At 35.8% G+C, this 104221-nt stretch overlaps 1 protein-coding gene, 1 non-coding gene and 1 pseudogene across 2 annotated transcripts; 1 reads left to right on the top strand and 2 right to left on the bottom strand.

Moving 5' to 3' along the window:
* Positions 1-28006: 28006 nt before the first annotated feature.
* Positions 28007-28955, bottom strand: LOC133682914 (glucan endo-1,3-beta-glucosidase 7-like). Its single transcript, XM_062106453.1, has 2 exons — positions 28889-28955; positions 28007-28716 (listed from the first exon to the last, which is right to left on the bottom strand). Exons 1-2 carry the CDS (start codon positions 28953-28955, stop codon positions 28007-28009), a joined length of 777 nt encoding a protein of 258 aa, XP_061962437.1.
* A 707-nt stretch (positions 28956-29662) lies between these two features.
* LOC133682913 (glucan endo-1,3-beta-D-glucosidase-like) lies at positions 29663-91301 on the bottom strand (annotated as a pseudogene).
* On the top strand, positions 70446-70552 carry LOC133684364 (small nucleolar RNA R71). Its single transcript, XR_009837873.1, has one exon. It is a non-coding gene; the product is annotated as a small nucleolar RNA R71 (small nucleolar RNA).
* Positions 91302-104221: the final 12920 nt, after the last annotated feature.

Here is a 104221-nt window from a genome sequence, read left to right as displayed (position 1 = left end):
GCCCTATCATCGATCCTAGTACTCTAGCTAAGCAATTTCAAAGTTTCTCTCCATATATCCATAAACGATGTCTGTTTCTTATTCCGTAGGTTAATTGCCTCATAATTCTTTAGGTATGTCACATTTTGAATAGGTCTTGGATTCCGGTGCTTCACATCATATGTCTCTAGATTCTTCATCTTTTACCTTTCTGTCCCCTTCACCTTCCATTCCTGTTATGATTGCTGATGACACTTCAATGCCCTTAGAAGGTATTGGTTTTATTGTCACACCTCACTTGTCTCTCTTTAATGTTTATCTTATTCTGAAACTCAGATTGAATCTTGCTTCTGTTGGACAATTATATGATTCTAGTGATTATTTAGTCATTTTTTCCTCTTTCTTTTGTTGTGTACAGGATCTGCAGTCTCAAAAGTTGATTAGGATAGGTCATAGGGAGAATGGACTAAATATTTTGGATGAGTTAAAAATGTCAGTTATTGCTGCTAATACTGTTGATTTGTCTTCTTTCATTTAAGTAATTCATCTTCTAGTTTCTATTTATGGCATTCTCGTCTAAGTCATGTTTCATCTTCTTATTTGAGATTTTTGGCATCCATAGGAGCTTTAAGAAATTTGCAACCTTGTGATATTTTTTATTGTAATGGATGTAAACTGGTGAAATTTTTCGCTTTACCTTTTGATTGAAGTATTTATGTTTCCTCTTTCCTATTTGACTTGATTCATTCTGATGTATGGAAACCTTCTCTTGTTGCCATAAAAGGAGGGTCTTGATACTATGTTTCTTTTATTGATGATCATACTCATTATTGTTGTGTTTATTTATTGAAATATCATTCTGAATTCTTTGAGATATATACAGCTTTTCGAGCTCTTATCAAAACTCAACATTCTACTGTTATCAAATGTTTTAGGTGTGATTTGGGTGGGGAATACACCTTTAATAAATTTTGTGCGTTGCTTGCCTTAGATGGAACCAATCACCAAACTTCATGTACATACACTTCTAAATAAAATGGTGTTGCTAAAAGAAAACATAGGCACATTGTCGAAACTGCTCATTCTCTCTTTTTGTTTGCTTCTGTTTCTAGTGAGTTTTGGGGAGAAGTTGTCCTTACTGCTATAAGTTTGATTAATACAATCTCATCTTCTTATAGTTTAGGTTTTTCTCCTTTTGAAAAGTTATATGAGTATGTCCCTGATTATTCCTCCTTTAGAGTTTTTGGTTGTACTTGTTTTGTTCTTCATCCTCATGTTGAACGCAATAAGTTGTCTTCTCAATTTCCTATTTGTGTTTTTCCGGGTTATGGTGAAGGTAAAAAAGGGTATTGTTTTTTTGATCGAATAACATAGAAACTTTATATATCTCATCATGTTGTCTTTCTCAAGCATGTACCTTTCTTTTTTATCTACTTATAGCTTGACTAGACCTACTAGACCTGATATTATTCGTATAGATCTCTTTTTCTAAGGATTCTGATAGTTTATCATCTCATGTTCCTAGTACCTTAGATACCCCTTCCCATGTTCGACCAATATGTACTAATCATTCTGCAGGTACTGATACTTTACTCTCCAACACACCTGAAGCTTCATTCTCATCTACAACCCCCCAAGCTTCGTCTAAGATTGTGGATCCACCTTTATGTGAATCCATATGTATTTGTAAGTCCATAAAACATCCAGAATTTGCTTATTCTTGTTATTTTTCATCCTTTACTTCTTTCTAGCTTCTGTTTATTATCTCTCTAAGCCCTCTTCCTATAAGAAGGCAATTCTTGATCCTTTTTTACAGCAGGCTATGAATGAGAAACTTTCTACTTTGCATAAGACAAATACTTAGGATTTGGTTCCACTACCTCCTAGTATGAGTGTTATTGGTTATCGTTGGGTGTATAAGATCAAGACTAATTCTGATGGGTCTATTGAGCGATACAAAGCTAGGTTATTTGCAAAAGGATACTCCCAATAATATGGTATGGATTATGAGGAGACATTTGCTCTAGTTGCAAAAATAACTACTATTCGTACTCTTATTATTGTAGCTTTGGTATGTCAGTAACATATCTCTCAACTTGATGTTAAAAGTGCCTTCTTGAATGGAGATCTTCAAAAACAAGTTTTTATGGCACCCCTCCTGGTGTTTCACATGACTTTGGGTATGTTTCTAAGTTCAAAAAAGCGTTATATGGTCTCAAACAAGCACCTAGTGCTTTGTTTGAGAAATTTTCTATTGTGATCTCGTCTCTTGGATTTGTTTCTAATAGTCATGATTCTGCCCTTTTTATTAAGTGCATTGATGCAGGTCGTATTATTCTATCTTTATATGTTGATGATATGATTATTATTGGTGATGACATTCATGGTATTTTAATTTTGAAGTCAGATTTGGCTAGACAGTTTGAAATAAAGGATTTGGGTTATCTTTGATATTTTCTAGGTATTGAGGTAGCTTACTTACCTTGAGGTTACCTTCTTTCTCAATCGAAATATGTTGCAGATATTCTTAAGCGGGCTAGACTTACTGATAAAAAGATTGTAGATACTCTCATTAAGGTTAACATAAGGTATTTTTCTTCTGTTGGTCTACCTTTGACAAATCCTACATTATACTATACTATTGATGGGAGCTTTGTATATCTCACTATTACTCATCCATTTATTGCATATGTTGTTAGTCAGTTTATTGTTTCTCCTACTACGGTTCACTGGGCAACTATTCTTCATATTTTGCGACATCTTCGTGGTATAATCTTTCAAAGTCTTTTACTCTCACCATCCTCTTCCTTACAGCTGCATGCATACTCTGATGCTAATCATGACAGTGATCCCACAGATCGTAAGAAATAAGAGAATCACCTAGAAAGATACAAAAACCGGTAACAGACTTACGATATTGTTTCTCAATCTTCAACCAAAGCAGAATATCGTGTTATAACATCTACTATAACGACCCGACTTTTTCAGAGCCAAAATCGGTGAAATTTTTTTTTCATTAAGTTATCGATACTTCTCACAATGACATTCCATAAAATAGTAATTAGGTTCCCTTCCTTATCATGACATCATATGGATATAGTTTTTGTAAATCCAGATTCTCATAAAACGGTTACTTAATATACATGCCTATAATATCAAATTCTCATATTCATACATTTACATTACATCATATTGAAATACTCATACGTTTGCATTCATGTTTTAGCCTCATTATCAACACGAGTTTACACACGAGTGGCGAACGACAATTTTACACATCTAGTACATTCTTTACAATCGTCATGTGATTTCACAACACAACATCCTCATAAAAGAGAATATCACATAAATATATTCATAACATCATATTTACATGTTCGCACATCCACATCCGTGTTTCATTATAGTTTTCATTACAAGTCCTTACAAAAGTGCCGGATGGCAAATATACAACATAACACTTAAGACCTAATCACAAAATCTAACCCGTCATCTCCTTCAGATACCATTAGCTGATGCCAATCATTATAATTAACTCGGTCATCCAACTAGGATGCCATCTATCGCACGTCACCTGCACGACATCGTTGGTGATTTTTCGTTATGTTGCTTGATTTATTCTTGGGAGTCGCCACCTAGTATTTAATTGAGGTTACTAGGAAACCCGAATATACTGGTTTTGTCAGAGATTCACGGGTAAGGGACTGGTTGTAGTTAGGGAAGGTATTAGCACCCCTAACGCACCCTACCTGAGGTAAGCTGCTTCATGGCTTTGATATGTTAAAGAAGTTTTAAAATTTTTATCTTTTCATTGGATATTAGAAATATGACTTACATGTAAGTTCATAATTCTTGACTGTGAGAAAATCAAAATATTAAATTCTTCTTTATTCTTTACAATTTTATCATAAAAAAATCCATAAAAAAAAACAAACAACACATTCAAAAAAAAAACAAACAACACATTCACTTTCACTATATTTTTTCTTTTTTCCTTTTTTCTTGTTTTCTTTTTTACATCCACACTACAAATTATAAAAATTCAAAACTAAACAAAAATTACATTAAACCATTTAAAATTTACAAAATAAACCCCCCTAAATTCAAAGTAGTGCTGGGAAGACTTCTGGCACTTTAGGAACAGTGGCGGCACGTCCTCTCCACACGCCACCGCAAAAGCAACCGGGGAACAGGGTAGTCGAGATTGGCTTCTTCTCCTCTTCCTTTCTACATTGGTGGCAACGCCGTGACCTGCAAAACAACAAAAACACAACAACACAACAACACAGTCGATTCTATCCTTCTTAGATCTATTTCTTCCTCTTTTGGATCTGCTTCTCTCTCCTTTTTCAGATGGCAAATCCGTTGTGAGGGGGAGGCCGCTGTGTTAGGCCGAGGTGGTGTGTCGCTGCTATTAGAGGGTCCAGCTCGGTCGGGCAAACTGGCTGATGATGGTATAGAAGGATGAGCGGCGGACAGATCTGGGGTCTTGGGCGCCGCTGTGCTTGAGCTACTACTGGAGGAAGAAGGCAAACCGATTTGGGATCTGTGGGCGCCGCTGTGCCGAGCTGCTATCGGTCGGTTATGGTGGAGGCCAGTGGAGGTGCTGAGGTAGAGATATCACCGGGGAAGGCCGGTCTGTGGTTCTGGTGTTGCTTCTCTGTCACCGGTGGTGGAAGGGTTGAGGGAAAACTAAGAGAGAAGATGGACGATGGAGAGGGGAAAGGGAGGCTGGTGCATCTAGTTTAGGAGGCAGCATGCAGTTCTCTATAGGGGGAGGTTGAGAGAGGAGAGGGATGATGGAGAGGAGAGTGGTCGGGGCTGAAGGTTTAGCTCCCGGGTTCTATCAAAAGGAAAACGAAATGTGGGGGCTGTCGGGCTGAAGGTTGAAGATGAGAAGAAAAATGGGGGAACAGTGATGGCTACCTTGGCAAAAGGAGAGGGTCAAATGAGGGGTAAGGCTGGCTGTGGTTGGCTGAGGGAGAAGAAGAAAAGGTGACTAGTTTGGTCTGGTTGGTTGAGGGAGAAGAAGAAAAGATGACTAGTTTGGTTTGTTTGGCTGGTGAGTAGGGAAGGAGAGCAAGTTGGTGGCGACTGGAAGAGTGGGGCTGAGAGTGAGATGGTTGAAGGGGGATAAGGGAGGACCTGAATTGGTAGGGGTCCTTGGCTCTCTGGTTCTGGGAGAGCAAAAAACCAAGGACCCCGGGGGGGACGGTGGTTTCGTTTCCAAACAAAATGAGAGCCCGGGGGGGACTGCGTCTCCTTTTGCTTCAAGAGGGTGAGCAGCGGCGGCTGCCTTAGAGTGGGAGCTCGAAAGGGTGAGGTTGTTTAGGGCATTTTATGGTTTAGGGTTTCTTTGTGATTCTTCTTAATTGTGCAAAATTGCTCCCCTCTTTTGTATGTGTTGGAAACTCCTATTTATAGGCAAAAATGTTGTTAGGTCCCCAAACTTGGTCCCTTAACTTCTTCTTTTTTGTAAATTTGATTTTTCTTATTTTTTTGTTTTTTCTTATCAACATCGACTCGAATGAAGAAAATTATTGATTTTTAAAAATAACACGTTAAAAGTCGAATGCGTTCTAAAGACCTTTGAAAATTTAAATTCTTTTGAGACGATGCTGAAAATGATAAAAATGATGCAAATATATTAAAAAACATATTTTTTGGATTTTCGTTGTTTTTCACTTTTATTGGATTTTTCAAAATTTTTATTAAAAAGGTGGGTCAAAAATTGGGTAACAACAGATGCCCCCTCTTTACAATGTTTACGAAGCAAAACTCCTTAATGTTTTGCATAGTAAGCTTTGTAAAGAAAACTTGTCTTCTTAACTTGTTGAATGATCCACTCATCTAAAGACCTTACTTTTTTCTTTTTCTGATTCTTTTTCTTCTTTCTTTCTTTCTCTGTCTTTTTTTTTCTTCTTTTTCTTTTCCGTTAACCTGAGGTCCCATCTAGCAACCTCCTGTAACCAAAACCAAAGAACGTGTGCAGCTCAATCAACCTGAAATCCCACCTGGCGATTCCCTTTAACCAAAGCCACCTGAGATTCCATCATGCGACCTTTTTTAACCAAAACCAAAGAGTGTGTGTAGCTTGGTCAACATAAAATCACATCTGGCGATTCCCTTTAACCAAAGCAACTTGAGATCCCTTCTAGCGACCTCCTTTAACCAAAACCAAAGAGAATGTGTAGCTCGGTCAACCTAAAATCCCATCTAGCGATTCCTTTTAACCAAAGCTACTTGAGATCACTTCTGGTGACCTCCTTTAATGAAAACCAAAGAGAATGTGTAGCTCAGTCAACCTGAAATCCCATCTGACGATTCTCTTTAACCAAAGCCACCTGGGATCCCATCTGGCGACCTCTTTTAACCAAAACCAAAGAATGTGTGTAGCTCGGTCAACCTGAAATCCCATCTGGCGATTCCCTTTAACCAAAGCTACCTGAGATCCCTTCTGGCGACCTCCTTTAACCAAAACCAAAGAATGTGTGTAGCTCGATCAACCTGAAATCCCATCTGGTGATTCCCTTTAACCAAAGCTACTTGAGATCCCTTCGCTATTTTTGAATTTTTTAAAATTTTTATTAAAAAGGTGGGTCAAAAATTGGGTAACAACACCATTATCCGAAGCTAATCATTAACGCAACTCGACCATCCATCTAGGATGCCATTAGCCGAAGCTAATCATGAACGCAACCCGGTCATCCATCTAGGATGCCATTAGCCGAAGCTAATCATCGTTATAGCCCGACCATCCATCTCGGATGCCGTTAGGTGAAGCTAATCACCAGCTCAAGCAACATTTCATAGTCGTTTCAACATTCATCAAGAATTCATTCAAACATTTCATCGTTGTTTCATCATTCATCAAGAATTCAATCAACATTTCATCATCGTTTCAAAATTCATCAAGAACTTGATCAACATTTCATAGTCGGTTTAACATTCACCACAATACAATAATATATCATCCACAAGTAAATCATTTCAGAACATTAACATTATACAAGAAAAAGGTGGAAACCACCTACCTGTTCCTCCTGTAGGGTGTCCCTGCCCAGTCGCACCACCTAATACATCAATGGTCACAGATAAGCTCATCTGCATTTTGAAATCACATGACTCATCACCATACATATTTCAAGAATCCACATGTTCAAATTCAAGTGTTCCATATATTACACAATCACACAATGCAAACATTTTAGTCACTAGACCAATTCAGATACATAAATCTGCTGCAGAAATTAGTTAGTGAAAACTGGTTCGCTAGTGACACAGATTTGCCAGTGAACTAATTCGCTGGAACACGAAATCATCAACGAAACTGGTTTGCTGGTGACACAGATTGTCAGCAAAACTGGTTCGCTGGAACACAGAATCGTAAGTGAAACTAGTTCGCTTGTGACACAACAATTCGACAGTTAAAACTATTTCGCTGATAACACCATAATTCAGCAGCGGAACCAATCATTGTTGGCACCACAATTCGGCAGCGAAAAGTGATTCGCTATCGGCACCACAATTCAGCATAAAAAACCGATTCACTACTAACAACACAATTTAGTAGCAGAATCTGGTTTGCTGCTGACACAGAAATCATCAACGCACACGTCCCACTATTGATATAGAAATCGTTGATGAAAACCGAGTCGCTGCCGACCCAGAAATCATCACCGCAATCCATGTTGCTGCTGATTTAGTAATCGTTAGCGACTTTTGAGTCATTTCTGGTTTTACTCTTAACATAGTTGCCCCATTTTATTCAATCTTTCTCATGCATTTTATCAACTCTAACACAAACATATTCCTAACAACATGACATGATCATATATTTAAACATTTGATTTCAAATTAAATAAGTTCATCCATTACATACGCAAAAATCAAGGCATTAACATGGTGTGGTTTCCACTTCAGTTTCAACATGCCTCTAAGGCTTAACAACAACAGAATTCTGCACATTTACTATCATTTCAACACATTTTTGCGTAACTTCATCCACCACATATGCATAATTTATGTCATTAACACAAGTATAATCACAACAATCATGTTGCAACCATATTCTCATTCACTTAAACCATATTCATGCAAGCTTATTAACCTCATAATAAAATCAAAACATTAACATTAACAGAGATTCTATTTCAGCTCAGTTATCATCCTAAGGGTTCAACAAGATCATAACTGTAACAACCCGGCTTTTTCAAGGCCAAAATCGCTAGAATTTTTTTTTTTAATCATCCGGTTTCTGGATTTTTTCACCATATCATTCTTCAAGTTTATCATTGCATTTTGTTCATTAACAAGGTAGGATAACGTAACTCAACATTCCCATATAACAGATTCTCAATACACGTGCCCATTATATTATATTTTCGTACTCATAGGTTTAGATTACATCATATCGACATACCTATAAATTCACATTCTTGTTCTAATCTCATTATCCTCACGAGTTCATACAAAAGTATCAAACAACAAGTTACACATCTAGTACTTTTGTTATCCTGACCTTATGTAATTTCACAACACAACATTCTCATTAGATGAATGCCTTATATGTATGTTCATACACATCATATCAACTTATTCGTACATTTATATCCGTGTTCCATTTCAATTTTTCATTACTAGTCTTTATAAAAGGGGTTAGACGACTAACTGAGTGATCAACACATCCGTTCATGCAAAACTCATATCACCCATATCATGCAAATATATAGTTCTTTTCAAAACGTGTGAGCCGCAAAATGAATTTCCTTACGCACCATATTGGTATGATGTCCCTGTTACAACACAAGGTAATTTCAAGCACTATAGGCAACTTAAGAAAACATAAAAAAGCAATATTATCATTACATTTCATTCATGTACCAAAAGAACATAATTATTTCATTTCTCCTTACTTATGTAAATACCACCATTAATAATTCATCAATTACCGAGGCTAATTACAATACTCAAACCCGATCATTCATCTCGAATACCTTTAGCTGAACTAATGTTATTCCCAGTTTAGAGCATAATAATCGTAGTTCTTTCATATACTTAGTATATAAAAAATGTAGTATACATGAACGCATCAGTTCTTAAAACTATCTCATAACACTCAAATCCAACTATTCTCTTAGGATGCCATTAGCCGAAGCCAATCGTTTATCCATCCTGGTCATCCACTTAGGATGTTATTGGCCCAAGCTAGTCATTTACTCATCTTGCTCATCCACTTAAGGTACCGTTAGCCATAGCTAATCATTTGTTCATCCCGGTCATCCACTTAGGATGCTATTTGTTGAAGGTCGTCATTTATTCATCCTAGTTATCCATTTAGGATGCCATTACTGAAGCTAATCATTTATTCATCCTGGTCATCCATTTAGGATGCCATTAGCTAAAGCTACTCATTTGTTTCATCCCACCCATCCACTTTGGATGCCATTAGTCGAAGCTAATCATTTGTTCATCCTGGCCATACACTTAGGATGCCATTAGACGAAACTAATCAATCACTTGTCCCGGTCATCCATTCGGATGCCATTAGCCGAAGCTAATCATTTGTTCATCCCGGTCATCCGCTTTGGATGCCATTAGTCGAAGCTAATCAATTATTTATCTCGGTCATCCATTCGGATACCATTAGCCAAAGCTAATCATTTGTTCTTCTCGATCATCTGCTTTGGATGCCATTAGCCGGAGCTAATCAATCATTTATCCCGGTCATTGATTTGGATGTTGTTAGCCAAAGCTAATCATTTGTTCATCTTGGTCATTTGCTTTGGATGTCATTAGTCATCGCTAATCATTTGCTCATCTCGGTCATCCATTTAGGATACCATTAGCCGAAGCTAATCATTTATTCATCCTGGTCATCCACTTATGATGCCATTAGTCGAAGCTAATCATTTATTAATCCTAGTTACCCCCTTAGGATGCCAATAGCCGAAGCTAATCAATCATTTGTCCCTGTCATCCATTCAGATGCCATTAGCTAGAGCTAATAAATCATTTGTGTGATGTAACCATATTATTCGATAGTTTCACCCACATTTACCTAATGTTTTGTCCATGTTTTATATATAAAATGCCTTGATATTCTTTGTTTTATGTTTTGAAGGCATTTTTGGATGAAAGATGCAAAAAGGAGTAAATTGGAGGTAATTGGCAGATTTGACATTCAGTCGATGTTTTGTGCAGAGCGTGAGTTCTAGAGATCGAAATGAAGTGATTCAGTGGCACTAAAAAGCTAACATCCATACCTTTCTGGAAATTTAATGCAAGAAAAATAAAAGGAGAAAGATCATGGAAATCACATCCTGCAAAGTCAAATCTCGCATTCTGCCAGTATTGACCTTTGGCCATTCAAAATTTAATATCTGGAGCTACAGAAGTCCAATTGATGCAAACTCAATTTGCTGGGATTCCTAATTCAATGACCTATCCACGCTCCAAATGTCAGCCAAAAATGATGTCATATGAGGGAGATATGATTTTCCAAAGATGACAACTGAATTCTGCCAGCAAACAGGTTTCGTGAAGAAACGAGTCCAAATTACATTCCGAAGCATCTAAACCGACATCCAAGTTTTTATATCAGCAATTTAGCTCCTCTAAGTCAGAGTTTGAAGATTTCATGCAAGGCTATTTCTCCTTTTTAGGAAAAATAGTTATTGAAGTACTTAAATGTAAACTGTCAACTTAAGGAAGGACTATTTTGTAAAATAGAGACTAGGGTTTCTTAGCATATAAAAAGAAAGAGAGAAGGAGGCAGCAGCCAGCAGAAAAGAGGGAGAGCAGAAGGAGGCAGCAGCCAGCAGAGAATAAACACAAATTCTCTCCTCTACAAACCCAAAAATCATGCTCTTTTCATTCTTTAGAAGTAGTTGTTCAATAGTTATGCAAGGCTAAGCTTTTTTCTTGGTTGCAAGGACACAACAAACCTTCGGATTTCAAGAACCGTGAGATTTATTCTTCCTTCTATTTTCAGTTTATGTTATGAATGAGTATGATTGTTTTCCTATGCATATTTTCTATGATTGTTGTTGATGATTGCTAGAGCGGACTCTAAGTTATTGTTGTGAACAATCTATTGCTAAGTTTAATATCAAAACCGGAGTTGTAATATATGAACTTGTGAAGCAACTAAGCTTGATAATTGTGGTGGAACTACGTTATTGAACTTAGGGAGAACATTAGAACAAAGTGACACAAGCTGTGGACAGCTTGTATGTTAATCTTGATAAAATTATCTAGTTCTTAAAGCTACCATTAAATTGAATCATTAGTGCGGACACTTTGATTGTTTGTTGGTTAGGATTAGTTATACGGCGGATCCGTTAATTAATCAACGTTAAGAAAAGATAAAATTTCAGAACATAAACTGCAATTTTTGTTTCAAGGATCGGTTCTAATTTCCGTTGGTGGATGTGTGCTTGCGACCAAGGTTTGTTTTCTTGATAAGTTTTGGTTTTAATTGATTTTGTTTGCTAGTTTAATTGCTGTCATAGTTTAGATAATCACAAACCAAATCCCCCCAATTACATAACGTACAACATAAAAATTTGACTTGAAACTTCCTCGTGGGATCGACCCCTTGCTTGCTCTATACTATCTTGTGTATTTTAAGCTAGGGTAATTAATTTTTGCGACCGCGACATCGCAACATTGTGCTAGTCATCTATTCAAATGTCATTAGCCGAAGCTAATCATTAACCAATCAAATGTTCCAGAGGTGGTTTATCAACTCACCACAACATGGTGATATCATTTGAATTGCTCATTCAAATGATTCATAACAACTTGACATTCCCTGCAACATAATAGCAAACCCTTCGTGATACTCATATAGGCGATCCGTAATAGTGTAATGTTTAGTAAACACGATAATAGATCATTTGTAATACACAAACAAAACATTCCATAACAGTTTAGCATTGAGTAACACAACAGTACACACTTCGTATTACTCATCCAACTATCTATGACAATTAATGTTCAATACAATACAACAACAGATCCCTCGTAATACTCATATAACCATCTGTGATAATTAATATTCAGTATAATACAACGGTAGATCTTTCGTAATACTCATACAACCATGCATGATAATTTCATTTAATATAATACAACGGTAGATCCTTCATAATACTCATACAATCATTCATCATAATTACATTCAATAAAATACAATAGTAGATCCTTCGTAATATTCATACAATCATTCGTCACAATTACATTCAATAAAATACAACAGTAGATCCTCTGTAATACCTATACTACCATTCATCAGCAACCCAAATTCATAATAGCCCAATCAACATCTCATAGTCAGTTTAATATTCATCGCAACACAATAATATATCCACTTCTAACATTAACATTTTCATCATTGTTTCAACATTCAACAAGAACCCGATTGGCAGTTCATGGTTGTTTCAACAATCATCAAGACTTCATCATCATTTTACAATTCCACAAGGATTTAATAAAATATCATCATAAGTAAATTATTTCAAAACATAAACATCATACGAGAAAAAGGTGGAAACCACCTACCCGCTCCACTTGCGAGTTGTCTTTGTCCTAACGATGGTCCAATCCCGCCCACACCACCTAAGACATCGATGGCCACAAATCAGTACATTTGCATCCTTAAATCACATCCATCACCATACTTATTTCAAGAGTTCATATGTTCACCTTTAAGTGTTCCACATTTTACACCATCATACAATGAAATTGTTACAAGCATTTAAGTCATTTTTGCTCAGAGGTCTATTGTAGAGAATCGACAGCGAAACTGATTCACTATTGGCCACATAATTCTGTAACGAAAACTAGTTCGCTACAGGCCACACACTATAGCAGCGAAAACTGGTTTATTGCTAGATGCACAATTCAGCAGCAAAAACTAGTTCGCTACAAGCACCCCAATTTCGGCAGCAATAGCTACTTCATTGCAGCCAACACACTTTTAGCAGCGAATGCTAATTTTGTTTCAAGCAACTCGATTTCGAAAGCGACTCACACTTCCACTGTAGACAACACAACTTCAGCAGCGAACACTAATTCGCTGTAGACAACATAACTTCGGCTGCCAATGCTAATTCGCTATAGCCAACACACTTTCGGCAGCGAATGCTAATTCGCTGTGGACAACACAATTCGATAGTGAACACCTGATTCATTACGGACAACACAAATTTGGTAGCGAAAACCTGATTCGCTGCGGACAACACAATTTGGTAGAGAACACTTGATTCACTATGCAATACACAATTCGGTAGCAAACACCTGATTCGCTACGGACAACACAAATCGGCAGTGAACACCTGATTCATTGCAAAATACACAACTCGACAGCAAACACCTGATTCGATGCGGACAACACAAATTTGGCAGTGAACAATTGATTCAATGCGGACAACATAAATTCAATAGCGAAAACTTGATTTGCTGAGAACACAATTCGACGGAGAACACTTGATTCCCTACACAATACACAATTCAACAGCGAACAACTGATTCACTACAGACAACACAAATTTGGCAGCGAACACTTGATTCGCTGCGGACAACACAATTCGACAGCGAAAACTGGTTCGCTATAGGCCACACAATTCAGCAGCGGAAATTGATTCACCGCAGCCACCAGAATTCGGCAGTGAAAACTGATTCGCTTTAGATAATACAATTCTGCAGCAAGGCTAATTCACTACTAACATAGAAATTATTGACGAGAGTTGATTTGTTGCTGACTCAGAAATCATCAACGTAACCCCTATCGCTGCCGATTCACAAATTGGCAGCAGCGACATAATCGTTTCTGATGTGAACTTTCATGAAGACTATCTGTTCAAATTATGATGTTAGCAATGACATTTTCTGCAGACAAGAAGATAAAGATTGTTGCCAAGTCAAGAGGTGGCCACTCACTCAACAATTAGTCATCAAATTAATAGTTCTAAATTTTGACCTATAAAAGGAGGCATTTTCCATGCATTTAGGCATCTTGGTTTTCAGATTAAGATCATTTCCTTACTTGTTTTCTTTCTTTGTAGTTTTTATGTTCTAGTTTTATTTTATGTTATTGTTTCATTAATATCTTGTTTGTGCCTTTCATTTCCTTTACTATACTTATATAATTATATTCTCATCTTATTTTTTTTATGTTTCTCTTCTTCATAATGTTTAGCTAAGTTTAATATGTCAAGGTGAAATGGTTTCACTAATGGTATTAGAAAAGGAATAATATAAACTCAACATGGACTTCAATGTTTATATGCAAGAAAGTTTGTTATTAACATGTCTTATCTTTTTATCTTACTAATTCTTAATACCTTGCTTGTTAAATGATTAATCTAGATTTGTGTTGTACAACCCTTGGTACAACAAATACTTGGCACTTTCATAGCCTACTGTATGGTATAACCCACACCTGTGCTATGAAAGGAACTTGATTTGTTTAACATAACTTAACATCATGAATTCCTGACAATATTTAAAAGTATGGTGCTACTAAAATAAAATAATTAATATGATCATGTTAAAGATTTATAATTAACTATTAAGGATAAATCATCCGATTGGAACCTTCTTTGAGTGTGGTTTCCAGTTGATTAATAAAAAGAGTTTATACTATACTTATTTCTAATACTATTAGTGGATCTAACTTTTACATTCGTTTTTATCATTCTTTAATCCTCACATTAATCTCATATCTAAAAATTCTCTATAAGTCATTATTATTATTATTATTATTATAGTTCACCTCCCTATGGTTCGACCTCGATCTTGCCAGATTTTTTATTACTTTGACATTCCTACACTTGGGATAAGACATCAATCTTTTGATTGTGTCATGTTTTTGGCGTTGTTGCCGGGGAGGTAAATTCATGTATAAATTATAATATTTATTTTATTTTATTTTTTCACTTTTCTTGTATCTTACTTTTGTTTCTTTTGTTTTGTTTCCTTTTGTTTTGTTTTCTTCAACCTTTTATTCTCTTCCTACACGTGTATGAGAGTTTGGTCATGTACATTAAGTGCTAGACTTTCTAGGAAATCCTCATAATTTTCAGAAAACATGGCCGAAGAGGATAATCAATCGCTTCATAATGAGAATAATGAGAATAATCGAGTTAAAACACTAAGAGACCACATGAATCCAACAAGAACAAGTGCACCATCATGTATAGTTTTCCCTCATGATGCATCTCATTTCAATTTTAAGCCAGGCGTTATTCAACTTTTACCTATTTTTCATGGCTTAGAACTAGAAAATCCATACTTGCATTTGAGAGAATTTGAAGAAGTTTGTAACACTTATATTGACTTAAATTGTAGCATGAACACCATCAGATTAAAGCCTTTTCTTTTATCTTTAAAAGATAAAACTAAAACATGGCTACAAAATCTTAGGTTAGGATCCATTCGTGCTTGGGATGAAATGCAACAACAGTTTTTAAAGAAGCTTTTCCCTTCTCATAAAACAAACTCTTTCAAAAGACAAATCATCACATTTACTCAAAAGCCAGGAGAAACATTTTACCAGTGTTGGGATAGGTATAGAGACTTGCTTAATACCTGTCCTCATTATGGATTTGAAACATGGAGATTGGTCTCATATTTTTATGAAGGATTAACACCTAAAGATAGGCAAATGATGGAATTGATATGCAATGAAACTTTTGAAGATAAAGACCTTGATGAAGCAATGGAGTACCTAGACTTGTTAGCTGAAAATGCTCAAAATTGGGACACTACAGGTACTTGTGAGGCACCAGGTAAAACTCAAATCTCATACATCTAGTGGAGGTATGTACAACCTTAGGGAAGATCATGGCCTCCTAGCCAAATTTGATGTTTAGCTAGAAAAGTCGAGGCACTAGAATTGAAAAGGAGTGATCAATTGAAATCTGTTCAAGAAATTATATGTCAAATCTGTGAAACTAATGAACACTCAACCAATGATTGTCCAACTTTGCCTTCTTTCAAGGAATGTATCTATGAGCAAGCCAATGCTTTAAACAATTTCCAAAGGCCAAATTAGAATCCATACTCACAAACATATAACTTTGGTTGGAGAAATCATCCAAATTATAGTTGGAAGAGTGGTAACAATAATGCACAAACTTCACAGCCGCCATTTCAAGCACACCATAATTTTCAAAATTCTCAGGGATATGCACCTCCTTATGTTCCCCCTCTTATAAGAAATCTTGAGGAAACATTGCATGCATTCATTGGAAAGCAAGAGACAATCAACACTCAACTTGCTCAAACCATGATAGATTTTAAAGATACTGTTGCAAAATTCACATCAACTCTCAACCCTCCTTAAGTTCTCATCTCAACCACAGCAAAATCTCAAAGGGTAATACAATTCAAGTGCAAGTAGCTTCGAAAGCCAATACATGGATCAAGTCCAATCAATCATTACTCTCCACGGTGGTAAGGTTATTGAAAAACCCATTCTTGAACCTTGTGAGAAAGATAATGAGTCAATCTCTGAGGGTAACGAAGGGGTTAAACCTGAACATTGCAAAGAAAAGATTGATTCCCCACCAATACTTCCATTTCCTCATGCCATGACCAAACAAAGGAAAGTCAATCACAATTTTGAAATCTTTGAAACTTTCAAATAGGAAAAAATCGAGGAAGAAAAAGGCACCGAAAATGTTGTCGCGAATCATTTGTCAAAATTGACATTAGATTCGACATTTGACATCACACCAATTGATGATTACTTTCTTGACGAATCTCCACTTTCTATTGCTTCAATACCTTGGTTTGCTAATATTGACAATTTTCTTTCTTCAGGATTTTTGACAGCTCATTTATATACCCAAGACAAAAGAAAGTTTTTGAGCGACGTGCAGAACTTTTATTGGGATGACCCTTATTGAAATATTGTCTTGATCAAATATTTCAAAAATGTATTCCTGACAATGAGGTAAGTAGTGTCATTAAACATTATCATTATGAGGCATATGGGGATCATTTCTCACAAAAAAAGACAGCTGCAAAAATCTTACAAAGTGGATTCTATTGGCGCACCTTGTTCAAGGAAATACATGCATTCTACAAAACCTGTGAAAATTGTCAAAAGTTAGGACTTATTTCAAAACATAAAGAGTCCTTAGATAATCTTCTATTGACTCTTGAGACGTACCTTAATGGAGATGTGTATCGTGCAATTCATGATTTATGGCCTCTTTTCCATAAAGAACATGCTCGATATAGTCTTAGGAATCTGACTAAAAATTGAATCTATTTGCTGAACAATTTCTAACATCTTCGGCACGACAAATCATAATCTCTGCTGCTACTGCTGAATAATTGATTGACCAACTACAATCTTTCATCCCTGTAATTAATCCCTCCATGAGTCGCATAAATTGGTCAACCATGGACAGCCGTAAAAAGCTTAGGTTGGATTTGAGCCTTAGTTTGTAAAAACTTGTGTCTTTTGGTTTTATTAATAACATATCGTTTTTGTTTTGTTATTTCTTATATTTGTTTAAGTGTGTTTTAGGTTTATTAGTGTTTACTGTTTCAAGTGATGTCTTCTATACTCTATCTTTCTACCTTAGGACATTGAGGACAATGTCTCGTTTTGGTTGGGGGAAGAGGGTAGTAGTTGATATTAAAAAAAAATTAACTAACTATGTTTTCTATTACTAAAACCATTTGAAAAACTGTTGTTATTAGGATGACAAAGTAAAGGAGGAATTTTAGTGACTCTTGAGACGCATCTTAGTAAACATTCTTAACAAGGTCTATTAGAATACTTCTTGAAATATTCAGGTTTATAAACTCTCACATTATTATTAATTGATTCTGCTCATATACCTAGCTAACAAGTATTCATAAACCTTCATTTTCACACACACACTTTAACATATGATCGTGGATTGCACATTGGATTATTACCTTATTTATGTTCTTTTGTTAAAGGTAACAACTAAGGGAAAGGGATAATATATAATTTGCAAAATAATAATAATAAAAAATAATAATAAAAACAAATTGAATAAATAAAAAAATAGATAAGTTTGGTTTCGTAGCCTCCTTGACTTAAGCAATTAAGCTCGAAGGGGTGCTTTAACACCTAGTACCCTAAAGTCAACTAACTTGGGAGCTATTGGCCCAAAGCTTGTTACATAGGTTGGGGAGAAAAGCTTAAGGAAATCAAACATTGCACTATTTACATATTAGTATCTGCAACTCGAGTTACTAAGCTTAAAGGGATGTCTCAACACCTAATGACCTAAGACCAACTGGTCTGGGAGTCATTAGCTTAAAGCTTGTTATATGGGTTAAGGATGCATTGTGTTTTATTTAAAATAATAATAATAATAATCTCAACCCAAAGGAGTTAACCTTAGAAAAACATTAAGAACATAATATTGTTTTCTTCCAATAAAAGCCCCATCATCTATGTTTTCATACATTGAGCACATAAAAAGAAGGTTTATTAATATTTTGGTTTAATAGTATGAAGCAGATATATAAATTTAATGAGAGTTTGTTTATTTGGATAAATTAATGGAAGTTGAATGATGAATGCCTTGCTTTGTGGAACTTGCACATTGTTTTTCTATTCTAACATTTTGATTACTAGGGACTAGTAATAAGCTGGTTGGGGGGGGTGATTAATACTTAAAAATGCATTTTTATCAAGGTTTTATATCATCATTTTGCACTTGAAGGATCAATAACTCCTTAACTAAAGCATGTTTTATAATAACAAGTCTGATAATATAAGATACCTTTAATTTATGGTAAATGTTCATTTTAAATGTTGGCCTATCACATAAATCAAAGGATTGATTGATAAGTTTAACTACTGAAATTGAGAAGACAAAGAGAGTGTTAAGCTTAGAAAAGAGGTGGTGGTTGAATTCAAATTGGAATACCATTAAGTTATTGAATCATAACTGGAGCTGTAGAACTTGGATTTAAGTCTGGTTTATATGGATAGAAAGTTAAGACATAGGCCTAAAACTTTCATGAGAGTCCAAGATTCAAAAGGACCGTTTTCAAGTTCAAATTATAGCAACAACAGAGAAGTCGGAATCTGTCCTGCAGCCCAAACACTGTTCAGTGTTTAGCCCATATCTCGAGTTCTAGAAGTCCAAATGACCTCATTCTTATTTTGTCGGAAAGCTCAGATAATTTCCCAGAACTTTCATGAAGACTATTTGTTCAAATTATGATGTTAGAAATGATGTTTTTTGCAGACAAGAAGATAAGGATTGTTACCAAGTCAAGAGATGGCCACTCACTCAATAATTAGTCATCAAATCAATAGTTCCAAATTTTAGCCTATAAAACGAGGCATTTGCCATGCATTTAGGCATCTTGATTTTCATATCAAGATCATGTTCTTGCTCTCTTGCTTTATATTTTTGTAATGCTTAAGTTTTGCTTTCATTAATATCTTGTTTATGCCTTTCATTTCCTTTCCTTTACTTAGTTAACTTATATCTTATTTATGTTCTTATCTTGTTTATTTATGTTTCTCTCTTTCATTATGTTTAGTTAAGTTTATTATATCAAGGTGAAAAGGTTACACTAATGGTGTAAGAATAAGTATAGTATAAACTCAACATGGACCTTAATGTTTGATACTAACATATTTTGTATTTGTTATCTTATTCACTCTTAATACGTTGCTTGTTAAATGGTTAATCTAGATTTATATTGTATAACCCTTGGTACAACAAATACTTGGCACTTTCATAACCCAACCGTATGGTATAACCTACACATGTGCTATGAAAGGAACTTGATTTGTTGTCAACATAAGTTATAATCATGAATACCTGACAACATTTACAAGTATTAGCATTATTCAAATAAGATAACTAATGTAATCATGTTAACAATTTATAATCCGATTGGAACCTCCTTTGTGCGTGGTTTCCAATTGAGTAATAAAAAGAGTTTATATTATGCTTGTTTGAAATACCATTAGTGAATCCTCAAAACCTTGACATTTGTCTTTATCATTGTTTAATCCTCACATTAATCTTACATCTCAAAGTCCTATTTAACTTCTTCTTCTTATTGTTGTTGTTGTTGTTGTTATTTATAATATATATAGTTAACCTCCTGGTGGTTCGATCCCGGTCTTGTCGGGTTATTTATTACTTCGACACCTGCACTTGGGAGAAGATATCAAGTTTTTGTTCGTGTCACTGGGCAGCCAGACCCAGCCTCTTTTTGTAGCGTTTTGAGCCAGACCCAAAACTATTGGGTCCTGTTAGATAGCAGAACCCAATGCTATTATCACTTTTTGAAAATGTTGTGGGTGTGGCTTAGAAGCCAAACCCAACATCCAGCTGCCATGCCAGACCGAACAGTTTTTGGCAGAGAAAGCAACACCCCCAGCTGTAATTTTTGACCAAAAACACAGTAGAGGAACACCCCCAGGGTGCTATAGTGCTGTCCACAATGAAAATAGTCTATGCCTACAGTGTTGTCCTTAGTGCAATGTGCATGTGTTCACTCCCACACGTTTAAAAAGAGCCTACAGTAAACCCAAATAGTGCAATCCACAGTGAAATCAGTCACAATCCATAAGATTCAAAATAGTGCAATCCATAGTGAAATCACTTACAGTCCACAGTAAAACACGTCCACGGTAAAACCTTTGTACAACACTTCTCCTAGATGCATTTTCTACTCCCTAAAACCTTCATCATATTTTCTTGGTCTCTTTCCACTCCTCTGTTTTTCAAACCAAGTCTGGCTCTTCAACCTACCACAGTGTCTTTGTGCTGAAACTGATGAGAGATTTTTATAGCATATGCAACTTATAAATCTCCTCTTGCATTCCTAACTTGCAGAGCCATAAACGGATTTTTGTAGAGAGAGCTCTGCCACATTGAAGTTCAGCGTCTAATCATGGTTTTTTTTTTTTGCTGCTGAACTGGAATTAAGCTCACAGTGGGGGTAACTTCAAAGAAGGCTAATGCACCATGCACAGAAGGCTAGCAATTATTTGGTGCCATTGGAAAATGTGGAGGCGATGAATAATTATCAGTGCAACTGAACAAGAACAAAGGTTGTCATTAGCTGATGACTGAAGGCATTGCTACAGTTATTCATGACTGAAAAGGATAGGTGCAGCTTCAATTGGACGTGGAAAAGCAGTGTTTATACAGAAGACTGTGCAGACATTCCCTTTACATTTGAAGCTCAACACTTGTTCAAGCAGATCTGAGTCTAGCTACTTCACCTTTAATGCTCTCAACCTTCTTTTGACAATGAGCCTCTCTCTAACCCCTTTCTTCATTTCCCATCATCTTTGTTCAATTAGGTGTAGCAAAGCTCGGATGGGGATCCTATTTTCAACTTGGTGCATGCATGACAAATGTATGACATGTAATCTATATGATGAACTCGCCCTTCGAGGGGTGACATATGGTTGTAACTCTTGTATGATGAAACAAGAATCTTGATTCTTGCCCAAACCCACAAGTCTTGAGTTCAAGATGCTTCAAGAAGGGTTTGCCCTGATGCAAAACAATGTATACGGAGCATGCATCCTAAAGGCAGGTTCTAATCTTTTTACGTGAGACAAAGGGTAGGTTTACTACTTGGTCTCTAAAAAGGGTCTCTCGATGTCCCAGTGATCGCCCTTGTAAAGACAATATGAGGGTTCAGCAGATAGTGGGATGGCACATGTACCAATCACTATCAGTCTAAACACTCAGCAAAGAGTTGGGGTTTACACAAACTTAAACCTTGACTCAAGTCATAAGGCAAGCTGCTAGTCCCCCACCTAACCTGAAGCTTGTGTGTGCTTTCAAAAATAAAAACGTGTGATGCATGAGAGAATTCTATACAATGCACGAATAAAACAAAAATAAAACAAAACAAAACACAAAAAACTTTAACACATCAAAACACAAAGCTTAGTCCGATAATGTTGAAAACAATACCTGTCCCCAGTAGAGTCGCCATTCTGTCGCACGTCAAAAAAAATCCGCGCGGCGTTGGCTGGCGATTTTATCTTTATGCGTTTTGCTTTGATTACATCGTTGGGAGTCGCCACCTAGTAATTTATTGAAGGCTACTAGGAAACCCGGGTACTGGTCTTATCAGAGATTCACGGGTAAGGGACTGGTTGTGGTTAGGGAAGGTATTAGCACCCCTAACGCACCCTACCTGAGGTAAGCTGCTTCGTGAACTTGATGTGTTAAAGAAGTTTTAAAAATTCTGTTCTTTCATCGAATTTTAGAAATACGACTTGTAAGTTCATAATTCTTTATCCGTGAGCAAATCAAAATCTTAAATTCTTCTTTATTCTTGGAATTTTATCATACAAAAAAACATTCATAAACAAAATACAAACAAACACATACACTTTCACTGTATTTTTTCTTTTCTTTTTCTTTACTGTATCTTTTCTTTTCTTTTTTGCTTCCATGTTTACAAAATACAAATTTCAAAAACTTAAAAAACATTAAACAATTCTAAAATTACCAAACAGCCCCTAAAACATCCAAAGGCTTCTGGAATATGCAGGAACAGTGCACGGGAATAGTGGCAGCGCGTCTTCTCCACACGCCCCCGTCACTAGCGGCGCGTGGGTTCACGCGCCGTCACAAGAAAAACCCAGCAACAAGGGGGGTCTGGATCGACTTCTTCCCCTCTTCTTTTCCTCGCCGGCGGTGAAGATCACCGTCACCTGCAACCAAAAGAAAACGCACAAGCAGTCTGTTTTAGTTATTTTTTTAGATCTATTTTCCCCTGCTTTCCATCCTTGTCTGCTTCACTTTCTTCTTTCTCAGGTCTGTTCTTGGGGCTTCGTCGTCTTCTCCTCTGCTTCAGGTACTTGGGCGGCGGCTGGTGGAGATCTGGATCGGTCTGTGATGGCTGCGGGTCGTCGCTGCTGGTTGAAGAAGACGGGCAGCTCTGGCAGATGAGGAAGGGACGGCACTTGTGGGCGTGCCGCTGGAGAAGGGCTACTGCTGATCGGTTGAAGGAGATGATGAAAGTGTTGCCCCGGCGCTGTCGTGTGTGGGTTGCTGGCTCACTGGTGAGAACGGGGCTGCTGCTGCTGGCGGTGAAAACTGGCTGAGATAAATGTAGTGGTCGGCTACTGTGGGGAGGTGCAGAAGCCGGTCTCTACCTGTGTTGCCAAAGAGGGAACGTCTGGTGCTGAAAGGGAACGGCTAGGATGGAGATGAGGGGCTGTCTTATGGTTGAAAGGGAGGCTTGCGGCTGAGAGAGGAGGGCTTGTCTCGCTGTTTGGTTTGTTTTTGGCCGAGAGGAGGACCAATGAACGGAGGGGAGGGGTTGCCTTGGCTTCTCTTGTTTTGGCTGGAGAAGGAATCGGATGCTTGGGTGAGAGTTTTTTTCAATGGGGAGGGGGAGATCGGCTATCCTCCCCAAAAGGAGAAGAAAGGAAAGGTGCTCCTCCAGGGAGGCCTCTCTGCAGTCTGCTGTGGGAAGGAGCAAGAAGAGAATCAGGCCCTCCTTCCTTCTGCGCGTGAGGTCTGGTCCTAATGAAGGAAAAGGGGGGCAGCGGGGAAGGAAGAGGGACCGTGGACCATCAGTCCTGTTGCCAGCTGCTGTGGGGAAGAAGAAAAGCCAAAGGGAGGGGCCTCCTGTCGGCTGGAAAATGGAAAAGAAGGTGGGGCTGCTGTCTAGGCTCCTCCCCTAATTTTCAGCCGAAAGAGAGGGATGAAAAATGGTGTTGGATCCGGGGGGAGCGGCTGTGAGAGGGGAAGAAAATTCTCCACCGGGGGGCGGCGGCTCTAGAGAAAAAGATGGGTTTAGGGTTAGGTATTTTTTGTATTTTTTTCTAATGTTGTCAAAATTGTCTCCGCTTTGTTTGAGTTGTGGACCAATATTTATAGGTAAAATGTTGCATGGATCTCAAAATTGGTCCCTTAACTTTCTTTCTTTTTTTTGTAAATTTGATTTTTCTTAATTTTTTTGTATTTTTTGAAAACGAGCAATATCAACGTCGACTCAATGAAGAAAATCAATGATTTTAAAAATAACGCGTTAAAAGTTGAACGTGTTCCAAATGTCTTTGAAAATTTAAATTCTTTTGAGACGATGCTAAATATGCTAAAAACGATGCAAATGTATTAAAAATGTATTTTTTTGGATTTTCAATGTTTTTCGCTATTTTTGGATTTTTTCTGAAAATTTATCAAAACATGGGTCAAAAATTGGGTAGCAACAGTATTAACACCCCAAATACACCCTACCAAGGGTAAGCTACATTATTTAATTGTCTAATAAAAAACTAAGGTCTTGTCGTGTTTTCTAATTGTTGGTCTGTCTAAGGTTTAAGAAAAGTCCTCCTTAGTAAAGAAATCCTTATCTTATCAAGTAAAACCGAACCGTTCTAACATCAATAAAAAAAAACTATCTTTTTAATGTCAGGAATATGTTTTACGTATAAATTTGTAATTACAGATACTAAAACAAAACAAAATATTTTTGGGATATTTTTAAAATATTGGTCTAGTTCTCATAACTTTAATAAACTGGTTATTAAAGCCAAAATGCATGCTAAAACATATATTTTTTGAAGTTTTGTTATATGAAAATACGATATGATTTTTTTTTATCTTTGAGAGACTTGGTCGTATGCATTAAAACAAAATGTTTTTTTTTGTTTTATAATTTTTTGTAATGTTTCGATGAAAACCGGGTTTTTTAATACCAAATTTATATCTTTACAGTTTAAATATACAAACCAATATTAAACAAAGTTCATAAAAAAAATAAGTGGGCAAAATCACACATTTTGTTTTGATTTTTTTTGGACTAGGTCGTACCTAGCCTAACCATTTTGGTCTAGGTCGGCGCTATCCGGGCCAATAAACAGTGGAGGATCTCTCTACTGTTCACTTGCAAAACAGTGGAGGCGATGAAGAAGACGAAGAAGAACGGGAAGCTGACCTGAGGTGGCTCATGGTGGTGCTTGTTGGTGGTGGCGGCGTTACGGTTGCGAACTGGGGAGCTGAGGGTGGTCGGTCAACAGTTCTTCTTCTTCTTCTCTGCTTCTCTATGTTATTCCTGTTTTTCTTCGTTCCCTCCTCTTCTCTCATTCTTCTTCTGTTTTTTACGATGTTCTTCCCTCTTACGGTAGTGTTGTTGTTGTTGGCGGTGCTGGTGGTGGCGATCGGGCGTTGGTTCCAAGCGGCGGTGAAAAAAACCAATCATTGCTATTGTTTTTCCCTTTTATGCAGAGGCACCGTTTTCTTCTTTTTCTTCACAATTGTTGTAGCGCAACCCGTAAGGGGGAAAAGATGGTGAGAGGCTGACAGTGACACTGTTTCAAACGACGGAGAGAGAGACCAAAAGGAGAGTGAGGTTACTGTTCTTCTTTGTTATCTCTTCTACTTTCCCCTGTCTTCTTTTCGTCCCTTGTTTTTTCTCTCTTGTTTCAAAAACAGTCTCCTCATCCTCTTTTTTTCCTATTCTTCCTCCCCTCTATTCCTTTTCTATATTTTGTCTCTCTCTCAAAACTTTTGTACACCTCCCTAAAATCTCCTCTTTTCCACTTCTGTTTCACCCTTTTCTCTCTGTCTTTCTTCAAAATCTTGCCCCCCCTCTATTTCTAGTTCCCCCCTGTATTTATAGGAAGCAGGGGGGAGGGCTACCCTACCCTGTCCAAGCGTAAGTTAAGGTTTCCCTCTCTTTTCTTTATCATGTTGGTCGGGTATGGTGGGTATGGATGGTGTCAAGTCTGGGGAGAGAGTGAGCAGGGAAAGAAGATTTTAAAAATCTCCTTCTTCCATGCCTCTACGCACGCAGGGGAAGAAGGAGAACAGTGTGGTTTAAAACAACACTATTTCGGATTATTTTTTTATTGAAAAAAAACAAAATAAATTTGAGAATAATCCAATAATAAGTTATGAAAATAACAATAAACTTACTCAAGAGCTTTGGGCCCCTCTTAAATGGATTCAAAAGCCTTGAGTCTGGCTGCATTCTGAACCCATTAGAGTTGGGTGAAGACATAAGACCCAAGAGCATTGGATCCTGACGCGAACCTATTAGCCTAGGGTTTGACTCTTGACCCAATTGTCTTGGGCCAGGTACGACTGCAAGACTCGGGCACTTGGGTCTGCCCCTAGCCACTCCCAAGCAACTTGGGTATGGCATGCCCTTCTAGACCCAAGTTAATAATAATAATAATAATTGATTTTACCCTTCAAATCACATATATGTTTTTTTATAGTACTAAAATTTATTTCAAATTTAATAATATGAATGAATTTAATAATATTTATGGTATTAATAATAATATTAAACTTATATGATGTAAGTTTTCATAGTTTTCAATCCGCTCAAATAATAATAATAATAATAACAATAGTAATAATAATAATTTTACCCTTGAAATCAATTCTATGTTTGTTTTTCAAAATTAATGATATATTTTTAAAATTTCTTAATTATGATATTAATAATATTAATTATAATAAAAACAATAAAATTTATAACACATAATAATATTTTTAATATTAACAATATTAATTATAATAAAAATAATAACATTAAAATTAAAAATATTTATAATACAAATAATTATATTTTTAATATTAATAATAACAATAAACTTACCCAAGTTTAAGTGGGTCTGCCTACAACACCAGGCCTAAGAGCTTTGAACCCCTCTTATATGAGAGACTAAAAAACCTTGGGTTTGGCTGCAATATGAAACCATTACATTTAGGTGAGGACGCAAGACCCAAAAACATTGAATCCTGAGGCGGACCCATTGGCCTATAGTCTGACTCTTGACCCAATTGTCTTAGGCTAGGAAAGGCTGCAATACCCAAGGGACTTGAGTCTTCCCCCTGCCACTCCCAAACAACTTGGGTCTAACATGTCCTTCCAGACTCAAGTTAAAAATAATTAAAAAAATTGATTTTACCATTCAAATCACATCTATGTTTTTTTCCATAATAATAAAATTTATTTCAAATTTAATAATATTTATGATATTAATAATAATATTAAATTTATCTAACTTAAGTTTTTGTAGTTCCTAATCCTCTCAAATAAAACTTATTGTTTTTTTTCGATAATAATAATATTTTTCTTCAAATTTATTAATTTAATAATAATAATGCTAATAATAATAAAAATAATAATAATCTTACATTTGAAATCAAATCTATTCTGTTTTTCAAAGTTAATGATATATTTTTAAAATTTTTAATTATGATATTAATAATATTAATTATAATAAAAAAATAAAATTTATAATAGAAATAATAATATTTTTAATATTAGCAATATTAATTATAATACAAATAATAATATTTTTAATAATAATAATAATAATAAACTTAAAAATATTTATAATACAAATAATAATATTTTTAATATTAATAATAACAATAAATTTACTCATGTTTAAGCGGATCTGTTTGTAACACCAGATCCAAGAGCTTTTAGCCCCTTCTTAAATGGCAAATCCAAAAACGTTGTGTACCGTAAAAGTGTAAATAGAGCTAGCTCATAAACTTAACTTTTCTTTTCTTTTTTTCTCTTTAGCTGAATTGTTTTTTTAAAAAAAAACATTAATAATAATACTCAACCAGCAAATATACCCTGAACTTAGTTTCCAATTATTTGCTCAATTTACTCCTAAACAATAGAATCGACAAAGAAACTTATAAAATAAAAGGAAAAACTAGCACATCTTCATCATCTCTGTACAACTTCTTATTCTAAGTATGCTAGTCATAAAAGAAAAGGAAAATCAAAGAAAGTCTCAAATACCCATACAACAAACCTAAATTGAAAATCCTAATTAAATGCTGATGGTGTTTGTGCTCGAGCTTGTGCCTGTGCTCGTGCCCGTGCCCGTGCTCGTGCCCGTGCTCGTGCTGCTGTCATTGTTGTTAGTGCCGGTGCTGGTGGTGGTGGCTGCGGTTGCTGGTGGCGGTTGTGGTGTTGCTTTTAGTGACAGGGTCTGTTTCAATAAATTAAATAGGTTATTGGAGGTGCATTTTTATTAGATCATCTATTGATAAAAAATTTTCGCACTTGCAATTTGATTTACTCTCACCTGGGCATCGAACATGTTCATGTACTTGATCTTAGTGTTTCCATCCATTCGTCCTGCATTCGGCTGGAAAAGGCAAAAAGCAAGAGTCTCAGGCCTTGTATCGCTTCTGTAGGCAAAGTAAGGGTAGGGATTGATTGCGAAAGGCGAACCATTCGCACTATTAAACTCCAACAAGCCCTTCATCAGATCCCCATAACTTGGATCAAAGCTTCCAGAAGAAGGTGGCTCAGACTGCTTAAGCACTCCCATCGGATGAACTGTGCAGACCTTAATTTTACCCCCGAGCGATGCATCATTTAGAGCATTCTGTACATTTTGCATTGCTGGTAAGAGCTTGTTCACGAGATTCTGGTCATTGGAAGTCATGACCTCGTTGCCGACAGTGATGAGGATGATATTGCTATCTGGATAGAAGGGAAGCACGTTTGTGTTGATCCAGCTCTTGGCAAAATTGGGATCAGAGGCTAGTCCTGGAATGTCACCATTTGCAGTGCCGATAACAATTCCAATTCCGGGGTTGGCTAAGGCTTTGATTATGGCGGGGTCCGATCCATATAATCGGACCTTTGGGATTGAAGTGGATTGAAGAAGCTTTGCGGTGGATGGTGGTGGTGGAAGGTTGTCCGCAACTTGGCCATAGTTTATACCGATGAATGATTGCGAGCCTGCACAAAAAGCAGCAAAATTTAAAGCAGATGATCAAACATCAATTTTTAAACGAGAAAACAGAACACCAACATTTTTAGTTTTCATAGACTGAAATGAAGACAGCTTAGTTAAGGTAAATTCTTTAGAAATGGAAGGAGGAAATTAAAATAGAAAGAGACGCAAACTTACTTGCGATTTTTTCAGTCTGTAAGCAGGAAAGGAGTAGGAAAGCAACAGTATAAGGAAGCACCACCATGGCTCAGGAGGAGCGGTTTCTATTCTGCATTTTTTGAAACTGGAGTGGGCATTAAATATAGAATATGCTAAAAGTCAAGGGCAGAAGCGTAAAGATGACTTCGGATATATTCTTATTATAGAATATCATATGAATGGTGAAACTTCAAATAGAAACCAGTTACCATATACTAGTTTGGTGGCTTCCGCCGCCCCGTGGTTCTTCTTTTAAAATATCATAAAAATATAAGATATAAAAACATTATAAAATTATTGGGTCTGGTTATAATGTTGGATTCAAAAGTATTGAATCTGACTGCAACACCAAATCCAACAATAATATTTATAATATTAATAATAATATTTCACTTATCTGTCAAAATTTTTATTTTTTTTAATCTCTCAAAAAAAATTATAGTTTTTCTTCAATAATAATAATAGTTTTTTTTAAATTTATTATTAATAATAATAATCATTATTTTTACACTTCAAATCAAATTGATGGTTGTTTTTCAATATTGATAATATTGTTTTTCAAATTTATTTATTATTTTATTAATAATATTAATTATAATAAAAATAATTATATTTATAACACAAATAATACTATTTTTAATATTAATACTTTTAATTATAATAAAAAAATAATATTTATAACAAAAATAATAATAATTTTTATATTAATACTTTTAATTATAATAAAAATAATTATATTTAGAAACCTAAGACCTAAGAACCATGGGTCCTGATGCAGGACCCATTAGCCTTCGGTCCTGACCTAGCCCAAGGAAACTGGGTCCGGACGTAGGACCCATTAGCTTTGGGTCCTGATGCAGCCCAAGGAAACTGCGTCCTAACACAGGACCCAATAGCTTGGGTCCTAACGCCGAACTCAAGTGCTTTTGGTCCTGACACAGCTCAAGCAAAGTGGGTCCTGACGCAGGACCCAAGAGATTGAGTCCTTGCACTGGATCAATAATGTTGGGTTAGGCAGGTCCTGGTGGGGCAGGACCCAACTTGATAGATCCAGTGACAATTGGACCAAAAGCTATTTTGACTTGGTTCAGTTTAGTTATTTTAAAACAAAAACCGATTCAAACTGATTAGTTTGGCTCGGTTTTTTCTGATTTGAGTTTAATTTGGTTCGGTTTTTTCCAATTATTTTGATGACTAAAAAGGAACTGAGTTGATGATCTCTTATATTTATATATTCTTGGCAATTAATTGTCCCAACTTTTCTAAAAAAATAGCATGGCTTTTCTAGAATTCATGTGAAAATATATTTTTGTATATTAATTTAGTCTAACCAAACTGATTAATTTTTTTGTTGCCTTGGTTAATCCTATATATTCGAATCTAATAGATAACTATTTTTCCTTCTTGGGGTTATGTGGATAAAATGAACTGATCAAATCGATTGGAAAGTTATGGTACGATGACAAACACTTCAAAGCTAGTGTTTTATGGTTCGTGTTTTACGGTTTCATTTCCTTTTTTATCTTTTTATTAACCACCTGCAACAAGGCTATATATATATTATTGCTGTTTGTATTGATTAAATCACACCATCTTGCTGCTTAACCTCAAGCATTACTCAGTTGTAAGAAACTTGACCGACTAATTTCACAAATACATGGAGGATAGGTCATTCTAGAAAAAAAATACTGTATGAACATTTCTTTGCAAGCCTACACACACACTCACTCTGAATCTCCCTAATTTAATAGTAAAAAGATGATGGCTTCAACATTTTAAGTGAGAAAGAGAATGGTATAAAGCACCCATCACCTCCAAAAGGCTCTGTACATGGGTCCTCTTCAGGTGCACTCACTAGGGTAAGTGTGCAAGCATTATAGCCTGTAGTTTATGCGCAAAACATGAAGAGGGATTAGTAAAACCAAAAAGGAAGTGTTATGAGAAAACTCAGTGGGTTGTTGGAAGAGAAAATGGCTGATTGTGAGAAATCACAGTTCCAAGGATTTTTATCAGAAGTTTGATAGAAGAGATTCATGGCATAAGCAGCATGAGATGCTATTGTGTTCGGTTCAAAGCAAGCCCCACCTGGTTGGATCGGACCACGGTCAATCCCTCATCCACAAACAAAATCCAGATTAGCCTGCAATTGTGCATCTGATACATCTGATTAAAATTTTGGGTCTGAGGACAGTTTCTGAAGCATTTTGTTTCTTTATGCTCACATTCAGTACTAAGAGAGCAAGATGGAAATTATTTGTGACTAGACAGAAGCAAAGAATGAGTAAATAAAATACCTAAGAGCAAAACTTTTAATCAGCATGCCTGTCATTGTACGAAATTCTCATCATTGACCGTCTTTGGTACCAAAAGCTATGAAGTTCACAGAAATATCGTCAGATAGAGACCATCGCCCAGTCAAGGGGCTGTGAACAAATCCAGCCATTTCTTTAACCTGGGGAGCACCAAACCCAAAGCAATAAGTTTTTGCTAAGAAGTAACAGGAGTAGTGTTGCAATGTTGCGGTCGTACAAATTAATTACCCTAACTTAAAACACAACACACAAGATAGTATAGAGCAAGCAAGGAGTTGATCCCACGAGGAAGGTTGAAGTCAGATTTTTATGATAGATGATATGCAATTTGGGATGGGGTTTTGGATGTTATCTAGGCTAAAGTAAAAGAAAATAGAAAACTATCAAGCGAAATTAAATAAAATCAGAAAATTATCAAGAGAACAAACCTTGGTCGCAAGCACACATCCACCTACAGAAATCAGAACTAATCATGGAAACGAAACATCAATTTATATTTTGAATATTTAACTATTGGTGGTTAGTTAACGGATCCGCCATATAACTAACCCTAACCAACAAACAACCATAGTGTCCGCACTAGTAATTTAATTCAATGACAGCCTTAAAAACTAGATAAGTTGATTAATCAAGAAAACATAACTGTCCGTAGTCTATGTTTGATTTGATGGAATGTTCTCCCTAAGATTAATAACGTAGATCCGCCATAATTGTTAAACTCAGTTGCTTCACAAGTTCATATACCACAACTCTGGTTTTGATATCAAACTTAGCAATAGATTGTCTACAATAATAACTTAGAATCTGCTCTAGCAATTAAAATAAACAATCATAGGAAAAATAAGCATAGAAGAACAAATATATTCATCATATAAACTGAAAAGAAAAGGTAAAATAAATCTCATAGTTCTTGAAATCCGAAAGTTTCTGTGTCCTTGCAACCAAGCAAACGAGTTTAGCCTTGCATGTTTGTTGAAAAACTAATTAAAAAGGAGGAGGAATGCATGATTTCAGGTTTATTAGAGGAGCTAAATTGCTGAAATAAAAACTTGGATATCTGTTTAGATGCTTCGGAACGTAATTTGGACTTGTTTCTTCATGAAACCGGTTTGTTGGCAGAATTCAGTTGTCATCTTTGAAAAATCATATCTTCCTCATATGACATTATTTTTTGCTAAAATTTGGATCGTTGATAGGCCATTGAGTCAGGAATCCAAAACAATTGAGTTTACATCAATTGGACTTCTGTAGATCCAGATATTCAAGTCAGAATGACCAAATGTCAATATTGACAGATTGCGAGATTTGACTTTGAAGGTTGCGATTTCCATGCTCTTCCTTATTTTATTTTCTTACCTTAGATTTCAAGAAAGACATAGATGTTAGCTTTTTAATACCACTAGAATCACTTCATTTCGACTTCTAAAGCTTACGCTCTGCACAAAACATCGACTGAAAGTTAAATCTGTCAATTACCTCCAATTTACTTCTTTTTGCATCTTTCATCCAAAAGTGCCTTCAAAACATAAAATAAAGAATATCAAGAATTTTTATATATAAAATATAGGCAAAACACTAGTTAAATGTGGGTGAAACTATCGAATAATATGGTTGCATCAAATACCCCCACACTTAGCTCTTGCTCGTCCTCGAGAAAGGATAGGTAAAATCAAATTGAAGTTAAATTAAATCAAATCACTATGACTAATCTCCTAATCTCCCATCAATATCCAAGAATATATGCATTATAAACAAGAACACAATCAAGAAGGATAAAGAGTATAAATTTTCATGAATTTATTTACATACAAACTTCAAAACTCAATTAATTATCGGGATTTAAATGAAATCTATGCCATGCCAAAGTGATAGGTCCTCTCATTGATATACACTCCAACACTCATGTGTTTAGGGCTTATGTGTTTGATATACACTCCAACACTCATGTGTTTAGGGCTTATGTGTTTAAATCTCTCAAATTCAATCAATGAATATATTCTACCATAAGCTTGCTCTTTAATCTCATCTCCATTACTAACATATTACAAGTAATGCATGAATCAAAAGGTCTTATTTTCCGGTTGTAATGGGGCTAAGGTTAAGATGAGGTAACATAGAGTAAAAAAATAGGTTCAAACCAAAGAAAGTAGAGCATTTTGAAAAATGATATTTCAAACAAGATATTCCATCAAAGCACATAATTTTTCCATCTCTAATCACCAATGCTTAACTTCTTTAGATTTCAAGCTCTTTCAACATAAAATCTTAAGAACATAAAGGAACACTTTTTTCTTTTTTTCTTTGTTTTTTTTTACCTTTGGCAATTTTGCCTATCTTTTCATCAAGCATTACTTCTTCTTTCTTTTCACATAATTTCCAACTATAATTCCATGAGATATCACAAGTATATGCTCTACTAATCCTTGGCCAGGGGAAAAGAAAAACATATATAAAGTTAAGGCTTATACATGGATAAAGCAAAGAAAAGATAAAGAAGCTCAAAAGGGGCTCACTAAGGATAATATGCTTTAGGTTGGCTTTTTGGCTCAAGTGGTTAAAATTTCTAATGCCTTTATCATGTTCATGTATATATGTAATGTGAATGTAATCTCAACAAGATATGAAGCAAGTTCTAGAGAAACATATCATTGAAAGAAGGCACAATCAAATAATATAATGTTGAAGGCTCAAAAGCTTGCATTGGTATAACACTATAAAGTCAACATGACATATTCTCAAAGTCAATCCATAAACCAATTAAACCTTAAAACTTGCATGCACACTCCTTCATTCGATTTATATCTTCATCTATCTCAATTAATTCTCATATATAATACTCACATTCTCATAAACCAATAGGAGTTCAAAAGATCAAACACAAAAATTTGTTTTTTTTAGAACAACAAAGAAAATCTAAATAAGAAAACCAACATTCTCCCAATACCCCCACACTTAAAAGGCAACATTATCCTCAATGTTGAAATAAAAGAAAAGGAATATAGGAGAATGACAAAAATAAAGTAAAATGTGAAAAATAAAAGATAAGGGAAAAAGAAAGCAAATCTGTTTTTTTTTTGTGCTGGGTTGCCTCCCAGTAAGCGCTTTTGTTTTATGTCATTGGCCCGACATGTTGCATGCTCATTCTTCATAGATTGGTTCAGCTAACTCCACAGAAGCGGTGAGTTCTGTTGTCCAACCTTCATAGAAAAGTTTCAAGCGATGCCCATTGACCTTGAGTACTTTGTTGGTTTCTAAACTTGTAATTTCAACTGCACCATAAAGAAAAACATTAGAAACAACAAAGGGTCCAATCCAACGAGAGTGCAACTTTCCAAGAAAAAGTTTCAAACGCGAATGATAAAGAAGGACTTTGTCTCCAACATTAAACTCTTTTCTTGTAATCATTCGATCATAGAGACTCTTAGTCTTTTCTTTGTAAATCCTTGCATTCTCATAAGCATCATTTTATATTTCTTCCATTGTAATTCCAATCTTTTTGGGCACCACAAGGATAGGCGCCACCCATTCACTGTCCATGATGGGGTGAATGACTCCTGCATCATGGGGAACAGTTTGCAAAGCTTGCAAAGCCAATGCTGATTTATGCACGTTTTGGGGAACACATATATGCCTCTCTATCTCTTCTATCTTAGTAAAATCATAGCCACAGCTCAAAGCTACGCTTCATCCATCCTCGCTATCAAAATCGCAAACTTGTTGCACACACTTATTAACTTGGTCATAACATGTGATAGAATAAACATTGCTATAAGGATATGTCATTGCATCATGAAAATTAAATTCAATTTTTTCATCTCTTACCTCCATAGACAAAGTATCCTTACCACAATCAATTTTTGTATTGGTAGTTTTGAATAATGGTCTCCCAAACAATATAAGAGTGTTGTTTGATGAATCACAAGAATCATGTTTCATATCAAGAATATAAAAGTCGCATGGAATGACCAAACTATCAATCTTGACTAGGACATCTTCTATCACACCAAGTGGGTAAACAAAACTACGATCCGCAAGTTGTATTACAATGCTAGTTTTATTCAAAGTTGGCATAACACTAATGGATGCACCTAAATCGCATAAGGCCCTTTTGAAACTAGCATTACCAATAACACATGGGATAGTAAACACACCTGGCTCTTTTTGCTTCAAAGGCATATTCTTTTGAACAATAGCATATACAACTTCACCCATACTTACCATTTCATGACCGTTTAGTTTGAAAGCTCTCTTGGTAGTACACAACTCCTTCAAGAATTTGGCATACTTGGGAATTTGCTTGATAGCATCAAGCAAAGGAATGTTGAGTTCTACTTTCTTGAAAACCTCTAAAATCTTTTTTTCTTTGTCCTCTTTCTTTGACTTAGAAGAACTCACAGGAAAGGGTGGAATTATTTTAAAACTGGAATTCATTGAGTGAGGAGTTACCTTTGGAGTGTTGATCGATGTTTCAATTTGTAGAGGAGGAGGATGTTCCTTCTTTGTACTCAATTCGGTTTCTATCTCTTCTTCTTCTTCCATCTCAATTTGTTTCGACCTTTTCTCTTCAAGTTCTTTCCCACTTCGCAGCATGATCACACTAACATTCTCTATTGGATTCAATGCTTGGGAGGGCAATTTTCCATTCATTTGTGTTTCCAATTTCCCCACACTTAAAGCTACTTGCCCCATTTGCTTCTCCAAGTTGTGAATACTTGACCTTGTTTCTTATTGAAAAGACATGACATTTTGTTGCAAGGTCACAGTGTTAGAAGCCAAAGTTTTCATCATCTCACGAAGATCATCACTAGATGATGACCCCATAACATTAGAGTTTGTGAATGGAGGGGGTTGTCTTGCTTGATAATTCTATTGGGGTTAAAATCCATGGGGATGGAACTGTCAGCCTTGACTGCCTTGTTGAGGTGGGTTCCCATAGCATACATTTGGATAATCTCTTCATCCAGGATTGTACGTGTTGGAAAAGAGATAATATTTACGCTGGGGCTGTCCGTTGAATCCTCCATCAATTGTATGAACTTGTTCAATGTAATCTTCTTACATTGTTGGGCACATATCTAAGGTATGTCCTTGTAAGTAACATATGCTATAAACTTTCACCTGTTGTACATTTCCACAAGCCAAAGAACGCACAAGAGAAGTAAGATCAATAACTTTATTTTCAAGGTTAGAAATACTTACCTCATTTACTTGTTTGTTTGCGAAGTCTCCACGCGAGCCAAATTGTTTCAAGTTGGTTGCCATATTTGAGAATAATTGGCGTGCAGCCTCGAGTGTCTTATCTACCAATGCCCCTCCACTTGCCACATTAATGATACTATGGTCAGTAGGCATCAATCCTTCATAGAAATATTAAGTGAGTAGTTGATCGAGAAAGGGCATTGAATGCACAGTTGCTCAAATCTTTCCCAATACTCGGAAAGTGTCTCTCCATGAGATTGTCAAATCCCACATATTTCTTTCCTTATGTTGGCAACTCGAGATGCTGGGAAATACTTTTCAAAGAAAATCTTCTTCATGGCATTCCAAGTTCCAATGGAACCTGGGAGAATAGAGAAAAACCATGCCTTTGCTGCCCCTTTTAAAGAGAAAGGGAAAGCTTTCAACTTAACTTGTTCTTCATCAACTCCATTCGGTTTCATGCCAATGCAAACCATATAGAACTCCTTGAGATGAGTATGAGGATCTTCTCCTACAAGACCATTGAATGTTGGTAGCAAATGTATAAAACCAGATTTGAGCTCAAAGTTTACATTATTGTTGATGTTTATGCACAATGGTTGATTTTCCACGTTAGGAGCAGCAAGCTCCTTGAGTGTTTGTTGTCGTACAACAGCCATGGTGTTGACGCGAGCTTCCTTTCGTAACCTGCGTAAAGTGTTTTCTATTTCGAGATCCACCTGCACTTGACTCTGGTTAGTAGAACGGGTTATAGGCATAAATCATCAAGAAAATTCAAAAGAAACCAACCTCACAAGAGATAAAAAAAACAATGCAAATTGTACGAAAATCCTACACTAGAAAACTAAAACTGCCTAAAAACCCTAGAAAACAGCGGAATTTCGCCTTGATAGGGTGGGGCTAATGGTTCTACCATAGTTCTGTTTAGAATGTTGTTTCCCTTCAGGAAACAAAAGGCTGATACCTAATTCCATAAAAAAATATGTTTTGAACAGTACCGCTACCGTAATGAATAGTATTGCAGCAAGCAAAAATTATGTTTCTTTTTTTTCTAGAAAAAGAAATAACAACACAAAAAATAAAAGTAATAGCACAAGAATCAATTAAAATTACTTCCCCGGCAATGGCACCAAAATTTGTTGCGATGTCGCGGTCGCACAAATTAATTACCCAAGCTTAAAACACAACACACAAGATAGTATTGAGCAAGTAAAGGGTCGATCCCACGAGGATGGTTCAAGTCAGATTTTTATGCTAGACGATATGCAATTTGGGGGGGGGGTTTGGATGTTATCTAGGCTAAAGCAAAAGAATATAGAAAACTATCAAGCAAAATTAAATAAAATCAGAAAATTATCAAGAGAACAAACCTTGGTTGCAAGCACACATCCACCTACAGAAATCAGAAAATCTCCCTCATATGACATCATTTTTGGTTAAAATTAGCGTTGATAGGCCTTTGAGTTAGGAATCCAACAAAATTAAGTTTGCATCAATTGCACTTCTGTAGCTCCAGATATTCAAGTCGGAATGACCAAAGGTCAACATTGGCAGATTGCGAGATTTGACTTTGAAGGCTGTGATTTCCATGCTCTTTCTTATTTTATTTTCTTACCTTAGATTTCCAGAAAGGTATAGATGTTAGCTTTTTAATTCCATTGGAATCACTTCATTTTGACCTCTAGAGCTCACGCTCTGCACAAAACATCGACTGAAGGTCAAATCTGTCAAATACCTCAAATTTACTCTTTTTTGCATCTTTATATATAAAATATAGGCAAAACACTAGTTAAATGTGAGTGAAACTATCGAATAATATGATTGCATCAAGTAGACATGTCAAAATGTCAAAAGGGAAAGCATCCATCTTATATTGATGGAAGCACAATGTAGGATAAGCACCAGTTCCTCAGGAGTAAGAAAGCTTGACCCTTGATGCGTGCCTTTAGGAAGCTGTACAGCATTGGTTATTAATAACAACACAAAACAAACAAAAGGATAGAATCAAACTATAATACATCTACAGATTACTTCCAGAAATTTTGGGAAGACTAAAACCTACACACCACCTCCACCACCAACTACAGTGATAAGAAGATTGCATGCACTGGATATTCCTAGACACAAAGTCCATTGCTATAGGAAAAATAAAATGCTAGAATAGTTCCACTACCAGTGAAAACAGTGGGATTTTGGATTTGGTTTCTCATCTGTTTATATCACACCCACTATCCGAAATTCTCCTAAAACAAATAGAATTACTGAGAAAATAATTATGTTGGTAAATTACAGTGATAATTACTGATGGATACTATTCCATCAATAATTCAGTCGGTATATACCGACGGACTAATGTTAGCGGTATGTACCGACTGAATTAAAGATGAAATATATAGAATTAAAAAAAAATAGTTTGATGACATGGCAGTTTTTGGAGGTGATTTTACTGACAAAATGACCGAGGAATTTAGACTGGAATCTTCGTACAGTGACGTGACTAATTCACTGTCAAAATTACCGAGGGATCGTTGACGAAAGAGGAAATCACCGATAGAAGTATTCCATTAGCGATTCCCCCGGTAAGAGTTAATATATCACCACTTTGCCGACCCTCTTCTCTCCTATTTCTCCTTCTTCCTCCCCATCCCAACTATCCCCCCTCCCAAACTGCAAACAACCACCCCCTAAAAATACCCCCCTCTTCTCAACAAAAGTCATGTTTCTATAACTTTTGTGGTCACAACATCTATGTTCTGATTTATTGTGGATTTTATCATTTTTTGTAAGTAAATCTATTTTTTTTAATGTTAACATTTAAATGTCAATTTTATTATTTTTTGTTGTTTTTTTTAGTATAGGTATTTTCTTAGTGTATGTACATGTTTTATTGTTATTTCTCAAACAAACTTGTAGTATGAATGTATAATTTTGTATTTGTTATGGTTTGTTTTAGATTTTGTGAAATTGTATTTTGTGAAATTTGCTTGAATCAGACTTCTATAACTCCATATATAGTTAAAAATCTGAGGAGAGGTCAGACAGTAACAGTTCAAAAATGGACAGTAACAGTTGGACAGTAACAGTCCAAGTGTTTGTTAATGAGTGATTTTGACTACCTTAGAGGCAGAACTGGGTTCTTCTCAAAACATAGAACTTGTAGCCTCATGTCTTACCTTTCCAACGCCATAAATTTTGCTTGAATCGGAGTTCTATAACTCTAGATATAGTTAAAAATATGAGGAGAGGTCAGACAGTAACAGTTCAAAAATGAGGCAGTAACAGTTGGACAGTGATGGTCCAAATATAAAAAAAGGAATGATAACTAGGATTGGACAAAGAACGACAGTAATAATGAGTGAAATGAGAAAAGCATAAAGTACTAAGAAATGACTGAAAGAAAGACTTATTGGTTGTTGATATGGTTATTATAAAACATATCCTTGAGTGAGGAAAATTTATGAGATAAACCTGTGATTTGCAGGAGGGACCACAGACATGGTGCAACAGCAGCAGCAGGGGAGCACGAGTAGAGCTTCTATTGCAGGTAGGTGATTCACACCTATGCTTTCTAGTTAAATTCCATGATTTAATATATTTTTGACTTGAAATGTGATTTACTGAATGTATGTGTATTCAAGGTGAAAAGTTGTTATGTGAATTGCCAAGTGATGAAATTATCATTGACAAAGGAAATATGAGAAGTGTGATTTGAGGCATAAACTAGCATACATTGAGTGTATGTTAGGATCCCGGGTAAGGGGATCATCATGTATTGTCTAGCATACATTGAGTGTATGATAGGATCCTGGCTAAGGGAATCACCCTGTATTGGCTAGCATACATTTAGTGTATGTTAGGATCCCGGGTAAGGGGATCGTCACGAATGGACTAGCATACATTTAGTGTATGTTAGGATCCCGGGTAAGGGGATCTCCACATATTGGCTAACATACATTCAGTTTATGGTAGGATCCCGGGTAAGGGGATCACCATGTATTGGCCAGCATACATTTAGTGTATGTTAGGATTTCGAGTAAAGGGATTGCCTTAGATCGACTCCTATGGGGTGGTGATGACGATACCAGTGAAATTGGTATCGGTAATGTGATAAGCAAAAGTAATCATGTTGATCTTATAAGGTCTGGAATGAAGGTTGATAGTGGCAGAGGGAACGATTATTAATAGTTTGAATAAGGAAGAGATTTTAATTAAAAAAAAACTAGAAGGGAGAAGTAAATGAAATATGAATGCATCTTACCTTGCTGAAATTATTAGATATTCATATTGTTATATTTATTGTGATATTCACCTTGCAATAATATGTATTTTGTTTCAGGATCATCGTATGCACGACAGGAGTAGATCCTAGCTTATGTTCCCTTTCTGAAATCTAGGTTCTCGGGAGCATACCCTTGTATTTTGTAAACATGAAAATGTTTGAATAACTTAATTTGTATAATAAATGTTTAAACTTGATTGGATGAATTTAACGATGTAGTTTATATAACCATATTTCATGTCTATGTATTTATATTTATTTAAATTATCCATCCATAATGATATTTTTGTTATATAATGTATATCATAAATATTATGGTTCATAGGTGTGAGTATAATTGTGGAATTGAAACCCAGGATGATTGGGTCGGGAATTAAGTTATAAGATACGAACTGTTAAAAATGTAAACAGGTTACATGTCGGTAACTTGGGACCTTCCGGGATAGGGGGGACTCCATCGAATTTCCAGTAGATGTTAATACGAAGACCATGAATATGTATATATATATATATATATATATATATAATTTAACTACTCTGTTTTTCTATTGACATGAGATTGTGGTTTTATCCCAGAAATGAGGGATGAGGGATGTTACAATTATCAATAAGTTTATTACACATACACCCCTTCCTTTAGAAAGGACCAATCAAGAGTTGATTGGTTATCTATTTTAAAAATGAAACCCAAGGGTCATGTTAAGGTTGTTCAGGATGAGAACGAAGACACAAGTGTGCAAGATGAAATCTTTCAAGTTAGTGAGTTCGTTGAACCATATTGAGTTGCTCCTTCGATTGACTTAGAAGAAAATTCAATTTTTTGTGTTTTTTTATGATAGTCTTGTTGATGTTGAGGCAGAGGAGTTGAATGTTGTTCTGAGCACTAGCGGACAAGCAAATGTTGATGAAGATGATAAGGATATCCACATTGAAGATTGCGATGGAGATGATGACGATTCAATTGACAACGAAGAAGAAAATTCTGACTAACTATCATTACACAAAAGTGTAAAGCATTTTTTTATTTTGTAACACGAAATATTTATTTTATAATTGTTAATTGTTGTTATTGTTATGTGTGGTCAGTTTGTAATTTAAGTGTTTATAGGAGGATAAATAGGCAATACAAACACAATCTGTCATGAACAGTATACCATCACCGACAGATTTCCAGATGGACATCATCCGTCGGTATTTTATAGAGAGTTGAAAAATATTTACTGCATATGCCACTATCACGACGTTGATACCGACAGACATATTTCATCGGTATTTTACAGAGAATTGCAAAATATTTACTGCATATGCCATAATCACCGATGTCTCTACAGACAAATACAATCCATCAGTATTTATCAGTGTAGTTCACAATTACTGATGGACTGTGCAAATTCCAAAGGGCGGGTATTAATGCACCTCTGACCGCGTGAATATGCCGACGAACTACAAAAATTCTAGAGGGTCATTTAAAAATTTTAGTGCGAAATTCAAAATTTATTAATGGATGTTTGAAAATTCACTGATGAAATAATTAAAAATAATATTATTTAAATAGGTCATCGATGAGTCCATTGGAAAAAATGCACTATAAATCTCAGCGACCACCCCTTCAGTTCATTTCTCTCCTTTTTCGTTTCATCTCATATTTTTTCTCTCTTTTATTGCAAAAATTTTCATTTTTTTCTTGTAATCTTTAACAAATTAAAACGTATGTATTTTCATTTAATATGCATAATGCTTAATGGAGTGAATTGGTTTGCGGATGTTGTCAATATTTGTAGGTTTGAAAACTTTGGGTAGTCTCCAGTATAGGGGAGGTGCTGCCGAATTTTGATTTTAATAATCGATTTAAATTATGTAATTATTCGTATAAATTTATGTTGATGCGTATATTGAAATCAACAGCACGTCATGAGCATATGGTTGCAGCTAGTTCTTCCAGCAGCGAGGATGACTTGTCCTTAGGTGCCGATCAAGAAGAGGCACCTACGCCGACTCACGATGTTGCCTCTTTGAGCGCGGTTTCATAACGCAGAGGCGATGTGCCTTCACAGTGGAATCAATTCACTCATAAATACCAGGCACATTGGAAGGATGACCTTTCAATGTAATTTTGTTTTGATTTTAGTTTTTTAAAATTATAACATAATTTATGAATAGTAATATTTCATTAATTTTTTTCCAGGTTCACAAACATTGAGGCCGCTCGAGTAATAACATCAATGTTTAAATCATCGATGGAGATTCTATTATTTCAATGGAGTCAAGTTTCCAGATATCCTCCTCACAACCTTATATCCTGAATGGAAAACTTATTTTTAATATATTATTATTATTATTATAAATAAATTATTATTATTATTTTAAATAAATTATTTATACACATCACAAATTCAAGTGGGACGGCGTGCATGACAATGTTGTGAGGAGGGTGTGGAAAAATCACGCGGCAACTAGGTAACATATTCTGTTGCAATACGATATTTTTTTTAAAAAAATTATGTTTTAAAATCTAATTTGTCACTACGAAAGTAGGTTGCGTGATTTTTTGTATGAATCACAAAAAAAAGCCAAAAAATGCGCTAGAGATAACGGTCTCTAAGGCTAGAATGACGTGGCGGTTTGGAGGGATTGCAAACCGCCATACATCTTAGGGGATATATGGCCGTAATATATTCAGCACGTGATATCTAAACGGTTCACACGACACTCATAGTTCGGTGCCGACAACCAGAACCGGCAAATTCATGGTTTGATGACCACGCATACCGGTGGCTCTGTTCTGTTTGTTGCACATGCTAAACGGATGGTAATATTAGTTTAAATGAAATATATCATTAATTAATTTGTTGTTATCTATAAATACATTTAGCTTGCAACATTTTTTTTCTTATAGGCTACATCTTTTAGACGTGAGTCGAGCCCAATGAAGCTATTTGTTGAGACGCACGTGCGGAGTGAAGAGTGCCAAAAGGGGGTGTAACAGTTCGTGGACAACTGCGCTCAACACTTTATGATATGTTCGTTATTTCATTTTATTTTGTAAGTTATTATTTTTTTGAATTGAATATGATGATTTTTTTTTTAATTTTTAGGAGACCTATAATAGTCAGTTGAGGGAGAGATATGGGGATGATCCTTCGACCCATTCGGATTTCAATCTGGATTTGTGGATGGAGGTAGGATCATCTGGTGGACCCAATAAAAATCAGGTGTACAGGCTCTCTAACACTACGGCCGAGAACTTGCAGGCAACCTATAGTGTCTCAACCGTTGGGAGCTTCCAATCATTATCGAGCACCCAGTTTGAGGAGTTCATGGCCTTGAAACAACAATATGAGCGACTCTTAGCGGATTATGAACAACTCCGCCAAATGATCATGGACATTAGATTACAGATTGGTGATACATGTGCACCCTCTTTTTGACCGTTTAGTCCTATAAACAACCAAACTCCTCCTCCTCCTCTAGCTTTGTGATTAGTACTTAAAAGTGCATTTTTATCAAGGTTTTATATCATCATTTTGCACTTGAAGTATCAATAACTCCTTAACTAAAGCATGTTTTATAATAACATATCTAATTACATAAGATACCTTTAATTTATGGTAAATGTTCATCTTAAATGCAGGCCTATCATATAAATGAAAGAATTGATTGATGAGTTGAAGTGCTGAAATTGAAAGGACAAAAAGATGGCCAAACTTAGAAAAGAGATGCTGGTGCAGTCCAAACTGGAACACTGTTCGGTAATTGGGTCATATCTGGAGCTGTAGATCTTGGATTTAGGTCCATTTTATATGGATGGAAAGATAAGACATAGGCCTACAACTTTCATGGGAGCCCAAGATTTAACAAGGCTGTTTGCAAGTCCAAATTGTAGCAACAAAGAAGAAGTCCGAATCTGTCCTGCAGCCCAGACACTGTTCAGTGTTCAGCCCATATCTCGAGTTCTAGAAGTTCAAATGATCTCAAATTTTTACCCTGGAAAGATGAGACAATTGCCTAGAACTTTCATGATTCAAGTTTGTTCAAATTATGACGTCATCAATGACGTTATTGGAAGACAAGAAGATAAGAATTGTCACCAAGTCAAGATGTGGCCACCCACTCATCAATTAGTCAACAAATCAATAGTTCCGAATTTTGGCCTATAAAAGGAGGCATTTGCCATGTATTTAGGCATCTTGGTTTCCAGATCAAGATCATGCTCTTGCTCTCTCTTTATATTTTGTAATGCTTAAGTTTTGCTTATAATTAATCTCTTGCTTATGCTTTTCATTTCCTTTCCTTGTTTATTTATGTTTCTTTCTTTCATTATGTTTAGTTAAGTTAATTGTGTCAAGGTGAAAAGGGTACACTAATGGTGTAAGAATAAGTATAATATAAACTTAACATGGACCTTAACGTTGGATACTAACATGCTTTATATTTGTTATCTTGTTCACTTTTAATACTTTGCTTGTTAAATGGTTAATCTAGATTTATGTTGTATAACACTTGGTACAACAAATACTTGGCACTTTCATAGCCCATACTGTATGGTATAACCGACACCTGAGCTATGAAAGGAACTTGATTTGTTGTTAACATAAGTTATAATCATGAATGCCTGACAACATTTACAAGTATTAGCATTATTCGAATAAGATAGCTAATGTAATCATGTTAACAATTTATAATGTGATTGGAACCTCCTTTGTGTGTGGTTTCCAATTGAATAATAAGAGTTTATATTATACTTGTTTGAAATACCATTAGTGGATCCTCTAACCTTGACATTTCTTGTTATCATTGTTTAATCCTTACATTAATCTTTCATCTCAAAGTTCTCATCAACTTCTTCCTCTTCTTCTTCACTATTATTATTATCACTATCACTATTATTATTGTTGTTGTTGTTACTATTGTTGTTGTATTATTGTTGCTTATAATTTATACAAGTAATCTCCCTGTGGTTCGACCCCGGTCTTGCCGGGTTATTTATTACTTCGACACTCCTGCACTTGGGAGAAGACATCAATCTTTTGGTCGTGTCACTTTGCCATTGCTCTAGTTTAATTTTTTTTTTCAAAACACATTAAATTTTTAATGAATATTTGGATGAATATTATTTAACTTTTTTTTATATTTTAAATGTTTCATATAATTTTATTTGCATAATTGGTTTTTTTTACTATTAATTAATATAATTGTATATTATTTATTCTAAATAATTTTTAAATAACAACCACCAGATTTTCAGATGGAAGTAGTCTGTTGGTATTTTATAGAGAGTTAAAAATATTTACTGTATATGCCACTTTCACCGACAAATTTCCAGACGGACGTAGTCCGTCAATATTTTACTGAGAGTTGCAAAATATTTATTGCATATGCCACTTTCACCAACAGATTTCCAAACAAACATAGTCCATCGATATTTTACCGAGAGTTGCAAAATATTTACTGCATATGCCACAAACACCGATGGAATAATTCCATCGGTATATTTCCAGCGGGAATTTTTTATTTGCTCGCATTTTATGTATGTAAATCCATTGGTTTTTGAATTTTTTTTTACCAACAGAATTAGCGACAAAATGTTGAATTACCGATGAATGCTATGCCGACAGACAGTTTTCATCGGGGAATTAGTGTAAAACTTTTACCGACGAAGTGGTAATCTTACACCGACAAAATATTTCCGTCAGTAAAATTGTTAAATGTTGTAATGACCTCTTATTCTGAAACAAATTTTTATGGCATGATGAACCGGAGGAAACAGTGGCAACAGGGAAGGCATGCATAGGAACTATAAATGTAAAACTATTCACAGTTCAACCAACAAAATCTACCAAAATTGAGGTTTTTGATACTCATAAGAATCAAATTTGTACCAAAAGAGCCAGTTGTTCTAGATATAAAATATATAAAGATGTCATAATGCTGAATACAACAACACCTTTCCTCGTCTCATTAAATTAGGAACTGAGCGCACCATGTAAAAGTGTAAATGGAGCTAGCTCATAAACTTAACTTTTCCTTTCTTTTCTCTTTGGCTAAATTGTTTTTTTTTTAATTATAATAATACTCAAGCACCAAATATTCATTGAACTGATTTTTCAATCTATTTCTAAACAATAGAATCCCATAGAGAGACTTATAAAATAGAGAGAAAAACCCTAACCTATCTTCATCATCTCTTTACAACTTCTGATTCTAGGTTTGCAAGTCATAAAAGAAAAGGAAAATCAAATAAAGTCCCATAAACCGAAAAAACAAACCTAAATTGAAAATCCTAATTAAATATACCTCTGAAAACTCCAATCTAAAAATTTCCAATTTTAAAAAAGCCCGCCAAAAAACACTCCACCTTTTGTTGCTACTACCACTAGTGCTCGTGCATCAAAACTTAAACTACATTTGATAATGAAAAGATTACGAGGTATATTTGTGTAATTTTTAGACAAAATGATAAAATAAAAATAAAGTATTGTTAAATTTTGAGATGTAATTTATAATAAAGTAATACAATTGGAGTTAAATTTAAGGTATTGTTAAAACGCATCAAGTCTTAAATTGACTATCAAACTTTAAAAAAAAAGAAAAAAAAAAGAATGGTATTCTAATATGTTTAAATTTGTTTGTAAATGAGAGAGTAATATTATTTATCTAATCATTTATTAAAATGAATTCTTTAAAATTTTAACCGTGCCTTTTTAAATTTCAATCTTTACTGGTTGTATATATAAAAACTAATTCTTTAAAGGTGTTTTACTAGGGTGCTTGACACTATGCTTCTCCTCACAAAGCACATAAATTTCAATAGTGCTTTTTTAGTTATCAAACTTTTTAATTATTTCATGTGATTTTTTTTGAGTTGATGATCTCTTATACTTATATATTTTTGGCAATTAAAGGTCCGAACTTGATCCAAGGCCGAGTTGATGAGATAAGTTTAAATTTATAGCATAAAGACACAATTAAAAGAAAAAAAACCAAATATAAAAAAATAGCATGGCTTTTTCTAGAATTCATGCGAAAATGTACTTTTGTCGACATATCCTCCATATGGACTTATCTTTTGGTCCTTTTAATTTTAGCATTTTATAATCTGGTTCAAAAATTCATTTTATTTATGCTAGGTTTATCTTGTTTAACCACTCTAGTGTTGATTTCAAGGTAAAGTTGGCAATAGAATTGCACAGTTAATTCTTGAGAAAATTGTAACTCCTAATGTCATGGAAGTTGAGGATTTGGATGCAACTGTGAGAGGTGTTGGAGGGTTTTGATCTACTATTTTTTGAGCTTCTTGTGATTTGTAATGTTTTTTTTAGTATACTAGTATGCAAACCCGATAAGACAAAAGACAAGGAACATGATAAAATGAGAAATGAGTCACACGAGATTTACATGGTTGACCCAAATTTGGCTACGTCCACAGGCAAATATAAAAAGATTTTACTAAGTAATGTGTGAATTACAACCTCTATTTACTAATAGGAGAACAATTGAGAATCTCTCTATTAATATGAGAAAACACCTCTTTTACTCTCTCACAAATACCTCACAACTTTGTGGGATCACTTTCCTTCCTTTCTCTCTTTTTTCTCTCTTATGTGTACATCTTCAGGCTTGGATGCACTGCCTATTTATAGGCAAGCATCCATGCCTTTGTCTTGCAAAAGACATGAGGCATTAATTGGTTCCTAACATTGTTGACTTAGGCAGCACTTATTAATGTTCAGCTGGCTTTACATTCTCCCACTTGAAAACTTTGATGATTTAATCAAGTCTTCACACTTGATCATCTATGATTGTTATATCCTTTGTATACTTTTCATCTTTATGTACTTACGTTTCTGCTAGGTCATAAGAGGATCTGCACCATATGTACTTATCAGTGTTGATTGGTTTGGTCAAAACATCTGCTAGGTTTTTTATAGTGTGAATCTTCATAAAATCCACACTTTCATCTTTCATCACTTTGCAAACAAAGTGATACTGAACATCTATGTGTTTTGTTCTTGAATGAAACACTGAATTCCTTGCAATATGCAAGATACACTGACTATCACAATACAAATGAATCTTCTCTTGTTTATGTTCGAGCTCCTCCATAAGTTTCCTCATCCATATTGCTTCTTTACAAGCTTGTGTAGCTACCATGTACTCAGTTGTTGTTGTGGATAACTTTGCAATAGTCTGAAGTTTAGAGACCTAGCTCACACCTCCTCCTGCAATTGTGAACATATAGCTTGTAGTGAATTTTCTTTTCTCAAGGTCACCAGCAAAATTTGAATAAACATAACCTTTGGCAGTAGATTCTGATCCTCCATAACATAATGCGGTATCTAAGTTACCCTTGATGTATCTCAAGATCCTCTTAATAGTATTCCAATGCTTTTTACCAAGATTTGCCATGTATCAACTAACTGCTCCTGCTGCTTGTGCAATGTCTAGTCTTGTACCTATCATGGCAAACATTAAACTTCCCACTATTGATGCATACGATACTTTAGACATCTCCATCCTCTCTACTTCATTACTAGGAGATATACTTGAGGATAATTTGAAGTTAATAGGAAGTGGGGTGGAAATTGACTTACAATCTTGCATGTTGAAGTGTCATAACACTTTCCTCAAATAATTCTTCTGAGAAAGCCAAATCTTCCTCTTACTTCTGTCTCGATCAATTTGCATCCCTAGAATCTTATTTGTTGGTCTCAAGTCCTTCATATCAAACTCGCTAGCCAACTATGCCTTCAATTCTTGGACTCGATCTTTGTTGGGGCCTATTACCAACATGTCATCCACGTACAACAACAGAATGATTATATCATCATCGTTTTCAAACTTCTTGTAATACATACAATGGTTTGAACTGATTCTATTGTACCCAAGACTAATTATGAGGGAATCATGTAATAGCCCGACCCAATTTGCCATATATTGTCCGCTTTGGGCCTTACCTCCCTCACGATTTTGTTTCTAGTGACGCGAGCTCACTTCTGAGCCTGATGCCCTAAAACACGTATGACAAGTTGGCAACCAGCACTCTTAGTAAGACCATCTACCACCCCCTCACCCGCTGATATGGGATATTACAATCTACCCCCTTTAAGGAGCCTGACGACCCCGTCGGCACAACCAGACAACCAGTGAGGTCGGCTCTGATATCAAATGTAATAGCCCGGCCCAGCCTGCCATATATTGTCTGTTTTGGGCCTTACTGCCCTCACAGTTTTGTTCCTAGTGACGCGAACTCACTTCTGAGCCTGGCGCCCCAAAATGCATATGACAAGTTGGTAACCAACACTCTTAATAAGGTCAGCTACCACTCCCTCACCGGTCGATGTGGGATATTACAAATCAAATCTCTTGTACTAACACCTCGATGCCTGTTTGAGACTATATAGAGATTTGTTCAACCTGCAAACCAAGTTCTCCTTACCATTTTCAGCAAAACCTTTTGGTTGGAGCATATAAATTTCTTCTTCAAGTTCTCCATGAAGAAATGAAATTTTCACATCTAACTGCTCTAAGTGAAGATCAAATATAGCACATATCGCCAAGGCTACTCTAATTGTAGTAAGTCGTACAATGGAAGAAAATATTTCATTGAAGTCTATTCCTTCTGTTTAAGCATATTCTTTCACCACTTATCTTGCCCGATACCACTCCATCATTACCATCATGCTTTATCTTGTAAACCCATTTGCTGCCAATGGCCTCCCTTCTTTGTGGTAGCGGAACAAGATCCCAAGTGTTATTCTTGTGTAGAGTTTCAATCTCCTCTTGGATTGCTGTCATCCACATAGACACATCTATGCTTTTATAGCCTCATGGAAAGTTGATGGCTCTCCATCCTCTATTAGAAGACAATATGCAATGTTGCTCCTAGTAACATATTCTGAGTGTCAAGCCGATGGTTTTCTTTCACGAACTGACCATCGAACTTTAGGAGTTGCAGACTCTATTTGTTCTTGTTCTCTATGCTCTAGTGTAGTTTCAGAAGAAGTATGATTCTGAGTGTTTACCATCTGGACTACTGTAGTCTCCTTTAAAATGCTATTATTTTCTTCCATTTGCATTTTATCTTCTATAAATATGACATCTCTACTGATGACTAACTTAAGGGCAGTGGGATCCCACAAGCGATACCCTTTCACTCCATCAACATATCCCAAGAATACACATTTTCTGGATTTTGAATCCATCTTGCTAACTTATTGAGTATTGTACATCATGTATATAGGACTTCCAAATATATGCAACTGAGAATAATCAGCTACCTTCCTAGTCCACATCTCCATCAGTGTCTTCAGCTCAATTGCAATTGATGAAGATTGATTTATCACATAATAGGTGGTTTTGACTGCTTCTGCCCAGAATGGCTTTTCTAAAACTATAGCCTTCAACATTGCTCTTGTTCTTTCTAATAGATTTATGTTTGTTCGCTTTGCCACTCTATTTTGTTATGGAGTGTATGTTATTGTGAACTGCTTTTTGATACCTTCATGTTGATAGAAGTTATCAAATTCATCATAAGTATATTCTTTTCCATTATCAATCCTTAAACACATGATCTTCTTTATAGATTCAAGTTCTACCCACGCTTTGAAGGTTTTGAAGACTATGAGCACATCTGCCTTCCTTCTAATTGGATACACCCAACATCTCTTGAAGAAGTTATCTATAAATGATACAAAGTATCTTGCTCCTTCCAAGGATACAATCGGTGCTTGCCAAACATAGAATGAATCAGTTCTAAGATGCATTTGCTTTTAGATGTTGATGTGCCAAATTTCAACCTGTGTTGTTTACTTATAACACAATGGTCACAAAAGGGTACAGTAACCTTCGTAAGCCCATGGAGTAACTTCTTATTAGAGAGAATTTTCAAACCTTTCTTTAACATGTGGCCTAGTTTTTTATGCCACATCATCGTATTCTCTTCTAAAGGACTGAATGATGCGATTGACACCTCTACCTCATGATGTGTTTCTTTTATTAACATAAAAAAGCTTGCAACTATCTTTCTTACCTTTAAAACTACCAGTGCTCTTTTGATGATTTTCATGATTCCATTGTCTATTCAGATCTTAAAGCAAAGAATATCAAATTGTCCCACAGATAAATTTTTTTGTTATAAGCCTTTCACATGTCGCACTTCTAAAATAGTATGAATTAAGCCAGCATACATCTTCAATTTGATGGTGTGAATGCCAACAATCTCTAAAGCATGATCATTACCCTTAAACATTGAGCCTTTAGAGATGGGTTCATATGTATGAAACCAATCTCGATTGGAAGTCATATGCCATGTTGCTCTTGAATCCATTAACCAAACCTCAGTAAGACTTTTCTATCTATAGAGACTGTCGCTACTTCACAATATAAAACCTCCCCATCATTTGAGGTGTTTGTAACACATCGTTGAGGTTTTGATAACTCTACAGTGTTCTCTATACCCTTTTTAAACCAACAATCCCTTTTGAAGTGCCCTTTTCTACCATAGTTATAGCATTTTAAGCTCTTGTCAAAACTCAACATTCTACTGTTATCAAATGTTTAGGTGTGATTTGGGTAGGGAATACACCTCTAATAAATTCTGTGAGTTGTTTTCCTTAGATGGAACCATTCACCAAACTTTGTGTACAGATACTCCTAAGCAAAATGGTGTTACTAAAAGAAAACATAGGCACATTGTTGAAATCACTCATTCTCTCTTGTTGTTTACTTTTGTTCCTAGTGAGTTTTGGGGAGAAGTTGTCCTTACTGCTATAAGTTTATTTAATACAATCTCATCTTCTCATAGTTCAGGTTTTTCTCCTTTTGAAAAGTTATATAGGTATATCCCTAATTATTCCTCCTTTAGAGTTTTTGATTGTACTTGTTTTGTTCTATCCTCATGTTGAGCGCAGTAAGTTGTTCTCTCGATTTACTATTTGTGTCTTTCTGATTTATGGTGAAGGTAAAAAAGGATATCGTTGTTTTGATTCAATAACTCATAAAATTTATGTATCTTATTATGTTGTCTTTCTCGAGCATATACCTTTGTTTTCTATTCCATCCACTACTCATAGCTTGACTAGACTTGGTATTATTCATATAGATCCCTTTTCTAAGGATTCTGATCATCTCATGTTCCTAGTACCTTAGATACCCCTTCCTATGTTCTACCAATTTATACTAATCATTATGTAGGTACTGACACTTTATTCTCTAGCACACCTGAAGCTTCATTCTCATCTACAACCCCCAAAGCTTCGTCTAAGATTGTGGATCCACCTTTACATCAATCCATATACATTTGTACATTCATAAAACTACTAGAATTTGCTTATTCTTATTATCCTTCATCCTTTACTTCTTTTTTAGCTTATGTTCATTGTCTCTCTGAGCCCTCTTCCTATAAGAAGGCAATTCTTGATCCTTTTTTATAGCAAGCTATAGATAAGGAAATTTCTACTTTGTATAAGACAGATACTTGAGATTTGGTTCCTCTATCTCCTGGTAAGAGTGTTGTTTCGGTGTCGTTGGGTGTCTAAGATCAAGACTAATTCTGATGGGTCTATTGAGTGATACAAAGCTAGGTTAGTTGCAAAATGATATTCTCAACAATATGGTATGGATTATGAGAAGACATTTTCCCCATTTGCAAAAATATCTACTATTCATAATCTTATTATTATAGCTTCAGTTTGTCAATGACATATCTCTCAACTTGATGTTAAAAGGGCCTTCTTGAATGGAGATCTTCAAGAAAATGTTTATATGGCACCCCTCCTAGTGTTTCACATGACTTTGGGTATGTTTCTATGCTCAAGAAAGCGTTATATGGTCTCAAATAAGCACCTCATGCTTGGTTTGAGAAATTTTCTGTTGTGATCTTGTCTCTTGGATTTATTTCCAGTAGTTATGATTCTGTCCTTTTTATTAAGTGCATTAATGCAAGTCATAGATATGATTATTACTGGTGATGACATTGATGGTATTTCAATTTTAAAGACAAAATTGGCTAAACTTTGAAATGAAGGATTTAGGTTATCTTCGATATTTCCTGGGTATTGAAGTAGCTTACTCACCTAGAGGTTACCTTCTTTCTCAGTCGAAATATGTTGCAGATATTCTTAAGCGGACTAGACTTACTGATAAAAAGACTATAGATACTCTCATTGAGATTAACGTAAGGTATTCTTCTTTTGTTGGTCTACCTTTGACAAATCCTACTTTATATTGTACTATTGTTGTGAGCTTGTTATATCTCACTATTACTTGTCCATATATTGCATATGTTGTTCATGTTGTTAGTCAGTTTATTGCTTCTCCTACTACAGTTCACTGGGCAACTATTCTTCGTATTTTGCGACATCTTCGTGGTACGGTCTTTCAAAGTCTTTTACTCTCATCCACCTCTTCCTTGCAGCTGCTTGCATACTTTGATGCTGATCATGACAGTGATCCCCCAGAACATAAGTCTGTTACCGATTTTTGTATCTTTCTAGGTGATTCTTTTATTTCTTGGAAGAGCAAGAAACAATCTATTGTTTCTCAATCTTCAACCGCAGCAGAATATTATGCTATGGCATCTGTTGTAATGACTCGACTTTTTCAAAGCTAAAATCGGTGGAATTTTTTTTTTCATTAAGTTATCGATTCTTCTTATAATGGCATTCCATAAAATAGTTAGGTTCCCTTCCTTATCATGACATCATACAGATATAGTTTTTGTAAATCAACATTCCTATAAAATGGTTACTCAATATACATGCCTATAATATTATATTCTCATATTCATACATTTACATTACATCGTATTGAAATACTCATACAATTTCATTTATGTTCTAGTCTCGTTATCAACACGAGTTTACACACAAGTGCCGAACAACAATTTTACAAATCTAGTACATTCTTTAATTCAATCCTCATATGATTTCACAACACAACATCCTCATAAAAGAGAATATCACATAAATATATTCATAGCATCGTATTTACATGTTCGCACATCCACATCCGTGTTCCATTATAATTTTCATTACATGTCCTTATAAAAGTGTCGAATGGAAAATATTCAACATAACACTTAAGACCTAATGTAACACCCTGTAATTTAGTACATTCATAAAAGAACTTTGAGACTTAACTTTAAAAAAATGGGTATTTTTTTTTCATCCACCGAACTTATCTGAGACTTGCCGAAATTTCCACTGAAACTTTGGTAGAGTTTCCTTTATACCTGGAGGTCCCAAGTTATCGACAATCATCCTGTACAGTTATACTCATTTCTCAATCATATCATAATCATGTAGAACCTCAACAACACATCATTCATGGTACATGCCTCACATTTCGCATGCTCATTTCTTTCCCATTAACACACATAATTCATAATAATTGCAAGTAAACAAACTAAGATTACAAATACAGAATAATACATTTTTATGTCCCGACACATAATGTAAAAGGAGTACTATTACATATTAAGTCATTTAGTTCCTTAAAGACAAAATACATTAATGTTCATTTTCTTATTCAATCATGCAAAAGGAGACTAGAGGACCTAAAACGCTACTCCTGGCGTGAATCTGAATGACCTGCAATTTCATAATGTATATAATAAATATAGCATAAAAGGAAAATCACACAATACATGCACATGTAATTAAACATATATTTAACGATATGCAATCATAGTTCCTTGAAATTCTCATTTATCCTTCCATTATTACGTCTCTATTCATCCTTCATAGAATCATTCAACATTTTCATTTTCTATCTTGTTTCACCTCACGAGCACATTTAATTCATTATAATATCTATCATGTGATTTCTCTCCCTCTTACTCTATCTCTTTATATCAATTTCAATCCTAACATCTATTATACCCATTATGGCTTTTCCATATAAATTGTCAAACTCGTCATGATTTCGGTCCAATTTTAGCTTATAAATATATTTCACTTACATATTTCTTGTGCCCATTTCGACACATTCCAATGTTTCTTTATATTTTCAGTAAAATCTCTCATTATCATGGAACCTGCCATCATTTTCATAATATTCTATCCGATCCATCTTCAAATAATGTGAATACCATACATACATCATTCTATTTAATTCATCAACCTAATCTCATTTGACCACTATAATTAAGGCTAAATTTCATTATCTATCACTATTATTGGCATTTTATTACACAATTATAATTATCACAAAATTCTTATCATGCCAGCAACAGCACGAAACCTTAATACAACATATTTACATTATTAGTCATAATTTCTTTGACATCCTCCATGTGCGCAGGACATGATTCTCAATTTATATCAATTACAATTCATTAATTAATTCACAATACATCATATATATATATATATATATAATATTGCATTCCTTAAGTGTATAACACCTACCATGGTTAATGAACTTCTATTCTCATGTCCTAAGCGATTTTCAGTACCCTTATTAATGCCCTTATTAATGCCCCTTGTGTCATCTTCTTCAATTTACCCGATTTTCAGTACTCTCGTAAATCCTTTTCAAACTCCAATTGACACGAAATTTGAACCTAATATAAAACAATATGTCTGGAGATTCCTTATAAAATTTCAGCCCGATCCAACAGTCGGATTAAGATGTATCATCGATACTGTAAAACTAGACAATCAGTGTCTTTTATGCTAAAATCTGAATTTCATGCATTAATTTATTTACTTAGATCCTCATGACATTTCCCCTTAATTTATACTCAATAAATTCAATATTACCACATTTATCATTAATTTGTCAAAATATGTGTTTTGACCGGGGTTTACATATCTTCTAGTTTTTTTTTGTTCTTATTATTATTATTTTTATTTACGGGGGTTTACACCTGATCATAAAATCTAACCCATCATCTCCTTTGGATACCATTAACCGAAGCCAGTCGTCATAATTAACTCGGTCATCCAACTAGAATGCCATTAGCCAAAGCTAATCATCAACGTAATTCGGTCATCCATCTAGGATGCCGTTAGCCAAAGCTAATCATGAACACAACCCAGTCATCCATCTAGGATGCCATTAGCCAAAGCTAATCATGTACATGACCCGGGCATCCGTCTAGGATGTCATTAGCCGAAGCTAATCATTAACGTGATCCGGCCATCCATCTAGGATGCCATTAGCTGAAGCTAATCATCATCACAACCCGACCATCCATCTTGGATGTTGTTAGGTGAAGCTAATCACCAGCTCAAGCAACATTTTATAATTGTTTCAACATTCATTAAGAATTCAATCAAACATTTCATCGTCGTTTCAACATTCATCAATAATTCAATCAACATTTCATCATCGTTTCAAAATTCATCAAGAACTAGATCAACATTTCATAGCCAGTTTAACATTCACCACAATGCAATAATATATCATCCACAAGTAAATCATTTCAGAACAATAACATTATACAAGAAAAAGGTGGAAACCACCTACCTGTTCCTCAAGTGGGGTGTCCCCACCCGATCGCACCATCTAACACATCAATGGTCACAAATCAGCTCATCTGCATTTTGAAATCACGTGACTCATCACCATACATATTTCAAGAATCCACATGTTCACATTCTAGTGTTCCACATATTACACAATCACACAATGCAATCATTTTAGTCACCAGACCAATTCAAATACGTAAATCTACTGCATAAATTAGTTAGCGGAAACTGGTTCGCTAGTGACATAGATTCGCCAGTGAATTGATTCGTTGGAACCCAGAATTGTCAGCGAAACTGGCTAGCTAATGACGCCACCATTCGGTAATGAAAAAGGTTTCATTGCTGGCACCACAATTTGGCAACAAAAATTGATTCGCTGTTGGCACCATAATCGGCATTGAAAACTGATTCAGTAATCGTCAGCGACTTTTGAGTCAATTATGCTTTTACTCTTCATGGCCGAAATATAGTTGTCCCATTTTATTCAATCTTTCTTATTCATTTTATCAAGTCTAACACAAACATTTTCCCAACAACATGACATGATGATACATTTAACCATTTGATTTCAAATTAAACAAATTCATCCATTACCTACGCAAAAAATCAAGGCATTAACATTCTTCCTTTTTATTTTCACAGAACTCTTCACTCATGCATGCTAAATCCATTCATTATCATGAACATGAATTTTTACCTTAGCTCATGCATGTTTCCATGAGTTAAACAAGGTCATAAATTTTAGTTTTTATCATTTCATTTCATCCTTGTCCATTTTTTTCCCTTGGTTGACCCTTAGTCTAAGTTTTGTTCATCATGTTCATCCATTTCTTTTTTGTCAATGTTTCTGGAATAGGTCCCTTCATCCAGCCCCCATTCTCCTTAATCTTTCTATCTAGTCCTCTCAAGTAATAAGTGTAAGAACCCTAGCCAAACCTTTGTGGTTTCCTTCTCTTTTCTATCCCGAAATTCCAAGAGGTAAGTAATGAGGTGATGTTCTTTCCTTACCTCATGATTTTGGGTTGTCCTAGGCAGGTTTCTTATATAGTTCTTCTTCTTCTTCTTCCTCTCTACTTTTGGTTTTTCTTCTCTTCCCTCTCTGTTGCAGCAGTTGCCCTTCTAGCTCACTTGCCTTTCATGGTTTCCTCTCCTTTCTTCTAACTCTCTCCTCACACAACAATCAAGGATTTGTTTTGGGGAAGAGAAAGGGTTACCTTCTCTTCCCTCATGTATTTATATCCCTCTTAAATGAGAGGGGATGTTTGGATGCCGGTTATCCTTGGTCTGTATCCCCTTATTGACTTATCATAAGGATGGTTATATCCTCCATAATCCCCTCCTAGGATAGGCCGATTGCTCCCTCACCAATTTTCCTTAAAATAGGCCGGTCTAACATATAAATTTTTTTGTTAGGTTTTACAAAACACATGGCTTTGTCAATGCACACAACCACTGTTGACTCAGAAACCGTTAAAGAAGTTAAGTCGTTGCCAATTCAAAAATCAGCAACAAAAACTGTCGTTGCCGATTCAGAAATCGACAACGAAAACTGTGTTGTTGCCTATTTGAAAATTAACCCACTTGATCAGGTTTAATAATACTATTAAAAAAAATTTCATTCTTTAATAATTTTTTTATATTTTAAAAAAATTGATCAAACCTGTTGTGAAGCACGGGGAATATTCTAGTGAACTTGAAAGTGTGGATCATGATGCTTCGAACATTTACACATGGTGACATGAACTAAAAATCGCTTCAATGCAGGGGAAATGATATGAATGCCTCCCTCGAGTGACCCTAATATGACACCCATTTTGGATTTTATTATTCTACCATGGGAATAATCTAAGGAATAGTAAGATTTTAAATGTTTGAACTTATTGATTTTTAAAATTGGGTATTTGAACTTTATTTTTATTCAAATAAGTATATTCTTTTATTTTACACAATAAAGTGTCTAAGTGGATGTATATTAGTTAAATGTTTAGTGTCAACAGAGAGTGGAAATAAAAAATTTATATAAATGAACTAATATGTTTGTTAAAAAATTTTTGGTCACAAGTTAGCTAACAACATTGTCCAGAATTCCGGTTTGCATGTCTAACATATAAACAATTATTTTCATGCATTTCCGTGTCCTACAACCAAGAAAAAGAGTGTAACCTTGGATGCTTGTTGAATACCTAATAAAAAAAAGGAGGAATGCATGATTTCAATTTTTTTAGAGGAAGGGGGCATTTTTCTCTTTTTGACTGGCTGCCTCCCTTCTCTTCTCTCATTCTTTTTATATCCTAGGAAACCCTAGTCTCTATTTTACAAAATAATCCTCTTTTAAGTAGACAATTTACATTTAAGTACTTCAATAACTATTTTTCTAAAAAAAAGAAATAGCCTTCCATGAAATCTTCAAGCTTTGTGATTAGTACTTAAAAGTGCATTTTTATCAAGGTTTTATATCATCATTTTGCACTTGAAGTATCAATAACTCCTTAACTAAAGCATGTTTTATAATAACAAGTCTAATACTATAAGATACCTTTAATTTATAGTAAATGTTCATCTTAAATGCAGGCCTATCACATAAATCAAAGGATTGATTGATGAGTTCACTACTGAAATTGAGAAGACAAAGAGAGGGTGAAGCTTAGAAAAGAGATGTTGGTTTAGTCCAAACTGAAACACTGTTCAGTCATTGGGTCATATCTAGAGCTGTAGATCTTGGATTTTAATTTAGTTTATATGGCTAGAAAGCTAAGACATCGGCCTAAAACATTCATAGGGAGTGCAAGACTCAATTCTGTTGTTTCGAAGTCCAAATCTTAGCAACAACGGAGAAGTTAGAATCTATCCTACAACTCACACACTATTCAGTGTTCAACCTATATCTCGAGTTCTAGAAGTCCAAATGCACCAAAATTGTTTTTTGTTGGAAAGCTGAGACAATTTCCTAGAACTTGCATGAGGAAAGTCTGTTCAAATTTTGACATTAGCAATGATGTTTTGTTCAGACAAGAAGATAAAGATTGTCACCAAGTCAAGATATGACCACCCACTCGACAATTAGTCATGAAATCAATAGTTTCAATTTTTGGCCTATAAAAGGAGGCATTTGCCATGCAGTTAGGCATCTTGGTTTTCAGATCAAGATCATACATTTTCTTTCTCTCTTTATATTTTTGTAATGCTTAAGTTTTATTTATATTAATATCTTGTTTATGCTTTTCATTTCCTTTCGTTTAGTTCACTTATATCTTATTTATGTTCTTATCTTGTTTATTTATGTTTCTCTTCTTCATTATGTTTAGCTAAGTTTATTATGTCAAGGTGAAAAGGTTACACTAATGGTGTAAGAATAAGTATAGTGTAAACTCAACATGGACTTTAATGTTTGATACTAACATGTTTTGTATTTTTTATCTTATTCACTCTTAATACTTTGCTTGTTAAATTGTTAATCTAGATTTATGTTGTATAACCCTTGGTACAACAAATACTTGACACTTTAATAGTTGAGTAATAAGAGTTTATACTATACTTGTTTGAAATACCATTAGTGGATCCTCTAACCTTGACAATTATTTTTATCATTGTTTAATCCTTATATCGATATCACATCTCAAAGCTCTCTTCAACTTATTATTATTATTATTTATAATTTATATAGTTAACCTTCCTGTGGTTCGACCCCGGTCTTGCCAGGTTATTTATTACTTCGACACGCCTGCACTTGGGAGAAGATATCAATCTTTTGGTTGTGTCACTTTAACTTAGAGGAGCTAAATTGTTGAAATAAAAACTTGGATGTCGGTTTAGATGTCTCTGAATGTAATTTGAACTCGTTTCTTCTCGAAACCTGTTTGCTGGCAGAATTTAGTTATCATTTTTGAAAAATTATATCTCCTTCGTATGACATTGTGTTTTGTTGAAATTTGGAGCGTTAATATGTCTTTGAGTCTGAGATCCAAAAAAATTGAGTTTGCATCAATTGGACTTCTATAGCTCAAGATATTCATGTTGGAATGATCAAAGGTCAATAATAGCAGATTGCGAGATTTTACTTTGAAGGCTGCGATTTCCATGCTCTTTCTTATTTTATTTTCTTTCCTTAGATTTACAGAAAAGTATAGATGTTAGTTTTTTAATGCCAGTGGAATCACTTCATTTCAACCTCTAGAACTCACGCTCTAAAGGTCCTCTCATTGATATACAAGAATACAATCAAGAAGGATAAAGAGTATAAATTTTCATGAATTTATTTACATGCAAACTTCAAAACTCAATTAATCTTCTGGATTTAAATGAAATCTATGTCATGCCAAAGTGATAGGTCCTATCATTGATATACACTCCAACACTCACATGTTTAGGGCTTATGTGTTTAAATCTCTCAAATTCAATCAATGAATATGTTCTACCATAAGTTTGCTCTTCAATCTCATCTCCATTACTAACATATTACAAGCAATGCATGAATTAAAAGGTCTTACTTTCTGGTTGTAATGGGGCTAAGGTTAAGATGAGGTAAAAGAGAGTAAAAGAAAAGGTTCAAACCAAAGAAAGTAAAGCATTCTGAAAAATAATATTTCAAATAAGATATTCCATCAAAGCACATAAATTTTCCATCTTTAATCACCAATGTTTAACTTCTTTCGATTTCAAGCTCTTTCAACATAAAATCTTAAGAACATAAAGGAACACTTTTTTCTTTTATTTTCTTTTTCTTTTGTTTTTTTTCTTGTTTTTACCTTTTGCAACTTTGCCCATGTTTTCATTAAGCATCACTTCTTCTTTCTTTTCACATAATTTCCAACCATAATTCTATAAGATATCACAAGTATATGCTCTAGTAATCCTTAGCCAGGGGAAAAGAGGAAAACATATAAAAAGTTAAAGCTTATACATGGATAAAGCAAAGAATAGATAAACAAACTCAAAGGGGCTCACTAAGGATAATATGCTTTAAGTTGACTTTTTGGCTAAAGTGATTAAAATTCCTAATGCCTTTATCATCTTGATGTATATATGTAATGCGAATGTAATCTCAACAAAATATGAAGCAAGTTCTAGAGATACATATCATTGAAAGAATGCACAATCAAAGAATATAATGTTGAAGGCTCAAAAGCTTGCATTGGTATAACACTATAAAGTCAACATGACATATTTTCAAAGTCAATCCCTAAACCAATTAAACATTAAAACTTGCATGCACAGTCATTCATTCGATTTATATCTTCATCTATCTCAATTAATTCTCATAAATAATACTCTAATTCTCATAAACCAATAGGAGTTCAAAAAGATCAAACATAAATGTTTCTTTTTTACGCAACAAAAAAAATCAAAATTCTCTCAATACCCCCACACTTTAAACACAATATTGTCCTTAGTGTTGAAATAAAAGAAAAGGAATATAAGAGAATGATAAAAATAAAGTAAAATGAAAAAAAAATAAAAGATAAAGGAAAAAGAAAGCAAATCTAATTTTTTTTTTGTGTTGGGTTGCCTCCTAGTAAGTGCTTTTGTTCTATGTCATTGGCTCGACACATCGCATGCTCATGCTTCATAGATAGGTTCACCTAACTCCATAGAAGCAGTGATTTTTGTTGTCCAACCTTTATAGAAAGGTTTCAAGCGATGCCTATTGACCTTGAGTACTTTGTTTGTTTCTAAACTTGTAATTTCAGGTGCACCATAAGAAAAAACATTAGAAACAACAAAGGGTCCAATCCAACGAGAGCGCAACTTTCTAGGAAAAAGTTTCAAACATGAATGATAAAGGAAGACTTTGTCTCCAATATGAAATCCTTGCATTCTCATAAGCATCATTTTGAATCTCTTCCAACTCTTGCAATTGCAACTTTCTTGCAATTTCAGCAGCATCATAATCCATGTTACATTTTTTAATGGCCTAAAAAGCTTTGTGTTCAATCTTCATCGGTAGATGACATGTTTTCCCGTAAATCATCTATAAGGTGACATCCCTATAGGTGATTTGTAAGCAGTCCGATAAGCCCAAAATACATCACCAAGTCGTAGACTCCAATCTCGTAGGTTAGGTTGCACTATCTTCTCCAAAATGGATTTGATTTCTCAATTTGAAATTTCAACTTGGCCACTCGTTTGAGGATGGTATGCTGTGGAAGTCCGATGAGTCACATGATATTTGCGTAACAATGCTTCTATTGAACGATTACAAAAATGAGTGCCACGATCACTAATGATAGATTTAGGGATTCCAAACCTGTCAAATATGTGAGTCCTGATAAAATTTAAAACAACCTTAGCATCATTAGTTCGTGTGGCTTTCGCCTCAATCCAGTTGGAAACATAATCAACAACAAGAAGGATATAAAGATTGCTAAAAGAAGAAGGAAATGGACCCATAAAATTAATACCCCAAACATAAAAAATTTCACTTACAAGAATATTTGTTAAAGGCATTTGATTCTTATGATTGATATTACCTGTTCTTTGACATTTTTCACATGATTTGCAAAAATAATATGCATCCTTAAAAATAGAAGGCCAATAAAAACCACTTTCAAGTACCTTATAGGCCATTCTTTTTGCTCCAAAATGCCCACCACAAGAATGAGAATGACAAAAAGTGAGAATGGAATGAAATTCATCTTGTGGTGCACATCTTCTAACTACTTGATCCACATAAAATTTCCATAGATAGGAGGTATCCCAAAAATAATATTTAGCATCAGCTTATAAGTTGTTTTTTTAAGATGTAGACAAACCTGAAGGGAATTCTTTGGTGACTAAATAGTTCACCAAATCAGCATCCCATGGTCTTGTAGAGGAATGTAATACATACAACTGCTCATTGGGGAATGTCTCTCTTATTGTTTTGATTTGTATATCATTGGTCCTTAGTTGGCTCAAGTGATCAGCCACTTGGTTTTCGACACCTTTTTTGTCTTTGATCTCAAGATCAAATTCTTGTAAAAGCAAGATACACCTAATCAATCTTGGTTTTTTCTTCAAAAGATACCTCAAAGCTGCATAGTTAGTAAAAACAATGACTTTTGTACCAAGTAAATATGACCTTAATTTTTCTAGAGCAAACACCAGTACAAACAGTTCATCTTCGGTTGTATGGTAATTGCATTGTGCTCCATCCAACATGCGGGAAACATAGGCTATAACAAGCAAATTCTTATCAATTCTTTACCCAAGTATAGTCCCAACTGCATAGTCACTCGCATCACACATTATCTCGAAAGGCTCATCCCAGTTTGGTGGTTGGATGATAGGGGCAGATGTGACACGCCTCTTAAGTTCATCATGGGCATCCTTACATGCTTAATCAAATACAAAATCCACTTCTTTGGCTAATAGTGTGCACAAGGGTGCTGTAATCTTCGAGAAATCTTTGATAAAGCGTCAATAAAAATCTACATGGCCCAGAAAAGAATGAACTTCCCTCACGCATGAGGGGTAAGACAATGATGAAATAACATCTATTTTAGCTTTATCAACCTCTAATCCACGTGAAGATACATTATGCCCAAGAACTATTCCTTGTTTTACCATAAAATAACATTTTTCATAGTTCAAGACAAGGCTAGTTTCAATGCATCTTTTCAAGACCAAAGATAAATTTTCTAAACACTTATCAAAAGAATCACCATACACCATGAAATCATCTATGAAAACCTTAATTATTCTTTCAATATAGTCAGAAAAATACTCATCATGCATCTTTAAAAAGTTGCAGGTGCATTAGAGAGACCAAATGGCATTCTCCTACATTCATATGTACCAAATGGACATGTAAATGTAGTCTTTTCTTGATCTTCAAGATTAATAACAATCTGATTATATCCACTATATCCATCAAGAAAGCAATAAAAAGACTTACCTACCAGACGTTCAAGCATTTGTCCATAAATGGTATTGGGAAATGATCTTTGCGTGTAGAGAGATTAAGCTTTCTATAATCAACACACATTCTCCATCCACTCGAGATGCAAGTAGGAATGAGTTAATCATTTTTGTTCTTTACCAACGTGATCCCGGTTTTTTTGGGCACCACATGGATAAGCGCCACCCATTTACTATTCGTGATGGGGTAAATGACTCCTGCATCGAATAGTTTCAAAATCTCAACTTTCACTGCCTCTATCATAGGCGGATTCAACCTCCTTTACATTTCCCTTGTTGATTTCACATTGTCCTCCAATAATATGTGATGCATACGCATGGAGGGACTAATGCCCTTGATGTCGGCTAAAGTCCATCTAATGGTCATCTTATGATTACAACAACTTAACAAGTTTTTCCTCTTGCGCACTTGTCAAATCTTTTGCTATGATAAAGGGAAGTGTATTGTTGTCGCCAATGAATACATACTTCAAATTATTGGGCAAAGGTTTCAATTCTAACTCAAGAGCCTGTAAAATAGATGGCAGAAGCTTGTTATGTAAAAGTACTAAATGAACAAAGACATTACCATAGGGAACGGTTTGCAAAGCTTACAAAGCCAATACTGATTTGTGCATGTTTTGGGGAAAACATATATGCCTCTCCATCTCTTCTATCTTGGTAAAATCATAGCCATAGTTCAAAGCTATGCTTAATCCATCCTTACAATCAAAATCACAAACTTGTTGCGCACACTTATCAACTTGATCATAACATATGATTTAGTAAACATTGCTATAAGGATATCTCATTGCATCATAAAAATTAAATTCAATTTTTTCATCTCCTACCTCCATAGACAAAGTATCCTTACCACAATCAATCTTTGTATTGGAAGTTTTCAAGAATGGTCTCCCAAACAATATAGGAGTGTTGTTTAATGAATCGTAAGAATCATGTTCCATATCAAGAATATAAAAGTTGCATGGAATGACTAAACTATCAATCTTGACTAGGACATCCATTATCACACCAAGTGGGTAAACAAAACTACGATCTGTAAGTTGTATTACAATACTAGTTTTATTCAAAGGCTCTAGACTAAGAGAATCATAAACATGTTTAGGCATAACGCTAATGGATGCACCTAAATCAGATAAAGCCCTTTTAAAACTAGCATTACCAATAACACATGGGATAGTAAACGCACCGGGGTATTTTTGCTTCAAAGGCATATTCTTTTGAACAATAGCAGATACAACTTCATCCATACCTACCATTTCATGACCTTTTAGTTTGAAAGCACTCTTGGTAGTACACAACTCCTTTAAGAATTTGGCATACTTGGAAATTTGCTTGATAACATCAAGCAAAGGAATGTTGAGTTCTAATTTCTTGAAAACCTCTAAAATCTCTTTTTCTTTGTCCTCTTTCTTTGACCTAGAAGAACTCACAGGAACGGGTGGAATTCATTGAGTGAGGAGTTACCTTTAGAGTGTTGGTCGTTGTTTCAGTTTGTGGAGGAGGAGGGTGTTTTTTTTTTTACTCAATTCGGTTTCTATCTCTTCTTCTTCCTTTATCTCAATTTGTTTCGACCTTTGCCTTTTAATTTCTTTCCCACTTTGCGGCATGATCGCACTAACATTCTCTTTTGGATTCAGTGCTTGGAGGGCAATTTTCCATTCATTTGTGCTTCCAATTTCCCTACACTTGAAGCTATTTGCTCCATTTGCTTCTCTAAGTTGTGAATACTTGACCTTGTTTCCTGTTGAAAAGATATGACATTTTCTTGCAAGGTCACATTGTTAGAAGCCAAAGTTTTTGTTGCTACTCATTTTTAGGCCCCACATGCTGGAGATGGCGTGTACCTCTTTTGAATCGAATGCAGGAGTTTAGCTTATGGTTGCTTGAAGATTGACAAAAGCAGAGAAGAAAGAAATGTTTTTACGAACCCTATTTCAGCTGTTTTCTGCTCTCTTTATCCTTCCCCTTCATCGCCGAAATCGTCAGGGTTCTTAGATTAATTAGGAGTCTTCGTGATGCTTAACTTGTTGCTTCTTTATTTGGTCTTTAAGTTTGGATAAATCCTTCAAAATTTCTACTAAAAAAGCTGATTATGCTGCAGTCACAATTCTGTTTGTAATACAAACTTTGTTCCAACTTAGACTTTGATTCTGACTTGGTTTTGTGCAATATTTGACCATCTCAGCTATATTCTGTCATTCATGACATGTTAAAGAATTGAACTACACCTTTATTGGGTCTTAGGGCTCACTGTTCTTATGTCAGACTCTCATTTAGATTGGGATGCTCGACATTGTTAGTTTCCGAATTAGATCAGGAGATCCTTTTGACCAAGTAGATTGCAGCTAGATTATGGTCTTCAAAACAAATTTATCTCACTTTGAATCCTTCATGAAAGTTATAGAATCGTACGTGTAAATGAATTTGGTTTTTTGAATCGCTTGATTTTGATATCAGAAGTCCAAGATATCCCCGTTTGAATATCTAGTGTGAAAACAAGGAATCCTGTCGCGAGAAGGATTCTAGCCCGCAAGTCTGATTCGAGGGATTACGAGTTGATTTGGAGGATTTTTTTTGGATCAAGGATTGAATTGAAAAGTGTTAAAATTAGAGATTTAATTGAAAATTGAAATTAGAAGGAACCTAAAATTGATTACATTGCATGCAGAACAAACCAAGGTTTTGCACGCAATAAACCCTACAAGCCTTGCCAGCTTGTTTCATATTTGGTCCAAAGGCAACGGTTTTGAACACCTATGCCAGTTGTGGAAGAATACAGAGGAGAGCCACACCATCATTTAATGGATGGGATTCTACACGTGGAGAATAATTATCGAGATCACATAATCAATCAGAATATTTTGCTTCCTAAATTGCTTTATTCGATTGCAAGCCACCCGCGATTGTGTCCCCAGATTGTTTTTTCTAAATAGAGCTGCATTTTAGGCTATATAAACCTCCTCTACTGACCTAGAAGGAGAGAAGAGAAAAGCGAAAAAAAAAGAGGAGAGGAGGAGAAGAAACGTTGGAGATCTACAACACATAGAGAGGAAGCTCTGCTGCTAAACATTGACATAAACTTTCGTCTGTCAAAACTAGTGAGACCTGCAGGAGATGAAGGAAGAGATGGAAAAAAGTAGAGAAACAAAAGAAAGAAGAGAAAGGGAAAGGAGAGGAAAAAAACGCAGAGAACAAAAGGAGTTTTTTTCCTTCATCCTTGCATTATTGTGAGACGGGGAAAGCAGAACAGAGGAGAGGGAGAGAAGATAAAACCGGTAGAGAGAGTGGGATGTAGACGCAGAGCTAAACACAACAGACAGACGCAAACAGAGAACAGAGGGAAAAAGGCTGAAAAAGACGAACACGGATAGATCAACCATCACGCCTTCAACATCGCTGCAGCTCCTTTGTTTTTGCCTATAGGTCTGTTATTCCCAACTTTGGCATGTATTCTTAGTTGCATTGTTACTGTTCAAGTGAATTATAATTCACTTTAACAATAACCAGCCAAGGCACGTGTGAGGAAACTCACGCATGCCTTTGTGCCTAACTAGGTCACTAGTTTGGGCTAGTGACCCGGCTAGGCTTGCTGGGTTCAGCCCAGCCATATGGGATGAGCTGGACCCAGCCCCCCTAAAAAAATACAAGTAATATCGTTCGTTTTCTCCTGTATTTATTTTGTGGTTTTTGATTTTTATATTGTGAAAAAAAAAACAAATCTCGTATTTAGAATACCCGATTTTTGATGCAATGTGGCAAATATACATATATATAAAAAAATGTTTTCATTCATACGGCCAATGCCTTGACATATTTTGAATTTCCTCTTTAAAAAAAAAAACAAATATTCAAAGTTTAAAAGAAAATGTGTTTTAGCATGGATTTCTTAAACAAAAAAAATTATTTTCTTACATTCTGGATTTTACAACATGTTTGTAAAACTTTAAAGGGTGTTGACCAATATTTCAAAAAATATAAAATCTTAATTTTGGAGAATGCTACTTTATTCACCATTTATATTTGGATAAAGAAATCCCAAAGGGATTCATATCCAAAATATTATTGGGAATAACCTGTTATTATTCACTTTTAATGTTTGGATAAAAAAACCCAATTGCTTAATATCCAAAATATTTTTCGAGAAATAATAAGTCATCACACATCCTTGAAAGAAGCCTTGATTATAATTGAGGACATTTCAATTTTTGACTCCACGGTTTACGAACCATAAAAGTATGAAATACTAATGCAAAAAAGGGCTTTTAAAACACCTTGAATTTCCTTAGATTTCTAACTTAGTTATTTTGTTTCTCTTCCTTGCGATTTACGAGTTGCGAACACTTGAAATACTAAGGGAAAAATGACCTTTTAAGCACATTGAATCTCCTTAGATTTCTATCTTAGGTGTTTCTTAATTCATAGGTTGTAAATTTGGTTCAAATCAAACACAGATTTCAAGAGATCTGCATTGATTCTCCTTGGCACTCTATAGACATATCTAAATGTATGATTCATATTGGCTAAGGGTTCTTTCTTTTAGACTTTGAACCCAAGTTTGTTCATCATAGCAAACTTATCTTAGGAAAACTGATGGGATTAGAAAAATTAATACCATAGCAATTATAAACCAAACACCAAGCAGCTTACCTTAGGTAAGACATATTAGGGGTGCTAAAACCTTCCCTTTATGCAACCATTCCCTTGCCTTAGAGCTTTGAAGACCAATTAGGGTTCCTAGTGACCATAATACTAGGTGACGACTCTCTTTTTTCACAAAAACAAAGACCCCAAAATCAATTCCCCGCCACGGGAAAGGTCATCGCGACGTCAAGCTCTTGCGAGGGTGCGACAGTTTTCATCATCTCACGAAGATCATCACTAGATGACGACCCTATAACATTGGAATTGGAGTTTTGGAATGAGGGTGTTGTCTCATTTGATAATTCTGTTGGGGATGGAACTGTCGACCTTGATTACCTTATTGAGGCAGGTTCCCATATCGTAAGTTTGGATGATCTCTCCATCTGGGGTTGTATGTATTGGAAAAGGGATCATATTTATGTTGAGGTTGTCCGTTGAATCCTCTAGCAACTACATGAACCTATTCAATGTAATCTTCTTGCATTGTTGGGCACATATAAGAGCTATGTCCTTGTAAGGAACATATGCTACAAACTTTCATCTCATTTACTCGTTTGTTTGAGAAGTCTTCACGGGTGCCGAATTATTTCGAGTTGGTTGCCATGTTTGAGATCAATTAGCATGCAGCCTCGGTTGTCTAATCTACTAATGCCCCTCCACTTACAGCATCAATGATACTACGGTCAGTAGGCATCAATCCTTCATAGAAATATTGAACGAGCAGCTGATCGGGTATTTGATGATGAGGGCATTGAAAGCACAATTGCTCAAATCTTTCCCAATACTCGGAGAGTGTCTCACCATGATATTGCCAAATCCCACATATTTCTTTCCTTATGTTGGCAACTCAAGATGCTGGGAAATACTTCTCAAGGAAGATCTTCTTCATGGCATTCCAAGTTCCAATGGAACCTAGGAGAATAGAGAAAAGACATGTCTTTGCTGCCTCTTTTAAAGAGAAAGGGAAAGATTTCAACTTAACCAGTTCTTTGTCAACTCCATTTGGTTTCATGCCAATGAAAACCATATGAAACTCCTTGAGATGAGTATGAGGATTGATTAGTACTTAAAAGTGCATTTTTATCAAGATTTTATATCATCATTTTGCACTTGAAGTATCAATAACTCCTTAACTAGAGCATGTTTTATAATAACATGTCTAATAATATAAGATACCTTTAATTTATGGTAAATGTTCATCTTAAATGTAGGCCTATCACATAAATCAAATGATTGATTGATGAGTTTAACTACTGAAATTGAGAAGACAAAGAGAGGGCTAAACTTAGGAAAGAGATGTTAGTTCAGTCTAAACTGGAACACCATTCGGTTATTGGATCATAACTGGAGCTGTAGAACTTGGATTTAGGTATGGTTTATATGGATGGAAATAAGACATAGGCCTAAAACTTTCATGAGGAGTGCAAGATTCAAAACGACTGTTTTCAAGTTCAAATTATAGCAACAAAAGAGAAGTCGGAATATGTTCTGCAGCCCACACACTATTTAGTATTCAGCCCATATCTCGAGTTCTAGAAGTCCAAATGCACCGATTCTTTTTTAGTTGGAAAGCCGAGACAATTTCCCAGAACTTTCTTGAAGTCTATCTATTCAAATTCTAATGTTAGCAATGATGTTTTCTACAGACAAGAAGATAAGGATTGTTACCAAGTCAAGAGGTGGCCACCCACTCAACAATTAGTCATCAAATCAATAGTTTCAAATTTTGGCCTATAAAAGGAGGCATTTGCCATGCATTTAGGCATCTTGATTTTAAGATCAAGTTTATGTTCTTGCTCTCTCGTTTTATATTTTTGTAATGCTTAAGTTTTGCTTTCATTAATCTCTTGTTTATGCCTTTCATTTCCTTTACTATACTTATATAATCATGTTCTCCTCTTATTTATTTATGTTTCCCTTATTCATAATGTTCAGCTAAGTTTATTATGTCAAGGTGAAAAGGTTACATTAATGGTGTAAGAATAAGTATAATATAAACTTAGAAAATGTTGTAGACTTTTTAGGAAATCCTTATCATTTTAAGAAAATATGGCCGAAGAAGATAATCAGTCGCTTCATAATGAGAATAATCGTGTTAGAACACTTAGAAACCACATGAATCCCACAAGAACAAGTGCACCCTCATGTATAGTTTTCCCTCCTGATGCATCTCACTTCAATTTTAAGCCAGACATTATTCAACTTTTACCTTCTTTTCATGGCTTAGATCTAGAAAATCCATACTTGCATTTAAGGGAATTTGAGGAGGTTTGTAACACCTATAATGACTTAAATTGTAGCATGAACACCTTCAGATTAAAGCTTTTTCCTTTTTCATTAAAAGATAAAGCTAAAATGTAACATCCCCATATCCAGGATAAAGCAATGATCTCATGTTAATTGATAAACAAAGTGACTAATTTTATATATATGTCTATTCATGGTATTTGTATTAAGGTCTACTGAAATTTCGACAGAGTCTCCCCTATACCGGGAGGTCCCAAGTTCTCGACATACGACCTATTTACACTTTTAATATACCACATCTCCTAACTCAATTTAACTCAATCATCCTGCGTCTCAATCCCACAAACATCATCATTCATATCAACCACAATGTTTATGATATACATTATACAACAATTATCATTATGGATGGATAAAGATATAAACAAGCATACATGGAATATAGTTATACAAACTACAAAATTAAATTCATCTATTCAAGTTTAAACATCAATTATACAAATTGAGTTAAATAAAAGTTGTAATATTACCAAATATAAGGGTACACTCCCTAGAATCTAAATTACAAAAAGTGAACCTAAGCTAGAATCTACTCCTGTCATGCATGCGATGATCCTAAAAACAAAATACATATTATTGAAATATGAATATCACAATAATATAGCAATACAAATATCCAACAATTTAAAAAGGCAAACATGCATTCATATTTTATTCACTTCTCCCTTTTGGTTTTCGTTGGGGACCTTTTCTCCTTCAACTACTAAAAACCACTTCCTCTTCCATTATCAACCTCCATTCAAGATCTCATAAAACCACCCATGATTATTTTCGCTTAACACATTACCGATACCAATTTCACTGTTATCATCATCACCCCGTAGGAGTCGATGCAAGGTGATCCCCTTACCCGGGATCCTAACATACTCTAAATGTATGCTAGTCAATACATGGTGATCCCCTTACCCGAGATCTTAACATGCACTATATGCATGCTAGTCAATACATCTTGATCCCCTTACTCGAGATCCTAACATACACTAAATGTATGCTAGCCAATACATGATTGATCCCCTTATTTGGGATCCTAACATACACTAAATGTATACTAGTCAATATATCTTGATCCCCTTACCCGAGATCTTAACATACACTAAATGTATGTTAGTCCAAACATGGCGATCCCTTTACCCGGGGTCCCAACATATACTAAATGTATGCTAGTTCACGCCCCAAATCACACTTCTCATATTTCCTTATCAATGATAATTTTATCACTTGGCAATTCACATAACTCACCTTGAATACACATACATTCAGAATACTATCTAAAATATCGGCATCATTACGCAAACTCTTCCTCCTTTCTTCTAATATCCATCGTTCGGTAATTCACATCTCACATCAATAACATATTAAGTTATAGAATTTAACTAGAAAGTATAGGTGCGGATCACCTACCTGCAATAGAATCTCTACTCGTGCCCTCCTGCTGCTGCTGTTGCACCACGCCTTTGGTCCCTCTTGCAAATCACAGGTTTATCTCATAAATTTTCCTCACTTAAGGAAATGTTTTATAATAACCATATCAACAACCAATAAGTCTTTCTTTCAGTTATTTCTTAATATTTTATGTTTTTCTCATTTCACCCATTAATATTGTTAATCTTTGTTCAATCCCAGTTATCATTCCTTTCTTTATATTTGGATTGTTATTGTCCAATTGTTACTGTCTTGTTTTTGAACTATTATTGTCTGTCCTCTCCTCAGATTTTTTTACTATATCTGGAGTTATATGAATTAAGAAGAACCTAGTTCTGCCTCTAAGATAGTCAAAATTGCTCATCAACAAACACTTGGACTGTTACTGTCCAACTGTTACTGTCTCATTTTTTAATTGTTACTGTATGTCCTCTCCTCAGATTTTTTTACTATATCTAGAGTTATAGAACTCCGATTCAAGCGAGATTAGTCTCGTTGGAAAGCTAAGACATGAGGCTACAAATTAAATGATTAAGAAGAACCTAGTTCTGCCTCTAAGATAGTCAAAATTGCTCATCAATAAATACTTGGACTGTTACTGTCCAACTATTATTGTCTTGTTTTTGAACTGTTACTATCTGACCTCTCCTTAGATTTTTAATTATATCTAGAGTTATAGAACTCCAATTCAAGCGAGATTAGTCTCGTTGGAAAGCTAAGACATGAGGCTACAAGTTCTATGGATTAAAAAGAACACAGTTCTGCCTCTAAGATAGTCAAAAATTGCTCATCAACAAACACTTGGACTGTTACTGTCTTGTTTTTGAACTGTTACTGTCTGACATCTCCTCAAATTTTTAACTATATCTGGAGTTATAGAACTCTGATTCAAGCAAGATTAGTCTCGTTGAAAAGCTAAGACATGAAGCTACAAGTTATATGAATTAAGAAGAACCTAGTTCTAATTCCCTCATCCTCCAATCCAAAATCTTACTGAAAGTAAGGAGACGAGTTTGTCCAGACTCGTCACCCCCTCCCCTTCACACATAACTTTCACAAACTACATTTTCTGGGTAAATTATCATGGTTTCACGTCCCCAATCACATACCGCACATAAATTAACTTAATTTTAACAAGAAATATTTTTCCCCCAATTCATGTCTAAGAACCGTAATCTATAATTTACATCAAGGCATCAATTCATTATCGAATTTGAAATGACTTATAAGATCATGTTTAGAACACCTTACTCGGTACAAATTAAGGTTTTGATCTTCAACCAGCTGAAGATTTTTTCAACTCCCTCCTTTCTTAACTAATGATAGCCAGCCCTCCATCTTCTCTTCTTGTTCAATTTCCTTGTTAATCCCTTGCCCACAAGTGTTTATTCCATCTATAAACCCTTAATCTTTGATGGTTTTCTTGAAATTTTGGTGTTTCTCTCTTGATTTTGCAAGAATGAATACAAAAACTCTCTCTTTTCTTTCTTATGATTTCTGTAAATTTTGATGAGGATAGGAGTATTTATGCCCTATAATTTTTCTTATTTGCATTTAGGCCCCTACATCTTTCTTTTTTTTTCTTCTTATAATTAAGTTATACCTCTTTTCATTTCTTATAATTTCACCCCACAACTTTTAGTTTAGTTTATTTTTTATAATTTAATCCAACCCTCAACATTTTTGGGTTGATTTATAATGTCTCGAAATATTTCGTCCAGAAACTTATATCCAAAAATTTCTGAATTCCCGTTTTTATTTAACCATATGCATGAATTTCTTCACTTTTATTTCTCATGTAGTTAGTTTGCAATCCAAGAAACCTTTATTTTTCCCCGGGGTTTACATAAAACATGGCTACAAAATCTGAGGTCAGGATCCATTCATGCTTGGGATGAAATGCAACAACAATTTTTAAAGAAGTTTTTCCCTTCTCACAGAACAAACTCTTTCAAAAGACAAATCACCACATTTACTCAAAAGCTAAGAGAAACATTTTACCAGTGTTGGGATAGGTATAAAGACTTGCTTAATACATGTCCTCATCATGGTTTTGAAACATGGAGATTGATCTCACACTTTTATGAAGGTTAACACCTAAAGATAGGCAAATGGTGGAATTGATGTGCAATAGAACGTTTAAAGATAAAAGACCTTGATGAAGTAATGGAGTACCTATACTTGTTAGTTGAAAATGCTCAAAATTGGGACACTACAAGCACTTATGAGGCACGAGGTAAAACTCAACCTCATACATCTATTGGAGGAATGTACAACCTTAGGGAAGATCATGACCTCCAAGCCAAGTTTGCATCTTTAGCTAGAAAAGTCAAGGCACTTGAATTTAAAAAGAGAGGTCAATTAAAATCTGTTCAAGACATTGTGTGTCAAATCTATGAAACGAATGAACATGAAACCAATGATTGTCCAACTTTGCCTTCTTTCAAGGAATGTCTCCATGAACAAGCCAATGCTTTAAACAATATCCAATGGCCAAATCAGAATCCATACTCATAAACATATAACCCTGGTTGGAGAAATCACTCAAATTTCAGTTGGAAAAGTGGTAACAATAATGCACAAACTTCACAACCACCATTTCAAGCACACCATAATTTCCAAAATTCTCATGGATATGCACCTCCTTATGTTCCCCCTCCTAGAAGAAATCTTAAGGAAACATTGCATGCATTCATTGAAAAGCAAGAGACAATCAACACTCAACTTGCTCAAAGCATGACAGATTTTAAAGATACTCTTGCAAAATTCACATATGCTCTTAGTTTTCAGGAGAAAGGTAAGTTTTCATCTCAACAACAACAAAATCCCAAAAGGCAATACAATTCAAGTGCAAGCAGCTCCGGAAGCCAACACATGGATCAAGTCCAATCATTCATTACTCTTCACAGTGGTAAGGTTATTGAAAAACTCATTCTTGAACCTTGTAAGAAAGATGATGAGTCAATCTCTGAGGGTAAGGAAGGGGTTAAACCTGAACATTGCAAAGAAAAGACTGATTCCCCACCAATACTTCCATTTCCTTATGCTATAACCAAACAAAAGGAAGTCAATCATGATTCTGAAATCTTTAAAACTTTTAAACAAGAAGAAATCGAGGATGAAAAAGGCACCAAAAATGTTGTCGCGGATCATTTGTCAAAATTGACAATAGATTTGACATCTGACATCACACGAATTGATGATTACTTTCTTGATGAATCTTCACTTTCTATTGCTTCAATACCTTAGTCTGCTAATATTGATAATTTCTTGCTTCATAATTTTTGCTACCTCATTTGGATACCCAAGACAAAAGAAAGTTTTTGAGCGATGTGCAGAACTTTTATTGGGATGACCCTTACTTATTCAAATATTGTCCTAATCAAATATATCAAAGATGCATTCTTGATAATGAGGTAAGTAGTGTCATTAAATTTTGTCATTCCGAGACATGTGGGGGTCATTTCTTGTCAACAAAGATGATTGCAAAAATCTTACAATGTGGATTTTATTGGCCCACCATGTTCAAGGACACACATGCGTTCTGCAAAACCTGTGAAAATTGTCAAAAGTTAGGATTTATTTAAAAAAATAAAGAGTCTTTAGATAATCTTTTATTGACTCTTGGGACGTACCTTAATGGAGATGTGCATCGTGCAATTCATGATTTATGGCCTCATTTTCATAAAGAACATGCTCGACATAGTTTTGGGAATCTGACTAAAAAAGACCTTGTTTGCCAGTTTTTAAGAAAACTGGATGGGAAGCTTATCCCCAACCCATAGAGGGTGTTTAAACCGTTCTTGGACGTAAAACCAAGGGAAGGTGTGAGCTACAATCACAATTACAATTTAAGCCTTAGTGTGTAAGAACTTGTATCTTTTGGTTTTATTAATAGCATAATATTTGTGTTTTATTGTTTCTTATATATGTTTAAGTGTGTTTCAAGTTTGTCAGTAGTCATTGTTTCAGGTGATGTCTTTTATACTCTATCTTTCTACTTTAGAACAATGAGGACAATGTTTCATTTTGGTTAGAGGGAAAGGGTCGTAGTTGACAAAAAAAAAAACACTAACTTACTAACTTTTTTTTTTTGCTATTATTAGAACCATTTGATAAAACTGTTGTTATTAGGATAGCAGAGTAAGAGAGAATTTTATTGACTCTTAAAATGCATCTTAGTAAACATTTTCCAATGGTTATTTGCAATATTCATAACAATGTTTTATCACACACTTCTCATGAAATATTCAGATTTACAAACTCTCGCATTGTTATCACTTGATTCTGCTCATATACTCATTTAACAAGTATTCTTAAACTTTTATTTTCACACACACTTTAACATATGATTGTGAGTTGCACATTGGATTATTACATTAATTATGTTCTTTTGTTAGAGGTAACAACTAAGGGAAAGGGCTAAGATATAATTCGTAAAAAAAAATTAAATATAATATTGATGATAATAAAAACGTAGATAAGTTTGGTTTCATAGCCTCCCTAACCTAAGCAATTAAGGCTGAAGGGGTGTTTTAACACCTAATACCCTAAAGTCAACTGACTTGAGAGCTATTGGCCTTGTGCTTGTTACATGGGTTGAGGAGAAAAGCTTAAGGGAATCAAACATTGCACTATCTACGTATCAGTATATGCAACCTGAGTTACTAAGCTCGTAAGGGTGTCTCAACACCTAATGCCCTAAGACCAACTAGTCTGAGAGTCATTAGCTGAAAGCTCGTTACATGGGTTAAAGATGCATTGTGTTTTAAGTTATATGTGTGTGTGTGTGTGTGTGTGTGTATAAAAGAAAAAAAAGATAACAATCCCAACCCAAGGAAGTTAACCCTAAACATTAGAACAAAATTGTGTTTTGATCTAAGCAAAGCCCCATAACTATATGTTGATATATTGAGCACAAAAGGAAAGTTTATTAATATCTTGTTTAAGAAGTATGAAGTAGATATATAAATTTAATGAGAGTTTGTTTATTTGGATAGATTAATAGAAGTTGAATGATGAATGTCTTGCTTTGTGGAACTTGCAAACTGTTTTTCTATTTTAATGCTTTGATTACTAGGGACTAGTAATAAGCTGGTTGAGGGGTGTGATTAGTACTTAAAAGTGCATTTTTATCAAGGTTTTATATCATCATTTTGCACTTGAAGTATCAATAACTCCTTCACTAATGCATGTTTTATAATAACATGTCTAATAATATAAGATACATTTAATTTATGGTAAATGTTCATCTTAAATGTAGACCTATCACATAAATCAAATGATTGATTGATAAGTTTAACTACTGAAATTGAGAAGACAAAGAGAGGGCTAAGCTTAGGAAAGAGATGCTGGTTCAGTCCAAACTGGAACACCATTCGGTTATTGGATCATAACTGGAGCTGTAGAACTTGGATTTAGGTCTGGTTTATATGGATGGAAATGTAAGACATAGGCTTAAAACTTTCATGAAGAGTGCAAGATTCAAAATGACTGTTTTCAAGTTCAAATTGTAGCAACAAAAGAGAAGTCGGAATATGTTCTGCAACCCAGACACTATTTAGTGTTCAGCCCATATCTCGAGTTCTAGAAGTCCAAATGCACCGATTCGTTTTTAGTTGGAAAGCTGAGACAATTTCCCAGAACTTTCATGAAGACTATCTATTCAAATTCTAATGTTAGCAATGATGTTTTCTACAGACAAGAAGATAAGGATTGTTACCAAGTCAAGAGGTGGCCACCCACTCAACATTTAGTCATCAAATCAATAGTTTTGAATTTTGGCCTATGAAAGGAGGCATTTGCCATGTGTTTAGGCATCTTGAGTTTCAAATCAAGATCATATTCTTGCTCTCTCTCTTTATATTTTTTGTAATGCTTAAGTTTTGCTTTCATTAATCTCTTGTTTATGCCTTTCATTTCCTTTATTATACTTATATAATCATATTCTCCTCTTGTTTATCTTTGTTTCTCTTATTCATAATGTTCAGCTAAGTTTATTATGTCAATGTGAAAAGGTTACACTAATGGTTTAAGAATAAGTATAGTATAAACTCAACATGGACTTTAATGTTTGATACTAACATGTTTTGTATTTATTATCTTACTCACTCTTAATACCTTGCTTGTTAAATGGTTAATCTAGATTTGTGTTGAACAACCCTTGGTACAACAAATACTTGGCACTTTCATAGCCCAGCTGTATGGTATAACCGACACCTGTGCTATGAAAGGAACTTGATTTGTTGTTAACATAAGTTATCACCATGAATACCTGACAACATTTACAAGTATTGGCATTACTCAAATAAGATAATTAATACAATCATGTTAATAAATTATAATCCAATTGGAACCTCCTTTGTGTGTGGTTTCCAGTTGAGTAAAAAAAAGAGTTTATACTATACTCGTTTGAAATACCATTAGTGGATCCTTTAACCTTGACAATTGTTTTATATTTGTTTAAATCGTTACATCAATATCACATCTCAAAGCTCTCTTCAACTCCTTTTCTGTTATTATCTATTTCTTTATTTGTAGTTATACAGTTAACCTCCCTATGGTTCGACCCCGGTCTTGTCGGGTTATTTATTACTTCGACACTCCTACATTTGGGAGAAGACATCAACTCTTTGATCATGTCAAGGATCTTCTCCTGCAAGACCATTGAATGTTGGTAGCAAATGTATAAAACCAATTTTGAGCTCGAAGTTTACATTATTGTCGATGTTTATGCATAATGGTTGATTTTTCATGTTAGGAGCAGCAAGCTCCTTGAGTGTTTGTTGTCGTGCGACAGCCATGGTGTTGACACGAGCTTCCTTTCATAACCAACATAAAGTGTTTTCTATTTCGAGATCCACCTATACTTGACTCTGGTTAGTAGAATGGGTTACAAACATAAATTGTCAAGAAAACTCAAAAGAAACCAACCACATAAGAGATAAAAAAACAATGCAAATTGTACGAAAATCCAATGCTAGAAAACTAAAACTGCCTAAAAACCCTAAAAAAGAGTGGAATTTGGCCTCGATAGGGTAGGGCTAAAGGCCATGGGCCACTAGTTTTGTTCATAATGTTGTTTCCCTTTAGGAAACAAAAGGCTGATATCTAATTCCACAAACAAAATCTGTTTTGAACAGTACCGTTGTCGTAAATGAATAGTACCACCGCAAGCAAAATTTTGTTTCTCTTTTTTTTTTAGAAAAATAAATAACAATCACAGCAAATAAAAATAATAGCATAAGAATCAACTAAAATTACTTCCCCGACAACGACGCCAAAATTTGATGTGATGTCGCGGTCACAAAAATTAATTACCTTGGCTTAAAACATAACACACAATATAGTATAGAGCAAGCAAGGGGTCGATCCCACGAGGAAGGTTCAAGTCAGATTTTAATGTTGTATGATATGCAACTGGAGGGGTTGTGAAGTTATCTATGCTAAAACAAAAGAAAACAGAAAACTATCAAGCGAAATTAAATAAAATCAGAATATAATCAAGATAACAAATATTGGTCACAAGTAAACATCCAACTACATAAATAAGAAAATTGATCATGGAAATGAAACATCAATTTATATTCTAAATATGTATCTCTTCTTAACATTGGTTAGTTAACGAATCTGTCGTATAACTAACCCTAGCCATCAAACAACCATAGTGTCCGCACTAGTAATTTAATTCAATGGCAGCCTTAAAAACTAGATAAGTTGATTTATCAAGAAAACATAAATGTCTGGAGTCTCTGTTTGATTTGATTGAATGTTCTTCCTAAAATAATAACGTAGATCCACCACAATTATTAAACTCAGTTGCTTCACAAGTTCATATACCACAACTCTGGTTTTGATATCAAACTTAGCAATAGATTGTCTACAATAATAACTTAGAGTCCGCTTTAGCAATTAAAATAAACAATCATAGAAAAAATAAGCATTGGAGAATAAACATATTCATCATATAAACTGAAAAGAAAAGGTAAAATAAATCTCACAGTTCTTGAAATCCGAAGGTTTTCATGTCCTTGCAACTAAGAAAAAGAGTTTAGCCTTACATGTTTGTTGAACAACTAATAAAAAAAAAGGAGGAATGCATAATTTTTAGTTTCTTAGAGGAAGGGGGTGTTTTTCTTTTCTTGGCTAGCTGCCTCCCTTCTCTTCCCTCATTCTTTTTATATCATAGGAAACCCTAGTCTCTATTTTACAAAATAGTCCTTTCTTAAGTAGACAATTTACATTTAAATACTTTAATAACTATTTTCCTAAAAAAAAGAAATAGCCTAACATGAAATCTTCAAGCTTTGACTTAGAGGAGCTAAATTGCTAAAATAAAAACTTGGATGTCAGTTTAGATGCCTCTAAATATAATTTGGACTCATTTCTTCACGAAACCTGTTTGTTGGCAGAATTCAATTATTTTTGGCTGAAATACTATCTCCCTCATATGACATTATTTTTTGCTGAAATTTGGAGTGTTGATATGTATTTGAGTCTGGAATCCAAAAACATTGAGTTTGCATCAACTAGACTTATGTAGCTCAAGATATTCAAGTTGGAATGATCAAAGGTCAATTTTGGCAGATTGGAAGATTTGACTTTGAAGGTTGCAATTTCCATGCTCTTCCTTATTTTATTTTCTTTCTTTAGATTTCCAGAAAGGTATGGATGTTATCTTTTTAATGCCACTAGAATCACTTCATTTTGACCTCTAGAACTCACGCTCTACATAAAACATCTACTGAAGGTCAAATCTGTCAATTACCTCCAATTTACTCCCTTTTGCATCTTTCATCCAAAAGTGCCTCCAAAACATAAAACAAAGAATATCAAGCCATTATATATAAAAAAAAATAGGCAAAACACTAGGTAATTGTGGGTGAAACTATCCAATATATGGTTACATCACTGTCCTCCTCAGGATCCTCTTCCACCAACCTGTCTAGATCCTTCTGGGGTGAAACTCCCACTTCTCCTCTGGAACTGTCCTGATGACTGCCCACTCTCCCCTTTCTTTGGGAGAGGAGGTCTCCTAGTCAAAAACCCAAAATCTCTCCTCTTAGCTCCAGTTGCTTGACTATGCTCGACCACTAGCTTCGGAGCATCCCTTATTACCCTCTCTGTACCCTGAGCAACCCGTATCAATTTCGGAACAGACGGAAACTGCATGGCTATCAATATCATCCTCAACTCCTACCTCAGTTGATCACAGAACCTATCCACCCTGTAGCGCTCTGTGGGAAGGTAAGTGGAGGTAAGTGGAGGCAAAAGCTGCTAAGTCCTGGAATATCCTTTTATACTCTAAAACTGTCAAATCTCCCTACCTCAAATCCAAAACTCTTGTTCCCAAGAATAGTACCTCTCCTTAAACTTTTCACAAAAGTCCCTCCATCTCAATACCTCCCCCAATCTCCTCTCTCTAATGGTCTTTCACCAAGAGTGGGTACTTTCAATCAATAGCTGAGTACGCATTTGGGATTTCCTCAAGAAGATCCCACAGAGATTTATATTGATAATCGATCAGCGATTGCATTAGCAAAGAATCCGGTGTATCATGAAAGAAGTAAACACATTGATACACGTCATCACTTTATCCGAGAACATTTGAAGAACAAAGAAGTTGAACTGATATCATGCAAGACAAATGATCAAATTGCACATATCTTTACAAAGCCATTGAAGGGAGAAATATTTATCAGATTGAAGTTCATGCTTGGCATGACGTCCCTTGATTGAGTTTAAAGGGGGAATTTGTTGAAGTAAACTCAATCTAGAAGGTCAAGGAAGGCAACCACCACTTGCAACCACTAGTTGTCACCACCCAACCACCACTTGCAACTGCCAGCCACCAGCTGTATGCCACCAGCCGCCAGCCGCCTTTACACTTGAAGTTTGATTTTTCTTACTTTCAATTTGTGTATAAATAGGCAGCTAAGTTAATGTTATTATGTGTGGAGAGATTAGAGAGAAACACTAGAGAGAAAGAGAGGGTGTATTGAGCTCTTGTTTAGTTATTGTAAGCTTCTTATTGTTAAAATAAAACAGTGTGTTTTATCCCCTTTGAGTGTTTCAAAGCCACCACCAGTGGTTTCTCCCACTAACAGTTGGAAGAGAAAATGGTTGATTGTGAGAAATCACAGTTCCAAGGATTTTTATCAGAAATTTGATAGAAGAGAGATTCATGGCATATGCAACATGAGATGATATTGTGTTCGGTTCAAAACAAGCCCCGCCTGGTTGGATCGGACCATGGTCAATCCCTCATCCACGAACAAAATCCAGATTAGCCTGCAACTGTGCATCTGATACACCAGACGTAGGCACACACCATGTTGCTTTGTTTGTTCGGGTTTGGAGATGGTGTTGCTGGAGTTTTTGGTTTAGTCAAAGTCTTAAAAGCATAATAGATCAAGTTAATAAAACTTTATAAACTACTGTTACGATGGAGATGAACCGAAAGAAATAGTGGCACACCGTAAAAGTGTAAATCGAGCACTTAACTTTTCTTTTCTTTTTCTTTTTGGCTAAATTGTTTTTTTTTAAATAAAAAAATTAATAATAATACTCAACCAACAAATATCTCCTGAACTGATTTTTCAATTATTTTTCAATTTACTCCTAAACAATAGATTCGACAGAGAAACTTATAAAATAAAGAGAAAAACCTTAACTCATCTTCATCATCTCTTTACAACTTCTTATTCTAAGTTTGCAAGTCATAAAAGAAAAGGCAAATCAAAGAAAGTCCTATAAACCCATACAACAATTCGAAATTGAAAATCCTAATTAAATAAACTTTGTTGCTGCCGCTGTTGATGTTGATGGTGCTCGTGCAATTACACGTACAATTGCAGGTGCTCATGCTGCTGTTATTATTGATGGTGCTGGTGGCTGCTGCTAGTAGTGGTTGTGATGCTGCTGCTAATGAGTTGGTCTGTTTCAATAAATTAAAGAATTGAATATTTCTTTCTTCCTTTTGTTATCATTATAAATAGAGACATAGAGAGTGATTAAAAAGATGTCATGGGCTGGGTTTTTTTTTTTTGGTTAATTTCCTAACAGAACAAGCCTATTCCAAAAGTCATAATGTTTAGGATAGAAAAACAGGAAAGCTCAGGAATAGAACAGTTGGCTGTTGAAAACTCGAAATACCAATGAAATGCACATAAATTTTGTTCTTACCTGGCTACTTGTAGAGAGTCCAACATCATAAACCTAAAGAAAAAATAAACTGAGCTGACAGAGTGTTTTGTAAATGAATATTCAGTTTGTTTTTCAACGTGAACAACTAGGCTGTACAAGTGAAGTATTTAAACTTAAAAATCCCATGAAATCTGGTTGATAGCAGTGCTGATTTATTGTGATGACAGCTTCATGGCAGAGGAGTTTGTTACGATAATAGCTTGATAATAGGGAATTTGACAGCAGAGTATCCCTGTAAGTTTGTTGAACTACCATGCAGAGTTACTGGAAGTTTGAACTTGCCGAAGTTATAGGCTTGATTGGATTGTCATCTTGGTTTGAAAATATTGTCGTTAGAGCTCCAAGATCACTCAGCTTCTCTCCAGTGATTGATGCTAGATTGTGAGAGTCACCACCCTTTTTTCTCCAATAATCTCGTGTATCCTTATTTCTCCATTGACTCTCACAATTGTTGGCAGTGCCAGCAGTGCCAAGTTGCAATAGGTGGTTAACACCCTCCCGCAAACTTTGTCGGGGCTGGAGGCAAAGTTTGTTGCGAAAATATTGAAGAGCCGCTTTTGACATTGGTTTGGTGAAGAGGTCAGCAACTTGATTAACTGAGGAGATATGTTGAGTGACAAGCAGTCCACGGGCAACACGTTCACGCACAAAATGATAATCCAACTCGATATGTTTGCTTCGGGCATGGAATACCGGATTTACTGTCATGTGAAGTGCGCTTAGATTGTCACAGTAAAGTATGGGAGGAGATGATAATGTGATGCGAAGATCTTTGAGAATGAAAGCCAGCCATGTGAGTTCTGCCGTTGTATTAGCCATTGCACGATATTCTGCTTCTGTGCTTGATCGGGAAATTGTGTGTTGTTTTTTTGCACACCATGAGATAAGATTTCCTCCAAGGAATGTACAATAGCCAGTAGTGGATCGTCTCGTTGTAGTGCACCCTGCCCAATCTGCATCTGAGAAAGCAAATAGATCAAGTGTAGTGTGTGAAGAAAAATGTAATCCCATTTCAATTGTTCCTTTGACATATCGTAAAATGCGTCGAACCATTTTTAAATGTGTCATTGTGGGAGCATGCATGAATTGTGATACATAATTAACACTAAATGATAGATCAGGACGAGTGAGTGTAAGATATTGTAAAGCTCCAACAATTCCTCGATAGTAACTTGGGTCTTCCATGAGAATATCATTGGAAGATATTTTTGTTTTAGCTTCAAGAGGAGTACTCATGGGCTTACAGTCAACCATATTTGATCGTTCAAGTATTGTCAATGCATAATGTGACTGGGATAGATGAAGGCCACTTGTTGTTGGTGTGATTTCCATTCCAAGAAAGTGGTGTATAGGTCCTAAGTCTTTCATTGCGAATTCACTGCTTAGCACCATAATAAAATTGGATACCAGTGCTGGAGTTGATCCTGTGAGCAGCATGTCATCTACATAAAGGAGCAAAATCAGTGAGCCATAATCTGAATGGAGAACAAACAAAGAAGGGTCAGATAAACTACAGAAAAAACCATATTTAAGAAGAAATGCACTGAAACGATCAAACCAAGCACGTGGTGCTTGTTTAAGGCCATAAAGAGCTCTTTGAAGTTTGCAGACATGTGTCGGATGTTGAGAGTCTGCCATTCCTGGTGGTTGTTGCATGTAAAGATCTTCAGAAATTAAGCCATGCAAGAACGCATTTTTTACATCCAATTGTCGAATGGGCCACTTCTGAACAAGAGCTACAGTAATTATCATGCGTATTGTTCCTGGTTTGATAACCGGAGAAAAGGTTTCGGTGTAGTCTACTCCATCAATTTGATGATACCCTTTTGCAACTAAACGTGCTTTGAGTCGATCTAGAGAACCATCTGGTTTGAGCTTTGATTTAAACACCCATTTGGAACCAATGACATTCATTTTTGGTGTTCGTGGAACCAATTTCCAGGTCTTATTTTGATATAGTGCTACCAGCTCTTCCTCCATTGCTGTTCTCCAACCAGGATGTGCCAGTGCAATTTTAATATTCTGGGGCTCACGGGGTATATTAGCTGAGGTGCTAGTGGTTAAGGCATATTTAGGATTTGGCTTTACTATACCCTGTTTAGACCGAGTGACCATGGAATGAGCCAGCGGTGCTAAAGAACTAAGATTTTGTGGGGAGGATTCTGATGTTTCACTGATAATTAGAGGAGGAATTTCATGTGCTGACCCGTGAGACTCTTGATACCCTTGTGATAGAGATGTGTCTGGTGAAATTGTGTTGTGAGCAAACTCATTATCGGCATTAATCTCTGGACTAGTCTGGGACGCAACAACAGGATAGTGCTGTTGTGACTCTGTGGGATTTGCAGATGGGGAGAAGTTTTGTGGAGTACAAATGTCATTTGGCAGTAACAGACTTTGACATGGAGGTGAGGCAGAGTCCGTAATTGCTCCTGCAGAGGAAGAGATATTAGTATGTGGTAACCAAGAATCAAAAATACTAATTACTTGTGGTTGATTGGTTGTCTTGCAAGATTTTTTAATAGGCTTATATGGAAAAATTAATTCATCAAAGACAACATGACGAGAGATGAAAATTTTTTTACTTGTTGGATGAAAACACTTATAAGCTTTATGTTTTTCACTATAACCTACAAAAATGCATGGAAGTGTTTTTGGATCAAATTTGTGTTTCCGTATATCCCAAGTGTAGGGAAAGCATTTAGATCCAAATGCTCTGAGTGAGGAGTAATTTGGGTGTGTCTCATGAAGTGCAAAATATGGTGTTTCAAAGTTGAGAGCAGAAGAAGGTAAGCAATTCATAAGATATACTGCCGTGGTGAAGGCCTCTATCCATAAGAATAAGGGTGCTCCACTGTGAAACAACATAGTCATTCCTAATTCTCTTATGGTCCTATGACGCCTCTCAACTATACCAGTTTGCTCAGGAGTATATGGTGATGATATCTGATGAACAATGCCTGTAGAAAGAAAATGAGTCAGTAGTTTTGAATTGATGAACTCACCACCTCCATCTGAATGAAATATTTTAATTTGCTTGTTAAACTGTCTTGTAACATATTTTTCAAAAGCTAAGTATGCATTAAAAAAATCAGATTTGTTACGCAAAGGAATAATCCAAGTATACTTAGAAAAATCATCTACTAAACAAGCATAATATTTAAATTTTGCAATTGATAAAACAGGTGCTGGTCCCCATAAATCACAATGAATTTTTTCAAAGATACCAGTACTTGTATGTTCTGATTTAGAGAAAGGTAAACGACTAAGTTTTCCTAGTTGACAACTATCACAAAGATGTTGTAATTTTATTGTCCCTACGACATCAATAAGTCCTTTATTTTTTAGCATTTGTAATGCTGAAGACTGTGGGTGGCCTAGACGTTGATGCCAAACTTCTGCTGTGCCTGATTTGAACCGATGAGAGAAATACAATTCTGGTGAAGCAGGTAGTACGTAGAGATCACCCTTGCGTTTCCCTATTATCACTGCTTGTCCTGTTTCCCGTTCCTTAACACAAAAATCAACATTAGAAAACTCACAATTAACAGGAAATTGATTAGTTAGTTGGCTTACGGAAAGTAAATTTTTTGTTAAGTTTGGAACCAGTAGAACATCATTGAGAGGTAAGGCAGACGTTTTTTGTTTTATACAAGTATCACCAATTGCAAGAATTGGCATGGAAGACCCATCTCCGATTAGTACAGAGTCAGCACCAGAGTATTTACGAATGTTTGTTAACATACCTGGCTTACCTGTCATATGGTTGGAAGCTCCAGTGTCTGTTGTCCATTCGGTGTCAGCAATGGTGGTGTCCAAAGTGAGTGCTGCAAGTGCTTGTGGAATTTCATCTTGTTGAGCAGGTTTCTTTGGCACCCACCAGCATATTTTAGCAACATGGCCTGTCATCCCACAATACTGGCATTGTTGATCACGGTATTTGTCCCTCTCTGTTGGTGTCATGCGACGCTCACCAGGTGGTGGAGGTCTACGTTGTGAGTTTGAGGAAGAGGAGTCCCTTCGCTGTTGAGCTTGGAATCCACGACCATTAGAAGTGAATTTTTGTGAGGGTCCACGATAGCCTGAAGAGTTTGATTGTGAACGTTGTTGCTGCTGTCCATAAAAAGCCAATTGATGAGTGAGAGAAGGAGCTGTGATGTCTGTGTGATTAGAGAACCAATTACGCCTTTGATCAAAGTTTTGGAGTTGTGAGACCAACTCAGAGTATGATGGCCTGGGGGGTTTCAACATGGTTGTTGTGAATGTTTCATAATGAGGACCAAGGCTGGTGAGAAGGTAGAAGACCTTTTCTTGGTCTGGTACGGGCTTTCCAATGGCTGATAAGTTGTCACAGAGACCTTTGAAGGTTCGAATGTGTTCTGTGATTCTTGTGTTGTCTTCCTTTCGAAGGTAGGTTACTTGTTGTCGTAGTGTGAACTCACGTTCTTGTGAGTCTTGCGCATATGCATTTTTGAGAGCCTCCCAAACAGCATGAGCTGTGTCGAGACCAACAATGAGTCCGAGAGTTTCCTCTGAGAGTGTTCCAATGATCCACCCTCGAAGGAGACGATCTGACTTACGCCATGCTATAAAAGCATCTGTTAATTGTGGGGTTGAGTTTTCTATATTTGTGTATTTTGTTGGAGCAGGATCTTCATTTGTGAGATGCCCAACCATTTCTTGACTCTCAGCAAGAGCCAGTGCTTGTTCACGCCACAAGGGGTAATTGTTTGGAGTGAGTCGGAGGGTGATGAAGTTCCCAACATTGAGTGACAAGGTAGTCATTGTGGAATAAATGAGCGGAAGATAAGAAGGAAGATGAAGAGAGGATAAGTTGTAGTATCTGTGATAGGTTGTGCCTAGTGTTCACAAAGGCTCTGATACCATAAAGAAAAAATAAACTGAGCTGACAGAGTGTTTTGTAAATGAATATTCAGTTTGTTTTTCAACGTGAACAACTAGGCTGTACAAGTGAAGTATTTAAACTTAAAAATCCCATGAAATCTGGTTGATAGCAGTGCTGATTTATTGTGATGACAGCTTCATGGCAGAGGAGTTTGTTACGATAATAGCTTGATAATAGGGAATTTGACAGCAGAGTATCCCTGTAAGTTTGTTGAACTACCATGCAGAGTTACTGGAAGTTTGAACTTGCCGAAGTTATAGGCTTGATTGGATTGTCATCTTGGTTTGAAAATATTGCCGTTAGAGCTCCAAGATCACTCAGCTTCTCTCCAGTGATTGATGCTAGATTGTGAGAGTCACCACCCTTTGTTCTCCAATAATCTCGTGTATCCTTATTTCTCCATTGACTCTCACAATTGTTGGCAGTGCCAGCAGTGCCAAGTTGCAATAGGTGGTTAACAAAACCATGGTGAGATCAGTCTTGAAAAGTCCAAATGATCGCTCAGAACCAGGTCCAGGTTTCAAGTCTTCGTCATAAAGAGCAAAGAGGTATGTATCCACTGATTTTCCTGGCATGAGTGGAGTGCCCACCATCGATCGAAGGTGTGCAATCAAATTGCCATTGTAAGCCTTGGCATTCTCAATGCTTGGCCCTACGTCGTTGTCATCTCCTTTAAATGGCCATCCAGTCTCAGCCACCACAATCTCAACATTCTTAAATCCCATAGAATTCAGTGCAGAATAAACTGCATCCACCTGCAATTGATTAAACTACTTGTCAGTAGCAATTTTATTCGATCATCTATTGATACAAAATTTACGCACTTGCATTCTGATTTACTCTCACCTGAGCATCGAACATGTTCATGTACTTGATCTTAGTGTTTCCATCCGTTCGTCCTGCATTCGGCTGGAAAAGGCAAAAAGCAAGAGTCTCAGGCCTTGTATCGCTTCTGTAGGCATAGTAAGGGTAGGGATTGATTGCGAAAGGCGAACCATTCGCACTATTAAACTCCAACAAGCCCTTCATCAGATCCCCATAACTTGGATCAAAGCTTCCAGAAGAAGGTGGCTCAGACTGCTTAAGCACTCCCATCGAATGAACTGTGGAGACCTTAATTTTACCCCCGAGCGATGCATCATTTAGAGCATTCTGTACATTTTGCATTGCTGGTAAGAGCTTGTTCACGAGATTCTGGTCATTGGAAGTCATGACCTCGTTGCCGACAGTGATGAGGATGATATTGCTAGCTGGATAGAAGGGAAGCACGTTTGTGTTGATCCAGCTCTTGGCAAAATTGGGATCAGAGGCTAGTCCTGGAATGTCATTATTTGCAGTGCCGATAACAATTCCAATTCCGGTGTTGGCTAAGGCTTTGATTATGGCGGGGTCCGATCCATATAATCGGACCTTTTGGATTGAAGTGGATTGAAGAAGCTTTGCGGTGGATGGTGGTGGTGGAAGGTTGTCCGCAACTTGGCCATAGTTTATACCGATGAATGATTGCGAGCCTGCACAAAAAGCAGCAAAATTTAAAGCAGATGATCAAACATCAATTTTTAAACGAGAAAACAGAACACCAACATTTTTTGTTTTCATAGACTGAAATGAAGACAACTCAGTTAAGGTAAATTCTTTAGAAATGGAAGGAGGTAATTAAAATAGAAAGAGACGCAAACTTACTTGCGATTTTTACAGTATGTAAGGAGGAAAGGAGTAGGAAAGCAACAGTATAAGGAAGCACCACCATGGCTCAGGAGGAGCTGTTTCTATTCTGCATTTTTTGAAAGTGGAGCGGGCATTAAATATAGAAGATGCTACAAGTCGAGGGCAGAAACGTAAAGATGACTTCGGATATATTCTTATTATAGAATAGTAGGGCCCTTAACATTATGTTTTAGGAGTTAAAATTTTTTATTTATTTCATGTGATCTCTTAAATTTATATATTCTTGGAAGCAAAGTTGATGAGATAAAGTTTAAATTTATAGCATAAAAACATATTTAAAAGAAAAAATACCAAACATAAAAAAATAGCACGGCTTTTCTAGAATTCGTAAGAAAATGTACTTTTGCCTTTTATCGCATATTTATTTAGTCAAACCGAACTGATTAATTATTCTCTTCATTATTTTTTTTTTATTGCCTTGGTTAATCATATATATTCGAATGTAATAGATAACTATGTTTTCAACCATTTTTAAAGTGAATTTGCAGTTTTTTTTTTTCTTAAGACCATTGACCTGCCTTTTGGTTATTATGTGGAAAACAAGATGGAAAGGCAGAGAACTCAAATCGATTGGAAAGTTATGGTACGATGACAAACACTTCAAAGCTAGCTTGTTAACGTATAGTTCCTCCAGCCCTAACAACTAACACTAAGCATTGTCACAACCATTGCATCTGCTTATAGATTCTTTGAAGACAAGTTCTCCTTCCTAGTTTCAAAGCTTCTTTGTAGAAATAAAATGCACAATTTTCCTTTTATCTGAACCTACTAATACGTGGGCACACCTTAGATGACGTTGAAATCCTGTAGGTAGATCGTTAGGGGCCAAGTTCATGTTGAAAAGAAGTATTGAAAACTGAAAAGCATTCTCCTCCCGTCAATCCTGCAAGTGAGACGGAGAATTAGACGAGAAGGTTTCCTCTTTTTTGAGACTCACAAAGTGTTAATGGTGTGCAATCCATATATCAAATTGCTATGTAAGCTTCTGAAAATTTGTTTGAGCTTTGATTTGTATACACTAAACAACAACAAGGGAAATCATCTATTTATTAGCACAAATTGCTATGCTGATCTTCGATTTATTTTTTTGGTACTTCATTGTTCAATATATTTATTTGATTCATATGATAATAATTTTGTGTTGTAGCGTACTTAGTTAGCACACGTTTCTAAATCTAGAAGTCGCGGTTTATTTCAACGTCATCTATATATGTTGTGCCCACGTACTAGTAGGTTCAGATAAAGGAAAATTGTGCATGTTTATTTCTACAGAGAAGCTTTGAAACTTGGAAGGAGAACTTGTCTTCAAAGAATTTATAAGCAGATGCAACGGTTGTGACAATGCCTAGTGTTAGTTGTTAGGGCTGGAGGAACTATAAGTTAACAAGCTAGCTTTGAAGTGTTTGTCGTCGCACCATAACTTTCCAAGGACTTGGATCGATTTGAGTTCTTAGCCTTTCCCTCTTGTTTTCCCCATAACTGTAAATTATTATATATAAAGCTAAATCATTTGAGAAAAATTCTACTTATAAAAACTAATTGTACTGTGAATTGAAACAGTGTTAGTAAAAGTCATGTTCATCAAGATTCATGGCATTGTGTATTGAAGTAGTATAATAACAGAGTTATCCTTGTCACAGACAGGTGCAAAGACTGTAGGGGGAGGGTGGGCCGGGTTGTCTTTTTATTGGGATACATTTGACATTAAAAAAATAATTAGAAAAAAAATGGTCAGTATAAATTTTGATGGGGCATAGTAGAACTACAAACCTGGTTGTAGACCCGGTTGTAGACCCGGTTGTAGACACGTGGTGTCAGGCAATCATGCCCTGCCACATATGGTGGCCTAAGCAGTAAAAGTTTTTATGGTTTTATTAACCACCTGCAACAAGGCTATATATATTTTATTGTTGTTTGCATTGATCAAATCACACTATCTTCCTGCATAACCTCAAGCATTACTCAATTGTAAGAAACTTGACCGACTAATTTCACAAATACATGGAGGATAGGTCGTTCTAGCAAAAAAAAAAATACTGTATGAACATTTCTTTGCAAGCTTACACACACACACTGAATCTCCTTAATTTACTAGTAAAAAGATGATGGCTTCACCGCTTTAAGTCAGAAAGAGAATGGCATAAAGCACCCATCACCTCCAAAAGGCTCTGTAGAGAGTCCAACATCATAAACCATGGTGAGATCAGTCTTGAAAAGTTGAAATGATCGCTCAGAACCAGGTACGGGTTTCAAGTCTTCGTCATAAAGAGCAAAGGTGTGCAATCAAATTGCCATTGTAAGCCTTGGCATTCTCAATGCTTGGCCCTACGTCGTTGTCATCTCCTTTAAATGGCCATCCAGTCTCAGCCACCACAATCTCAACATGCTTAAATCCCATAGAATTCAGTGCAGAAAAAACTGTATCCACCTGGAATTGATTAAACTTGTCGCACCCGACATCGCGGCGGCCCACAAAATAATCTTGATTGTGGAAAAAGAATAGATATCTGGCATCTTATTCTTTTAGGAAAAAAGGTCTTGTTTGAGGAGTCGCCACCTAGTATTATGGTCATTAGGAACCCTAACTGGTCATTAGAGATTCTATGGCTCGGGATTGGTTACGTAAAAGGGAAGATATTATCACCCCTTAAACGTTCTGCCTAAGGCAGACTGCATTGCTGGTTTTGTCTTAAATTGCTAAATGTTTATTGTTTATGTTGTGATAATTTACTTATAATATTCCTGACTCTGGCGCTAGTGAATATTCACATAAAAATTTATTTTTTTTACGCATGCACATATTTTTATTTTCTAACTAAATGAAATAAAATATAACGAATAAAAATAATATAAATTTAAACCAGTATTTTTATTCCCAACTCTGGCGTTGGTGAATAAACCAATAAATTTACATTATTTTTATTCATGCATACACATTTTATTTTTTCTAGTTAGAAAATAAAAATATGTGCATGCGTAAAAAAAATAATTTTTTATGTGAATATTCACTGGCGCCAGAGTCAGGAATATTATAAGTAAATTATCACAACATAAACAATAAACATTTAGCAATTTAAGACAAAACCAGCAATGCAGTCTGCCTCAGGCAGAACGTTTAAGGGGTGATAATATCTTCCCTTTTACGTAACCAATCCCGAGCCATAGAATCTCTAATGACCAGTTAGGGTTCCTAGTGACCATAATACTAGGTGGCGACTCCTCAAACAAGACCTTTTCCCCTAAAAGAACAAGATGCCAGATATCTATTCTTTTTCCACAATCAAGATTATTTTGTGGGCCGCCGCGATGTCGGGTGCGACAGATTGGCGACTCCACTAGGGAAAGCGAGGGCTTGAAGGTGCGCTCGAAAAGAAAAGCAAGTGTTCAAAGGCACTCAAAGAGGAAAGCAAGTAGGAAAGCGAGGGCTCAAAGGCGCGCTCGAAGAGAAGTGAGGGCTCAAAGGCGCGCTTGAAGAGGTAAGCGAGGGCTCAAAGGCGCGCTGGAAGAGAAACGAGGGCTCAAAGGCGCGCTCAAAGAGAAGCGAGGGCTCAAAGGCGCGCTCGAAGAGGAAAGAGAGGGATCAAAGGCGCGCTCGAAGAGAAGCGAGTAGGAAAGCGAGGGCTCAAAGGCACGCTCGAAGAGAAGCGAGGGCTCAAAGGCGCGCTCGAAGAGGAAACCGAGGGCTCAAAGGCGCGCTTGAGAGAAATAAAGGTTTGAAAGCGCCCTAAAAATGATGATCAAAAGCTCGAGGGTGCATTTGAAGGGAGGTAAGGCTAGAAGGTGTTCTCGAAAAGGGAGGTAGGGTTAGGAAACGCAATACCTTGGATGGTCAAGGGCTCGAAGGCGCACTTGAAAGGAGATAAGGCTCGAAGGCGCACTTGAAAGGAATAAGGGCTTGAAAGCGCTCTAAAAATAATGCTCAAATGCGCGAAGGCGCATTTGAAGGAGATAAGGCTCGAAGGCGCACTTGAAAGGAGATAAGGGCTTGAAAGCGTCCTAAAAATGATAATCAGAGGCTCGAAGGCGCATTTAAAGGAGATAAGGGCTCGAAGGCGCACTTGAAAGGAGATAAGGGCTTGAAAGCGCTCTAAAAATAATGCTCAAGGCTCGAAGGCACATTTGAAAGGAGTGGAAAAACATAGAGATTTTTCAGATGACCTAATCCTCATGGGCGGCCTGTCCAGGTTGAAAAATTTTCAAAAGCAATTTCAACCTTTGGCCATTTCAAAGTTGGCCTTCCACTTGATGGATTCCGTTGGAATTTTCTGTAATGAAATTTGCAAAACTCATTGTTCAATGTCTCAAAGATGATATGCATGCATCTTTACCTGTTTTGAAATATAGGCCCCCATTTCTTCTTAATCTTCTTGTTGCTTGATTGGTGAGGACTTGCTAGCTCTGATTTGGGTCCTCTTTGTTGCTTGGCTTCTAGCCCACTCGAGTTGGCCCATGTAAGTCTATTCCCAGATTTGTTTGCACAACTTAGCCTTTGTGGTGCCCATCGTGACCCACTTGCTTGCTGAAGATTTCTGACTTGTCAAATAATTTGAGAGGACTTATTCATTACCCCTCGATTCAATGCTAGAAACATTCTATGTCACTTGCTGAAAGGATCAAACTGTCGAAGGAAATGTTCCTCTCTTTTTCTAGAAGAGAAAATACAATGTTACCCCCTTGTGCTAGTCATTGCCCCCTTGTATTGGTCATTGCCTCCAAGTGTGCTCTGTCAGCAACTTAGACAAATAATAGTTTTAAGAAGCCTTTCTCTCATTTCTCTCCTTTTCAGTTTGGTGAAGGAATATGGGTCTAGAATGAATCTTAAAATCTTGATCTTGCATTTTGAAAACAAAAATTGTTTCGATGTGAGTCTAAAACACTTTGCTTTTGAAATCTTGCAACTCTTTGATTATTTCATTTCTTGGAAAGGAGATTATTTGCTCTTGTGTTTGGCAATGAGGTCTTCGGTGGAAATATGTCATGAGATGACCCTTTGTTTTAAAGTGAAGGGCTCGAGAAAAAGCTCGAGGTTTTGTATAAGAAAAAATTTGTCTCTTTTTAAACATTCATTTTTATCAGCATGAATAATAATGAGTAGTTTACTCTTGATGTCATGAATCTTATGAAAAAGTATTCTTTGCATTTTGAGAGCATTGTTTATTGTTCTAGGTTGCTTGCTTGCTTGATTAGAAAGGACTTTTACAGGCATGTAATGTAGGTTGTGGTTTTTGGCTATGAAAGAAAAGGATTCATAAGGCTCAAAGAGTGTTTCAGGGTTTCAAAGACTGAAGATCACGATCAACAGTTTGACTCTTGACGTCATTCATATTTTCTTTTGCCGCTCTTATTTGATTTGCCCTTTTTTCTTTTCTTTTTTTTTCTTTTTCATTGCTTTGCTAAAGCATACTCACTTTATCTTGGTTATCACTTTTTTCTTGTGATTTGGGCATGCCCCCTAGCATTTGAGTTTCTTGGGCTCTTTTGCCTTTTGGCTTTCTCACGGCTTTATCATCTTTCTTGAACATTGAAATTTCCCTTGCCCCCCGGTGTGGGGTGTGATCCTAGTCGGGATTTTTTTTCATGAAAGAAAAATTATTCAGGCTCAAAAAAGGATCTCAAGGGATGTACTTTTTAGAACGTGAAAGGAATAACAAAGATGGCCTTTCCTCATTTCAAGCGCATGCAGTTAAGATCAATAAACTTTGACCTCATCCAATATGATGGTTTGGTCTTTGCAAAGATGCATTTCAAGGGTCATGAGCAACGAGTTCACTACATACCATTATTCATACATTTAAATTCACATGATTCAAGAGTCATGGGGTAAGGGTGTTTATTCATTTCATTTTTTCATTTTTTCTTTTTTCTTTTTTTCTTTCTTTCTTTGGTTTATAATAGTCACCTCAATGATGGAGTTGCTTGATTCAATTGTCATTCTACAAGTAGAATGTTAAAAATATCATTTTTGAAAGAACATCAATTTATTTTTGAAATCAAAACGCTAGATCAAATTTTCAAAACTCCAATAGGGAAACTGATTTTGGTAAAAGGGATGAATTGAGTCTATGAGATCACGTGAGGCTTCAAAAGTGTATTCGTGAGTTCTTATAAGAAAACTCTCTTAATCAGATGAATAATGCTTGGTCATGAACACGATTGAATGACAAACTCATTATTTCATTGAAGCTTAGGAAAATAAGTTCAATAACAAAGATCTTATACCAACATGAATACTGGCATGATAACACATAAAGGGGCTAAACATTTAGTGATCATTGATTGGAATTTCCAGAATCTTTCAATCACTCATTCTTCTTGACAAGGGTATCTTTTCAGCAGTTAGTTGAAGCCATATGCAGACCATTCTTGGCCTAACATCACCGTAGCTTTTTCTTCAAGATATTTGATTTCTAGGAGTCGGTATGAAAAAAATCAGCTATATGAATGATAAGTGCCTTGACAGCCACCTTCGGTGTCCTTTCCTTTTTCAGTGAAACCGTTCTTTTCAGTTGGATCAATAATTTTACCTAACCCAATGGCTTGTTCAATCCTCTCAGCTATAACAACTAAGTCAGTAAAATGTTGTGCAGAGCTTCTAACCAGGTATTCAAAGTACGGGGCCTTGAAAGTGTTGACAAATAAGTCGATCATCTCCTTTTCCAACAAAGAAGGGTTAACCTGTGCGGCAGCCTCACACCACCTTTGAGTATATTCTCTTATGGACTCCTTGTTATTCTTCTCCATAGCTTGCAAGCTTAACCGATCAGGGCCCACGTCTATATTAAACTTATATTGCCTCATGAAGGCATCAACTAAATCCTTCTATTTTTTAACCTTGGTATTATTTAATCGCATATACCAAGTGAGGGCAGCGCCACTTAAGCTGTCTTGAAAGAAATGAATCAACAATTTCTCATCATCAACTACCTCAGCCATTTTGTTGCAGAATGCCTTGAGATGAGTTATAGGGCATTGAGTTCCCGTATATTTAATGAATTCTGGCACCCTAAATTTCTTAGGAATGACTATGTTAGGTACCAAACACATATTGACAGCTTTCACCAGGTCACATAAATGGTCTCCCTCAACTGCCCTTATCCTCTCTTCTAAGGCAGTCCATTTTTCCAAGTCCTCTTCTTTCACCATCTTGCCCTTTTGAGATTCTTTCTCGGTAGAATCAATGGTAAACGGCATTCTCCTGGGGTATGCTGGCTGGAAATGTATAGCTTGTTGAAATTCAGATGACACCCTATTTGCCCCCAAATTCTGTGCATTGAAATGAGTTACATGCATATCTTCAGGCTGAGCTATAAGTGTTGCTTTTCCGGATTTATCTCTCAAGGCCTGCTCGAGTAGACTAGTAAGCCTTGCGACTTCTTCTTTAAGATTATCCATCTCTTTTTGATGTTGGGCTTCCAACTGGGCTCTTTCTTCATTTTCCATTTGTCTTTTTCTCGAACGAGGGCTGTAGATGGGTTTCAATGGGGAACCTATATTTCAACCTGCTAAATGTAAATCATGTAATTATGCAAAAATGCTAAAGCAATTAAAAAAATGCGTATGAAATGCAGACTTGCCCTACACGGGATGACAACCTAATAGGAAGTTCCTAATTTATTGAGTGCATCAAAGGGTTGGTCATTATCTAGTTTCAAAGGGTCTCTTGCATGCTTAGTGATCGTCCATGAAAGGTCGATATGAGGCTTACAAGTAGTGTGAAGATAGAGGCCCTGAGTAATATCAGTTTGGCATATCAACCACTTCCAAGTAAACAATCAAGCGAGAGTTGGATGGTTTCACGAGTCTTACCCAAGCTAAAGCCATTGGGGTACCGTTACTCCCCACTTATCTTAGTTTGTAAAGCGTGTGCTTCCAAAATGATGCATGACAACATAAACAAAGATGCATGCTAAAGCAGTAAATGCAGGAAAAATAAACAAATCAACATAACAAACAAAATAGCAATAATAAGACAAAAGACAAAGCTTAATCCTAAGTCCCCAGTGGAGTCGCCAATCTGTCGCACCCGACATCGCGGCGGCCCATAAAATATTCTTGATTGTGGAAAAAGAATAGATATCTGGCATTTTGTTCTTTTAGGGGAAAAGGTCTTGTTTGAGGAGTCACCACCTAGTATTATGGTCACTAGGAACCCTAACTGGTCATTAGAGATTCTATGGCTCGGGATTGGTTACGTAAAAGGGAAGATATTATCACCCCTTAAACGTTCTGCCTGAGGCAGACTGCATTGCTGGTTTTGTCTTAAATTGCTAAATGTTTATTGTTTATGTTGTGATAATTTACTTATAATATTCCTGACTCTGACGCCAGTGAATATTCACATAAAAAATTATTTTTTTTACGCATGCACATATTTTTATTTTCTAACTAAATGAAATAAAATATAACGAATAAAAATAATATAAATTTAAACCAGTATTTTTATTCCCAACTCTGGCGTTGGTGAATAAACCAATAAATTTACATTATTTTTATTCATGCATACACATTTTATTTTTTCTGTTTTTTTAATTTTTTGTTTTTTTATTTTTCTATTTTTTGGGCTGGGCCCAGCGCAGCCCACATGGGCTGGGCTGGATCCAGCCAGCCCGGCCCGGTCACTGGCCCAAGCCAGTGACCTGGCTGGGCTGAGCAACACGCGTGCGTTAACGCACACGTGTTGCTACACTGTGTAAGTGAATTAAAATTCACTTGCACAGTGTAAATGCTAATTTAGCTGCAACAGAATGAAGAGGAAGAAGCCGCTTACCTGGTCTGCTGGATGCGATGGAGACGATGGCGAAGCTCTGGCTGGCCGAGACTGCCTCCTCTCCTCTGCTCCTTCTTCTGCTTTCCTTTGCTTCTGTGTCCACCGATTGCTTTCGTTTCCCAGCAGCTTTTGAAATGATGAAGGAACTAAGAAGATGATGAAGACGTTGGCTGGAGTTATTTTGACTGATTTCTGGGTCTTTCCTTTGTCTGCAGGGACGAGAACAATTTCAAGGATAATTCTCGTCTCTGTGTATGCTGCTCTCTTGTTCTCTCTTTCTCTCTGTGTATTATTTTTTTCTGTTCGTTTGTCCAATCTTCTCCGTTTAAGACAGAGACAATGATGGTAAAAGCACGAGGTGCTGCTGGTTGATGGACCAAAATTTTCCCTGGTTCGGTTTCTCTCCGTCTCACTCCCCGGTTCTGTCCTTTTTTTTTTACTTTGTCTTGCTCCCCCCTTTTTTTTAGTTCATGGTCTTTTTCCCTCCCTCACTGTCTTTTTTTCCTCCCTTGTGGCCTTTCGTTCTCTGGCTTTTATAGCCAGAGAACAATGCCGTTTCATCCATTGATTGCAGGTGTAATGGTGGTGGCGGGCGGCTGAACCGTTGAGGAAGACGAACAGTGTCGGCAATTTAATGGTTGTTTTCATTTTGGCCCTTTAAGTTTTAAAAGTTTTGTAATTAAGCCCTTCGATTAAACTGTAATTGGCCTCCTGCATTTGTGCGCCATTTCAAATGTAGTCCTTGGATTTTAATTTTGCAATTTGGACCCTCAATTAATCCCAAACTTTGCTATTTTTTCAATTAAGTCCCTGATTTCATTAATTTAATTAAATCCAAGTCCAATTAAGTCTCAAAACTTATCAATTATCCAATTAAACCCTTGATTTGATTAATTAAATTAATTTCAAGCTTAATTAAGTCTCAAAACTTATCAATTCACCAATTAAACCCTTAATTGAATTAATTAGATTAATTTAATTAAATCTCAAAACTTCCAATCATGTTGCCCTTAACCCAAATTTTAATTCATTCTTCATTTATTTCATTTTACTTGCTCTTCATCATTATTATTTGTTTCATCATCATTTTTTTTATATCCTTTTCAGTAAATGAAATAATTAAAATAAAAGGTCAAGATTTGGGTTATGACAAAACTACTTGTCAATAGCATTTTTATTAGATCATCTATTCATACAAAAATTTCGCACTTGCAATTTGATTTACTCTCACCTAGCGAGTAATAAAGGAAAATTGTGCAACAGAATGCAAATTGGATTAAATCAAATTACTCTGTTGATAATAAAGGAAAATTTGATTTATTCTGTTGCACAATATTATAGAATGTACTTATATAGAAAATATTGTAGACATATTCTTGTGTGGTAACCTCCATCATTGTTATTGTATATTGTCCTACATATATATATAGAAAGGGTTAGCTAACCATTAGGTTAAGCCTCCTAATTATTCTCAATTTGGTATCAGAGCTTTCTGCAGTCAGAACTCTTTTCTCCCTCCCTCCCTTTATAACCAACCCTCTCTCTACTTTTCCTACATGGATTCTATTGTTGCCGCCGACTTCTCTCTCTCCACTGGTGGTGCAGCACAGCCGGCCAGCCATGCCCAAGCTGCTGCCAGTGGTGTCTTTTCTCCCCAATAGCAGCCTTCACTTGCAGAGCATGTCTCTGATTCTTCCTCAAAAGTCTCTGTCGTTCCTTTGCCTCTCATGGGAACACACACTCTAACTATCGTTCCTTTATCAAACACCCACCAAGTTGTTTGGTTGAAACTTACGAACACAAATTATCTCTATTGGCGAATGCAGATGAAGCCATATCTCCTTGGTCAAGGTGTTTTTCACTTCGTTGACGGCTTAATACCATGTCCTCCATCTCATATTTTTTATAGTTCTGCTAGTTCTTCCTCTACCATCAGCCTATCTTTTCTTTGTTGGAAGCAACATGATCAACTTATTTTGAGTGCTTTACTCTCCTCTCTCTCCGTAGATGTGTTGCATCTCGTGGTAGATTGTTCTACCTCGCATTGTGTTTGGCGCACTCTTGAGAAAGTGTTTGCCTCTCCATCTAATTCTCGCATCATGCAACTCCATGGCTCCTTTCAAGACCTTCGGCAAGGTGACTCATCGGTTAGTATATACATGCAGCAAGCCAAATCGTTATTTGACGAATTGGTTGCTGTTGGTCGCCCAATGTCTTTTGAAAACTTCAATCTCTATGTGTTTAGTAATCTTCGTGACGAGTTCAAAGACTTGGTAACGAGTCTCATAACCAAGGCAAAACCACTATTATATGGTGATCTTCACAGCCACCTTCTTACCCATGAATTTGTGCACAAGAACTCCTTCCATTCCATGACTGCCGCTCCCTCTCTGCTGTCTTCTTCTTCTCTGCCGCAGCAGCCACCACTGCTGCCAACACCACAATTTTCTGCTCACCATGCTATGTCTCATCACAGCTCCAACTTTAGCCGCAACAGGGGTCGCTCTAGAGGTAATTGGCATCCCAACAACAACTGTTACACTCCCTAGAACAGGGGCCAATCTGTTGCAGATTGGTGGCCAAACCACTAGCAGCAGACCAGGTGCAACTCCGACGCTGGGCAGTGGTCTAGACAGCAGCATGTATGCTGCCAATTATGCTCTAATTTCGGTCACATAGCTCCCCATTGTTCCCAGTTTCGCAGTAGCACTCAGCAGCCTTCTGCTCACCTTGTTGTTGGGAATGTTTCTGCTGTGACTTGGTTCCCCGGCATCGGTGCAAAGCAACACGTCACACCTGATCTTGGAACTCTAACCGATTTTGCACCCTATCTTGGTAATGATTATTAGCATGTTGGTGACGGTAAGGGCCTTGACATATCCCATATTGGATATACTACATTACATTCCCCAAAATGCATGTTTGTGTGTGTTATGCTGGGATTTGATGAAAGATTATGTGCTGGAATTGATGATTTCAATGTGCGTGTTCTGCTGAGATTCGATGAAAGATTATATGCTGGAATTTATTATTGCATGTGTGTCTTCTGCTGGAATTTTGTGACAGATTATGTGCTGGAATTGATTATTGCATGTGTGTGTGTATGTTCATGCAAAAATCATGTGACTTTGCTGGAACCTAATGTCAAATTGCATTGTCTGTAGTGAATTTGTAAATTGCTGCTGAAATTGATTCGTTTGTAGCAAATTAGTATTTACTGTCGAATTGTGTGTTCTGCAGCAAATTTGGGGTTCGATACCAAAGTTGTATTGTATGCAACAAATTTGTAATTCGCTATCGAACTTGAGTTGTTTGTACCAAATTAGCATTTGCTGTCAAATTATGTGTTATGCAACGAATTTGTAATTTGCTGCCAAAATTGAGTTGTTGCAGTGAATTTGCATTCGCTGCTAAATTTTGTGTTCTACAATGAATTTGTGATTCGATGCCAAAGTTGTATTGTTCATAGTGAATTTGTGACTTGCTGCTGAAATTGTGGCGCCAGCAACGAAACAGTTTTCGCTATCAAATTGTATGGCCTACAACGAATCAATTTTTGCTGCCAATTTCTACAATAGGCCTCTCGGGCATAAATGACTCACATGCTTATAACAATTTCATTGTATAATGGTGTAAAATGTGAAAGATTTGAATGTGAACATATGAACTCTTGAAATAAGTACGGTGATGAATGTGATTCAAAGATACAAATGTACTGATTTGTGACCATTGATGTCTTAGGTGGTGCGGTCGGGATCAGACCATCATCAGGACAAAAACAACCCACAGGTGGAGCAGGTAGGTGACTTCCACCTTCCTTTTTCATAACGTTTATTAAATGTTCTATCATGAATTGTTACCGTATTGTGTTAGTATAGATATGAAACTGCCAAATAGGTAAATGTTGACAAATGATTGATTAGGTTCGGCTAATGGCATCCGAATGGATGGCCGGGACAAATGATTGATTAACTTCGACTAATGGCATCTGAATGGATGGTTGGTACAACTGGTTGATTAACTTTGGTTAATGGCATCCGAATGGATGCCAAATGATTGATTAGCTTTGGATGACAAATGATTGATTATCTTATGCTAATGACATCCAAATGGATGGCCGAGACAAATGATTGATTAGATTCGGCTAATGGCATATGAAGTGGATGGCCGGGACT

This window comes from Populus nigra, chromosome 2 (genome assembly GCF_951802175.1).
Source record: "Populus nigra chromosome 2, ddPopNigr1.1, whole genome shotgun sequence".
In the NCBI taxonomy this organism is placed as follows: Eukaryota; Viridiplantae; Streptophyta; class Magnoliopsida; order Malpighiales; family Salicaceae; genus Populus; species Populus nigra.
Note: the sequence above shows the minus strand (reverse complement) of the source record. Positions and strands in the feature narration are given on the sequence as shown.

Bases quoted from the DNA above. Each gene is read 5' to 3' on its own strand.
- LOC133682914 (XM_062106453.1), bottom strand. From the start codon at position 28,955: ATGGTGGTGCTTCCTTATACTGTTGCTTTCCTACTCCTTTCCTGCTTA. The intron at 28,717-28,888 runs GTAAGTTTGCGT...CTTTTTGTGCAG, and splicing joins ACAGACTGAAAAAATCGCAA to GCTCGCAATCATTCATCGGT.